This window comes from Mesocricetus auratus, unplaced genomic scaffold (genome assembly GCF_017639785.1).
Source record: "Mesocricetus auratus isolate SY011 unplaced genomic scaffold, BCM_Maur_2.0 Super-Scaffold_100676, whole genome shotgun sequence".
NCBI lineage: Eukaryota > Metazoa > Chordata > Mammalia > Rodentia > Cricetidae > Mesocricetus > Mesocricetus auratus.
In genome coordinates this window covers 183,685,421-183,826,859 of record NW_024429266.1, presented here as the reverse complement: position 1 = coordinate 183,826,859, position 141,439 = coordinate 183,685,421, and the positions used below count along the sequence as shown (strand labels likewise).

Sequence of the window (141,439 nt, the reverse complement as noted above, 5' to 3'; positions counted from 1 at the left end):
CCTTAAGTACTAACATGGCCAACCTCTCTGCTTTCCTTCATTTCCTTTGTACGGGAGTATTTTAAAGCTAGGCAGTCTTGAAAGACTGTGAGGTCCCGCCCTAGCCAATGAGGAAAAGGGTCACCACCCGAGTTAGAATAAAAACCAATGCTCTTCCTGCCTCCGTGGACTTGCACACCCTTTCGGTCAAGACTAAAGCCTGGTCCTCTGGAGATGCTTCAGCCGGAGTTTACTGCTATTGTAGAGCACTCGTCTACTGTGTACAAGACTCTGGGCTCCATCTTCAGTGCTGCCAAAACCAGAAAGATCGAACGAGTGAGGTCAGAAAGTGGCCCCAGTGGCAGATGTGGATGCAGTGTTGGGCGGGACACTGTCTCAGCTATCCATTGCTGCGTAACAAATGTCCCCAAAACTTTGCAGCTAAAACAAGAGCACATTGCCGTGAGTTGGGAATCTGGACACGTCTCAGAGGAGCCCTCTGCTTTGGTCTCTCCTGGGGTGAAAACCCGGTGCCCGGCAAGGCTCCATCAGCTCAAGGCACACCTGGAGAAGGAAGGGCCCACTTCAAGCTCTCTCACATGACTCAGGACTTCTTCTTCTTTTTTTTTTTTTTATGAGACAGGGTTTCTCTGTGGCTTTGGAGGCTGTCCTGGAACTCACTCTATAGACCAGGCTGGCCTCGAACTCACAGAGATCCACCTGCTTCTGCCTCCCGAGTGCTGGGATTAAAGGCCTCACCAGCGTGTTTATTAAAGTGAGCAGGCAAGGAAGAACGGGAGAGGTCAGGAAGCCTATGTGAGAGGAGTCACAGTCTTCTGTTTGTTTGTTTGTTTCAAGGCAGGGTTTCTCTGTGAACCAGCTCTGGCTGTCCTGGAACTTACTCTGTAGACCAGGCTGACCTCGAACTCACAGAGATCCACCTGCCTCTGTCTCCCAAATGCTGGGATTAAAGGCATGCACCACCACCACCTGGCTCAGTCACAGTCTTTTCTAACCTAACCTCAGAATAGACATCCAAGCTGGGCACAGTAGTATACACCTGTAAACCCAGCAGTTTGGAAATAAGAAGATTGCAAGTTCAAGGCCAGCCTAGAAATTTACCAAGAGCTATTAATCCTACCTGGTGAGAATAAAACCACTACCTCAATTTTTTAGCCAAATTTGAAGCAAGCTTTATTAAATACTGGCCAGGTCCATACTCAGGATTTCCAGAGCATGGAGGAAAAACCCATAAGGCTACATCTTTCCCAGTCAGGAGCAAGCATACATCCTGACACACTTCCTGACTATGATCAAGCACACATCCTGTGCAGCTGGTACAACCAAGCTTGTTTACAGAAGCAAAAATACAAAGTTTGTTACCTTACACGGCTAGCCCCCAGCACTCTAGGAAGTATTCTGTGGGCAGTACTGAAGTATTGGGCAAGTGGGGCTTGCAGGTTAGAGGCGTTTTTGTTTCACGGATCTCTTAAGCACAGTAATTAAAACTAAAAACATAACTTTAGCCATCACAAACCCCACCCAAAAATAAAATTTCAAAAGGGCTTTAGGATGAAGGGAGCTCCGTAATAGAATGTTTGCCTGGTGTGGTCAAAGCCCTGGTTCTATGCCCAGCATGGGTGGGAGCGGAGGGGGCCGGAAGGTGGAGGAGGCAGAGGGTGTCTCAGCCCTAAGATGGCCCAGAGGGTAAAGTGCTTATTTGCAAGCCTGGCAAAATGAGTTCAATTCTCATGCTCTTTGCAAAAGACAGCTTGCAAAGAAATAAATGGTGTTATACGGGGATGGTTTGGGCTTTTGCTACCTCCTCAGAGAGAGGCACTATGTAGCCTTCCATCTAAGCTCTCTATTCCTGGGGGGATCCCTGAAAATCAAATATACTAAAAGAAATTCCTTGTCTGACCACACTAGAGAAGAACTCCAGTTGTACAACTAGGATCACTGACAGAGTGCATGGGGAAACATCCAGACGGATGTTTGGCTTCTCCTATGTATGCTCATGGAGGCCTAAGACATGTGGGGACTTCTTCTACCAGGAGGAAAGTCCTTCTGGAGCACACAACCCTGGTGTGCGCTGATCCACTCAGTTCTAACTCTGTCTACCCAGAGATAACATCAAACCTCACAGGTTGAGGGTCCTCTTCAAAACTGTCCCCCTTGCACACAGGTTAGAGGTCAAGATTAAGGCCCAGGTTGTCTCAGCACCTCTGACCCACAGACTATAAGCCAAGGTTTCCACAAACCCTCCTTGAGTTCAGTCACTTTGCTGGGGCAACACTTACTGGCTTAGTAGTAAGGATTCTTACAAAGGATGTAGACCAGATTCACGGGGCAAGGAAAAGAAGAAATGGCCAGAGCGCCTGTTATAGATTCGGATCTAAGTCTGGAGGGCAGACACTGGAGTTTCCAGGTTGCTGTGTCCCTTTAAAGACATTCATGCAGAGACATGTGGTAGTTACAGGAGAGCAAATCAATTATTAAGGGATGTCTCAGTTATGGTTTGTAGTGATGGGAAGAGACTCCATGACCTTGGCAACTCTTGTTTCTTTTTAAGATTTATTTGTTTATTATGTATACAACGTTCTGCCTGCAGGTCAGAAGAGGGCACCAGATCTCATTATAGATGGTTGTGAGCCACCATGTGGTTGCTGGGAATTAAACTCAGGACCTCTAGAAGAGCAGCCAGTGCTCTTAACCTCTGAGCCATCTCTCCAGCCCCAACACAGCACCTCTTATAAAGGAAGGCATTTAATTGGGGCTGGCTTATGGTTTCAGAGATTCAGCCCATTATGGTCCTGGTGGTGAGCACAACAGGCAGACATGGTGCTGGAGAAGGAGCAGACAGTTCTACATCCAGATCTTCAGGCAGCAGAAAGAGAGAACTGTCACTAGGCCCCAGTGTGTCCCCAGTGACACACTTCCTCCAGCAAAGCCACATCTATTCCAACAAGGCCACACCCCCTAATGGTGCCATTCCCTGTGAGCCTGTGAGGGCCATTTTCATTCAGACCACACAAGGGACAAGTGCAGAGAAGCTTGGAGGTGTGAAAGGCCTCACATGTGGCCTGGCTGACAAAAAGGGAAGAAGGACAAAGCAAGCTCCACAGTGACTTTTTTTTTTTTTTTTTTTTTTTTTGGTTTTTCGAGACAGGGTTTCTCTGTGGCTTTGGAGGCTGTCCTGGAACTCACTTGGTAGTCCAGGCTGGTCTCGAATTTACAGAGATCCGCCTGCCTCTGCCTCCCGAGTGCTGGGATTAAAGGCGTGTGCCACCAACACCCGGCCACAATGACGTTTTTGATATTTTATGGGTCACTAAAATAATACTCTCCTCTCCCAAGCTGGGATCGCCGGATTTTCTCAGAGCATGCTCCCTGGGTTGAATGAAGTTCCCGTCGACTAAGGGCTGCCACTCTTTCCACTGTACCCTAGGTTAATCTTTGGGTCTCCCTCCTCCATGGATCCCTGTTGCCCTGCCTCATTTTCTCATACCACCCTCCAGAAACTCCCAAATGCTCCCTGAGTCCCATCCCCATGAGTGATCGGGGAGTGTCATGTGCACACCGTCACATACAGAGATGGGCAGGATTGTACCTTTCCATCCCATCTGAGTTTATTGGATAATGACAAGTTCTAACCCAGCCTCTGTCTTTCTGGTGGTCTTACCCAACCTTCCTGGGAACGGCGCCAGTAGACATTTCATTACCATACAAAAGGGTACCACCAATTTCAGAGAGCCCCAAGAGCTTAGGAGTATATTGCAAAATCATATACATTTATATGTGAGTTAAGGTTCTCCAAAGAAACTAAGTCTAAAAATCCTCTATAATGATGCTACAGACTGTTAGAAACTGACTAACTAGAATGTGCCTGATTGTTTGTGAGACGGAATTGAAGGTGGAGACCTAAAACCTCTCAGGATGAGACATCTCTCCCAAAAGACTCCAGGAGGCTCTGGCCAAGCCAATGGGTTAATCCCTTGATGTATTCATATCATGATGGTGTTGATTCAAGAACACAATCCTTACCTCAAAGGAGACAAGAGATAGTTTATTCTGGAGTGAGATATGAGCGCTCATGGCCAGGAAACACAGGTTCAAGTTCCCCAAATTCCACATTCCACCATGGAAAAAGCCGTTTCATGAAGGTTTTTACAGTAAATAGAGCAAGGCAGGTCGTGAGTCAGGACACGCTGGTAGGAACAGCAGAGAGGCATTGTCACAGAAGGTAGACAGCTCAGCTGCAGACCTTAGATGCCATCTGGCAGAATTCGTAGCCCCTTTGACTAATGGAAACTAGAGGCTTGTTTATATATTCCAAAGGATTCTTAATCTGTTAATCATGGGGTGTTAGGTTTGAAACGTAGGAGGGCAAGGAATGGCTATTTAGAGAGTAAGACAGCCCGAGATAAATTGGAACTAGGCTCTGGACCTGCAGCATTCCAACATCATCGCATCACTGGGTTAGAGTCAGTCAGCTATCCTCTGCAGACACACCTTCTTTCCAGGAATCGCTCACAAGGGCACTTTGGGGAAGTGACAGAAACTTCAGAAAGGGGACCAGCCTTTGGAAGGTCTGGTGAGAACTTCTTTGGAGGATCTACCAGAGAAATACCAAAGCTCACATACCACTGAGTGAAGATAATCTCTCTTGCAAAAGGCCATCTTCCTCAGCAAGCCATGCTGTTTTGACCACACAGAACACACAGAGAGAGGAGGGGGGGAGGGAGATGAAGGAGGGAGGGAGGGAATAGTCGGGCAGTTGACCAACCACACCAACCTCTGCAGCCAGTGTAGTTACAGGTGTCCCAGTCACATCCTGGAGGGTTTATTTCACAGTGCACAGCGCCTGTCTTTCTGTCCACCAGGAGGTGAGCTACTGTGTTCCACCTCACACGCCACACCATCATGTTCCAGCTCTCCATGCGCAGACCCAGAAGCGATGAAGCCCAGACAGATATTTCCCCCCTTAGGTTGTTTTCCTCCCTGCATTCTATCATGTGGTGAGAAGCCCTTTGATAGGCCACCTTTACTTTTGTATCTAGCCTGACATTCTCTGGACTTCTCAGAGTGTGCCCCCAAGTCTATCAGACCTCAAGACTCCGCCAATACGGAAAGCTACAGGTGACATCTGAGACCTACAGAAGAGAGTTCTCCTCTTCACTGTAGCCCACTGTATTGGTCGCTTTTCTGTTGCTGTGATCCAATAACACGAGCAAGGCAACTCATGGGAGGAAGAAGTTACACGAACTTTGGTAGTGACCCAACAAAAGATCAGCATGAGTCAACACACTTACACTTGTTAATCATGTTGAAGGGCTCGTCGGGTAGGTGGGTGTGATTAGAAGGGAATGTCCTCTGCAGTAGGCTCAGATGTTTGAATACTTGGCCTCTGTTTGGGTAAGTTTAGGAGATGCAGCCTTGCTGGAGGAAGTGTGTCTGTCACTGGGGGTGAGCTCTGAGGTTTCGAATGTCTTGCATCATGCCCAGTGCTCTCTACTTCTAGTTTGTGGTTCACCATGTGAGCCTTCAGCTTCTGCTCCAGACACCTTACCCGAGGCCTGATGTCATGCTTCCCTGCCACCACGGACTTTTCCTTCTGGGGTTATAAGCCACGTAAACCTTCCTTCTACGAGAGTGATACAGGGTAACATGAATCCACATTCACAAGTCAAAGGAGATCCATAAAGCATGTCTGATCTGGAAGTCCCTTGCCCAAGGACAGATAGACAGTTCCTGAAATGCTGGAGGCTGTTGTTTATGGGAGATAATAAGCCTTATGTTTTCATTCCCCTAAACAAATTCGCTGACCCATCTGCACAGGTGTGCTTAGTCGCATTGTGGGCAGGAGGTATGCAGGCAGGAAATACAAAAGATGCATGCTTGCCCCTGATTGGATGTGGACTGGAGGTAAGTCAGGATGTACACTTGCCCTTAATTGGACCTAATAGGAAATACTGAAGCCAATGTAAACCCTGATTCCGGGCCATTTTCAGGAAACCCAGAGATGGACCTGGCCAGAGCCCATCCACCTGGCCAGTATTTAATTAAAGCTTGCTTCAAATATGTCTTTAAATTGTGGTAGTGATCTTATTCTCTACTGGTGGAATTAACACTGGCAAGATGGTTCAGTGGGCAAAAGTAGAAGCCTGACCACCCAGTTTTCCTCTGACCTCCAGAGGTGCACTGTAGTACAAATGTGCCCCGGCATGCCACACCTGTACTAACACACACACACACACACACAGCCCCACAAATAATAATAATACAGTAAAAAGTAGTTAACTAGTTAATTAATTTAAAAAAGGAACCTATTCAGTAGATTTTCATCAAACCTACTTGGCTATACCTTTAATCCCAGTACTCAGAAGGAAGCAGCAAGCAGATCCTTGTGAGTTCTTCATAGTGAATTTCAGGATAGCCAGGCCAAATAGAAAGACCCTGTCTGAAAGAAAGAAAGAGAGAGAGAGAGAGAGAGAGAGAGAGAGAGAGAGAAGGAACTCACTCACTCTGTGCCAGGACTATGACACGAATGCCCACAATACAGACACAAGCTTCGCACTGATGTAGTTCTGCCAGGTGCTATGGAATAACCCTCTTGTATACTGTAAAGATTTGTCACTGGAAATGGTATAATAAAATGATAATAAACCCTTATAATAAAACCCTTATCAGGGGCTGGAAAGATGGCTCAGAGGTTAAGAGCACTGGCTGCTCTTCCAGAGGTCCTGAGTTCAATTCCCAGCAACCACATGATGGCTCACAACCATCTGTAATGAGATCTGGGGTTCTCTCTTCTGGCTTGCCGGTGCAGACAGAACACTGTATACACAATAAATAATAAAATTAAAAAAAAAAACTCTTATCAGTAGCCAGGCAGAAAGTTTAGGCCAAACTAAAGATGAGGGGAAGGAGTGTCTGAGGAGTCACCAGGCAGATGCAGAAGGAGATGAGGTTTCCATGCTAACAAAGGCATTGCCACGTGGCAGAGGGTAAATAAGGAATATGGGTTAACTTAAAATGTAAGAGCTAGTTAGTAATAAGCCTGAGCTATTGGCTGAGCATTTGCAATTAATATGAGCATCTCTGTGGAATTTGGAAGCGGCTCCTGGGAAGGGAAAACTCTGCCTACAGCCTCTTGTCACAAGAGATGGAGAAGGTTGAAAAATGATCAACTATATCAACCTCCCTCCTATTTGGGGGATGTAGTTATTTATAGGGAAGGTTTTCAATCTCTTCAGGGGTTAGGTTTGCATGTCTCTGGACAAAGAAACTCACAGATTTTGAATTATAATAGGGAACGCACGCGCGCGCGCACACACACACACACACACACACACACACACACACACACACACACACGGGGCAGGCACTCAGCAAAAAGAGAAGAGAGGGAGTGAGAGAGGAAGAGGTGTATGGTGGTGGGGGTGGGAGAGACTGGTAAAACCCTAACCATAAAGCAAGACCTGAGGCTATGTGGCTCAGGCTGGTCTTGAACTCGTGGCCTTGCAGCCTCCACCTCAGAAGTGCTAGGACTAGAAGCCAGCTTCACTGTGTCTGCTATGTTGAGGCATTCTCTATAGCAGTCATTATACAGCAGCAAACAGAAAGTAACCAAAGGCTGGGTGGGACTCTAGCTGCAACTGTAGCTCAGTGGCAGTGTGGGCCTAGCACAGCTGAGGCCCTGGGCTCCACCTCCATCCTGAAAACTAAGGAGAGGCTCTGGGGGGAGCTGGAAAGAGGAGCACAGCTCAGAGGGGAGGGCAGCACTGAGAGAAAGCAATGGAAATGGCAAAGGACCTTGAAGATGACCAAAACAGGGAGGCACTGCCACTCTGAGGCAGAGGAGGTGAGGGACAGGAGCAGGGAGAGCCCTGCAGTGAAGCCAGCGGGCGGGAGGGAGGAACAGCAATACCCCACGTCACTCTCCTCAAGCAGGTCCATTTGCTGGGCTCCCGCTGCCTGGTGGGCACTACAGGGCAAGGGAACCCTGTAGAAAAGTTACCATAGCCAGTCTGCAAGGGCCAGCACAGTGAAGGGTGGGGAATGGGAGACATTCTCGGCCTGCTGGCTTAATCCCAGGCTACCATACTGCGTCCCTGGTCAGACTGGGAAACCAAGGCACCAACAGGGAAACTTGTACTCCACACCAGACAGGACCTGAGGGGATTAGAAGAAAAGTTACAAGCCTAATCCGTGGGTGGGGTAGAGGGAAGGCTAGGAGGTTTTCTGACCACTATAGCAGTGACCACCGTGAGTTGACATCCAGGGCCAAGACCGAGGGCTGGAACTCACTTTTTCCCTCACTCACCCAACCCTTCCCCAGATTTCTTTTTCTTTCAGACAGAACAGATTCCAGTTGCTTTCATTTCCAAGTAGAATTTCTGTGAGAACAACGCATGGAGGTCTGGGTGCGGCATTTTGGGCAGCCATGGCCACTCGAGGCAGGATGGGAGTGAGCAACGGTGAGATAGCATGGAGAATGCTGGAAGGAACCCAGAGTAAAGGGGAAAGGATTGTGGGGAAGGGAGGTGACATCCCCGAGGAGTGGCCTGGCACCTGGCACGCCTGGTCTGTTGTCAGCAAACAGTCTTTACTGATGTCGGCCAAACAGTCATAGTAATCTGACATGCTGTGTCCAGAGCAGAGGGCCAATCGGATGCGGATTTCCATCCATTCTGCCCCACAGGTGATTTCCTTGGGACCAGAGGTCTGCACTGGGCTTGTCACCTGATCTGACCATCCAGCCCCGCCCTCTTGGCTCCCCTGCTGTTCAGCATGCCCTCCAGAGTGCTTGTCTCCTCCTTCCTCCAAACCCAGCCTGGGCTGAGCTTATGAAGTTCTCACTGCAGCTCAGCACCAGTTGTTTCTGCTCCCGCCATTTATTTTATTTTATTTATTTATTTATTTGGGTTTTTTTTTTCCCGAGACAGGGTTTCTCTGTGGCTTTGGAGGCTGTCCTGGAACTAGTTCTTGTAGACCAGGCTGGTCTGGAACTCACAGAGATCCGCCTGCCTCTGCCTCCCGAGTGCTGGGACTAAAGGCGTGCGCCACCAACGCCCGGCTGCTCCTGCCATTTATACTACTTTGTTTCTACTCAAATTCTGAAGCAGTCCTCACTTCCAGCAGTCAATTTTCATCCAGTATTCCTTTTTAATTTATCATCATCATCATTAGTTCAGTTTTGGCTATCCTGGGAATCTTTATGTAGGCCGGGCTAGCATTGAATTTACGGAGATCCACCTGTCTCTGCCTCTCAAATGCCGAGATGAAAAGCTTCCATGCTCAGGAACAGACCACAAGATATACAACAAAACCCACTTAAGAGTTTTGTTAGTAAAGAGTAGGGAGGGGGGCGTGCACAGCCCGTCGGAAGAAACGCGTCCAGACAGGAAGTGGGTGGGGCATATCTGCTTTTACAGGTCACGTGGCACATGCCTGTGGGGTTTACGTAGCCACGTCACACACATGCATGGATTACATGGCCACGCTGCGCATGCGGATAAAGCCCTGGGATAACTAGGCATTTTACCAGAATGCTGATGGCCATGTGACAACAACCACACCTATCTCCCCACACACACATTTTAACAGGATTTTTTTCAGTTTTATTTTATGAGCATTAGTGTTTTGCCATGGATTTCAGTTCTCCTGGAACTGGAGTTACAGACACTTATGAGCTGCCATGTGGGTGCTGGGAATTGAACCTGGGTCCTCTGGAAGAGCAATCAGTGCTCTTAACCACTGAATCATCTCTCCTTTTTTTTTGTTTTTTGTTTTTTGTTTTGGTTTGGTTTTTGGTTTTTGTTGTTGTTGTTGTTGTTAGTTTGTTTCGAGACAGGGTTTCTCTGTGGCTTTAGTTTTTGTAGACCAGGCTGGTCTCGAACTCACAGAGATCCACCTGCCTCTGCCTCCCCAGTGCTGGGATTAAAGGCGTGTGCCACCAACGCCCGGCTCTATCACTTAACATTTTTGATCCTCGATTTCCACATCGGGAAATGAGGAGAGGTTCAGACAAGAATCTCAAGGCGTTGGTGAAGGCAGATTGTGACAGCAGAGACCACTCCTTTGCAAGGGACGGCCCTTCCCTGTGCCTGGCATTCTAGAGGCCACACCTACATCTAGACATTTCTTGAGATTTACAGAACACAAAACAGCTGGTGCCCTTCAGATGACATGAATGTGTGTATTGTTCTTTAGCTCAGTGCCTTAGCAAGCACAGAGCTCCTAAATTACTGAGCAGATTAACTTGTGGAAAAGTACTGCATCATTTTAAAACTATGGGGTGGAGCTTGGTGATGCACACCTGTAATCCTAACGTTCCAATCCAGCCTTGGCAACAAGACAAGACTTTGTACCACAAAACAAAGCAAAAACCCCAAATATATGCAAACATGCGGACAGTAGCCCAGGGAGACAGAGAGTACAACAGTCTGGCAGAGGAAGGGGAGGAAGAGGAGAAGCTAGGAGACCCTGCGCATTTCCTCCCTCTCTCTGCCTATAGAAGTCGTTTGTGCCTATGGGCTCCCCAAGATGGAGCTCTGAGGGCCAAAACTCCCTCCATCCTTTGGGGTCCTGGCTGGGCGGTGGTGGCTCACTCCTTTAATCCCAGCGCTTGGGAGGTAGAGACAAGTGGATCTCTGTGAGTTCGAGGCCAGCCTGTCTACAAAGAGAGTTCCAGGACAGCCAGGGCTGTTACACAGAGGAAACCCTGTCTCAGAACAACCTTCCATCCCCACAAAAAAAAAAGATAAATCATTCATCCTAGTGCACACAGTTTGGAACAAAGATGTGTACCTTATTCCACATGACAAAACAGCTGGTGAATACTGGGTGTGGTGGTACACACCTTTAATCCCAACATTTGGGAGGCAGAAGCCAGTGATTCTTTGTGAGCTCAAGGCCAGCCTAGTGTAAAGCAAAGGAAAAACCTGGCCAAAAAAAAATAAAAATAAAAAGCAGCCTGAGAAAGGAAGCAGGATTTATTCTGGCTCATAGTCTGTGAGTACAGTCCAGTCGGCAGAGAAGGAAAGACCATGGGAGCGGCCTCACTGTGTGTGAAGCATGGGGAGCATTGCATCTGCTCTCAGGGAGCAGAGAGAGAACAATACCATCTTCCAATCATTTCTCCTTTGTCCCGTTTTATACAGCCAACAACACAAGCTGGTGACATACCTACATCCAGGGTAGGTCTTCCTCAGTTAACACTCCCTCATAGACACACACAGAGGTCTATCTCTCAGGTGATTCTAAATCCAGCTTAATTCCTAGCTTAATACCACTTAGTAGCCCAAGAGGAGCCAAAGAGGCTGTAACTGGGTGATGCCAGACAGAGCTTGACTCCAGGATGGAATGCAAGCTAAGGAGAGGAGACCTGGGAAATAGATTTTTAAAAAAACGGTTTACAGAGAGCCATGGGCTGCCCACAGAGCTATCTGAGTGTTAACAGCAAAGGATTGCCCAGAACTCCCCAGAAATGCACTCCACTGGGTGAGGTAAAACAGTATCTACTAAAAGTGAATCTAGTGCATGACACTGGACTAAGAGGTCCAGACAGGACTCACTCGAGGCAGTCTTACCTGTGACGCTGGCACTGCCTTGGAAGAATCCTTTACTATAGTCAGAAGACAGGCAATTCTAGACGCATCTGTACATGAGAATCTCTGGAGCACATGTTTCTAAGTAGAGTACCTGGATCACCTCAGTCTACAACTCAGTCTTCAGAGCAGTGCCTCTCAGCCTTAAGCTGCTTATTCAGCTCACTTAGAAACGTGTTGAGGTCTGAGCCTCAGATCTACTCAGTCAGAATGGGCGGGGAGGGGGGGGGGGGATCTCTGTGTTAATCATCATCTACGAAGGAGAGAGGCTTCTCTGACTAGCGTTCAGAGATGCGCAAATCTGTGGCTGTAACTATAGTCATCGGCGGTCAGTTTGACACTGTGTACATTTAGCAGAATTGTAGCAGTTTCTCCCCCAGGACCTAGCATCTTACTAGCCACAGGTTCTCGGCCCCAGTAACAGCTCCAAGTATGGTTTTATTTTGTGGATGGAACCTTAAATCCAGTCAAAACGTGGCTGGTTACTTCCATTACGTTCATGCCACGTTGCACCAGCGGGCTGTCTCGCAGGGCCAGTCTCATTAATGTAACTCTCAGGGTTCACGGTTGGGTAAGACTGATAATTACTTTGCTCCGGCCAGCATGTACCACACCTTCCGGCACTATGAAAGCTGGAGGGTAGAGATGGAACTTCCAGGTGAATCCCAGCTTGGTTTTTCCATGTTTTATGATTCGAGTGTGTGTCTTCAGCTATAGGGTTTTGTCATCGTCATCAAGTTCTGGGAAGTAGGAAAGAACACTTGCAATAGTTTATAACGCTCATGTTCAGCAATCTACGGGACCTCAGTGATCAATGACTCCAGAAGAGGTAACCAGTTCTTGGCACTGGGATTTTTATTTGTAGTCTGTGGTGTCTAATAGGCGCTTTGTGCTCAGTTTTAGGGCAACTCCTCTTGACTTTTTTTTTTGTTTTGTTTTGTTTTGTTTTGTTTTCGAGACAGGGTTTCTCTGTGGCTTTGGAGGCTGTCCTGGAACTCGCTTGGTACTCCAGGCTGGTCTCGAACTCACAGAGATCCGCCTGCCTCTGCCTCCCGAGTGCTGGGATTAAAGGCGTGCGCCACCAACGCCCGGCTTGACTTATTTTTATATGTGTGTATGTATATGTTTTAGGCAGCTTTTACAGTAGTCAAGGTGCAGCGATGATTGTGGAACCCTCTGCCCTAAAGGGGACATCTGTATCACATCCTTCCCTCCCAGGCTCAGCAATCATTGAGGAAGAAGAGCCGGAAACATCGTGAGAGCCAGAGGTAGTGGATGACTACAAGGAAACGGTATTTTCCAGACTCAGCAGGGCAGGCGCACATCTGAGTTCATAGTGCTGTGACAGCACGCACAAGACCTACAAAAGCAACAGCCAGACTAAATCCCAGCATGGAGAGAGGTGGGGGGAAGTTCCACCCCTAAGTGAAAAAATATTGGGGGGTAATTATGATCAGAATGCATGTTAAGAACTTCTCAGAGAACTTTTAAATTGCTGAGGAGAGGCTTAGGAGATGCCTCAGCCCAACAAGAAGATTCATTTGTTCTTCCAAAGGACCTGGGTTCAATACGGAGCTCCTACATGGCATCTCACAACTGCCAGGTTCAGGGACTCCAGTCCCTCTCCAAGTCTCTGTGGGCACTTGGTATGCATTAAATAGTACACAGACATACGTATAGGCAAAGCCCCCATATGCATAACATAAAACAAATAAATCTTTTTTTAATTTTATTTTATCTTTTTTTTTTAATTTTAAATAGCTTGTTTTACATGTCAATCCCAGTTCCCTCTCCCTCCCCTCCTCCGGCACTCCCCTTCCCCCCCACCCTCCCACCCTATTGCCAAATCCTTCCACATAGGGGATATCAGAGTCTGTCATTTCACTCTGGGTAGGGTCCAGGCACTCCCCCTAAGAGTCCAGGCTGAGAGAGCATCCCTCTTTGTGCTATAGGCACATGAAGACTGTAAAACAAATAAATCTTTAAAAGACGTAATTGCAGGAAAAAAATTTTTTTGGTTTTTACAAAACAGGGTTTCTCTGTTTTGGAGGCTGTCGGTCTAGCCTGGCCTCGAACTCACAGAGATCCGCCTGTCTCTGCCTCCCGAGTGCTGGGATTAAAGGCATGCGCCACCACCGCCCGGCTGCAGGAAAAACATCTTTTTTTTTTTTTTTTTTTTTTTTTTTTTTGGTTTTTCGAGACAGGGTTTCTCTGTGGCTTTGGAGGCTGTCCTGGAACTCGCTTGGTAGTCCAGGCTGGTCTCGAACTCACAGAGATCTGCCTGCCTCTGCCTCCCGAGTGCTGGGATTAAAGGCGTGCGCCACCAACGCCCGGCTAGGAAAAACATCTTAAGGAAACCATAATAATAAAAAGAATGTGACAGAGCAGCTGGGTCATCTCTGAGTGTAGCAACAAAACTGTGTCACTGGTCTCAGGTGGGCAGCTTAATCTGTGTGCAGCATGTCCCCCGAGAGGTCTGGAGTCATCCCTCATCAGCCCCACTCTGTTATCTGGGATTCCTCACCAAAGCACCTGACCCCAGCACTGCAGGTGTGGTCTACAAAGCTTACAGAGGGTGATGATGGCAGCCACAGAGCAGGGTGACAGAGACAGCCAACAGGGAGAAAGAGAAGCAGGGGACAGCAGGCAGAGACAGGACTAACAAGGGGAACAGTTTCTGACTGGAAAATAGCTCCTCCTCTCAGGGTCAAATTTAGCTGTGCCGCAGACATCCTGAAGGGGAAAGCCTTTACAGCACATTTCAGACCCTCCCACCCCGACAATATTTGACGGCTAGGTGCTAAAGTAGGGGGAGGGGGAGAGGGTCTACTGCTTGGACCTCTATTCTCAGTCGCTCTTAATCCCCTCCCCTCCGGTCCCTCCTTTCTTCTTCTTTATATCTTGGGAGACAGAGTCTCATGTAGCCCAGGCGGGCCTTGAACTCACTACATTGCCGAAAGGAGCCTTGAACCCTGATGGTGTGGGGTGTTCGCCAGAGAAGACTGCTTGGACATGAGTGTAAGCCAACAGAAAGTCTTTATCAGCCTGCAGTGACTGCACGGGGTGTTCAAGGATCCCGTGCAGCCCCAAACCATGTCCTAGACTGACACACTTCAGTGAACAAAACCATTAGCCAAAGCGGAACTACAGAAAACAAAAAGCAAGGTTAGTGCGTTAGAGACTTTCCCACAACTGTGGACTTTGATGCATTGGGTCTTTGTTTTTAGTTCTGGCAGGCAGCACTGTCTACGTGCTGAGTTTTGCAGCCTGGATGGCACTTCCACCATGGGGTCAGCTGTGCTAAGGTCTGGGGCCTGTTACACTGGCCCTCCTCTTCCTACCTCCCAAGTGCTTGGATTACAGACGTGCATCACCACGCCCAGTTCAACACTAACTTCTCTGAGCTCGACTTCCTCAGCTACCATATGGGAATAATAACAGTACTTATGTCCTTGTGTCTTGTGAAAACTGCCTGAGATAATTAATACCCGACAAACCACTGGCACAATACCTCACATACAGGAGGTGCCCTATAAAGTACATGTTTATACATGCACAGACATCTATATGATTTGTGTGTTAATTATACTTTTATGTCTGAAACTACACATACATAATAACATGTACGTTCTATGTACAATGTACTATGTACAGTGTTCTGCTCTAGACATTATTTTAGGCACTTCCCTGCTCCTCTAGGGTGGGGGCAGGCCCTAAGGTCCTGGGCTTCTGGGCAAGCCCCTTCCTCCGATGAAGCCCTCCAAAGTTTACCGCCCACAGGGTCTGAGCCAGCTCTGTAAAGTCTTAACCTGTAGCTAGGAGCCCTGGGGGCTCCTCTTCTTTCTGACTTTGAACAGGGCCATGCTCCCCGGTCCCCCAAGTGGCTTGGCTGCTGGCAAGTTTCCCTTCTCTGTCCTGCCTGCCACAGTCTTGGCACATCCCACTCCCACTCTGGGCCCTAAAGCCCTGGAGCTTGGGGAGGGAGGCAATCCCTGGCCCCGCGGAGGAAGGAGCGCAAGGCCTGCGGGAAGCTCGCCTAGGGCTGGCCCTACTGCCCAGAGGCCCAGCAGGGACTCAGGGAAGGCCTGGGTTGGTGCAGGGCCTCAGGCCGACACCCGAGGGTGACCCCAGTGGGAGCCCGCGGGCAGGGCGCGGTCGGGTGGGGCTGGAGGGTCTGGCCAGTGCCGGAAGCCTGGGAGGCTGACTCATTCCCCTGTCTCCCAGAGCCACCGCAACCGCCCCGGCCTCCCTGGCCACACAGAACGGCTCTATCCTGGAGGGGCTCGCGCCCCCTGGAGGCCACATTAGAAAGCACAACCCAAGCGCGATCTTTTTTTTTTTTTTTTTTTTCCAGATGAATGTAAGGTGCAAGGAAGGAGGCAAACACGAACAGTCCCTTAGCAGTTGGTTTTCTTCTCCTTCTTCCCCGTGGGGGCACGACACTAAATATGAGTAGCCAGCAGGTTCACAATCCCGGCACAGGGTTATTGCTTGCCTGGCTCCTACCAATGCACCCTCATTGCCAACCCTCAGTCTGGAACAAGGGACCCGTTTCTCCTGAGATACAGTCCTGAGACAGCAAAGCAGTCGCTGGAGATGAACCAGAGGACTCCTGCCCCCAGATGGACGTGGCCAACATTTACCCAATACCCTGTGCAGAGCATTTTACACGTTGTTTAATGCCCTTAACCACTGAAGGAGGTGGGTCCTATCACCCCGCCTGTCTTCGAAGTAAATGAAGACTTAAGTAATGGCACCACCACCTTTTATAGTGCACTCAATTATTTAAACAACACTTTCACCTAATTCCACAATAATTTGGAGTGTGGAATTAAGTTCCACTGACAGCTCAGCTCACAGGAAAAGCAGATCATTTTCTCAAGGACTCCCGATTCTTAGATACCAACCCTCACCTCTCTCCAATTTGGTGATTCCCTCCATTCCATCCTGCCTCTCCCTCCCCACCCCTGAGCAATAAAGTGACTCACTCAACCCTACCTGCGGGCTCCAACAACTATGAGTCACTAACCTACCCTACTGGTAGCAGTGGCATCCAAAACAAACCTAAATGCCCCCTCCTCCCTCACTTCTCCCCCACCCCCACCCTCCCCTCCACCCATACCTCCCATTCCCACTCTCCCCCCACCCCACCCCACCCAGCCCTGCTTCTAGGAAGTAAGAAGTTGGTGAGTAGTTTCTGGTTTCCCACACTCTGTATTCCCCATGCCCTGAAGGGTGAGTGTTTTGAGACTCAGGGATAGATTTGTGCTCTTGGTACATACAAGGAGACCAGACTGCCCTAAGCAGCCTTCAGGAAGGTGGGGGTTAGATGTAGTGAGGAAATCTATAATCCCAGCACCTCAGACTAGCCAGAGACAGGATTGCTAACTCTAAACCAGACTGGGCTCCACAGTCAAGAGCCTGGATTATTGAGCTATCAGCTTCACAGAGAGAGAGGGGGGAGGGAGGGAGGGAGGGAGGGAGGGAGGAGGAGGGAGGGAGGGAGGGAGGGAGGGAGGGACTGAGATGCATTTCAGACCTGAGGTGAGCCCCCATTCTTGGGGCTCTATGAGGCAAGAGGATCCAGAAGGTGTCAGTGGTGCCTTGCCTGCATTACTCAAAGGCTGTCAAGACCACAAAAAGTGAAAAATAAGTAAAACCTGGGTCCTTGAGAAGACAATAAGGGAAGAGTTTAAGTTTCAAGAAAAAGGAATAGCTAGTTTACCAGAAAAAAAAGGGAGTCAGTCACGTGAGTGAAACCCAGAGGAGACTGCCTTCAAAGCAAACAGGAAAAGGCTATCTCTATATCAACACCAGCAAATTTCAATGGTTGTGAGTCACAGAGCTCAAACCACAGAAGCAGTGGTTGTGGGGAGGGAGCACTTTCCCCCTTGGCAGGGAAATCTGTGATGCTTGCCTTCTCTGAAAGGCCACTAGAGGTCAGCACAGCTACAGAGGAAGGAGCCACCCTCCCCCACCCTCCCCCATTCCCCTCTCCCCTGCAAAGAATCCTTGGGTGAGGGGGGGGTAGAGGATCAGAAGTTGAAAGCCATCTCGGCTACATAATGAGTTTTAAGCTAAGAAAAATAAATAAATAAAAAGTTCCTAACTTGCTCGGAAGCATATACCCAAACTGTAAATCACAGGCATGCACCCCTGACAGATGGTGCTCACTAGGGACTCAAAACAGAATCCTACTGCTCTCAAAGCTTCCGTAGGCGTATTTGGGGTATAATCAACCCATACTTACTAGGGGAGGGTCACAAATTGACTGGCAATCTACAAAGGTCCAGTAACTGGGTGCCCTAACAGCAGGAAATCTTGCAGACCTGGTCCATGAATGAACGGTCCATATACTTTGGATTGGCACTTGAGGGCTCAAGGATGCTCACCTCATCACCAGAAGCAGAGGCGGAAGAACAAACGGAGGCCTGTGTGGGTCTTGTGCACCGAACACTGGATGCCATGTGTTCTCTGAACTTGGACCAGTCATGAGTTTTTCCATTAACTCATGCGCACTACATAACGACACTCCTCTGGCAGAGGCTGGAGCAGCACAAGTTGATGTGCGATGTGACAGCCAAAGTTACATTGTAAGTTTTAATTATTGTGCCTAATAGGTCCATGAAACAAAAATGCCCGTGATCGTTATGATAAAGCGCGTGGTGAACCTTGGCAGATTCCATGGCGGGTGAGGTTGACCAAGGAGGAGGGACAAACAGACAGAGCTTAAGTGAGAAGTTCTATTAGAAAAGAAAGAGAAAAGAGGTAAAGAGACACAGAGACAGAGAGAGGACAGAAGAGAAGAGGGAAACAGGAAAAGTCGGGTCTGCCCCAGGGGAGCCGCGGGGAAAGACAGCATAAGTGGACAGGGGTCCTGGTCCTTTGCATCTATGGGCAGACAGTAGTCATAGAACCCTGAGCTGACCAGTGCATTCTGCCAGGTGACAGGGGCAGGTCAGCATGATGCCTGAATCCTCACAGTGATCTGCAAGCCCCTTGCCCAAAGACAGACAGTTCCTATCATTTATGGAGATAACAAGCCTCATGTTTCCACTCCCCTAAACAAGTTTGTTTGACCCATCTGCACTGCACATGTGGGCAGGAGGTATTCAGGCAGGAAATACATCAGGGTGTACACTTGCCTCTGACTGGATGAAGGCTGGAGGTATGGCAGGGTGCATGCTATGCTTGCCCTTAATTGGCCCACATAAGAAATGTGGTAATTATGTATCTTGCCTTTTTAAACGCCTGCAAACTGTGCGGGGGGGGAGATTTTCTGGGAAACCAGAGATGGACCTGACCAGGCCAGAGAATCCATCAACCTGCCCAGTATTTAATTAAAGCTTGCTTCAAATTTGACATTAAGCTGTGGTAGTGGTCTTATTCTCCACCGGTGGGACTAACAGCATAAGCTGTTTAGAAGGCAGCTTGATAGCATGTCCACTTAGCAAAACAAAATCATCCGGGAGGTTTGTGAGTGCATTCTCTCGCTGCTCCCCGCCTTGGTTACCACACACAGTCTCCTGCAGCCTGGAATCTTCTCAGTCCCTGCCCTCCCGAATGCCACCCACCAAACGCTCCCCCTTTCTTGGGAACCTAGAGCCATGTGATAAGAATTCTCTGGACTTATGAAAAGTCATCCACCCACAGCCCAGCCCGCTTCCTCCCCATCCCACGCTACACTGGATCTGTCCTTGCCAGTCTACTGGTCCACAGGTGCCTGGCTCCCATCCTTTCTCTTGGCCCATAGCTGCTCCCACCCTGCTGACAGCATCCTCAGTTCCTGTCCCACAAGCTTTCCCTTCAACACCAACAACCTGTTGGCATGTGTTTCAGACTGTTGTCTGTTTTTCGTGTGTGTGTGTGTGTGTGTGCGTGTGTGTGTGTGTGTGTGTATGTGTGTGTGTGTGTGTGTGTGTGTACTCTTGATTTCTAGTTTGTGTCCTCCACTGAACTCCCCCAGGTCCCCCAACATGCTTTTATGTGTTTGCGTGTATGTTGCCGTATGTATGTGACACATCCTTTGACACAAGTTATTTCATTGGTCCAGAGCACACCAATTAGGCTGGACTGGCTGGCCATGAGGATCCTCCTGTCTCTACCTCAGATTACAAACTCTCCAAGTGCTGGGGATCAAACACAGGTCCTTGTGTACACAAAGCAAACACTCTACTGACTGGACTTGCCCCGAGCCTTCCCTGGTTTTTCGTTTTTAGTAATGGTCCCATGACATAGCACTGGCTGACCTAGAACTCACTATGGAGCCCAGGTCATTCTCAAAACTCACCATCCTCTGCCTCAGCCTTCCAAGTGCCAGAATTAGAGGTGTGTGCCCCCCATCCTCAGCCCAATTTCTTTTCTGAGACAGGATCTCTCTCCATAGGCATGGCTGGCCTAGAACTCACTGTGTAGACTGGACTATTCTCAAACTCAGGGATCTGCCTGCCTCTGCCTCCCAAGTTTCTGGGACTAAAGATGTTTGCTACTAAATCAGGCAACCAATTACTATTTTAAAAGAGAATTGTTCCCAGGCATGGGGATGGGGGGGCACAGTTTTAATCCCAGCACTCAGGAGGGCAGAGGCAGGTGGACTTCCATGAGTTCAAGGCCAGCCTGGTCTACATAGGAACATAGTGAGTTCCAGGACAGCAAAGACAATGCAAAGAAACCTGTCTTGAAAAGGGAAAAAAATACTGAGTGATGGTAGCACATGCCTTTCATTCAAGCACTTTGGAGGCAGAAGCAGGTGGATCTCTGTGAGTTCCAGGACTATAGGTGAGTTCCTGGTCTACAGTGTGAGTTCCAGGACAGCCAGGACTACATAGGGAAACTGTCTTGGAAAAAAAAAACTGTCTACCAAGTGCCTCATGACTGTAGACATAGCACTTGGGAAGTAGAGGATCAGGAAACCAAGGTCAGTCCTAGTTACATAATGAAATCAAGGGTCAGCGTAGCCAGTGTGAAACTTATCTCAAAAACAAAACAAAAAAATTGCATGGTGCACACTGAAAGTCTAAGGATACGGAACAGAGTGACAGACTTAGGGTCCATGCAGTGGAGAAGTCACTAAGTGGAAAAAATTCACAGGCCCAACACGTCTCATAGTTACCCACTTTTGTGGTGAAAGCATCTAAAATCTGCTCATCTATCACAAACCCCACACACAGCCCAGTTTCCCCACTGCCCCCAGTAACCGATGTCTGTCCTCCACTTACATATTTGAATATGATTTTAGGTCACACGAGACCGTACAATGCTTTTCCTTCTATCTGCCTTCCTTCACTTGGCACGTGGCAGATCTCTCTCTTCTTTGGGGCTGAATGATACTCCACTGTATGCTTGTACGAGTTTCTTTATCATGTCCCCCCATCAGCCACACCTGTGGTTTCCATGGCTTGGCCGCTGAGAGCAGGACTGCACTGGACCCTGGAGTGTGTGGTGCTAACTGAATTTCCTCTGGGATGATGTCTGGAAGGTTCTGATGATTTCCTTAGAAACCTTTGTGCCTGTCAACTCTATATGATAATTCCCTTTACTCCACACCCTCACAGATAATTATCTGGGTTTTTGTTGTTATTTTATTTGGTATCACATCAAAAATTCATTGCCAGGGCCAATGTCAGTAGTTTTTGCCAAGCCTGCATGTGTGTCTGTGTGAGGATGTCAGATATTAGAGTTTAGACAGTTTTTGGCTACCATGTGGTTGCTGGGAATTGAGCCCAGGTCCTTTGGAAGAGCAGTCAGTGCTATTAACCCCTGAGCCATCTCTCTAGCCTTAAAGCAAGGTTTTTTATTCATGTACATGAGCTGCCTCCCCCTGAGGCAGGATTCAAGAGCTCAGCGTTGGTTGTGAGGAAGAAAAGGCTTTTATAGTTCTGGGGTTTGCAAATGGGGGGATTAGTGGGCAAAATAGGCAGGGTTATAGGAGCAGAAAATAAGCATACAAGTTAGTCATAACTACCTCCTAAAACAAAGATATGACCGCAAGGTGGTCTTAACAACAAGGAGTCTTACATAATATGGTAGTCATAACAACAGGTAGTTGATAACAACAGGATAACAACCCTTTTGAAACAAACGTAGGGTTGCAAGATGGTTGTTAACATTTTTAAACAAAGACATGGTTGCCATTCCTGGAAGAGGCACTACAGAGCTATTTGTAGATAAGGTTACAGGTGGAACATAGCCCAAGTCTTGAGAAACAGAGGCTTAGTCATAAACAGGAATGAATCTAATTTGCCTTTGCTATAAGATGGCTTTTAAACGTAACGTGGAGGCAGGCTGGTTCTTCATGCGTCCACTTTGAGCTGACCTGCGTGTGATGTCAGAGTCAGTTTCATTCCTGTATGGATGGAAATCTCAGCACCATTTATTTACTCAAAGGTCCTGTCCTTTCTCCCATTGTGTCCCTTGGTGCCCTAAGAACAGTACCCACTCCACCTCTGTCATATGATTTTAAAGATGTTTCCAGTTTCGCTTACACAAGCATGAGAGTGCTCGTGCACACACACACACACACACACACACACACACACACACACACACACACTTGACTATTTGAGGTCTTTCATAATTCCATATGACTTTGGGGATTTTTTGTTTGTTTCTGTGAAGAGTTCTCTGACATTTTGGTAGCCTTCACTGTAGGCAGTGTTCTGGTCACTCACTATTCTCCTTGCCAAAACAAAATCTGAAAATGCATCTTAAGGAGAGTTTATTTTGTTAGTGCACCAAACAGGAAGGCGTGACAGAGAGAGAATGGGTGGCTAGTCTCATTGTACCCAGCTCCCTTGCAGGCAGACTCTCCCCCCTGCAGTTCCTTCCCCTGCAGCCTCCCGCCCCACACACACCTCACCCTTCCGCAGCCTCATTTTGCCCAGTCCAGAGGGCACCAGACCCTCTTCCCAGCAGACTTCACTGGGAGCCCCCATATAATGTAGGCTACTGCCACAGCCCTCGGGTACCAGAACTAGACAGTAAGACCCTATTGCGGAAACAACCCACACTTTTCATATAGGATATGGGAATCAGACTGGGATGGAATCAGAAGCTTCCTTTCTGCCACCCGGCATTCACAGTGCCAGATGGTGCTGGGTGGGCAGCAGGGAGAAAGCTACGAATGATGGAACCCCACTGTGGACCCCACAAACAACAATACTGAACTTCCTGGTAAGGCATGCCCGCTTTGTCATAGTGGCAAGATTATCTGGAGGTTACTGTCATAGCTAGGGCTTTTCTATTGTTGCAACAAAACACCGTGACCAAAGAGTAAGTCAGGGAGGGAAGGGCTTATTTGGGTTATACCTCAGCATCGCCGTTCATCACTGAAGGAAGTCAGGACAGGAACTCACACAGGCAGAATCTCAGAAGCAGGAGCCGGTGCCAAGACCATGGAGGGGAGCTGCTAACTAGTTGTTCCCCACGGTTTGCCCAGTCCACCTTCTTTTTTTGTTTGTTTGTTTGCTTGTTTGTTTTTCAAGACAGGTTTTCTCTGCGGCTTTGGAGGCTGTCCTGGAACTAGCTCTTATAGACCAGGCTGGTCTCAAACTCACAGAGATCCGCCTGCCTCTGCCTCCCAAGTGCTGAGATTAAAGGCAGGCACTTGCCACCACCACCACCCAGCCTTCAGCCCATCTTCTTATAGAACCCAGGACCAGCAACCCAGGGATGGCACCACCCACTATGGGCTGGGCCCTGCCCCATTGATCACTAAACGAAAAAATGCCTTACAGCTGGATCTCACGGAGGCATTTCCTCAGCTGAGGCTCCTTCCTCTCTGATGACTCTAACTTGTGTCAGCCAGCACAGTTACAAACCAATTTCTGATTAAATTTGAGGTTTGATCCATGGGAGGGACTACATACCTGGTTTTCATGGTCAAAAGCATGGCCCTGTGGGTCCTATGCTAAGTGGACATGTAGTAAAACTGCCTTCTAAATATTTATGCCTCTACCAAAGACTAATGCAGCTCTCGGCTTTGTCCAAAAAGCCTCTCTCAGCTGTGAGCAAGGGTCAAAGTTCTCATAACTGGTCAGATGCCAAAACAGGATATGTGTGTCACCCTTCCTATATCCCAGGGAACATCTGTCCCAGGACATGTGTGTCACCCTTCCTACGTCCCAGGGAACATCATGGAGAAAGGATGCAAGAATTCTGGGAGCCAAAGAGGGGTGGGAATGAAGAGAAGTGAGTACAGTTGTCTGGGTATGACACAGCGGATGCAGCCATGAACAGGAGCAGCTGTGGCCACCTGCAGGAGGCCTGCAGAAAACAGAAAATGTAGGGAAAGGGAGGGCAAAAGGAGGGAGGCAGGAGGGAGGCAGGGAGGATGTGAGAGTAGGAGGGTGACTAGTTTGGAAGAAAGAGATTGGCAGGAGTGGCCAGGGACAAGAGAGGGTACTGGTATAAATATGGTGGTAGTGCATTGTTTACAGTTGTGGAAATTGGCAATAACAACAAGGAACAGTTACACTGAAGCTGTGCCTGGGGGAGGGGTCACCACTCAGTCAGTAAGGCACTTGCCATGAAAGCATGGGAACCTGAGTTCCATCCCAGGATGCACACAATAAAAACTAGTATCATGGCTTCTCTGGGCCTTTCTATCCTAGTCTTGCTGAGGAGATCCCGGTTGGTAAGAGATCCTGTCTCAAAAAGCAAGGTGGACAACATCTCCTGAGGAATGGCCACTGAGGCTGACCTCTGCCCTCCACCAGCATGCACACATTGTACACACATAGTGAAGCTGTCCTGTTTGTTTTTAGGCAAGGTCTCACTATGCAGCCCTGGCTGACTTGGAACTTTCTATGTGAGCCAGACTGGTCACAAACTCACAGAGATCTACCAGCCTCTGTCTCCAACGCTGGAACTCAAGAGGTGTACCAACACACCCCGGCACACTCCAAGACTGGTTAAGTTTTATGTTGAGTTTTTGTGACCACAATTAGTAAGAAAGACAAGTTAGTGTGTATTTCCTTCCTCTGCTTAATGATTACAATAGTTTCCATTTTGCTCAGAATAATATCTGAGTTCCTCAATTGGCCCAGGAATCCCTGCTGGCCTCAGTTCCCTGACCTCTTCATCATAGGACACCCAAGTAGCAAGATTCTCTCTCTCTCTCTCTCTCTCTCTCTCTCTCTCTCTCTCTCTCTCTCTCTCTCTCTCTGCTGTCTGTCTGTCTCCCCCCCGTCTGTCTGTCTCTCCCTCCCTCTTCTCTTTGGACTCTCCTTCTTTCCCCTCTCTCTCTCCCTCTCTTCCTCCTCTACTCCCTCTCCCTCCTCTCCCACCGCCTCCCCTGACAGGGTCTCCTGTAGCCCAGGCTGGCCTCAAACTCACCATGTAGCCAAGGATGACTTTGAGCTTCAGGTGCTCCCAGTCTGCTGATTACAGACCTGCACCACCACGAGCGGTTTAACGCTGAGCTGAATATTGAACCCAGAGCATGGCAAGCAATCTCTCTGCCAGCTGAGCCTCCGGGACTCCATGCTTCATTCTGAGCAGGCCAGCTACTTTGTCACACAGGGCCTTCTCAGTGTGATCCCCAACGGGTACCCGCTGCTCCCAATCATGTCCTCTTTCCGAGTTACTTGCCTCCTGGACAGGGCCTCAGGAGCACCACTCCTCCAGATACCAAAGTCTGCACGACGGGACATAGCAGACACTCCTGGACTATTAAATCCTATCTGCAACTCTTCCAGGCCTGTGACTCCTCAAGACAAGGTACCTTTATCCTCGCTAAACTTCAGGATCTTCCTGTTTGTCCCCCTTTGAGAATTACAGTTAAGTTACACGTATAATGTTTGATAGTTAGTAGATAATCAGGGCCTTCTGCGCTGGACCTCAGAAAGTTCTTGACTTTATGGGGAGGGTGATATCACAAATCCTTTTGATTAAAACTATAAAACCAGGCCTGGCCAGGTAGTGGCACAGTCAGGCAGTGGTGGCACACGCCTCTAATCCCAGCACTCAGGAGGTAGAGGCAGGCAGATCTCTGTGAGTTTGAGGCCAGCCTGGTCTACAGAGCAAGTTTCATGACAGCCGGGGCTATACAAAGAAACCCTGTCTCAGAAACAACAACAAAAAACAAATAGTGACAACAGCAAGCATGACGCAGTGACCCTTGCCTGTAATCCCTGGGAGGATGGTAAATTCAGGCAAGCATACAGAATAAGAGGCCAGCTTGTGAAGAGCCTGGAGCCCAAGACCGGCTCCACCCAGGAGGTTCAAGGCCAGAATCTCTAGGTCCATGATGCCCCCTCCTGGTAGACTACAGTAACGGCACAGGTATGCCTGGTGGTATGAAATACTTCTAAATCCCGACTGTTCCCTCAGCTCTTCAAATGGGACTGTTATCCCAGCTGTTCCTCCATCACGTTCTCTATAGCCATCTCTTAGAGCCTAATGTCTCTCGGAGAGGTTACATGTGTCAATTCTGCCCCTTCGATGACCACAGGTTTGGAATGTGACATTGGTTAATTGTCACAGAACTATACCATTATGCCCTCTCTGTCTTTAGGAATTAAACCCAGGGTCTCACATGTGCTAAATACACGCTTTACCACTGAGATACAGTCCCATCTCAATAAATATGATATCCTAATTATTATTACAATCTTTGCTACCAGAGAAGTTGAGATAGGAAGGTCATAAGTTCAAGGTTCATCTGGACTACAGATGAGTTCAAGGACAGCCTGGGTAATTTAATGAGGATAAAAAGTGGAAAATAAGAGCTGAGAATGCAGCCCAAGGGTAGAGGTCTTGTCCAGCATGCTTGCTGCACATGGGCGTCCAGGACTACCTGGATCCCTTGGTTCGTCTTGCTGCTCTATGCATGGTTTCACACATGCTCCGCACTGTGCTTTCTGTGGCTGGAAAGAGCTGCTAAGAGCAGTCCCTGCTCTTCTAGAGGACCAGCTCAGTTCTTAACTCCGCTGGGACCCTTGGCACTCTTGGCGACCCCTGTGCCCACATCCAGCAGCAGCAGCTCGATACTGCCTGTGATGCCAGCTCCAGGGTATCCTACAGACTCCAAGCATCCACACCCAGAGAGACACAGATAACTAACAGTAAATCTTTTTAAACAGTGTTCTCTACAGTCACTGTTTGTCATTCATTACACCCTGAAATCATAGACTTCACTCCTGCAGGAAAATGTCAATGGGTGACAGAGAAGGCAGACAGACAAACAGCTACAGCCGAGATATTTAGGAAGGGCCAGGCATGGTGTCACACGCCTTTAATTTCATCATTCAAGAGGCAGAGGCAGGTGACTCTCTGTGAGTTCTAGGCCAGCCTGGCCTACATAGTGAGTTGTTCTAGAACAGCCAGAGCTACATAGTAAGACCTGTCTAAAAATAAATACATAAAAGGCAAACAGGCAGGCATGATCTCTGTAGCTCAAGACTAGCCTGGTCTATATAGGGAGTTCCAGGCCAGCCAAGGATAGCAACATGAAAGTAGTTTTTCCAAATGACTGTGGATGTTACAATATAGCAAGTACCGTAGCTCCATCAGATAGTTCTCTGTGGCCAACTAAAATTCCTGGTGTACAGATCTCAAAGTAGCTATGGGAAGGAAGGGTGTAGACATGGGCAAAGCACTCCACAGACAAAGGAGTCTCGAACCCCGCCCCTACCATAAGACAGCAGTATGTTGTTCTTTCTAAGTTCATTTAGATACAGGTGCATGAAATGGTAGCCTGGAGCTCATACGGATGGAACTCTGGCCTTGGGGACATTAAGACAAGAAAACTGAAATACCTCTCTGTGCTTCTGGATGTTCCCTTCCAAAGCACAGGACGTTAATACAGGAACAACGTCTGCTGCATGCATTTGTAAAGGCTGGTGAATGCATGAAGACACATAGGGCTAGAGCGGTACCTCAGTGGTAGAGCACTTAGCTAGCTTGTGTGTGGCGGGGCCTGGAGCTCATCTCCAGCCCTGAGCGGGTGCAGGGAAGAAACAGCATACTTAGGATTGTGTAGTATATACAATTACTCCCTAAAGGCTGGAGAGATGGCCTGGCAGTTAAGAGCACGTGTGAGCCCAGTTGCCAGGCTCATGCAGAGACTCACAGCCATCTCTAATTCTAGCTCCAGAGGATTTGACGCCTCTTATGGTCCCCACAGACAGCAGCCATACGAAACTCATATACATACAATAAAATTTTCGTTTGTTTTTTTTTTCAAGACAGGGTTTCACTGTGTAGCCTTGGCTGCCCTGGAACTCACTCTGTAGACCAAGCTGGCCTCAAACTCACAAAGATCCAGCGGCCTCTGCCTCCTGAATGTTGGAATTAAAAGTGTGCCCATCGCTGCCCTGCATTTTTTAAAAATTGAGATTAATTTATCTTATAGGTATGAATATTTTGCCTGCATATGTGTATGAATGCCTGCCCCCACAGAAAGAGTTGGATCCCCAGAACTGTAGTTACAGATGGTTGGGAGCTGCCATGCGGGGGCTGGGCATTGAACCCAGCTCTTGCAAGAACAGCAAGAGCTCCAAACCCCTGAGCCAGCCCCCAGCCCCAAATAAAATATTTTAAAATTCAGCAAGTGCTAGCTGTTATTCTTCTCACGATCACTGGAATGCCAGTGTGAACTCTATTTAATTCACTGAAGACCACCAACAGCCACCATCATGGCTCCTGAGGCCAGTGAAGTGTTGAAGGAAATAAAAGAAAACTCCCCGTGATTCACAGCAGTCACTAAGGAAACATTCTTTTCAGTGTGTTCACGAAGACAGGGGAACACAAACAGGAAGCTGCTTCCGCCCTCTGCCCATCAAGTCGCTTGTCCTAGAGGGTAAAGTGCTTCCATGCGTTTTGTTTGTTATGCTTTGACATTTTTACTGAGCTATGATTCACACAGTGTAAACTTGTCGTTCCAAGCCAATCTAGTAGCTTTGGGCATACCCACTGTACTGAATGTTGTAGCAGGTCTTCCTTTGGACCACCAGCTCCCAAATAACGACATGGAGACCTCTTATTAATTATGATAGCTTGGCCTTAGCTTAAGCTTATTCCCAACTAGCTCTTATAACTTAAATTAAGTTATTAATTTATATTTATATTAATCTATGTTCTGCCACATGGCTTATTACCTCTCCTCAGTACCATATGTCCTACTTACTCCAAATCTCACTGGCAACTCCCACCTCTCTTCTTCCCCGAGTTTCTATCTCTACCCAAAAGTCCCACATATCCTCTCCTGCCTAGCTATTAGTCATTCGGCTATTTATTAAACCAGTGAGAAGGTGCCTTAGCAGATACACATCTTCACAAGAAGATCATCCCACAAGTCGCCACCGCCACTACTATCTCATTCCAAAACATTGCTATCACCCCAAAGGAAACCCCAACCTTGTCTACAGCTCTATCCTTCCCCTCCACATTCCCTGAAAACGGCTAATCTATCTCGTCTCTACAGCTAGCCTATTCTGAACATTTTATATAAATAGAATCAGACTAACTGTTCAGACAGGGTCTTGGGTAGTCAAGGCTAGTCTCCAGCTCACTACTAAGCCAAGAATGACCTAGCATTTCTGTTCTTTCTGCCTCCACTCCTGAAGGCCGGGATTACAAGCATGTGCCCCCCGTACACAGTTCTGCATACATGTGTCTTCAGCTATGCAACAGGTGGAACTTCGGGATTATAAAGTCAGTTGGCATTTAACCCTTTGAGGAGCCACTAAGTAGCTCTCTGTAGAAGCTAAATCATTTTATGTCCCCACCATCCCCACGGGTCAATGCATGAGGAAAGTTCTCAATTGGTGATAACCTCAGTGGTTGCTATCCTGCCGCTATGCAAAGCTCATGAATGAGCATCCTAATTTCCCTCCATTCTCACAGGCGGGCGCCACTGTTATTTAATTGTTATCTTAGGAGGTGCGAAGTGACACCTCATGTTTCAGTTTTTCTTTCACTAGTAACTGATGGTGTTAAGCCTTTTTCATTCATTTATTAGGCACTTTTTGTCATTTTTTTACTTTTGTTTGGGGGTTTGTTGTCTTGTTTTGTTTTAGAGACAGAATGTGTGTAGCCCTGGCTAACTGGGAGGTTTCTGTGTAGATCAGACTCTCCCGGGATCCATAGGGATCTTCCTCAAGGACTAGGATTATTGGCGTGTACCACCATGTGCTATAAGCTTTTGAATGTTGGTGATTTGTGTATATATGACAGTCATTAAAATGACAAGGATGCCCACGTTTGAGGAACACTGGTGTAAACCAAACCTGGAAGTACAGGCCTGTAATCTCTGCTACTTAGGAGTCTGAGGCCAAAGGTCTGAAAGTGAGAGGTCAGGCTGGGTCACAGAATGAGCAATGAGTCAGAAACGGGAATGTTCAGACTCTGCCCTTATGTTTGGCTGTTTTGTTTTGTTTTTCGAGATAGGGTCTACATATGTATGCAGGCTTGACAGACCTGGAACTCTTCGACACCAATGTCCAGCCTTGTTCGTTTGTTTTTCTTTTTGAGAGAGAGCTCACTATGTAGCTGACGTCTTGATTACCTTAAGTAACTTGAGGACAAATCTTTGTATTGTGCTGGGTATGGTGATATAGGCCTTTAATCTCAGAACTCAGGAGGCAGAGGCAGGCAGATCTCTATGAGTTCAAGGCCAGCCTGGCCTACGCAGCAGGTGCCAAGCCAGTCAAGGCAACATAATGAGACCCTATCTCGCCTTCCTCAAAAAAGGCTTAGTTTACTGATTTTAGAATGGATTGATATGCCTTGGCTTGGCATCTTCACCATGCTCTGCACAAAACAAATGAAAACATAGAAATAAAAAGTGTTAGTATTCAGGCATCTGCACTGGCCTGTCCTTGGGGTTCTGACAGGATACATCCTCAGCTGCAGCCACTAAGATCGCAGCCTTGTTCCCTTTTAAAAGGGCCCTGCCCATCCCTCTCTCCCTCTCTCTCTGTGTGTGTGTGTGTGTGTGTGTGTGTGTGCATGTGTCTGCCCATCTCTGTCACCCTCCCATCTCTGCCTCTCTTTTCCCTTCTGCTGCTTCTGTTCCCAAAAGCCAGTCTCCCCATCCTCCATCCCCCATCCCCTCTACATTCATGCACCTGCGACCCAAGCTCTCCAGTGGCTGAGGCAGAAAGAGGACACTCAAGACGAGCATGGAGCACACAGTGAGTTCCAGGCAAGCCCAGGAGAGCAAGGAAAGCTTGCCTCTAAAGAAAAAGACAAAACCAAGCCAGCCACCTACTGCTATTGTTTCCCTTTCTTTTTGGCTCTAAACAACCTGTCTCCGAGCTACACATTTATAGACCCATCACCCACCCATCCCCACCCCCATCTCACAACCCCACCCCTACCACAGGCTTGGAGAACAGCTCTAAGTGACCAGAGCTCAAAACCTGCTCTGACTTTTCATTGCTGGGAGTTCTCTGTTTCTGAACTCCTCCCTAACTGGGTGGAGGGAGTGAGGCGTCACCTTTAGTGTTTCACAATCAGCCCCAATTGCAGAGACCAAACCTCTGCCTCACCTCCCGTCACCTCCTGTCACCTCCCGGGGAAACCCAGGCCTGAGATCCACACCTTCCCCCTCCCCACGTCACCCAGCAGTGAGCAGAGAAGCAGCTGAGTTATGAGCCAGACAAGGGAGAGGATGCCCCACCCTGCAGACCCGCCCTCTAGAAATCAATTTGTGGGGCATTTGTAGATGGGAACCATGGAAACCACAGGTCAGACTATGAGAAACAGGATTCCTTACTAACAGAAGTTTCCCGGGCAACCCTGCGAGGATAAGACCCTGCATTTCTTGGTTTAGCCTCTGAGAACCTCCAGGCAGGCACCACTAACTTACTCCCTATCCCTCCCTCCCACTGTCCCCCACTCCCCACGCCCCCAGCTCCCAGGTCTAGATCTTAGGTCATGAATGTAAGTCAGGTGAATGGCTCCCACAGGTCCAGCCCTCTGGGCTCCTTTCTGGAAACCCCGGGGGGTTATGCTCCCCCACCCTGAGCTTCTGGCCTCTCCAGCAGGCCAGTTCTTGGTTTCTTCTCACTGCTCCTGCCCTGAACTCCCTTGCATGTTCCTGACTTACATAATCTATCCATGCTTTCCTTGTTTGCTCAGATGGCAGGGCCTCACTAACTCTCAAAGTGCTGGAAATTTTATAAAACAGGAGACCTTATTTCCACACGTAATCTGGAACAGCAGACTTCTCTCCACGGAGCTCCCAGGCTCCCAGATTTATCCTGCCGGCCCTAAACCCAGTCCCTCAGCCTCAGGCTCTAGAACGGGTCCAAAGAACAGGAAAGAGACAGAAACCGCATGCGATGGGAAGAAGGAGCACAGATGCCAAGGCTGGCTGCTGTATGAGAACTTACCAAGGAGGCTTGGACTCCTGATGCAGTCGTCTTCCTGGATTAGCCCTGCCAGTGCTGCGTCTGACCATGCCCCATCCCACCTGCCTTTTGTTTTGTTTTTGGTTTTTCGAGACAGGGTTTCTCTGTATTGGTTTAGAGCCTGTCCTGGAACTTGCTCTGTAGACCAGGCTGGCCTCGAACTCACAGAGATCCACCTGCCTCTGCCTCCCGAGTGCCCACCTGCCTTTTTAAACAGCCTGTCGTTTTATAAAAGAATGGTAGTGGTGGGGCTAGAGACATGGCTCAGCAAATAAGAACCCTGGCTGCTCTTGAGGAGGACTTGGGTTCAATTCCCAGCACCCACGTGGTAGCTAATGACACCTGAAACTCCAGTTCTGGGGGATCTGATGCCCTCTTCCAGTCTCTGTACTGCACAAACATATATAGAGACAAAGCACCCACACACATAAAAATAAAACAAAACTTTTAAAAATTAAAAGTAGGAGTGGGCTTTGGCTTGGGAGTCAGCACTTGTCTAGAATACTCATGGCTCTAGGTTCCATCGAGCACTACGAGCTCAGATAGTCTGAGTCCTGTATCATAAGTGTGTCCTGTCTCCAGCAGTAGGGACTTACCTTCAACCTCTGAGAGGCAACCAAACACAATTATGTTGTCTTGGGAGTCACCTGGACTACCATGACCACCATTCAAAACGAGATTTCTTGTGTCTGATACTAGGGGTTTTGTTAGTCTTTGGTTTTTGTGAGGAGCATTGTTAACCCAAGTGACATAACTTCTCTCTCTCTCTCTCTCTCTCTCTCTCTCTCTCTCTCTCTCTTTCTCTCTCTTTCTCTCTCCCTCTCTCGCTTGCTTTCGCTCTCTCATTCTCTCCCCATCATGTGTGTGTGTGTAAAATACATACATATATATGAATATATGTGTACACATATACATGTATGTATGCATTTATATAATACATAGATGATAGATAGATAGATAGATAGATAGATAGATAGATAGATAGATAGATAGATGTCATTCATCCCTCATCCCTCCTTCGGTATTGACCTCCCATTCCCAGCTGAAGCCCTTCCCATTTTTCCATTTACCACTTAATATCCCCTGGGTCCTGCCTTTCCCCTCTCAAGTTACCCCCCCATTCCATGGTCCCCTTATAATTACCTGGGTTCTGGGGTTACTTCATGTAGTATACCCATACCTGAGGATTTGGAGCTAGGAATCACAGATGAGACCATGCAGGGTTTGTCTTTCTGAGTCTGGGCTATCTAACTCAATGTAATCTTTCCTAGGTTTGTTCATTTAGCTGCAAATTTCATGATTTCGTTTTTCTTTGTAGCTGAATAGAATTCCCTTGTGTGCATGTGCCTCATTTTTAATCACCCATTCATCTGCTGAAGAACACAGCTTGTTTCCTTTTCCCAGCTATTATGAATAGAGTGCCTATGTGCTAAGCAAGTATCTATGGATTAGGGCGTCATCCCTTTTAGACATACGCCAGGCAGTGATACAGGTGAGTCATACAGTAATTTACTTTTAGTGCTTTAAGAATTCCCCGCACTGCTCTCCAGAGCAGCTGCACCAATTTATGTTTCCAAAAACAACGAATGAGGGTTTCCCTCTCCCCACAACCTCATCAAGATTTGTGGTCAGTTGTTTTGTTGATCCTAGCCATTCTAACTGGGATAAGACTTAATCTCCAGGTGGCTTTAATCTTCCTTTCCCTGGCTGCTGAGAGTCACTTAGTCACTGTTCTATTGCTGTGGAGAGACAGCATGACTAAAGCAAGGGTATGATGAAGGTGGTGGTACCTTGTCACTCACAGGTGATGTACCTATTCTAGTAGAGCACTCTACAATCTACCATGTTTGGTTACTATCCATGGGGGGCTTGCCCATTTATGGAAGGAAACAGAGGAGGAGTGAATGGGGAGGCAGAAGGGACATGAAGGGGAAGGACTGGGAGGAGAGGAGAGGGAAGAAACTGCGGTCGGGATGAAAATAATAATAATAAAAAATAGTGATAGTAAAATAAAGAGACTCATGATTCTTAAAAAAGCAACCTAGTCATGCTGATCCACTACAATGCATTCTCTAGCCCTCTCTAAGGCAACTTCCTAGTGATAGAGAAAGTTCCAGGCCAGCATTTCTCACTTCTCACTTCCCGTCTGGCTCTGCTATTTGCATGATTTTCATGACTTCAATAAAGAAGAAGTGAAGGGTTTCACACTTGCTTTGTTCTTTTTTTTTGTAAGAAGTTTGTCAATAATCCTTTGTTTACTAATACATCCAATTCAAATCATGATCCTCAATGAGTTACATATGTGTGGGGTAACATTCTAAGGGCTTCACAATCGTAACTCACCTGGCTCTTGCTGTAACTGTACAAAGTCAACACCAACACTATTGCTTTGGAGATATGGAGGTATAAAAATGTCCTAGTTTTCTTTCTATTACTGTGAAAAATACCAAGGCCAAAAGCAACTGCCCATCATGAAGGGAAGTCAGGGCAGGAACTCAAGGCAGGAACCAAGAGACAGGAACTGAAGCACAGGCCATGGAGGGAAGTCAGGACAGGAACTCAAGGCAGGAACCAAGAGACAGGAACTGAAGCACAGGCCATGGAGGGAAGTCAGGACAGGAACTCAAGGCAGGAACCAAGAGACAGGAACTGAAGCACAGGCCATGGAACAATGCTGCTTACTGGCTTGCTCGGCTATCTTTCTCATACACCCCAGAACCACCTTTCCAGAGTCAGGACCAATCACAGTGGACGGGACCCTCCCGCATCAATCCCTCCCGCATCAATTGTTAATCAAGAAAACTCCCTCTAGCCAGGAGGTGGTGGCACACACTGTGGTACACAGTCATTTTAAGGCTGGGTGACTTTTGGTTATGCTGCATTTGTCTAACTCTGTGAAGCTGTGATTCTCCTTTTGCCTGTCTAAAACACCTTATGGTCCTAATAAAGAGCTGGATGGCCAATAACAAGGCAGGATCAGGGATAGGCGGGGCTGGCAGAGAGGATAAATAGAAGGGAAGATGAGAGGGAGCAGCCAGAGAACAAGGAGAGGAGGATGGCAGGGACCAGCCACCCAGTCACCCAGCTAGCCGTGGAGCAAGAAGTAAGATACACAGAAGAAAGAAAGATAGAAGCCCAGAGGGAGGGGCTGGAGAGATGGCTCCAGGTTTAAGAGCACCTGCTGTCCTTGCAAAGAACCCAAGTTCAACTTCCAGCACCCACATGATGCCTCGCAACCATCTGTAACTCCAGTGCCGGCTTTGACATCCTCTTCTGTCAGGCACACAATGTGATATGAACACAAAATCCTATAATGTGAGTTAAAATAAACATTAAAAAAAAGCCCAGAGGGAAAAGGTAGACCGGAGGTTAATTTAAGATAAGGAAACCTGGCTAGAAACAAGGCTGGGCACTCATAACTAAGAATAAGCCTCCGTGTGCGATTTACTTGGGAGCTGGGTGGTGGACACCCCAAAGACTCTCAAAAAGCAAAAAGACTAAAGAGTCAAAAGAGTAAAATTTCACACAACAGCACGCCTTTAATCCCAGCATTTATGAGGCAGAGATAGGTGGGTCTCTGAGTTTGAGGCCAGCCCTGTCTGCAGAGTGAGTTCCAAGACAGCCAGGGCTACACAGAGAAGCTCTGTCTTGAAAAACCAAACTAAAAAAAAAAAAAAAAAAGAAAGAAAGAAAGAAAGAAAGAAAGAAAAAGAAATTCCCCCAAAGTCTTGCCTACTAGCCATCTGATAGACTCATTTTCTCATCTTAAGTTCTGCCTTCCCAGATGGCCTGAGCTTGTGTCAAAGTGACAAAAAAAAAAAACCTAACCAGCACAAGAGATATTATATTTCCTTTGAAATAGCATAATCCACCTCTGAACAGACTGCCTGGCATCACACATAAGATAAATCACTGGACATGTTCATTCGCCCAGGAAAGTGTTGAGGCCTGGGCAGAAGGGCAGGAGGTCTTTGTCCCTCTCAGCCGGGGTCTCTCTCCACCTTCTGTTATCAGCAGTTGGCACATCCTCACATTCAACCTCAGATGGAGTATATTAGCAAAAACCTGCCTCACCCAGCAGGAACAGACCCCCTACCTCCCCACACACACATTATTCCCTAAGGAACAGGGTAGAGCCACTATTCACCGCACTGGTGCTATTTGAGGCGATGGAAACTTTCAGAGGCGGGTCTAGTGGGACGTCCTTGGGCCCCTGGAGGACACTCTTACAAACCCTGTCCCCTTCTCTCTCTTCTGTTTCCCTGTTGTGAAGCGAATGGGTAGATCTCCTATCACCATGGTGTGCTAGGTCACAAAACAACAGAGACAACCAGTACATCAGAACCTAAGACACTGGCACCGCAAACCTGTGAGCCAAAGTAAGCGTCTCTTCTTTATGAGTTCGCTATCTCGAGTCTTTGTTGTGGCGATACAAGGCCCACTAACACACAAGCCCTTTCCAGTTGTTCCAGGGAACTAGCTCTGCAGAGACAGCACATTCAGTCCAGCCCGGCCTGGAACTCACACTGCCTCTGCCTCCCGAGGGCTGGGATTAAAGGCGTGTGCCACCACCGCCCGGACAGCACATTCGGAACTTCTCTTGGATTCAGTCTCGATGAAGGGCAGAGGGGGGTGCATTAAGGCTCAGAGACTGTGGCTCACTCCACAGGCACCTGCACAACTGCGTCATTCTGTTGATTTGGTCTAGGATATGGGCCAGTTTTATTCTGCTTGGTCTGGTAGTGGTTTGAATAAAAATGACCAACCCCTGCCCCCCACACACACACAGGCTCATATATTTAAATGCTTAGTCACCACGGAGTGGCATCATTTGAAAGATAAGGATTAGGAGGCGTGGCCTCGTTGGAGGAAGTGTGTCATTGGAGGTGGGATTTTTGAGGTTTCAAAAGCCCATGCCATCTGTACCCATCCCGAGTATACACACGGACTTTGGACTCCCATAGAACAATGTGAGGTGCACTCTCACCCTGAACTCTTGGGGAAGGGTCTAGGCCCTGCCCTATATGAAATGACAGACTATGGACAGCCCCATGGAGGGCCTCACCCTCCCTGGGGAAATGAGGGGATAATGGGGGGGTTTGGGGGGAGGGCACGGGAGGAGGGGAGGGAAAGGGAGAGGGACCTGGAACTGACTTGTGAAGCAACCTTGTTTCTTATCTAAATTTAAACTGAAAAATAAATTAATTGATAAAAAAAAAAAGCCCATGCCAAGCTCTGAGTATCTCTCTGCCTAGGGATCAGAATGGAGCTCTCAGCTACTGCTCCTGCACTTGCCTGCAAGCCGCCATGCTCTCTGCCATGATGATAATGGGCCAAACCGCTAAAATTGTAAGCCAGCCCCGTTAAGTGCTTTCCTTTGTAGCGGGTCTTTCTTTGGACCTCCAGCTCCCAAATAATGACGCGTAGACTTACCATTAATTATGAAAGCTTGGTCTTACCTTAGGCTTGTTCCCAGCTAGTTCTTACAACTTAAATTATCCTGTTTATATTAATCTACATTCTGTCACTTAGCTTGTCACCTCTCCTCCATACTGACATCCAACTTCCTCTGCATCTCAGTGGAGAACCCCCACCTCTCAGATTCTTCCCCTGAGTTCCTCTCTCTCCCTGTAAGTACCACCTATCCTCTCCTACCTAGCTATTGGCTGTTCAGCTCTTTCTTAAACCAATCAGAAGGTGCCTTAGACAGATGAGGTAAAAGACACATCTTCAAAGTGTACAAAAAGATTATTTATTCCACAGAATTTCCCCCTTTTCCTCTAAATTAAAAGGAAAGTTTTAACTCTAGCACAGTAACATTGTATATAATTTTTAAAGATTTATTTATTTATTACATATACACCAGATTGAATTGTAGATGGTTGTCAGCCACCATGTGGTTGCTGGGAATTGAACTTAAGACCTCTGGAAGAGCAGTCAGTGCTCTTAACCTCTGAGCCATCTCTCCAGCCCCACATTATATATAATAAGAACAATTATCACATAAGAATTACATTCACAATGTCCAGTCCATTTGTATTTGGCAACTTTGGAGAAAGTACTCTATTATCTATCCTATCTCAGTGAGTCCAAAGTTTTGTACCTAAATTACTTTCTATCACAACTTATATTACCAAGCTAAAAGTATCTTTTTTTAGACTTTAAAACATTTCTTTAGATAAAGAACTTAAACTTTTAGCCAGGTGTTGGTGGCGCATGCCTTTAATCCAAGCACTCGGGAGGCAGAGGCAGGCAGATCTCTGTGAGTTCCAGGACAGCCTGGTCTACAGAGTGAGTTCCAGGACAGCCTCCAAAACAATACAGAGAAACTCTGTCTCGAAAAACCAAAAAAAAAAAAAGAAAGAAAGAAAAAAGAACTTAAACTTTTATGTTTCTCAACCTTATAAACTTATAAACTCTTTTTTAAGTTTTTTTCTGAATTTGGTAAAAGGATAAGTGTAAAACTTTAACTGTCTAGTCATCAACCCCATCAGAGACCTGAGAAGGATAAAATATTACCCGAGTAAGCAGAAAGTGCAAACCAAGCAACTTCCTAAACTATAGGAGACTGCCTGGACAGTCTGCTAAGATTCCTCTGCAGCGTTGGGGCATCCACCTTCAGCCTACAGGCCTAGAATATCGGACAGACTCTTCTGTGAAGCAAGAACACTGAAGGACTGGCCTACTTTGTCTTTGTGAAGCTCAACAGTTGCTTTCCTGTAAGTCCTGCTTGTCCAGTTTGGACAGCATACCGCCAGCAGTTGAAGCAAAGGCCGTTTCTTGCCCAGTGGTTAGCTTTGCCACATTGAAAGCAAACTCCATATGGAGGTTCTTTGATGCCCATCATCTTCTCAGAAGATTGGTGCTGCCAGGAACATACCTAACTCATTGTCATGAAAAGCCTTATGTTATTAAAACATTTTAATGCCATATTCTATAGATCTCTGGAGTGTTTGAAGACTACCTATATATCTAAAATACAGGAGGCTAAATAAAGTTTATTTCTGCCTGCATCTAAACCCTTACTACAAGTTTGTTATCCTAAATATCTCAAACCGTTTGTAATGGTAGCTTTTAAGAACTAGAACTTCACAATTTTAAATGAGTTGCACGGGGGTAATACCTACAGTATGTTGTAGCAAAAATAACCTTAAATTTGTATCACTATACAAAAATCCATAGCAATGTAAAATATTTGAGACTAGTAGTTGATTTTTAGCTTAAAAGTAGATTTAATAATCTACCCTTTTATCCTGCCATTCCTAAATCCTCTCTCTCTCTTCAGGGAAAGAAAGAAATTCCTTAATCTAACCTCCTTTGTTTAGTTTCCTCCCTGACCATGACCAATAACAACTTGCAACAAACTCCCTTAGACAATGACAAACATTCATAAGCCACCAAACAACCAAAATCCACCCACCCCACCTCTAGGGAAAGTGGGTGTTATGTTCTTAAAATTACTTCTTGCTATCTGGGGATGACGGTATCTTTAGGGGACCCTGAGAAAATTGGGATAACGATCAAGTCCTGAGAGAGCTCGCTGTATCAGTTGTTGTCCAGTCTGTGTGTGAGGGAGAAGTGCAGGACTTAGCTGAAGTCCTGACTGGAGCAGTCTGTGAGGCCGGATCACCTTAGCTAGCTGCTTTGAAGTTGTCCTGGATGTAGGTTTTTGAGGAAACTGCAACAGAGGCATTCTGAGAGGCTGGATCACCTGGGCTACTTGTCTTCCTTAGTGTCTGGCACAGATGTAAGTTTCTGTCCCTTAGTGTCTGGTACAGATGTAAGTTTCTGTCCCTTAGTGTCTGGTACAGATGTAAGTTTCTGTCCCTTAGTGTCTGGTACAGATGTAAGTTTCTGTCCCTCCTAGTCTTGCAGCCCCGTTTAGTTCCACAGAAACTTATATTAATTATGAACTGTTTGGCCAATGGCTTGGGCTTCTTATTGGCTAGTTCTCTCTTAACTATTAACACATTTATATTAATCTATGTATCTCCACATGGTCTTGGTTTACCGGACAATGCCTAGACATCCTACCTTCCTGGTAGCTACATAGCATCTCTCTCTGTCAACTGCTTCCCTGCCTTTTCTCTTCCCAGAATTCTCCTAGTCTGGCAGCCCCAACTGTACTTCCTGCCTGGCTGCTGGCCAATTAGCATTTATTCATCAACAAATAAGAGAAACATATATTCACAGCATACAGAAGGACATCTCTCATCATTCTTCCCATCATTTCTGTCTAAATAAAAAGGAAGGTTTTAACTTTAACATGGTAAATTATATATTTAAAAAGTTATCAAGCAAGAACTATAGTTAACAATATTTATTTAGTCCATTAACATTTGGCAAAATTTATAGAAAATGTTCTATTATCTATCCTATCTTTGTGAGTCTAAAGTTTTATGTGTAACTTATCTTTTATCATAATTAAGGAAAACCGCTGGGCGTTGGTGGCACACAGAGGCAGGCAGATCTTTATAAGTTCAAGGCCAACCTGGTCTACAGAGTGAGTTCCAGGACAGCCTCCAAAACAATACAGAGAAACCTTGTCTCGAAAAACAAGAAAAAAAAAAAAACAAGAAAGAAAGAAAAAGAAAAGGAAAACCATAACTGTAACTATCTGTCTTCAACTCCATCAAAGACCTCAGAAGGATAATATATAAACTTTACAACTGACAGAAACATCTCGCTGCCTGAACAGTCACCCAAAATTTTTCTGTAACATTGGAGCATCCATCTTCAGTCTACAGGCCTAGAGTGTCTGGCAGACTTCTCAGTGAAGCAGGAAATTTAAACTGTCGGCCTATATTGGCAGTTTGTCAGTCATTTTTCTCTGTATCCTGCAGAATGTCTGGCAGACTCTTCCAAGAAGCAGGAACACTGAAGGACCGTCCCATTTTGTTTTGGCAAATTCAGCAGTCACTTTCCTGTGGGTCCTGCATGTCCAGTTTATACACCAACAGTCAAACAGTCCAGGAAAGAGCAGTTTCTTGCCAAATGGCTAGTCTTGCCATATTTAAAGCAAACTCCATAAGGAGCTTCTTTGATGCCCATCATCCTCTTGAAATAACTGGTATTGCCAGCAGTTGTGTCTCATTGTCATAAAAAAAAACCCTAATAAGTCACTTTAAATGCCATATACTGTAGGTCTTTGAAAGGTTTTGAAGAATACCTATCCATTTGAAATTTATCTCTGTATATCTAGAAAACCTAACTAATGTTAAAGTTTAGACTATTATAGGTTACTATCTATAATCTTTATTTAATTATATATTACATTTCTAAATGAACTGTATAAACAGAATACCTAAACAAGAGTAGAAATATACATATAACAAAATTGACCTTAAATTTGTATCAATAAAAATCCATACCGATGCAAAGTATTCATTTCTATATCAGTCTGGTCCTTTTAAAGGTAACACACATACCTGCATTAACACAAGTACACAATGTGCAGTGTGCACAAGTCAGCTAAAGATGGTTTTCTGCTCTATGTTTGAACAGGTAAAAGATATCTGTCAAAGTTTTAAGTCTGCTTGGACTGCATAACCAACTGTAATGTAAATCTCCATCCACACCATATGAAGGATAGTGTGTTATAACAAGTCATGAGGACCCTGTAGCCAACAAGATTTGTCATGACTCATCCAGTCTCAGAGCTGTTCGCATACTAGAGGGTTCAGCATATACATCACCTGTCTTATAGTTTCTCTTGTTTTGCTTTTTATTTATGTCTGCAGCCAAGATTTTCCAGTCCTTCCCAGTCAAATCTGATCTTTATTAATTTTGAAGAAACCCATAGCTTTTTGTTTCCTGTGGGAACAAAGGTATAACCTCTTGCCCCAATGCAACGTATTTCCTGACTTCCATTCTGAAGTTAAGACATCCTTAAAATATATTGGCTGCTTTAATTTGGCATTTTTTTCTACTATTCAATAGCTCTCCACACTATGTAGAACCCAAACATCCTGTGGAATATTTCCCATCCTTATGTGACTTATTCTTTTTTATATTACTTTACTCTTCTCTTTAAAGACTTAACTTTATTATTTTCAAACTTTATTTTTTTCTATGACTGTCTATATCCATTTTCTGTTCTTTCTTCAGCACCTAAGCACATTTCCAAGCATACTCTACCTGTTCAGAGGGTCTCCTCTCCCCCTCCCCCCACACCAGCCCTCCAGTATAGACCTGGTTTTCTGAGTGCCTGCAGCTTGAGCCAAGTCTTCAAAGGCCAAACCACCTCAGTGCACGTTTTTGTGGCTCTGCTTAGCACGTGCAGCTGGCAGCTGGCTCCACCTCCCTCGGGTCAGACCAGCAAGCTACTCCACTGGTTTTGGGCCACAGCTACTGCTAGCTTTTTCATGAGAGCCTAGCCTCATGCCTCTAGGCACAATCAGGGAGCCACACCTACCCGCCCCAGCTCTGGGAAGCTGCTGGGTCTGCACTGAGGCAGGCTTTTCTACCTAGTGGCACACCAGCTTCTCACAGGCCCCACTCAACTGTTCATCTGCACAGCAGGGTCTCTTAGCTATTGGCCCTTCAGCTTTTTAGTAAATCAATCAGAAGGTAAGACAGACACATCCTCACAATGCACAAAAAGATTATCCCACAGCATTCTTTTATAAGAGTCACCTTGGTCATGGTGTCTCTTCACAGCAATAGAACAGTGACTAAGACAACCGGGAAGGACTCAGGAGGACAGAGTTCATGGCACAAAGTTTCTCACCCCGCATAAGGTACTCCTGACTTGTTCCTCATGCTTGTGGGAAGATTTTTGAGAGAGAATGAAAAAGCACAAAGCCAGTTTTGGTTTGATTTGGTTTGATTCGGTTTTGGTTTGGTTTATTTGAGAAGGAGGAATCTTACTGTGCAGCTTAGGCTTTCTTCACATTCATGATCTCCCTGCCTCAGTCTCCCAAGTGTTAGAATAATAATTTGTAAGTGTAGACAGCCATTTCATCTAGCTGCACAAAAGCTTTCCAACCTTCAGGTTCAGAGAGCTACATTTCCACTCCTATGACACATTACTGGTTCAAGCAAATCACAAGTTCAAACCAGAGCTGGTATGGGAGAAAGCTACCAAGGAGCCTAGACAGAGTCATGAAAGGTCAGGGACTGTATGCCAGTGACAGAACCGGCCTACACACTCACAAAAGCCTGCTCGTCTCCTTTGACTTCTCTCTCTTCTCTCTTGCTCTTGACTGACTTGATTACTGAAACATGGTTATTCCACACAGCACTGGCTGGCTTAGCTCTTACTGTATAGCCCAGTGTGACCTACAATTCTCTACTCTCCTGGCTTAGCCTCCCAAGTAGCTGGGGTTATAAGGACACAGCATGGCACGTGGCATACAAATTGGAGTAAATACCAATATTCCTTATGAAGGCCTTGCCAGTTACATTTCTGTTTCTCTGAATGATGAGACGAGCCTTGGAGCAGAAGCAAGTTTTTGTTGGCTACTTTTTGTGTTGGTTTTGGCAAACAGAATTTCACAATGTACCCCAAGCTGGCTTTGAACTTGAGATCCTGTTGCTTCAACCTATAGAGTGGTGGGTTTATACAGGTATGGGGCCACCATGCCCTGATAGGCAATTAGCTAGCTTGGTAAGAGGTTAATTTATGCATACAATCTGTTCATTTCCCACAGGATAGCAGTTAAAAGGAATGAAACTAACTTGAATTCAAATTCTGCATTTTGCTCCTGCTAACTTTGTCGTCATGGAAATGTTTGGTGACATTTCTGAGCCCATTTTCTCATGTCATAGGATAATAATACCTGTGTGGGTTTTGCTTTTGGGGTGTGTGTGTGTGTGTGTGTGTGTGTGTGTGTGTTTTGTTTTGTTTAGACAGGATATCATGCCTTGAACTCACTATATAGCCCGGGATCACCCTGAACTTCTGATCCATGTCTTGAGTGCTTGGGCTGACAGACATGTGCCACCATGCCTGCTTTTTGTGGTGCTGGGGATGGGGACCAAGGCTTCACACACAAGAAGCAAATGTTCTACCGGCTGAGCTATATCCACAGTCCCTCCTGAGGTTTTGGTGAGGATTAGATGAAATAAAACATGAGCCTTGTGTCCCATAATCACTTTAAAATAAGCTGTTATTCTTATAAAGATCCTAAACTCTTGCTATCATAATCTTCATCTGACATATAAAGATGGACAAGTCTGCCCGTGTGTCTATGAGGTTGTGTGGTAGTGAGCCACACCTTTAATCCCAGCACTCAGGAGATAGAGGTAGGAAGACCTCTGTGAGTTCAAGGCCAGCCTGATCTACTTACTGAGTTCCAGGACAGCCAAGGATATGTGGAGAGACTATCAAAAAACAAAACAAAAAATAAAGCATCTATGAAGGGCTTCCGGAACTCCTGAACTGGGAGTGGAGTTCAGTGATAAATTATTTTACATACACAAAGCCCCGGGTTAAACTCCCAGCACGGGGAGAGAGAGAGAGAGAGAGAGAGAGAGAGAGAGAGAGAGAGAGAGAGAGAGAGAGAGAGAGAGAGAGAGAGAGAGAGAGAAAAGAGCGCCTCCTACTAAGTGGAGCCCCGACACCCTGGCACAGGCAGCAGGCCTCACCAAGCATCTGGGGCTGCACGCACAGTGCACATGCGCTCTTCTAGCTTAGGTTGCAACGCCTTCCTTTGGGACAGTCCCTCCCGCCCAGGCAAGCCTTGCATTCACTATGGAGCTGAGTGCGGACTTGAACAGCTGATCATGCTACTTCCACTCTCAAGGGCGGGAATTATAGGCGCTGATCACCACATCTGTGGCAGTGACTTCTTCTTCCTCCTCCTCTTCTTCCTTATCTTCCTCGAAACGAGGACTCGTTGTGCTGCCCAGACAACAGGCTGATCTTGAATTCCTGGACTCAGTCAACCCTACCTCCTTAGCGCCCACGCCTCCACACCTGGCCTTTTGCACTCTAAAAGTGGCAAACCAGTGAATACATGAACAGCAAGGACTGTAAGGGAGGGACATTCGGCAGGTGAGGAGAATTAACACAGCCTTGGAGTGGAGACCAGGTCAGCTTAGCCCTCTGAGAGGAAGCCAGCGTTCCTGTTAGGAATGGGGGCAGATCCCATGCCCACGCTAACACCTTGTTAGGTGTAAGGGCAGAATCATTGTGTTTCCCATTCTGTCTGTGGCTTCAGCCAGGTTAATCCACATCTGAAGCTCAGTCTGGCCAGCAGCGCCAGCCTCACTAGGGAGGGGGAGGGGAGAATGAAAATGGCCATTTCTGAGTCCTCAGCAACAGTTCCTGACACACAGGGCGGTGCTTGCAGCCTCATTACCAGCCTGCATGTATTCCACTGAAGACAGTGTCCCTGAAGAAAGGGGCAAGAATCTTCTAGAGAGTCATAGCTCAAGAAAATGATCTTAGGAGGGCCTCTAATGAGAAGGGAATCCCCGGAGCATGAGGCCATTAAGCTTGAGCCAGACAAATGCAGGGCAGAGATGAGAAAGGACTTCCTGAAAGTCAGGATTGTCCCATTACATTAAAAATAATGATTTAGAGCTGTTGTGTTCCTGGGCTGAACAAGGAGTGGCATAATGAGAAGGGTTGGGACAGTCAGCTGCCCCGGCAAGTGGGTCTTAAGACACACACAGACACCAGGAGCCAGATCTGTGACCTCTGACTAAGTGACAAGCACTAGGGCTGAAAGCAAATCTGCCCTAGCCATTAAAACTTTTGCAAGGACTGACCTTGAGTCTTAAACTGCTCACTTGCCTGGGTCCTGGGGACACCCTGAGGCTGCGGAAACCCAGGAGACCCAGAGTCAGCACAGAGAGAAGCACTTGGAGGAGGGGTCCTGAAGAAAGTGATCGCATGCATGTGTAAATCAGATCTCACTTGGGAGAAGCCTTGCAGGTTGTTAGGCCAAGTCAGGCACCCTCTTCAAGGATGTCAGCCAGCCCTCAGAATGCAAGGCCTTGTGGGTCTCCTCCAAAAGAACGGGCATAGATAGGCTTGTCTACTCCTGTCCCACAGAACCAAAACAAATCAACTGTTATTTCCAGGAGAGGCCACTAGGGGCAGCCTGGTGGTCCCCTAAGTGTCAAAGCACAGGGCAGCCACTGCAGAGAAACCGCTGCTGCTGTTCTCTGGTTTTTGGTTGTTTGTTTGTCTGTCTCTTTTCCCATGTCTGAAGCTTCCGCACTGGAAGCATAGAGAGATTTAGGGAGCATTCCACGGGTGGGAGCCTCACTGCTAAGGACTTCCTGGGACCCTGAGACAGGAAGGTCCTTCTAGTGTGGCTGCGGTGCTGGAAGACTTCTAGGGGCTACAGCAGAGGAAGGCCCGGACAGAGAGCAGGCCTGAACATCAGACACCCGACTCCAAGGCCGGCCCTGGGGAAACCCCACAGCCACTCCGCCTCTGAGGCCCCCTGTTCCTCTTCTTACTTCCTCTGTCCCCTTGTGCCCTCCTCAGCAGAGCCTCACAATCCCACAGTGCCTCAGGGCCTCCTTCAGTGATGGAGTTGGCAAACATCCTCGCACACAAAGAGCCTTAGCCCCTGCCCTGCCGAGCCAGCCCCATCCACAGAACCCGCTTAGCCCTGCACCAGACCAGGGGTGGCAGTGTAAAATCATTCAGACACTGGCCCTCTAACGAGCAGGCAGGGACAGAGAGGGGACAAGGTTCTGGGTCTCCCAGCAAGTCAGTTCAGGGCATTCACCAGGCTAGCACCAAGCTCTATCCCAGGGGCCGTCCCTGCTTCAGGAGCATTCAGTGAAGGGCGGAGAAGAACATACAGATAGTTGTGGTCGAGACTGAAATAACAACAGCGCTTTTGAAGGGACGCTATGAGCAGGACCCGTGACAGCAGGGAGGGCCTTGAGTACCAGGCTGAGAGGGATTTGAGGGATGTGAGTGTGGCCAGGGGGCATTTTGGGTACCACTGAGGGAGACTGCTTGAGCAAAAGCGTCAGGAAAGCGGAGGCAGATTCAGGGATGCTGACACACAGGGAGAAGCAGGAGAAACGTGGAAATCGTGACTGGGATCCAACAGGAGGCCGTTGAACGCCAGAAGAAATGGGGTCTACCCCCTCAAGTCAGTATCACCCAGAGATGCTTGGCTTGGAAGGTGAGATGTCCCCAGGGAGCTATCAAAACAAACTCTCTGGAGTCTCACTCTGTAGACCAGGCTGGCCTCAAACTCACAGAGATCCACCTGCCTCTGCCTCCCGGGTGCTGGGGTTAAAGGCACACCTGGCTCCAAATAATATATATATATATACATACACACACACACACACACACACACACACACACACATATATATATGGGGGGTCATTTCAAGACACGGTTTCTCTGTGGCTTTGGAGGTTGTCCTGGAACTAGTTCTTTTAGACCAGGCTAGTCTTGAACTCACCTCTGCCTTCCGAGTGCTGGGATTAATGGTGTGCATCACCACATACATACATACACACACACAAGCAAGAAGTTCTCTTTGTGCATCAGTCCTTCATGAAGGAAAGGCTTGGTTTCCGTCTGTGCCTGCATCCCCAGGATCCAGTCTTCTGTGTCTGGTACAAGATAATGTCAAATACCTGACGAACAAACCTTATTATCATGGACTTGGTCTTTCCCTTCGAAGTTCTACTTTCCTAAAACTCAAGAAAACTAGACGCACATCTGAATCTCAGCACTCGGAAGACAGAGACAGGAGGATGACCCTAAATTGGAAGTCCACATTGGCCTATATAACAAGTTCTGGGCAAGCCAGGGGTACACAGCAAGACTCTGACTCAAAAAAAAAAAGCAAAACCCAAGACCTGGTATTGCTGAATTTCACCCCACATACCACACAACTGATGCTAGACCATGTGGGGACGCTTAACCTAGTAGAAGACAACTGAGAAGTCTACAGGTCTCCAGTTCACTTCCCCGATTCAAGCTTAAAGAGGCCACGTGCTGACCTCACGCCGGTTCTCACTACCCCACGCAGCATGCAATAGGAGATAGGTAGGCTCCGCTTCTGGTTAAGATGGAAATCAGGTCTGGGAGAGTCTGTCCAGAGATGCTCTAGGGAGCAATCATTAAAAGGCAAGCAGAAGCCCGTGTGGAGCACAGAAAGGATGCGGAAGCTCTGGGGTCACTCTGGGTCAACGAGATTGCTCTTGGGGGCCAGGTGCAGGGCGCTTGGCGTGGGAGTGAGCAGGGTGGGCGGACCGGAAGCTGGGGCACGAGGACAATTTGCAGGGCCTCGGGACCCGTGTGGCCGGGAGGTCTCGGGTTGGGGCGCCGGGGCATGCCGCTTGCCTCCTGCTCCATGACCAGCAGCATGCCGTCCAAGTGCTCCTCTGGAGTCTTTGGGAAGCCCTCCGTTTCCATATTCTTTTTTGTTTGTTTAGACACAAGCCTCATGTATCCCAGGATGATACTGAAGCTCTCACGCTCCTGCCTCCACTTTCCCAGCGCCAGAATAAGAGGCCGATGCCACCATGCCGAGTTTATACTGGTGCCAGGGACCAAACTCAGAGCCTGGTGCGTTCTACCAACTGACCCACACCCCTGGCCCTGTTTGCTTGTTTCCTTTTTTTCTCTTTTTACATCTATATTTATGTGTGTGTGGATGTCAGAGTCTTTCCTTCCATTACGTGGGTCCTGAGGATCAAACTCAGGCCTGCAGCCTTGTCTCCAGAGCAAGCGGTCTGGTTAGCCTCGTTTGTTTGTTTTTGTGTCAGGCTCTCACTATGCCACACAAGCTGCCTGTGAGCGCTTGGGTTCACACAGTGCTCCCGCTTCAGCCTCTTAGGAAGCTGGGACAAGTGTTCTCCATCACACACTCCAGGCTTCCGTCCCGCATCTCCCCACACCACCTGGTCTGCGTTCACTGTTTGTTGCAGAGGTCCTCCCTGTGGTCCCACCAGCAATACACTTGGTGCTCAGCACTGTGGTCTCACCACAGAGCTCAGTTCCTCCAGGAAGCCCTCCTTGCCTCTCCTACGTAGGAACTGATCCCTCTAATGTGTGCGCATGGTTCCTGGCTCATGACTTCTGTGTCTACCTTTATCGGTGTTCTGTCTGCCCATTCGTCTCCCCACAAGTCTGGAATTCTCTCATTTATCTCTAGACTCCTTACTCCTTGCCCTGTGATCAGGAGGAAAGCCGTCAGGGAGAAGAGCAGGAGGCCCCGGTGCTGGTGTAAACCAGCAGCAGCTGGGTACAGTGGTCTGGCCACCTTGGATGCATTGTCTTCCGGATCTGCCACCACCTGCTCAAGTCCCCAGCCTGCCCCCTACTCTTCAGAGAAGACATACGCTCCCATTGGCTGCCTCCTGTTGCCAGCAACTTCTAGCACCTCATTAACTCAGATGGCCCGCCTCTCCCTAGAGATGTGGCATGGGTAGGACTCAGGGCTCAAGCTCGTCTTCCAGGCCGTCCTGCCTCTTGAGGCTTTATGCCAACCCACATAAGACCCATCACCAGGCCCAAAAGTTATCTTTAGGAAGGAGCCCCTGGAGTCTCCAAGTTCGAATAATAGAAGGACACCTCAGCTATGGGGTCAGGCTGGGGGCCTTATGAAGAGCTTCTGGTTCAGAGGAAAAAAAAATGTGGTTCATGTTAAAAAAAAAATGTGGTTCATGTTATGGAGACCTAGGACTTCCAAGGAAGCCAAAAAGGAAAATAGTCCAGGAGTTCTCCTCTGTTCAGGAGGATGCCTCTGGCATGCCAGTCTTCAGTTGAGTGAGGGGCCTAGTCAAGTTACTCCGGGTGTGTTCCCGTCTCAGTCCACCTCAGGAGTCTATCCTCAAGGCACAGAAGAGCTTCCAGAAAGGGAGCAGCTGCAGAAAGAACAGCCAGACTAGAAGGAATGGAACAAGACGGTTGGACAGTCCACCTGCCCACACACCTGTGGCCGGCCACACCTCTGTCTTTAGCTGTGTCTGTGGGAACCTCTCCTGCCAGGGAGGCTAGGTACAGGCCCTGGGGCAGTAGGAGGTGGAGGTGAGACCTCAGCCTTGAGGGAAACAAAAGGGTTAACTCTCCCTGGGTCTGTGGAAGGCAGCTCACCCCAGGGAGATGCAAGTCCAGGACTGTCTCTGGTACCTTCTCAATTCCAATTTCCCTCTTCCTCCTCCTTCCATCTCCATCTGGGAACAGTGGGAGGAGAAGCCGGGAGCCCTCAGCACCAACGTCTCTGGGGTATCATTTAACATGGCCGGTAATCATCACCATCTGGATCATTAACTTCTCTCTCCTTCATAGCCATTCTCGTCAGGCCTGGATATGTCTTCCTCTTCTCCCTCCTCCTCTTCCTGCCACCACCAACACACAGTGTGAATGCTAGAAACAGACAGAGTCCCATTCTCCCCCAACCCCTTGCCCGGTGCACACAGATCAGCTGGGAGGCAGGATGGAGGAAACCAGAGGTCCAGAGCAAATCTGCAACACCGAGTCCTCATCAAAATCGGAAAAGGGACACTGGAAGGCAAATCTATGGCTGAGAACAGGATTCAAACAACCAACGGTAAAGATGCTTCTGCAGACCGAAAGGAGCCATGGGAGCCTGTGAGAATTAGTGAGCGCCCTTTGCCCCGAACACAGGGAGATGACTTCCTAAAGGGTTTCATGGCCTTCAGGATGCCTTGCATGGTAAGAGGTTGTGTCAGAACCTTCTGGCAGGAGGAAGACGCCAAAGTGGGTCTCGGGCCTGCCCATCCCCCCAGAGCCACGGGATGCCTCTTATTTCACACAGCCAGTACTCCCCTCAGACTCTTGGGAATGTGAGAAAGCCTTTCACATCAGACCAGCCAGTGCAGTACCACTTTCGAGAAAACGGTCTGTGTAGCCCTTAGGAAGGCCACTCCGGTCCCCGAGCATTGCCCCCAGCTGGTATTCCCCCTCCCTTCAGGCCTAGGTAATGACAGGAGTGTTGGGTATGGGTTCAGCCTGGCCCCTGACCCCTCCCTGAATCAAAAGCAAAGTCCACAGAACCTTCCGCCCGGTTGCCAGGGCAGGCCAGCAGGTCCAGTGGAGATAAGGGCTACACTTTGGACTCCATGGCCAGAGGACAGCGAAGGGGCTGAGGATCCCAGGCCTATGTCCTTCCTGATGTTAGGTTGACTCCCCTCTCGGGTTAACGGGTTAACGGTTTGAGACAGGCAAGAAGGACAGGGGTGCAAAGAAGGGAGGGGTACCTGCCACAAATCACTTGGTCATTACCCTCACCACCTCCGCCTAGCAGCACCCAACCTCTCATTTACCCCCTCATTACCCTGGCGCCTGGCAGGGGTCTGGCCGGGAAGGGAGGACGCTCTGATGGCCGGCGGGTGGAACAGTTTCCAGCCCCAAGCCCCGACCAAGTGGCCGATGGCTGGCTACTTCAGAGCAAAAGAAAGGGAGGGGGGGCTCAGCACGAAGGGAGAGCTCCTGGCCCGGGAGTGGTTGGTGGCTGTGTCCGGAGTCTGGCTCCCAGTCCTCCCCACCCGGTGACCACGACAGCGGCGCTGCAAGGCCCTCGGGCAGGGGGAGGTGCCAGCCCGCGTCCCGCCCCTCTTCCTCCACCTTCGCCTCCCCTCCCAGCCCGGTGCAGCCCGATCCCGCGGGCCGCTCGGTCCCAGTCCCAGGCTGGGATCGAGGGGCTGCCATTACCGAGGAGGCTGACGAAGACCCTGAATCCTACCGGCCCCAGCAGGCATCGAGGACAGCGAAAGCCGGGACACCTGCGTGCACAGGTGAGACCTGGGAGGGCGGATGCCGGGCTGGCAGGGAACCGGGAACTTGGGACAGGGTCGCAGTGCCTAAGAAGGAGGGAGGAGGCAGGGAAAGAAGAGGGAGGGAGGGAGACTAGCTGGGGCTGGGTAAAGGATGGAGAGGGTGAAGCGGGGAGGGATAGTAAGGGGCGGGGAGGGGGGGGCTGGCTGACCTCAGAAGCAAGACTGTTGGCGAGGGGGGGGCGGGGGATGACAGAATGAGCAATCTCCTGTGTATCTAAGTCAGAGAAACATAGGGGAGAGAAATGGAGGGGCCAGAGGCCCCTGTATAGTGTTCTTGAGCCCATCTCCCACTAAGGGCCTCTTCCCTCCAGGCCCTGCCTACTGGAAGGGATGGGACTTCCATCCAGGTTTAGGAAAGAGGGGAGGAGTCCCGCGGCTGACTTCCAGCTCCACGGTGCTGTCCTCGGAGGCTGGGAAAGACCGAAGTTAGTGGGAGACCAGAGCGCTGCTTCTGCTAGGCTTGCCTCTACCGACCCTGTGTAACAGCTCTCCCAACTTCACCAGCTTGTGCGCGGCCGTGGGGGGTCCAGGTAAGGGGTGTGCATACTTCTCAATAAAGGGACAGAAAAAAAGTCGATTCTTGGGCCTATAGGGTCTCAGTTTCTACTAACCAAAAAGCAGCCATGGACAGCGAGCCATCAGTAGAGGTGGCTGGATGGACTGTGGTTGAACTAGCTGGAACTCACAGAATGAGAACTGCGTGTATTATTCACTTTCCCCAAACGTTTTTCTTTTTACTTTGTTCTACTTTTAAAAATGTAAAAGTTGCCAAGTGTGATGGAATATGTCTGTAATCATAGTACTGTAGAAGCTGAGGCAGGGGAGATCCAGAGTTGGAAGGCAGCCTAGCCTGGGTTACACTGTGTGTTCCAGGTCAACCTGGGTTACATTATGAAACCCCTCTGTCTCAAATCAGGAAAGAAAATAAAAAAGCCATCCTTAGCCCATAGTCTGTTCCAACATGGGAGACCCACTTGGCCGTCACGCCATGGAGTTTGTGCAGCGTTGTCAAAGGTAGCACAGGAAGAGGAGACTAGCTACAAGAGGACGCTTCTACCTGGGGCTATTTAGAGCACTAGAGATTTTCTGTGACCCTTACTCCCAGCTGCTCTTGAGATTACAGCATCCTTTGAGGCCAAAGTGGGAACGTTTCCCAAATGTAAAGCAGATGTTTCTACCCAACATGCACCTGGACCTGCTCTCCCCCCACCAACTTATAGATAATGCACCCCCACTTCCCCCCATGTGATCACCATCTGGTCACCTTCTTCCCCTCTCTGGCCTCTAGTCTTTCCCTGCTATCTGATCTGTGGAGACACCCTCACTAACCCAGCCTGGGCTCTCTGTCTTGCAGACAAGGGAACCCCCTTTCTCCAGGGCATTGGCACTATGGCCCTTTGGGAGTGAGCCAGGATAGAGCAATGCAAGCCTTTGGACCTCCAGATGAGGGTCCCCTTCAAGGCCTGGTTGCTTCCCGAATTGAGACTTACGGGGGCCGTCATTCGACTTCTGCCCAGAGCGCTGCTGGGAATGTCTATCCCAGAAGAGCTCCTGTGTTGGTGAGTCTGCTGTGCCCGGAAGGTGACCCGGGTGGGGCAGGAGGGAGGACACCAAGGCTTTGAAGTCTGTCCCCTTATAGTTTCGCAGGCTGCTCTATTCTTGTCCCTTAACCTCCTCTGCTTTCTGGGGTTGCTGGGAGAGGAGGGCCTTGGCTGGGCCAGGATCCCAGGACTTCACACCCAGCCCCAGACAACAGAGCGGCAGAGGCAGGGAGCCTATGGGAGCCACACCTACCGAGGAGGGATAGGAAGGCATTTCTGAGCTACTAGGGCAGTGGGAAAGACATCTCTCAGTCTCTATTTGTGAGGAGTTGGGAGGAGTCCAAAGCTTCCTGAGTCAGGACTGAAGAAGAGCAAAGGTTCAGGGCACCCCTGTTCTCACAGGGGAGGAGGGAGTGGAGGGAACTGTCTTGGTCCCGCCCCTGGCTCTACCTGACTGGCCCACCTCCAAGCCTAGTAAAGGAAAGGGGTGTGGAAGCCAGGGTCTAGGCTGTTTCTGCCCTCAGTGCTTCCTTAAGGCAGGTCCACTTCTGACTGGGGGCATTCCCTGCCTCCCTGGAGGATTCCACCCCGGGAGATGGAGACCCTCCCAGGCACAGGGTGGAAAGGGACACTAGGAAGTATGTGGGGTAATTCAGGCCAAGGCAGACAAGGAATGTGACCAGGCCTGCCTTGGGGAGGAGACTTGTGGCTAAGGCCTCATCCAACCTCAAACACAGAAGGACAGCAACTCCCAGTGGCATAGGACACTAGCTGCAGCCCTCGTGAGGAGGCTGCACCTTTGTGAGTTCTCGTTCCCTTGTGTGAGAGAGACTAGCTGTCACAAAGGAACGAACTCGGAACACAGCATATATCATTCACCATGCCTGCTAGTCCTTGGCACTGAGGGTCTGTGTACAGCTGGGTGAGCTGGAGTTGAATGGATACCCACAGACATGCGTGTGTCTCACTGCAGAGCCCGGACATGTGTGTGTCCCACTGCAGAGTACAGACAGGTGTGTGTCCCACTGCAGAGTACAGACATGTGTGTGTCTCACTGCAGAGTACAGACATGTGTGTGTCTCACTGCAGAGTACAGACATGTGTGTGTCCCACTGCAGAGTACAGACATGTGTGTGTCCCACTGCAGAGCCCGGACATGTGTGTGTCCCACTGCAGAGTACAGACATGTGTGTGCGTGTGCACCTGCTCCGCAGGAGGCCTCAGCTTCTACCTCCAGGTTCCCTGGGGAACCAGGCAGGCATGCCCCAGCCCAGCTGAACTTGCCCTGCCTGGCAGCAGCCACTGTGACTCAAAGCAACTCATACCAAACTGGTTTGATGAAAGCAGCGAGCAGTCCAGCTTGCAGGGGTGAGGAGCTCGGCCCCTTCTACCTCCCAGAACCTCCCCCATCTTCTCTTTCCCCAGGACCCTAGTCTCCGACTCCTCCAGCACTACGTCCCTTTTACCAAGGGCTCTGGCCAGGCCCGAGGTCTGCCTCCTCTGCTTCGGGAACCAGAGAAGAGGCATGGGGGCCATTTGGGGGTTGGCCCAGCTCACTCCCCCAAACTCAAGGTAAGGATTCCCTTTACTTCTGCCTCAGTGTTCATAACCCGATTCATGATGGCCTGCAGGGACAGCCAAGCCAGAAACTCCATGAACAAACAAAAATGTGTCCATTTTATGTCATTGTTACCTGAGACCATGCTTTGTTTTTTTTTTTTTTGTTTTTGTTTTTGTTTTTGTTTTTTTTTTTGGTTTTTACGAGACAGGGTTTCTCTGTATTGTTTTGGAGGCTGTCGGTCCAGCCCCGCCTCGAACTCACAGAGATCCACCTGCCTCTGCCTCCCAAGTGCTGGAATTAAAGGCGTGCGCCACCACCGCCCGGTGAGACCATGCTTTCTTAAGTCTGGTCCTTACCTGAAGGTTCCTCAGTCTGGGGTGTGTATCTCAGTGGAAAAGGGCTTGCCTAGCATGCAGAAGGCCCTGGGTTCAACTTACAGCACAATCAAAAGCAGGGTTTTGTTTTTCTAAGTAAAGAAAATCAATTCTTAAAGACCACTCTGGAAGGCCTGACTCTGCTCCTCCCCCTGTTCTAAGTGAGACAACCTCTTGAAGGCATCGTTCTGGTCAGGGAGGTCCCCTCAAATCCCTCTACCCAGGAATCTTTCTGCAGACAAAAGTGTAACTTTATTTCCTGGGTAATAATGACCCAATTCATGTCATGCCAGGCACATGTGTGTATGCATGTGTGCACATGCAGTCTTTCCGGTGCCTGGGCACCAGATGTTGGGGATGTGTCAGGCTGGTCACCTCCTCTGCTCTCCCAGGAAGTCACCAAGGCCCACGAGCTGGAAGTGAGACTGCACACATTTAGCATGTTTGGGATGCCCCGCCTGCCACCGGATGACCGGAAACGCTGGGAGATAGGAGAGGGAGGTGACAGTGGCCTGACCATGGAAAAGTCCTGGAAGGAGCTGGTACCTGAACACAAGGTAGGTTTGGAATGGTCTGTGTCCCCGCAACGCATCAGAGCCTTCTCCACACAGTGTACGCGTATCTCACGTCTGTCCAGGGAAAGGCAAAGGCCTTGGTATACGGCACCCAGAGCGGAAAACCTCTAGAGATCTTCAAACCCCAGCTCTGCCACCAACTAGTGAAGCCTTGGTTATGACGGAGGACCTCTCCAATCCTCACTTGCTTCATATGGAAAATGGGGGTGATGCTACCTACAAACTAGAGGGTTGGTTAGGATTAAAAAGGTGCTGTGTAGAGGGACCAGAACCCAGGGCACAGATCTAGCACTTAACAAACGGCACCTATCCTTAGCGTTCCCCAAGTGAAGCAGCACTGTCGCCCTCAGGAGATGAGCCGTGAGCTTTGCCACCAGCAGGAAGCACTGTGGGAGCTCCTGAGCACTGAGCTGATCTACTCCAGGAAGCTCAAGATCATGACCGATGTGAGCCACCCTCAGCCCCAACCTCGCCTCCTCCCCACCTGGGTCCTTGGTATTATCTCCGTTCTCCCAGAGCAGAAGGGGCTCGGGGGCAAGATTCCAAGCCATGATTTCAGACCTGCTCAGGGTCGGGAACAGAGAGCTGAAGATGGCAGGCTTGGGGAGACCCTGGAGAAGAGAGACCAGGTGCTGAGCCCCTGTCTTCCTCCCTGCCTCTAGCTCATGGCAGCTGGTCTGCTGAATTTGCAGCGGGTGGGACTGCTGACTGACGTGAGTGGAAACGCGGTAGGGGGCGGGGCCACAGCGGTAGGGGGCGGGGCCACAGCGGCTGCTCAGGCTGAATTCCCGCATTTCCTGGGACACCCTGACTTCCCTGAACTTCTCACTCGCATTAGTCCCCCACCTGGCCCAGGCCCCTAGCACCCTGGGGCCACAGGGGTAGAGGGACTACCCAGGGTCTTCCAGGCCACTGTCAAGGTTCTCCCTTTGTCCCCAGCCCTGTCACTGAAGTTGAAAGTCCTTGCTTGTCCCTTCCTGACTGTGACCCGACCTAGGTCTGTTACTAAGCCCTGCTCACTCCTCCAGGTGTCAGCAGAGACCCTGTTTGGAAATGTCCCCAACCTGATTAGAGTCCACCGGAGCTTTTGGGAGGAGGTGCTGCAGCCAGTCCTAGAAGAGACTCGAGCCTCCCGCCAGCCTCTGGACCCTGTCAGCCTACAAAACGGCTTCCTGACAGTGAGTGTGGGAAGACCCAGAAAGAGCAAGATGAATGAGGTCAGCCCAAAACGACCACGGGGCACAGCCCCAACTCCAAAATATAACCTCATCTCCTCCATCCCAGTCCACACGTATGCCTGTCTCCAGGGTTCCTCGGTCTTCTGGAGACCCATGAAATGAAAATAGCCCTACGTTAGGGGTGCAAGGGGGTGTGCTCTCACCAGATGTGCAATCTTGTATTTGATTTTCTTTTTCTTCTCTTTCTTTCTTCCTTTCTTTTTTTTTTTTTTTTTTTTTTTTTTTGGTTTTTCGAGACAAGGTTTCTCTGTGGCTTTGGAGGCTGTCCTGGAACTCACAGAGATCCGCCTGCCTCTGCCTCCTGAGTGCTGGGATTAAAGGCGTGTGCCACCACGCCCGGCTTTCTTTCTTTCTTTTTAAAGATAGGGTCTGGCAATGTTGCCCAGGCTAGCCTGGTAGTCAAGACTTTCCTGTATTAGTTTCCCAGGTGCTGTAATAACAAGGGTGCACTACTTGACTGCTGTAAAATATTAATTATTCCTTTGAAACCCACCACGAAATAGCTAAGTGCAAGGATGAGGCCTAAAGTTCCAGAGAGGTGGCCCAGCAGTAAGAACACTGGCCGCTCTGACAGAGGACCTGGGTTTGTTTCCAAGAACCTACATGGCTGCTCACAACCGCTGTAACTCTGGTTCTAGGGGCCCTGACCTAACTTCTAAGAGAACTAGACATGCAAACGGCACACATACAGACACACACATACACACACACACATGGCACACACACTCATACACATACACACATAGCACACGCACATACACACACATATATACACATGGCACACACACATACACATACACACACATGGCACACACACTCATACACATACACACATAGCACACGCACATACACACACATATATACACATGGCACACACATATACACACACACACGGCACACACACTCATACACATACACACATAGCACACGCACATACACACACATATATACACATGGCACACACATATACACACACACACATGGCACACACACTCATACACATACACACAGCACACACACATACACACACATATATACACATGGCACACACATATACACACACACACACGGCACACACACTCATACACATACACACATAGCACATGCACATACACACATATATACACATGGCACACACACTCATACACATACACACATAGCACACGCACATACACACACATATATACACATGGCACACACACTCATACACATACACACATAGCACACGCACATACACACACATATATACACATGGCACACACACATACACATACACATGGCACACATACTCATACACATACACACATAGCACAGGCACATACACACACATATATATACACATGGCACACACATATACACATACACACACATGGCACACACACTCATACACATACACACATAGTACACGCACATACACACATATATACACATGGCACACACATATACACACACACACATGGCACACACACTCATACACATACACACATATATACACATGGCACACACACTCATACACATACACACATAGCACACGCACATACACACACACACACATGGCACACACATATACACACACACACACGGCACACACACTCATACACATACACACATATATACACATGGCACACACATATACACATGCACACACATAGCACACACACATACATACACATACACACATATATACACATGGCACACACACTCATACACATACACACATAGCACACACACATACACACACACATGGCACACACACTCATACACATACACACATAGCACACACACATACACACACACACATGGCACACACATATACACATACACACACATATATACACATGGCACACACACTCATACACATACACACATATATACACATGGCACACACATATACACATACACACACATGGCACACACACTCATACACATACACACATAGCACACGCACATACACACACACACACATGGCACACACATACACACACACACACACACGGCACACACACATATGGCACACACTTGCAGACAAAACACTCATACATGTAAAATAAATAAAAATTTTAAGAATGTGTCTTAAAGAATGGTGCCTCCGTAAGGAGACCCCTGGGGGACTTAGTTGGGGTAGGAAGGGCTGGTAAAAGGCCACAGGGGCATTGACTGTGGACTTGGTAAGAGAAGGAGAACTGGCCTGGGTCTAGACTTTCGACCGTAGTGTTTCGGGGTCTGCCGGAAATCTTGGAAGGGGGTACAAAACCAGGCTGTGGGGAGCAGTTTCCTGGGAGCCTTTAGCACCCCTCCCTTCAGAGCAGGGCTTCCAGATAACTTTTAGGTCATAGAAATAGGAGCCCCAGTGTCCCGAAAACAGTCGGGTTGAATTATTGATGGCGGGAGAGTGAGTTCAGAGGGGCAGGCACAGGCAGTGCCATGGACAGAATGAACTCCAGGGGTAGCCAGGCCCTGCCCCTCAGGGTGTCTGTTCCTCTCCGGACCACAGAATGAGGGACCCGGCTGTGGGAGGCATCCCGGGAGGTAGAGGCTGTCAGGGGCTTCATTTAGGGGCTGTGTTCTACAGCCAGAGTCTATTCATGACTCCCCGCCCCCTGCCCTGTATCTGTTCCTCCAGTTTGGCCAGCGCTTCCATCCGTACGTCCAGTACTGCCTGCGAGTGAAGCAGACCATGGCTTATGCCCGGGAGCAGCAAGACACGAACCCTTTGTTCCACACTTTCGTGCAGGTGGGGTGCCATGGGACATGGAGGCTGGAGGGGTTCGAGTGCACAGCCAGGTCACGTGGGCTGAGGCAGTCCCTGGATGTGCAGGCAGGAGGGTCCCTGCACACGCCTGAGCTCCCCGGCCTTCCCCGCAGTGGTGTGAGAAGCACAAGCGCTCGGGAAGACAGACGCTGGGTGACTTGCTCATCAAACCCCACCAGCGCATCACCAAGTATCCGCTGCTGCTGCAAGCTGTGCTCAAGAGAAGCCCCGAGCCCCGAGCCCGAGAGGCCCTGAATGCCATGGTAAGAGCTCGGGTGAGGCTCCTGCCCTCGGTGCTGGCGGCTGGTGGGTGACGGGTAAGAGCTATCTCCAGAGATCACCGAGGCCCCATTTCTCGCACAGTGCTAACTGACTAGGCCTATTTTAGAGTGTTGTGGCTGCCACTGCGTGGGTAAACTGAGCTCAGCTGTGCCTCCCTCTGCTTCTCACGTCCTAAGATCGCAGCTGTGGAGTCTTTCCTGAGACACATAAATGGCCAGGTCCGCCGGGGTGAAGAGCAGGAGAGCTTGCTGGCTGCGGCCCAGCGCATAGGGCCCTATGAGGTGTTAGAGCCCTCCAACGAGGAGGTGGAGAAGGTGAGGAAAGGGGCCCCAAAAATGCCAGGTTCCGGGAAGGTAGATGAGGGAGCAGCCCGGCTGGGAGAGGACAGAGGCCAACAGGTCCCGCGCCTGCGCACTACTGCCACTGGGTGTGCCCATCATTCCTTCCTGTGGGAGGAGACCAACGGGTAAAGGAGAAGAGTGAAGAGGGGACACTAGGGTGTCTGCTGTGGCTCCAGGCACAGAAAGGATGGGCTGGTGACAGAGCCACCCTGGCTTGGGATGGGAGAGGCACACATGCATGGCGCCCTGATCCCCTTCCTGCTTCCTCTCTGTTCCCTTAGAACCTGCGCCCATTTTCCACCCTGGACCTCATGGCCCCTATACTAGGGGTTGCCCCCGAGCACACCAGGCAGCTACTGCTGGAAGGCCCTGTGCGAGTGAAGGAAGGGCGAGAAGGGAAGGTGGGTGCCCCGCACCGGAGTGGGACATGGAAGGACATGGATGGGAGGCCAACACGCTGGAAGCGGGGCTGGGAGAGGTGACTTGGCGGGGAAGAGCGCTTGCTCTTTAGGCACGAGGACCTGGGGATGGAGACACTGTTGAGCAGTTAAGGGCACGGGCTGCTCTTGCAGAAGACCCGTGTTCGGTCCCTAGCACCCGTGTGGCTACTCACCACAGTCTATATAACTCCAGCTCAAGGATCTGACACCTCTTCTGGCCTCCCCAGGCACTGCAAACATGGTGTCTAGACACATACAGGAAGGCAAAATATCCACACACATCAAATAAAAAAATAGACCTTCCAAAGAAAAATCAAGGAGCTACAGGTCACCAAACTGGCTCCAAACTTAAAAAACAAGAGAACCTAAATTTGACAACTCAACACCCACATAAGAAACTGAGCCTACAGCTGCAGAGACAACTGAGCTGTTAAGAGCACTTGCTGGTCCTTTTCTTTTTCTCTTTTTTTTCAAGACATAGTTTCTCCATGTGGCCCTGGCTGTCCTAGAACTCACTGTGTAGACCAGGCTGGCATTGAATTCACAGAACTCACCTGCCTCTGCCTCCCGAGTGCTGGGATTAAAGCTGGGATTAACACCCTACTGCACTTGCTGATCTTGCAGAGGACTCAAGTTCAGTTCTCAGCACCCATTGTCAAGCGGCTCACCACTGCCCATAACTCCAGCTGGGGGGGGGGGTTGTTGAGCCAAAACAACCTTCGGGCCTCCTTGGGCATTTTTACTCACATGTACATATCCACGCAGAGACACACGTCACTGAAATAAAATAAATGTGGAAGGAAGGAAAGGAGGGAGGGAGGGAGGGAGGAAGCTGGGCATGGCTGCTTGCATCTGTAGCCCCAGGATTGTTGGATAGCACAAGCAGATCCCGAGAGTTCCCTGGCCAGTCGACCTGTCTCAGAACAATAACATAGAAAGTGAGAGAGCGGGACACCCAGCATCCCGCTCTCTCCTGCACATGGGCACACTGGGCAAGCATCCACACAGTCACCACATACACCGCACACGTAATAGACCGCACATGCAAGGTAGCGATGGAAGAAAGTGTGGTGGGCCGGGCAAAAGGACATGGTTCGGGTCCTGCCTAGCTCCAGTCGCTTGCATGACCTTGAGCCAGCCCTGTTCCCTGCCTGTAAATCAAGAGACGGGACCCAGTCGTAGCCTCCCAGTGTGACACTCCATAGCTTTGCCCTGGTCCTTCTGCTCAGCCAGTGAGTCAGTGCCCCGACCAGCCCCGCCCCTGGCTGACCCTGCCGCTTTCTCCTGCAGCTGGATGTGTACCTGTTCCTCTTCTCTGATGTGCTCCTCGTAACCAAGCCTCAGCGCAGGGTGGTCAGAGCCAAGGTCATCCGTCCCCCTCTCATGCTGGAGAAGCTTGTGTGCCGACCACTGCGAGATCCCAGTATGTCCCCTCTACCAGAGGAGGAAGGGTCGGGATCGGGGTCAGATAAGGCCCAGGCCTTAAAGCAGAGCTTCTTCTCCGTGCAGACAGCTTCCTGCTGATCCACCTCACTGAATTCCAGTGTGTCTCCAGTGCCCTCACTGTGCACTGTCCCAGCTCGGCAGATCGTGCCCGGTGGGTGGAGAAGACCCTGCAGGCTCAGGTAGGTGGTGGTCAGGCCTTGGAGAGGGGTGAGCGTGCATCCCTGGAGCTCGGAGGGGCGAAGGAGGGCGGAGAGGCTGGGCTAAGTGCAGGTGCAGACTTGGGCAGACTTGGATTCCTTCCAGAGGAGGACAGTCTGAGAAAACCACAGCTAGCTACTGAACCAGCTATTGAGACGGGACCCCAAGATGGGGTCTACCCTAATGGTTTGACCACACTGAAACAATGCATTTCTAAACTTTATCTTCTGCTCAGACACCCAGGGGGCGATTTCTGGAGACAGGCACTAGGGCTAGGTGCCGGGGAATCAGAAAAGAATGAAAATAGCATTCCTGCCCTCCAGGAGTCTGCACTGCAGCTCATTAGAGTAATCAGAGTACAACAAATAACAAAGGCAAATATGCAGAAGACAGCAAGAGAGAAAGGGGCGGTGCCTTCTTCCCACCTGTCTGCTGGAAGAGCAGTGGTGCTGAGGGAGATTAGGGGGAGAAGTCATGGCTTCAGAGCCGACAAGGAGCCTGGGGGACTGACATAGGAGACAAAGGGGGACAAAGGGGACAAAGGAAGGAGGAGATGCCAAATACAAAACTCCAGAAACAGGAAACAGTCAGGTGTGTTGAGAGAATCACTGAGCTGGGAGGGCATCAAGTTGGCCCCATGTCTCACTTTATAGGCAGGGAACAGGGCCAGTCCAAGGTCATACAAACTCCAGAGTTCAGCTGGGACCATGTGAGACTGTCTCATGTCCTCTTACCCTCCCACACTTTCTCCCATTGCCACCATGGAGCGTGTGTGTGTGTGTGTGTGTGTGTGTGTGTGTGTGTGTGTGTGAGAGAGAGAGAGAGAGAGAGAGAGAGAGAGAGAGAGAGAGAGAGACTGTCTGTCTGTCTGTATGTATGTATGTCTGCCTGCCTGCCTGCCTGTTGTATATCATGTGTGTGCACCAGCGTGTGCATGTGCAGGACAGAGCAGGATATTTGCTTGACAACGCCAGGGCATGACATGTGAGTTTGAGTCCAGGCGGTCAAACACAGAATCATGTCCATCTCTAAGGCAATGCTAAGAACGTGAACTTTGTCCCATAGACTGTATGGAGCCAGTGGAGGTTTTAAACAGAGTGGTGATGGAAGAAAATTTATGCCATAAAAGCAGGAGTTCAGAAAAGAGAGATCAGTAAAGCTGTGATGCTTACTACGAATTCAGTGGCTTAAAACAACTGGAACCGGCTAGGGTGCAACTTAGTGGGACAGTGTATACTTAGCATGAACACAACCCTGGAGTTGATTGAGCCACAGTTCCACAGAAAACAAAACAAAATACTCCAGAAACAGAGTCCCTCATAATTCTGGAGGCCACAAGTTCAATGTCAAAAGTGTTGACAGAAATGAGCTTCCTGCCCAGGTTCTAGGGGACAATCTGTGACTCTTCCCAGCTACTGATGGCTTTAGTAGACCTTGTCTTGGAGCAGCAACCCCCACCCCCATCTCTGGCTTTCCCCTTTGTATGCTGGTGTCCAAATTTCCCTCCATTTCTTGTGAAGACAGCAGACACCCACTTTAGAATCCAGCAGGAGTGCAGAACCCACCGTCTGAGATCGCCTCCTTAGGTCCTTCAAAGACCCTTTCCCCAACTAAGGGCGGGCGCACCTGTGACTTCTAGGGGTTAGGATTCAGACCTTGCTTTCTCCAGGCTGCCAGTCAACCCACGGTGGGAGCAGAATGGCAAAGAGAGATGGAAATTTGAGTTAGACTATTTTGTCTTGTTTGTTGTCAAGCTGGGGCTCAAACCCAGGGTCTTTCCTATACTGGGAAAGTACTTGACCTCTGAACTCCATCCCCATGGAGTAATATGTACATTTATTTGTCTGTGTGGGTGGTGCATGTACGTGTATAGTTATACTTGCATTTCCACATCTATAATTGTTTTTTTCACCTGGCCCTCTATACATTTTCCCTTGCTTTGTTCCCAGTCTTAGCACAAGCCTTCTTGCACATTCTCCCTGTGGAACCTGTGGGAGCGAGTGAAACTTACTGGTGTTCATATGCAGAATAACAGCCCTGATAGTCTCCGCAGGGTGACAAATGGAGCATCACTCCTGCTCTAGGACCAGCAACTGAAAGCTTAAAATACTGCAATCCATCCAGAACACTCTCTTCTGGATTACTGTCAGTCTTCACACACACACACACACACACACACACACACACACACACACACACACACACACACACACCACAGATGCACACATACCATAAACACACACACCACACATACACACATACCATAAACACACACACATACATCACACACACACACACACACACGTAAACACACATACACACACCACAGATGCACACATACCATAAACACACATACACACTACAAACACACACACATACCACAAACACATACACACACACCACAAACATACAGACACATACATACCACAAACACACACACACACACACACAAAGGGGGTGGTAGAGTATCTTTTGGTCCCTCCACTGCCCAGGGCTCAGATTTTTTTCTTCTTTCCTTGCAGAAATGTTAAGTGAGGTGTCTTCCCTGTGGGTTACAGAGGTGGCTCACACTTTAACAGAAAATGAGCTTGCGGGTGGAGGTGGGGAAACTTAGTGGCTGGGGAGAGGAAAAGGAACTGATGAGGGGAACAAAAGGAACCCTCAGAGGTAGAGACCAAGAAACGAAAGCGGGCCCAATTGAGGACTAAAAGCAAGAGTCCAGAGCCCACACTGTCTGTGTTCTTGACAAGTTACTCCCCTTCTTCAGCCTGGTCTTCGTCTGGGAGGGGACGGTGGTAGCCAGAGAGCCAGGGTGAGGCCCTGCACTTTGTGCTGCTGCACGGGTGAGCGTCACTGTTCTGCTTACAGGAAAGGGTGAGATGGCTGAGCACTCCCATGGTCCGAGCACCCGGAAAGCTGAGACAGGAGTTCGTGAGTTCAGGGTTAGCCTGGGCTATACAGCAAGTTCTGCATCTGAGCCGCATAGAAAGACCTAGAGTCACAAAACAAAGAAGAGAAAGAAGGAGGAGGGAGACAGGAGTAGAGAGAAGGAAGAGAGGAGGAGGAGAAAGGGCGGCAGGAGGTGTGGAGCCGGAAGAAGGCACTGGTGTGGTAGTTGAGGGGCGAGGGGCACCATTTAGTGACCCTCGTCATCCAGTGCTGGGAGAGTGGGTGAATCTGGTGTGCCCAAGGAGCTGCGGAGAGAGGGCATTCCACCCTGGGGACTCTCCACAGGAATCCTGCTCAGGAGCCTCCCTTTCTTCAGCTTTGTGGGGCACCACGCACTAGCTCTTCCTCTCCTATACTGCTCACCTGTAGCCGCGGAGCCGACTGCTGCTGAGGCTTTGAGGCAGCTGGAAGTCCTGTGCTCTGCTCCCTAGGGCCCCGCCCCTGCTCTTCCTGAGAAGCAAGCTCCTGGAGCCCGCTGGCACTGATGTCCCTTAAGGACCCCCCTGTCCTTCTCATGCTTTCCTTCCACACCTCAACCCTGTCCTTGGCATCCCGTCACATCCCGTCCCAAACTCGAGCTTGAAGCCTGTGGAGCAAGCTGTGTGTCCCTTCGCCTTGCTTGTACCTTTCCCCATTTGACACTGAGCTGGGGAAGAGGACAGAGGAGCTGGCCCTGTGTGCTAGCTTGCTGCCCTTGCTGCCCCCAGGTCTCACCCTCTGTTCTGGCTCAGTAACCGGGGAGCCAGGGAAGGAGAGTTAGAACTCTCCATTAGATATCATGTTCCTATGCCTGCCCAACTCTCCTCCAACATGTCTCGTCCTGACCTGGCCGCCCCCGTGCTCCTACAGAAGCTGTGGAGAAGCCTAGGAACCCCGGGCTGCTGGCTCATATTCCCCTAGCTAATGGCAAAGCCAAATATGGAGTCACCAGGTTAGCCTAGCATCAGTCAGAACAGAGCATTGCATGGGGGGAGGGCCCTACTCTATGCCAGGTGCAGCCCCCATCAGCTACTGTGGTGGGGATGCCTGGGGAAGGGGTAGATAGACAACTCCAGCTACAACCCTGCCTCCCTCCCTCCCTCCCTTCCTTCCTCTCTCCCTTCCTTCCTCGCTTCCTTCCTTCCTTACTTCTTTTCCTTCCTTCCTTTCCTTTCATTTCTTCCTTCCTTCATTTCCTTACTTCCTTCATTTCCTTCCTTCCTTCCCTCCCTCCCTTCCTTCCTTCCTTCCTTCGTCCCTCCCTTCCTCCCTCCCTCCCTCCATTCCTGCCTCCCTCCCTCCCTTCCTTCCTTTCCTTCCTCCCTCCCTTCCTTCCTTCCTCCCTTCCTTCCTTTCCTCCCTCCCTTCCTTCTTTCCTCCCTCCCTCCCTCCCTTCCTTTTCTCCCTCCCTCCCTCCCTCCCTCCCTTCCTTCCTTACTTACTTCTTTTCCTTCCTCCCTCCCTCCCTTCCTTCCTTTCTTCCCTCACTCCCTCCCTCCCTCCCTCCCTCCCTTCCTTCCTTCCTTCATTACTTCTTTCCTTCCTTCCTTCCTCCCTCCCTTCCTTCCTTCTTCCCTTCCTTCCTTTCCTTCCTTCCTTCCTTCCTCTCCTTCCTTCCTTTTTATCCTTTCCTTTCCTTTTTTCCTCCCTTCCTGCTTGCTTTCTGAGATGGGGTCTCACTGTATAGCTCTGGCTGGCTGGCACTCTCTTTGTAGACTAGGCTGGCTTGAACTCAGAGATCCACCTGCCTCAGGTGGATCCACTGAGACCCAAATGCTGGGATCGTGTCCAGCCTACGGCCTTTCTTTACCAGCTAAGAAGCCCTTGAGTGTTTTCTTAGCCACACCTATGAATACTGATGCCCATCCTGCCCATAGCAGCCACCTCTACCCTCACGCCAAGCCTCTTCCTACCGCCTCCCTGTGCGCCCCCCAACACTGTCCTCCTGTGGTAACAGGGCCCCTCCAGGCTGCCTTTGCAAAGCTTGCAGTCACTGAGCTAGGACTTAAAGAGCCTACTCACCCAGCTGTCCTCTCCACTTGCCTCCTTGGCCAGTAGCTGCATCTGAGCCTCGTCTTTGCAGCTGTGGGATGCGCTCGTGGCCATGCTGTCATACTGTAGGGTGATGATGCTGTCACACTGTAGGGTGATGGCGTGCTACAGAGCACCTACCTATGCACATGGAGGTACTTCACAAGCCATCCCTCGGCTGTCACTACTTTATTCTGTATGAAAACTCCGAAGAAGGAACATGGACATGTGCCGTCTTCTCTTCCATCTGGGAACAGCTTTGCTTTCACACCCGTCCAAGGGACAGAGGGGTCCTCAGCCTGGGGCATGCAGACCCCTGCTCCTCCCACCTTCGGGATGGAGGCCAAGGTGATGGGAGAGGAATGTGCCCAAAAGAGCAACCTGAGCACCAGGATGGTTCAGAGCCCTTGCAGCGCCTCGTGCCAGTCAAGGAGAGCTCCTAAAAGAGGAGCATGAAGGGCATCCGGAGTCGTGAAAAGCAGGCACATGGTAGAGGAGAGGGGGCTTCCTGCCCACCCCAGTCACCCCAGCACCAGCTCTGCAGCTCAGGGCACCACATCTTGGCACCACTGTGCTCCCTCATGTAAAAAACGACTCCTGAGGTTGTCACTAGCCTTCTAGCTCCCTTTCTCAGTAGGACCAGAAGTGTAAACACCCGTGCCCTCAGAAGGGCGTTAGGAGGCATAAAGACCCCATAGGTAAATTAGTCCAGTGGCCAGCATACAGCAAGTGCTCAGTATAGGAGAGCTCATAATAATGAAAGTCCCTCCCCAGGCCAGTCTGCAGAAGCTGAAGGCTGAGGAGTATGTCCAACAGAAGAGGGAGCTCCTGGCCCTATATCGCAACCAGGGCAGGGAGTCCCCCAGCACCAGACCCTCCACTCCTTCCGCAGAGGACTCTCAGAGCAGTGCAGAGGGGAGGTAAGACTCAAGTGTGCCCTCAGGGGAGGAGGCCACAGGTCGGGAGGAGGGAGGAGACAGTTAAAAGGCTGAGTAGAGTCAGTACAGCCTTGGGAGACCCAGTGTGGGTACAGGAACACCAGCAGCAGCCAGGAGTGGAAGAGGTTGGCAGCTACCGTGTGAAGGGATGCGTGGGACAGCGTGGGCACAGGGCAAAGGAAGCGGAAACATGGCATGTGAGCTCCCTGTGAGGGGCAGGCTCCAGAGTGAGGGCAGATATGGCTTCTCAGAATGTCAGTGCTTCCAGGACACCGCAAGTTCAAATCCCCGTGGTGTAAGAGGTCCGTCCAGGATGATACAGCTGCTTAGCAACTTCCAGAGAAAAAGAACCCACCACTGGACCCAGTCAGCAAATACGTACGAGACAAGCTGCTGCTGGTTGTGAGGTCCCAACCAGGTGCTGTGGATCAAATAGCTCAGAGGCAGCCCAAGCTCTTTTTGTTTGTTTTAAAAGTGTGTCGCTCAGGCTGACCTCGAACTCATGACATTCCTCCTGAGCAACCACACCCAGCTTAGCTCAAGGTCTTGAAATATGGAACACTTCATAAATTGCATGAACTTACACAGGAATGGTAATCTCCTCTGTCATTCCAATGTTAGTATATGTGCTGTCTAAAAAAAGTGAGTATCCAGGGCTTTTATAGAGCACAGTTCCAGCCAGTGAGGCGAGGAAAGCGATCAGTGTCGTGTGAAGAGACAGGACAGTAAGTGTGGAGTGCCTGTTCCTGAGTGGAGTGATGGGGAGGCTTCCTGGGCTTCTATGTGATCCTCATTATCCCCGTCCACTTTTGCTGTTAACCATAGGGCTTTGGAGTTCAGCGTCATCCCCCGCCTAGTGGTGACTGAAGATACGGATGAAGATACTCCCTCCATGCCTGACGACACCTCGGACTCCGGCTACAGCACCTGGATTCCAAGTTCCCCCAAGACCTCTCGCTCCCCGCTGAACAGGCTTCGGGCCAAGGCTCTTCGTAGGGACCCTCGTCTCACCTTCTCCAACCTGGAACTCCGAGATGTTCCTTTGCGCCCCCAGCCTCCTCACCCCCAAGCTTGCCAGCGACGAAGTGCCCCAGAATTGCCAGACGGGATACTAAGAGCAGGCAGTCTGGCCAGGACAGCGCCCCCAACCTGGTCCGAAGAGGAAGACGAGACTTTGGCCACACGGAATGTGGTGGCGGAAACCCTAAACAGGGCAGAGCGGCGGAGTCCGCTCCCCCAGTCCCCCACCCACACTGACTCTGCTGGGGAAAGCCCCTGGGACTCCTCAGACGAAGAGGGGCCACTATCCCCTGGACTCCGCCGCCGCCCCCTGCTGGCCGAGGACATGCTCAGGGAGATAAGGGAGGAGCTGGCCAGCCAAAGGATCGAGGGAGCCTCGGAACCCGGGGATGGCAAACCCCGGAAATTGACTCGAGCCCAGCTGCAGAGAATGAGGGGGACCCACATCATACAGCTGGACACCCCCGTGTCCACATCGTAAGTGCAGAAGGGAAACCACTGTAGGATAAAAGGGGAGTATGAAGGGAGGGAGAGGCCGTTCTAAGGACCGCAGTGCAGAGCAGGGACCCACGCAGGGAGGGTCTCAGCTTAACTGTCATCTACTCCGAAGTTTGACCTTGACCTAATGTGTCTGTCTCCTCCCTTTACAGAGAAGTGTGAGGAGCACCCAAGCCCTTTTGACACATCTCCTAGAGGAATTGTCTCCCCAAGAGTGCTGGTCACCACCCTCCCCCTGGACTCTACCTCAAGGACCCACTTCAAACCAAGCCTGACCCAGGCACCCACCTCCTGCTTTGGGGACCCTGAGGTCAAGAACTGCACCGTTGTGTCCCACAGACGCACCTCTGAGCCCCCACATAAAGCTGCCCGGAAACATGGCCACTGGTCAACACTGCATGAGGGTGGGCGGAGGGAATCATGGGTACCCACTGGGCGGTGATGCACAGTCTACTCTGTAAAGCGGCAGCGTGGCTGGACTTTCCAAGCCACTCCTCAGGTCCTGGGTTCTGCCCAGCCTCCCCAATACACAAACCACTCTTTCAGGGTCAGAGGTCATTTTTAGACTTTTAGTGTATTTACAAGAGTCCATGGCTCCAGCTAGAGCCCCCATTTTTCTGTGCTTGCCCCTACCTTAGACAGTTCAGCTGTGTTTGTCCAGGCAGGGAGCAAAAGGGGGAGGCCGAGTTTCCATTAGTGTGATATAATTGATACAAATATTGCTTACCTACTGTGAAAAAGACCCAGGAAGCCTTGCTTGGGTCCTGTGGATCCCAAGTGGGCATGAGATATAGTGTCCTTTTCCTCTACAATCACCTGTTCTGGCTTTTGGCCCCCCTAGCCTGCTGGGTACAGACAGATAGCACATATTGCTGCCCCCGCACAAGTGACTGGCTCTGGGGCAGTCCTTTAGCTGAGAAAAGCTATGTACACCAAGTGGGTAGCACCAAGGAAGCAGCTGCTAGCTCGAGGCTGCCCCTTGCAATGCCCTTCCCTCCTTTTCATCCAGAGGAGGCCACAGGGCAGCAGAGCTGCTGGCCAGGACTGTCCTTAAGTCCCTCCCTTGAGGCAGGGGTGTGGCCTCACCGCGGGAGGCAGGGCGCAGATGAGAAGGAGGCGGGGTTTCCCAGCGCCTCGTGGATGTTCTCCAGGCAGCCCCGCAGGTCCATGTCGCAAAGCACGTGCCCCAGTACTTCGAGCGTGGCCTCGTGGCGAGGCGTACGCCGCCGCCAGGCTTCCAGCATGCTGTACTGAGCCTCGCGCAGGCAGCGCCCGTTCTGCAGCTCCAGCCGCTCGATCTCGTGCTCGCTCAGCCCCAGGAGCCTCATGAACTCCCTCCAGCGCGAGGGAGGCACGCCGTCCACCACCGCATAGAGCGTCGCGGGGTCTGCAGCTGGGGACAAGGACCGTGCACCTCCAGCGGCAGCCCTGCCGTCTTGGCCTCCGCCCTGCCCGACTCCTTCCAGGAGTAACGTCCCCATCACTGCTGGGAGCCCAAACTCACTGTCAGGTCGCTGCGGGTGGGCGCAGTCATCCCATTTCTTAACAGGGGTGGAGACCGGCACGGAGGGGAGGGATGCGGTGGGGAGGGATGCGTAGAGAAGAGGGTCAGCTCCCTGGGTTGGGACCACCTCCCTGAGAGGTGGCATGACCCTGAAGTTGGGCCAGTTACTAGGGTCGAAGGGGAGGCCGGGGGTGATGGGTGTATTGGAGACAGGACTGAAGCCCGGGGTGGAGCAGAAGCCCAATGTGGGGCTGAAGCCAGGGGTGGGGCTGAAGGCTGGGGCTGGGGCAGGGGCTGGCGTTAGGGGCTTAGTAACAATTCCTTCCACCTCCGCCTGAAAGAGAGAAGGCATCATATTAGTGGGGGAAGAATCCGGGCTTTTGATTCCTTACGGGGACAGAGGTAGGGGCACTAAGGGAGCCCACCACCCCAGTCCAAGTAATTTGGGTATCAGGGGTTTGGAAGTCGGAGTCTTTTCCTCTCACCTCTTTATCAGGTGCTGAATTCCCACACACTGAGAAAAAAGAGACAAAGCACCATGAAGTTCACTTCCCTCTCAACACCAGCACCCTGGCCTTGGGGACTTGTGGTGTCACGCCTCAGGGTGTGTGTGGCCCCAGGGACAAGAGAATTACTGATACAGTATGGCTTCCCTCCCATCCTCCAGAACCGTTAGCCATGGACAAAGGGGCCGCTCCTCAGTTCCCGCCATCTCCCACACACGACCCCCTCCCCACCGCTCCACCGACACCTGGACTGCACACTCACTGATGGAGTAGACACTGGGCTTCCACCGGGGATATCGGCACATTAAACTGATGAAGATGAAGAACAAGAGGCAAAGGCCGAGGAAGATAACCAGGGGCAACAGCACCGCAGTACCTGCAGACCAAGTAGAGGGTGCTTGGATGCTGGCTGTGAGCTCGCTGTGAGCCCGCTGTGAGCCCGCTGTGAGCCCGCAGCAGACTCTGGAGAGGGGAAGGGCAGGCTAGGGAATCTGGGCAGCCAGCCAGCCATGAGCACGGTCACCGGGCCACTCCTCCTCACCTGGGTCCTGGGGGTTTGTGACGTTTTCGGTTGGAGGTAGGCAAAACTGGAAACAGTTGTGATTTCCTTTGCAGCTGGAAGGAGAGGCAATGCTGGTAAGCAGAAGGGCTGTGGGCGCTCTCTGCTCTGCCATCCCTTGGGCTAGCTCTCAGTACAGTGGCGCTTAACCCGCCCTGAAAACCCGTGCAGAAGGGTGAAACAGCTCCTCACACAACCGTCTCATTTCACAAGTTGAAGGGATCTTGGTAGGACTGTATCGACTGCAGGGAGTGGCAGTCTATGTAAATTATCTCAACACTCGGGGCGGGGGCACGAGGATCGATTCAAAGTCATCCTTAGCTACTTAGTGAGGTCGGGGTCAGCCTGGGCAACAGGAGACCCTGTTGAGAAAGAATGGAGAGAGGAAAGGAAGGGGAGAGGAAGAGAAGGGGCAAGCAGGCTGTGCAGATAAGTTTAAAGTAGTCAGAGTCCCACACAGCAGGTCACAACCATCTGTAACTCCGAGTCCAGTGGATCTGATGCTCTCTTTTGGCCTCTGAGGGTACCAGACATGTACATGGGACACATATGCTGGCAAAACACTCATACACATAAAATAAATAATATTTTTGAAGTATTTTTTAAATGCCAGCATCTCAGCACTCAGGAGACTAAGGCAGGCAGATCTGTGGTGCTCCATGGTAGAGCACTTGAACATCATCATGCAAGAGCCTGGATTCCACAGTCAATCAACAGTTAAAAATGTCTGAAAAGGCAGTTATGGTCAGAGTATAAATTCACTGACTAATGACATGATTCAAACAAGCCATTTTCACTTTCATGGCCCAGAGACATGGTGATCATACCACCTCTTACTTTTTGGGATTAAGGGTCAAGTACTTATCCCTGAATGGTGAGCACTTAGTAGGTGGCTGAGTTTATTGTTGGGTTTGCTGGAGGGACTGTAGCACAGAGAGACCCACGGTTTGGATCTGGAGCGTCCAGTCAGGGCCCCTGTGGTAAAGGCTTGCTCCCCAGTATATGTGAGGACTGGTTGCTTGCCTTTGACCCCTTTCTGCCTCTCAGCGGCTATATGGTGAGCAGTCTTGTCCCATGGTGTGCTCTGATCACTATGCTCAACCTCAGCCCAGGCTCCAAAGCAGCAAGGTCGAACGCCGTGAGCTGAAGGAAGCCATGATAAAAGAAACCTTTCTTTGCTTCAAGCTGATTAAGCCGCAGGCCCAGAAAGATGACTCATACATGAAGCTGAAGGGCTTGTCTCTGATGACACCAGGCTTTTACAGCATTTGACTTTGGAGATGACGGGTCATGCGAGTGTGAGCGGTTTTAGAATGTCTATCACTGGGGCAGCCAGAGAGCTGTCCATTGAGAGCTGTCACAGGGCAGAGGGCGGTTGGGAAAGCTGCACAGGGGAGCTGGCAGAGGAAGGCGAGTGTGAGGTCTGAAGCAGGGAAAAGCCTGTTTGTCTGCCTCACCAAATCAGGGTGGAAAACACGGGATTGGGTGTACACAAACTGTCTTGAGATGAAACTGAGTGGAAATATATGGAAATAGCTTTGGCTCAGACAGCTTCATAAGTTGTTGGTCTATTTCTGTTTTGGGGCTTTATGACCCTGGGATCCAACCCAGAGTCTGGAATATGCTACGCTGGTGCTCTACCACTGAACCACACTTCCACTCCCACCCATCCTTACTCTAAAGGTTAAGAAACCTAAGGTGTAGAGATGTAATAACTTGCCCACGGTTGCACAGCCAGGAAATGGGTAGGTTAGGATTTAACCCCAGGTCAGTTCAGCTATGAGAGTCTCAGAGTTACTTCTCTGGAAGCAAATGTGTAAGAGCAGCCCAAGTGGAGTCACAGGAATGAGGAAGTCTGCCAAGGAGGCTGGGGAGGAATCACCATAGGGGAGTGGCATGCACATCAAACCCAAGGTGTTATCAATAGCAAGCCGCACAGAACAGTGCAGTCAAGAACACGGGGTGCTCGCATGTAACTGCCCAGCCCTGGAGACGCACGCATGCTACAGCACATGTGTGGAGGCCAGAGGACGGCTCTGTGACATTGATACTCTCTCCTTTCTCCTTTGCACGGGTTCCAGAGATGGGACTCAGGTTGTCAGACTTTACCGCTAAGCCAGGTCGTCTGCTCACTAACATACTGGAGAAAGAGAAGGGACTATCTGGCATCTTGATGTAGTGCCTGTCTCTCATCCAGTTGTAGGATGTCTCCTTTAATCCAGCCACAGATGCTCATCCACCCCAGCTCCCCAGCCAGTTGGCAGATACTCACCGACTGCAAGAGACACACTCATTTCCACTTCGGAAGAATCCTTTGTGGCAGTTACACACGGTGTCCTGACTCTGTTTACCTGAGAGAAGGCAAAAAGACTAAGAAAGTGTACGTATAGTCTGAGGACCAGAGCGAAGAGGAAGGGCAAGATGCAGGCACTACATAGGAGCTCAGACCCACAGACCAGAGAATGGGAAGGGAGGAGATGCTACCTCATTGGGGGGGGGGGACAGAAGTGGAAATCTTCTGCCTGAGAGGCAGGATGCTCCTGAGGAGGGGGAGGGGTCTGGACTCACAGGGAATAGACACGGTGCCATTGAAGCAGGGGCTGCAGTCCATGCATTGGAAGTGTTTGTCACTGAAGAATTGCTGGAATTGGTTCTCCTTACAGCCACACACAGTGTCCTTGTCTGCTCTGCAAGGAGAAATCTCCACCTGGGACATTTCTGAAGAGGGAAGGAAATGACGCATGAGTCTCGCATCCCTTTTCCCATACGAATCCTGGCTTCCCCTCTTCAGCGTGTGTGCATCTGTGCTTGTAGCATAAACAGTCCCATGTGCACTCATGTTCCACCCTACCCACAAGCAGGTTCCAATCCTGACCCCTTGTAAACACCCACGTACACACACACACACACACACACACACACACACACACACACACACACACACACACACACGGTCACCGGCCATCTCAGACCAGGCCCCTCCGGAGCCCCTCCCCCGCCCAAGGCTTGCCTTTCCGACATATCTTGCAGCTGAGGCATTGTTTGACGTGGTTCTGGGAAGCCGTAAAGGTGCCTTTGTCACAATCCCTGCAGTTTGGTGCCTGCCTTTGGTCTACACAGTCTTCTACCAAGTAGGTTCCTGTGAGTGGGGCCAGGGTTAGGCTGCAGTGGAGAGTAGAAGCCCAAAACCCAAGCCCAGGCAGGCAGCCAAGCAAGGGGCTCCCAGCAACCACGGTTCTGCAACACCAGAACCGAGCAAAGGAAGACTCAAGAAGACGGCTCCCCTCTCCTACCTTTGTGGCACTTGGTACAACAGATGGAATTATTCAGAGGGTGGACGTACTTTCCCTGTGGACACAAACTCTTCTCCTGCTCCCCAAGGGAAGGGACCAGTCCAGTGACCCCTGAGGGGTATATCCCTACCAGCAGAGCCGGGAGCACCTGGGAGAAGAATCAGAAGGAGGAAACACCATCAGGGTGGGGCCATAGAGGCAGCAAATTGACGCCCCTCCCCCATAGCTCCTGTCCCTCCCGAGGAACATTCTCCCTTAAACCGTGCCCACTGTGCGGACTAGCATTGTCTTCGTCTCTGGTTGCTCTGTACGCTAGCATGTTTCCATAACCCTGGGCAATCAGGTGTCAGCCCTCCCCACCACCGCATCCTATTCTGATCAGTTCCCTGAAGCTCATCATAGGAAAGCTGGTGGAGGAATGTTTAGCAGCTGGTATTATTCGAGGGGCTAGAGGTGGAACCCGGGGATCTCACACAGAGCCTCAGAGACCACCCCTGCCCTACCAGGGAATGTCTACCCAGAACTAGCAGTCTGTTTCAGTGATAGCCTGCCTGTCTGTCTTCCAACAGACAACCCTGAAGTTCATTTGCCATTTCTATATCCGGGTGCGGGTTTCAGTGTGCCGGTTTGTGGACACTTCAGAGGTGAGCCATCGGGATCTGCAAACCTTTCTGGATTTCACTACACTAATAAAAAGTGCTTGGGGGGTGGGGGGAATCAAGCTTTAGGGAGGGCTGCCTTGGAGATGGTTCAAGAAAGTGCCTGTTGTGCAAACACGAGGAGCTGAGATCAATTCCCATCGCCCACATAAAGCCAGGCATGGTAGCATGGGCTGAGAGACACAAGCCAGCCCAGTCCCGGTGAGAGATCCTGTCTCAAAACACAAAGTGAATGGTATCTGAGGAAAACGAGGTTGACCTCTGACCTCCGTGCGCACGGACGCATCGGGATATGAACTCACACCAGTGTGCTCACATAGAGAAAATCAGACGGGGACCCAGGTGGATGGTGTTCTTGCAAGCACCATTCCCAGGAGTGGACAGAAACAAAGGGAAGAGCTCTGTCATGATCATGTGTACGTGAGTGGGGGCATTCGTGGTGGGGGTGGGGGCTGGGAACCTCACACATGCCCTGAGCCACACAGTCAGTCAAGAATTTATACATTTCTAGCTATACAAGTATTGCTCAGCAACCTGCCCTCATAGTCCATGCCTTCCACAGCTAAGTAACTCTACCGCTCAGGTTGGCAAGGACAAATGGAGAGGGAAGGCAGGCTAGAAGGTTTAGGCATGAGCAAAGACAAGTGGGTCATGTACTAGAGTCGGCTAGAGGTTGGTAATCTGACTCAAGAAGACCAGCAAAGCCAGGCGGTGGTGGCGCATGCCTTTAATCCCAGCACTCGGGAGGCAGAGCCTGGCGGATCTCTGTAAGTTCAAGACCAGCCTGCTCTACAAGAGCTAGTTCCAGGACAGCCTCCAAAGCCACAGAGAAACCCTGTCTCAAAAACCCACAAAAAAATGAAGACCAGCAAATCAGGAGCTGAGGTTATGCAGGAGTCCCAAAGCCCGTGGCCAAGCAGAGCATTCTAGAAGGCTGGTTTAGTAACCTTGGCAAAGCTCGTAGCAGCTAAGTGGCTTTCCTGTATGTAAATACAGTGTGGAGAAAGCAAAGCCAGAAGTCATCTCAGAGTCAATTTAGACCTTGCTCTTTGATCTCCTCCAGCTTCGGGTTTCCCTCAACCTTCTTTCGGGTCCCACCCCACCCCCTGCTGCGAGCCACTTCGTGCAGAGGTAGAGGATGTCATCAAGGCAAGTCACAGATGCAGGAGCAACAGACCAGTCAGATCACATTCAGGAGAGAAGAGCTAGCCACCACCAAGGCTGTCCAGACTCACAAAGCGGTGCAGCCTCCAAAGCTCCTTTGGAGGGAGGTGCAACCTGCCAGCTGCTGTTACTCCAAGTGCTACTGCAGCAGCTGCTGCTGCATGGGTCAGGAAGCCTGGGCCTCAGCCAGAGATTGACCTGAGAAGCCACATACAAAAGCACACTGCACACCGGCAATCTCTCAGGCAGGGTGCACCCCCCCATACACACACACACACACACACACACACACACACACACACACACACACACACAAAGAGAGTGCAGTGGCTTCCAGAGTGACAGGAAGGGTTAGTTATGATAAGAACTTCCCAATCGTGAGAGTGTGGTTCCTTTCCCCGAAGAAGAAATGTTTGGAGCACCTAAGGTCAATGGCACTTCCAAGCCCATCAGAGAACTTGAAGCAAAGTCAACAAGCCAAGGCAGCCTCAGGAAGAGGTAGAGGCGGGCTCCAGGCCAAGAACAACCTTGGAGGGAGTGTCTCTGCCAGTGACCGGTGAGCCTCCAGAGGAGCCAGGTTTCTCTGGTCACGTGTCCCTCCTTTTCCAGAACTCTGGGGGTTAAGTGAAATCCGGGAAAGGAAAATCTTTTCCCATCAGCTCCGCCCCGGTGACTCAGGCCAGGGAGGGAGGGGACCTAGGACAGTGGACAGGGAACTGCAGCTTCCTCAGCTCTTCAAGGGCTGTGAGTCAGCAGAAAGAAAAGGCCAGCCAGTAAGTAGAGCCCCATCTCCTCTCTCATGGTGAGCACCCACTCAGGACTCTTTCCCACCCCACTCAGGGCCCTTTATACTTTTCCCCTTAAAAAGAGCCAGGAGCCAGGCGGTGGTGGCACACGCCTTTAATCCCAGCACTGGGGAGGCAGAGACAGGCGGATCTCTGTGAGTTCGAGGCCGGGCTGGACCAACAGCCTCCAAAACAATACAGAGAAACCCTGTCTCGTAAAACCAAAAAAAAAAAAAAAAAAAAAAAAAAAGAGCCAGGAACGGATCCCTGTCCCACTGGGCCCACAGATTTCGGGGAAATGCCTCCTTCTTCCATTTCATCCCAAAGGGAAGTCTTCTTGACCCCTGGCTTCCCCCATCAGGTCACTAGGCTCCTCCCAGAGGACCCCCCACCCACCCCACATCCTTCCTTTAGATTAGGACCTGCCCTGATTCCTCCTCAAAGTTAAACAACTCTAAAGTAGATAAACCCCGTCCCTGGCTCTCTGAGCTTTCCCGCCAGGCCCTGCCGATCCCCAGTGCCAGGAAGAAACAAAACCAGGCTGCCCTCCTACCCTCATCCACCACATTCCCACAGCCTGCCTGCTTCTGGCCAGTTGGTGTGAGGGCTCCCGAGACAATCCTTAAGGAACAGGGCCAGCTCTAAGGCTTCATAACCTAGTAGCTACAGAGGAAAACACGCAGCCCTCTTTTTTTTTTTTTTTTTTTTTTTTTTGGTTTTTCGAGACAGGGTTTCTCTGTGGCTTTGGAGGCTGTCCTGGCACTAGCTCTTGTAGACCAGGCTGGCCTCGAACTCACAGAGATCCGCCTGCCTCTGCCTCCCGAGTACTGGGATTAAAGGCGTGCGCCACCAATGCCTGGCCAACACGCAGCCCTCTTAAGGCTAGAAGAGATGGAGAGAGTCGGGCCTTAATCCCAGCACTCAGAGACCAGTGTGGCCTACAGAGCTACAGAGTTCCAGGACAGCCAGGGCTGCACAGAGAAACCCTCTGGAAGAACAAAAACAAATAAACAAGAGAGATGAGGGGACACAGGACCATTACCACATCCCACATGCTCCAGGACCCTCGGGCTCTCTCAATAGGCACCATGCGTCAGCACCCAGAAGTCCTATTAGCAGATGCATTGTGAGGCAAACCGCAGAATGGGGGGCCAAGTCCAAAGTCCTGACCCAAACCCAAATGCCTTTGCCTGGAGCAGAGGAGGGGCAGGAAGCTGGGGGTGCCTGTAGAGAGATGCTTAAGAGAGTGGTACAATCTAACTACCCCTCAACTTCCGCCTGGGAGGCCTTAAGGTGTGACTTCCTGTGCTGGGGTTGCCGACTAGGGCACAGAAGCCGAGATGGACCCTGTGGTCAAACTATGACCCAGCCGCCTTTCAGGGACCCGCTTGCTAGACCCGTCCCCCGCATTAATGCGCTCATTACGTTAAAATGTGCTTGTTCCATTTAATGTCAAGGCCTGTGGGGTGAAGAATTCATTGGTGTGGCCTCTGAGAGCTCTGTCACAATCCTACCTTCCACCACCCACGAAGCCCCCCACTAATGACTCATGTTTCCCCACCCAAGCTCTTTGGATATCCATCCGCACCTGTTCGCGTTGAATAACTTGAACTGCCCATATCTATTCTGGGTCTTATCAGAAACTAGTCATTTCAAATGAGGAGATATGATCTCCCCAAACAGACCACAAACCCTATGAGTTAAGAGATCAGAGAATGTCTTGGCCACATCCCCCAGCTCCCGGCCTGCAGAACTAGAGGGACGGACTGAGGTGCCTCCATCCCAGATCAAGGATGTAGGGAAGCAGGATCCTCCTGCCCCAGAGACACACTGGTCTCCGAGAGATGTTTTCGAAACAGTGCACACACACGCACTCGTGCACAGGTCCCTACTGACACTTGTGCCATGCGCTCCTCCTCTCTGAGTCTGGCTAGCAAGCCAGTGCAGCTGGAATCAGCCAGAAGCAAGGCTGAGAACCGCTGCTCCAGTCACTCCAACCACGCTTCCACGTGGCCAGTCACTGACCTACGTAGCCTGCCCCCAACAGAACTCACCTAGACACACGCCACACCACCAGCTTCTGGGCATCATGGCTGAAAACTGCCAAAGCCCTCAAAGTAGTCATCTGCCAGGGCCCTTCCCCCCCAATGTCCCCACCCCTCTGTGTCCTCCGGGTGCCCCACACACGGACAATTGGTTATTACAGCTGCCTTCTCCACAGCGGGGTCTCAGGGTCTCACTATGTTGTCCAGGCTGGCATCAACCTTCGGGCTCAGTGATGAATCTACCTCAAACCTCTGCTGGGGCTGAAGCTACCTACGTATTTTCTTATCTGCATTCAAGCTCCAACTTGTACCACTGGGGAGTGAATCTTCCCCTCACCTGCAGGGTCTGGCTGCAAATATGATTTCCATGAATAAATCCTGGGCACACATGTCAGCGATAACTCACTGGTATTTGGAACACAGTCTGGACAGAATGGATGTATGAAGAATAGCAGAAGGAGGGAGGGAGAGAGGGAGGGATGAAGGGAGGGAGGGAGCGAGGGAGGGAGGAAGCGGCCCCCATTGGGTCCTTATGTACACTGTACACTTCTCTCTTTTTTTCCTTTTTGGTTATTTTTCACAGCATGGTCTCATGTAGCCCAGGCTGGGCTCGAGCACATGTCCCTGTTGACACTTCTCTCTATGGCCTCAAGCTCTCTACATAAGCAAAACTGGCCTTGAACTGATCTCCCGCCTCCATCTCCCATTCTAGAATGACGGGCATTGGGCTTCAAGGCTGGCTCCTTCATGGCTGGCTCAGGGTTCTTTTTCACACACTCCCAGTGCCCATTCTTACCGTGTGACATTCCTCACCTTGGTCATCCACCCCCAGCTGAGGTGTTCGGCTCCACCCCCCCAACCCTCCCAACTCCTCCGCTCTCCCTCCTTTCTGGCATCCAGATGCTCTTCTCTCTGCAGCATTCCCTCCCTGGTCCCATCTGACCAAAACTTATTTCCTAATCCATTCCACCATTAGTCAAACGTCAAGGTCTCCATTCCAGGATCCCCGTGGGTGCTGGAGATGCCAAGATGGGTGGGACATAGTTCATGCTCTCAAGAGCTCTCAGTGAGCCAAAAATCTGCGCAGGCAAGCCAGCAGACAGGCAAAGGCGTTAAGCAAGAAAAGACAGTTGGCCTGTGGCCGAGCCCCCTCCCAGCTCTTCCTCCAGGAGACTACAGCACAAGGCCTTGGCATGTCTTTTCCTCCAGACTGTTCTATAGTCACTTTGACTCCTATATTTAAAGGCTTTGAGACTTAACAAAATCTTGTTGACCTTGTCACACCCCTGCCATATGCGCTGCTCCCTCCTGACCCCACCCCCACCCCGCGCCTCCTTATCACTCAGGCACCTCAGAGGCACTGTGCTCTGACAAGGCAGTGGACAGCCCTAGGTAGACCTTACCTGCCATCTGTTACTCCTTGTCTTTAGGCTCTGATTCTGTTCATAGTGCCCCATCGCTACCTGGGCCTCCACAACTGGATCAGGATCTCTCCTCTACCTATCTAGGCTATTTTTACTACGTCAAATGCTGGCAGCCATTGAGTAAAGACTATTAATGCTGTTAGCGATGAGAAAATAGGCACTTAATATTCACTGAGTCTCTTCTATTTGTCACACAGCCTTCCCCTACGGCACTATCAACTTGACCTCAGGGCTTCATTCACCTCCAATCCTAGCTCCTGAAATAGGGCCTAGCACAGAGTAGGAGATTAGTAAATTGAGCAAATACTTAATATGCATCCACCTATTGAATCTTAAAATAACAACTTTGAGATAGTGATCCTTATGGCCATTTTGGAAACAGAGAAACAAAGGCATGGGGAGTCACATCACATGTCCGAGTTCATGCAGGTCAGGGTGCTATACTGAGCCCTAGGTCCAGCTGACGCAGCCTTAAGGGAACAGGACTAAGAGGATGGACAGCTGGACGATGGATGCAGACCCAGAAGGGGCAGTCTTGACAAGGGTGGTGAGCTGAGACCCGGAGACAAGATGTGAGACCACACAGACTGGGGGGTCCAGGTTCTGGAAACACTGGTTTAGACTGGAACAAGAAGAAGAGCGGAGCGAATGTGGAGCTCCAAGAGGCGGCTCTGGAGACCCACGGGAAAGAAGGACAGGGAGGACAGGCATGGAGAAGGAGGCAACGCTCAGAGACACTGTCCAGGTGGTACAGTTCGCCAGACAGCCAGGGAGCCCGGGCTCTGAGGTCTTCAGAGAATGGTTATAAGCACATAGAGGGGAAACCAAGGAAACGTGAAAACGAAGCCAAAGCCAGAGGAAAGGACATTTTTCCAGTGACGAAAACAAACTGCCACCAACTTCCCCAATCCGAACTGTGGAATTAGAAAGTGAGAGACTGTCTTTTAGGTCTGCGGGGAGGGGGCTGGCGGATACACTGCCTGGGTAAAGGATGTGTTAGCTACCTAGTGAGGGCTAGGCCAATGGAGACCTCTTGTCTGGAAGCAGACCTGGGGCCAGAAGGGCAAAGGCTGTCTCAGGGAAGAAGGCTGTGCCCGGCTGCCCAGCTTTATCCAGTTTCCTGGTTCACTCCCAAGCATGGTATCCCAAACCTGCCCCGCCAACTGATCCCCCTCTTCGACTCAGTCTTCTAACATCCTAACCCGCGTTGTTCAACTTCTGCCAGAGAAACAGGGCTGGCTGCTCCGCCTTATTCCACTGGTCGGCAGCTGGCCTCCCTAAACCCCAACAGACTCCAGGACCAGCCAGCCACCTTGGCTGTCAGGCCCTGCGCTTGGGGGCTTGGCTTGTGGTAACTTTCTCCCTCTCAGATCTCTCCCTTCGGCCTCTCAGAGGAGCCCCAGGTGAGGCACAGCAAGCCTAGCGCAAACTGAAGCAGAGAAGCCCCCTTCCCCCCAGTACATGCCACTCCTGCCAGGCCGCGCCTGGCCAGCAGCCCACCCTTCCCTTCCTTCTCCCAGCTCACCAGTGACAGCAGCAGGCCAGGCACGGTGGGGAGACCCATGTCCGGCCGGCAGTGGCCTCTCACTCCCCCATTGGGGCTGGGGACAGAGCAGCAATTGGCAACGCTGGTGAATGAAGTAAGCCGATCGAACCAGGTGGCCCGGGCAGTGGCAGCCCGGGCCTCGGTTTAGAGCAGCTGAAAGTCGGGGGTAGATAGAGATCAGGGTACGGTCCTCCAGGACTTCGAACCCAATAGACCCGACCAGGAGCCAGAGTTCGGGAAAACTCGGAGAAAATTAAAGTTGTGAGGAGAGAGGTAGGAGGGGAAGGGAGAGTGGCGGGGGTGGTGTTGCAAGCGCGGGACCGGAAGAGCCTGGGGAGAGGCGAGGGAGGAGGGAGGAGGGAACCAGGGGGAGAGAGCCGAGGGCCGAGGTTCTTTTAACGCTTTGCAGCCTGGCTCCCACAGCTGGGCGGTGCAAACCCACGTAACACCAGGCGGGAACACCTAGAGATTGAGAGTCGAATTCGCCGAATTCCTGTTGACTCCTCTTCTTTTTAGGTCGGGGAGCTTAGACCCGTGGACTCACCCCTCCAAGGTTGTTCTCAAGTTCACAGAATGAAGACAGCCTATCTCATGGGATGGCAGGCAGGAGTTACTGAGGGAGGACAGTATCTGGGGCTTGGCAAGCCCTCTGTGTCCCTCAGCGGCCCTCCCTTCACTCCAGGGTTCCCTCTAGTCTCACTTTTTTGGACACTAACCCATCCAGCCCAAACCGGGAAGAAAACCAAATGTAGTTTTCTACCCTGCCTGGGGCCTGACCATCAGCCCCTCCCACTGACTTTCATCTGTCTCTTCCAGACAGGTTCCCCAGTTGCCCACCATGGCTCAGCAACCAACAGTGTGTGTGTGTGTGTGTGTGTGTGTGTGTGTGTGTGTGTGTGTGTGTGTGTGTGTGTGTGTGTGTGTGAGAGAGAGAGAGAGAGAGAGAGAGAGAGAGAGAGAGAGAGAGAGCCCTAAGCCTAGGTGGGCTCTCCAGTTATTAAATGATGGTGAAAATACCCGCACTACCCTCACAGGGAAAGAGGCCCCGTGAAGATTCAGTGGACCATCTCTGTGAACATGCTTCCGGTTGTGAAGGGTTCCCAGGGCCCTTTTCCCAAGCCTGCTATTTGTGTTGGTTGAAATAAGGTTTCATTTAGCCCAGGCTGGCCTCAGACTCACTATGTAGTGAGGCTGGTCTTGTACTTCTGATCTTCTTGCCTCCTACAGGCTAAGATTACAGATGTGACCGCCACACCCAGCTCTAGATATTCCAATGCACCCATGAGAACTGACCCCAGGGAGACTGTACCATATCCTGCAGCTTTAGGAGTAAGGAAAAGCCACAAGACACTCTATGCTGGGAGGCAGGACACAGAGGACCTGGCTCCCTGGGTCCCATGACTAGGTGGCACTGTCCTCTCCCTCTTTGAGTGAGACATCACCTTCTGACTGCCATCCCCATCCGTACAGGTCTTCTCCCAGGTGGACCCTACAGCACTGGACGTGAGTGCCCTTGAGATTTAGTGACCTTTAGGATGCCGGTTCAGCCTGAGGCCCTTCAGCAGCTGAGATGATGAGACGAGCAAGGAGAATTCGGGAATGGGTCCTAGGACTTGGGGACTCGAAGCCAGAGCTCCTGGCCCTTCTCCCTGTGAGCCGCTGCTGACACCCAGCCTCCAGCATGGCCACTTTGATGTTTCCTCTCCTCTCCTCTGCCCCAGAAGAACAGCTGGAGGTGTTCCCACTGCTGGAGGCCCTCCTCCTCCATCAGACTAGTTAGTTTTCAATGTGAACAAGCCAGGAGAAATAAATGGGGAGGGGGTCAGGGTGCCTCCAGGTATAATTCAGTGGTAGAGTGCTTGTCCAGCATAAGCAAGGCCCTAAATCTACCCTCAATGAACATGGGCATGCACACACACACACACACACACACACCACATACACACAAACACACACACATATACACACAAACACACACACCACATACACACAAACACACACACATACACACACACACACACCACACCACACACACACCACACCACACACACATGCACACACCCCACTACAGACAAGAAACACACTGACACATCTCCCAGAGCTGGTTTGGTGGTTAGATTCATATGGAATATTAGCAAGTGTTTACCACCTGCTAAGAATCATACAATGTCAACAATTTGTATTTATAATGAATAACAACTTCAAGGTCCCATGTTTAACATTACAAGGAATTTTTAATTGTCTGTGCAAACTGCAAAGCCATTATTACTCAGAGCCCGGCACAAAGGGGAATTTCCTCCACGGCTTAGGATACAAGCTGCTTTTTCTCAGTATGTTTGAAGCTTTGAGACAATGCAGCACTAAAGTACTCCATACAGCTCAGTTCCACAGAAAAGGGTAAGAAAGGTGAGCCTGAGGGTGTGACAAGCCAAGAATATGACCACAAAGCCAGGCGTGGTGTTGCAAGCCTATAATCCCAGGACTCGGGAGGCAGAGACAGGCAGATCTCTGTGAATTCTACGTCAGCCTGGTCTATAAAGCAAGTTCTAGGACAGCCAACACTGTTACACAGAGCAACCCTGACTCAGAGAGAGAGAGAGAGAGAGAGAGAGAGAGAGAGAGAGAGAAATATATGCCCACAGGAATAGAAAAGGTTGGGACTGGAGAGACAGCGGGTAAAAGCACTTGCTGTTCTTGCTGAGGTTCAGGGTTGGGTTCCCAGCACCCACACAGCAGCTTATAACTGTCAATGACTCCAGTTCTGAGGGAACAGACACCCTCTCCTGGCCTCAGTTATGCATGGGGTACACAGAATATATACAGGCAATACAGTTATAAACATAAAATAAAAACAGCAAATTTTTTTTGTGTATGTTTTCTCTGGGTAACAGCTCCAGCTTTTCTGGAACTCATTCCGTAGACCAGGCTGGCCTGGAACTCATGAGATCTGTCTATGTCTGCCTCCAAATTCTGGGATCTAAAGGTATGTGCCACCACCGCCTGGCCCAAACCAGCAAACCTTGAATTAAAAAAAAAAAATAACAGAAAAGGAGCTGAAGAGATGGCTCAGTGGTTAGGAGAAATTGTTGCTCTTATCGAGGACCCAGGTTTGGCTCCCAGAACCCACAAAGGGGCTCACAACCATTCATAACTCCAGTTCCAGGGGATCTGGAGTCCTCTTCTGATCTCTGTGGGCCCCAGGCATGCTTGCGGTACACATTCATATTTAGGCAAAACACTCATATACATGAATTAAAAAGAAAAAGAAAACCGCCCTAACTTTTCAAGAAAAAAGGAAGGAAGGAGGGAGGGAGGGAGGGAGGGAGGAAGGAAGGAAGGAGGGAGGGAGGGAGGGAGGAAGGAGGGAAGGAAGGAAGGAAGGAGGGAGGGAGGGAGGGAGGGAGGGAGGAAGGAAGGAGGAAGACATGATAGCAGGCAGAACAGGGGCTAGAGCAGGTGGATGGGGAAGACAAAGGATGGACGAAAGAGGCTCAGACACCACCTCCCCGTCCCCCATGATACACGCACGCACGCCTCACACATGCATGTGTACGCTGATTCCAAAGGGCACTGGGATCCAAGTCCCGGTGACGTGGGCCCTGGCTGCAGTCCTGCCGTTCAATACCCTCCTTACAGAGAGGCCAGGTGAATCATTGAGGAGGGCCTGGTTCCAGGCAGCTCCGTGAGAATAACAATCCAGGGTAAGCCCTGCTATGGCTGATAAGGAAAATGAAGAGAGGTGAACCCTTTTTCCTCTAAGACTCTGATCCCAGGAGTGGTCTTCAGACAAGAAGGACAGACCTCAGGATGCTCAGGATGGCGATGCTGATAAATACGAGGGACTTAGAGCTGGGGCGGAGGGGGCGGTACACACCACACAGAACTGCAGCCTTCCTGATAGATCCAGGCAGGGATGGGCAGGGTAAGTCTAGGGCCAAACAGAGGGGGAGGGAGGGCCAGAGCAGTCACACCTGAGGCTCAGACAGGGACAATGTTGAAACAGCACCATTTCCTGCCATTGACATGAGTCTAGGAAAGGGAAGTCAAAGTCTTCATGCTGCATGCGTGACTGGAGTTCCTGTTCCTTCCCTCTTTCTACAAGATCCCCTTTGCTCTCACGCCTTTGATCCTAGCACTCGTGAGGCAGGCTGTGAGTTCAAGGTCAACCTGGTCTATAGAGTGGGTTCCTGGAGGAGTAAAAAAAAAAAAAAAAAGCAAGACCCCTTTCTCCTCTGGCTCCTAAGGACAGAAATTGTGATGAAAATGGAAAATGCCCAAGTCTTATTCCCACAACACCACAAGACAGGGTCCTCATGGTTCCCAGGTCTGATGATTGGAGTGGGCAAAGTACAGATGAGAAAAGGGGGTTCCACTCAGACACTCCCCAGTTTCTCCTTTATTGAAGTCAGGAGGGTTTCCTGTGCCCTTTCCCTGTGAATGAGACTACCCAGGGCCCTGAAATTCTGGAAGAACTGGTCTCACCCTCCTTCTCCACCAGGGCGGTGATGGGGAGGAGGGTGGCAGAGGTTACATCACAGCTGGGCGGAGTCTGAAGAAGAGTGTTCTTGATGACGTGTAACGGTGACAAGTTCGGCATGGCTGCCTGTGCACTCCCTCCACTCCAGGGCCTCCCACAAACGTGGGTAATGCCTCTGGGACTTGCATCCTTACCCGTTTCATGGGGCCCCATCGGCTCTGCAGACACTGGTTTACATAACAAGCATTTATTGGCAACCTGCCTACCTGCTCCAAGTGGGATACTGGGCTAGACATGAAGGACACAAAAATCAGAAAGCCTCGGCCCTGACCACAAGGAGTTCACAGTGTGCTCAGGGAGGCAGCTGCAGAGGAATTGAACATATAATAGAGGGCCCCATGGAAGGAGGGGAGGGGATAGCTCTGGAGAGACGGATATGGTAAGAGAGCTCACAAAAGTAATGGTCCCCTTGAGCAGAGCTCCAAGCGTGCATAGCCGCTCTCTAGGAGATGGTAGAGGAAGCTTCTAGGCTGAGGACAAGCATGAAGGAGACAGCGAAGAGGCACTGGGGTGCAGTGTATCAAAGAGAGGAGTCTTGGAAATGAAGGAGAATGGCCAAACCTTTACTGTACCCATCCTATCTAGCCCCACCCTGGGGAGTCAGGAAAGGGGAATTGCCAGAAAACTAATAAAGGGGGCTTTTGGGTGGGGTTCCCCACCCAAGTTCAAGAAGAGGGGCAGACATCTGTGTCTCTGAAGGCAGTGTGGCCAGGCCAATCTCTGGTCATGGGGTAGGAAACCTGTGGCCGCTTCTCTGCGCCTTGTTTATATTTGTTCGTTGGTCGTTTCCCAGGAAAGCTCCTTGTCAAAGTTCCAAGTCTGGCTTGGCTGATCCAAGGGAAAGGGAGACTTGTCTGAGCATGTGCGGAAAGCAGTGTTCAGAAGCAGGAGTCGGGCAGCTCAGAACAGCTCATTAGCCACTGTTCCCGGGATAACTTCCTGGCCCCTTACTTAGTCTACTCCCTCAGGCACACCACAGGCAGCTGGGCAGCTGTTGAAGGTGCCAGTGAAGATGAGATATCCTTCAGTTTACTGCCTGGGTGAGAGGACAACTCTCCTGTCTCAGTGCCCCCCCAGAGCACAGGCAGAAGGGCCAGGCACTGCGGGGTCCAGCGGATGGGCACAGGGGCCCAGGGTAGCATAGGCAGGCGGAGGGGCTGCCAGGGCCAGGGAAGGGGCTGTTTCCTGCTGGGGCAAAGAAGGCACTGGGGATGCAGGGTGGGGACAGAAGCGAGAGGGGAAGGAGGAAGCCGGAGTAGAGGCCACTTCCCTCGCACCCCTGGCCCCTCGTCCTGGAGACCAGTACCGGCTTCGGAACCTGTGCAACAGCATGAGGACCGTGATGACCAGGAGGTCGAAGATGAGCTCTGCCATTTCCACCACAGACAGCACAGACGAACCGAACCACAGGCTCCACTGGCTGCCCAGGTTGGACAGGAGCTCGACCATCTGCCCAGAGAAAGAAGGACACACCCCCTCTTACCAAGTCAGCTCCCTTCTTACCCGGGGCCCACCTGGGCCTTGCCACCACGCAGGGGCAGCTCCTGCTTATCGCGCCGCACAGAAACCCGGTCATGGGACCAGCAGAAACTGGGGTGCATCTCAAAGGCCTTCTCCCAGTTGTGATATCCATGCATTCCTCCCACCCCCAGACTTCAACCCCAGCTCCCTCCTCCAACGCGGCCACGTTATCCTGGACCCCACTTCCTTCTCCTTATCTTCTACCCCTGGGACACAAGCCCTTCTGGTCCCACAAAGGTGACCCTTATCCTCCCTCACAGGCTCCCTGACTAAGGGAGGCCCTACCGTGACAGAGGGAGACTCCGAATTAGTTTTATAGTTCAGCTCCTTGAAGAAGATGTTGAGTTTCGCAACTCCATTTCTTTGGGGAGCGTGAGAGAGTGGGAAGAAATGTTGAGGGTTAACTCTAAAGGCCTTCCTCCCAACATCCCCTTTCCCAAAGGATTCTGTCCAGGAGCTCAGGAGCAGGCCTGACCTTTTGTTGTTGATTGTGTAATTATTCTGCAAGGACAGCATCTCAAAGATCCAATCCTGAGAAAAAATGGGGGGGGGGGGGGCAAGGAGGTCATCTCTGTGTCCCTCAGGTTTACAGGGATGGCTGGTATCAGTCATATGTACCAGCGTGTATAATACTCAGAGGATCACTATGTTATGTACACGTGTATGTGTGTACAACTGTGTTCACATGCACATACATCCCCTCCCCCCACTCTACCTGGGACTTCACAGAGGGCCATCGTGAGTAGCCAGCGGAGAGCTTGTAGTTGGTCACACTGCAGACAGGTAAAAGCACTCGGTGATGAGCGGGACCCTGTTAGCTGCCTTCATCCTACCCAGCCACGTAGATGCTGCCCAGCCCACACCGGGGAAGGACCCCTACCTGCACGGCTTCCGACACTTGGAGAAACAGCCCAGGCTGTCCAAGGAGAAGGCACCCTGCAGCTTATAGTAGCAGTAGCCTGTGGGTGCAGAGAGGAGCCTAGTTTCAGAGGGCATCTCCCCCTTCCTCCACACACAGAGCCTTCCACACTTTACAAGAGCATTTCAATGGCGCCTCAGGAGTGGCAACCACAGCAAAACTGTTTAAGAAATTAAGCTAAGCTGGAGGCAAGGAACAGCCATACACGTATGTGCTCAAAAGGCACAGAAATTAAAAGTCAGAAAAATGGGAACAATGATTTCATAATAAAGGGGTTAAACCACAATGAGATCCACCCACTAGGAAAACTAAAAAAAAACAAAAAAACAAAAAAAATAGATAACTGCCAACAAGGACGGCTGGGACCATCATTTACCGCTGCTGGGACTATGAGATGGTGCAGCCACTGCCAAACTATGGCAGTCCCTCAGAGAGGCTAACCTACTACTGTGAGCCAGCTATTCTCCTGGGTGTACAAGGAGAGAAGTGAAATCATAAGTCCACACTGAGGACATGTATACAAATGTTCACAGCAGCTTTAGTCACAAAACCGCAAATTAGAAACAAGCGAAGCCTCCATCAGCTGGATAAACACAATGTACGACCGTCTGGGAACGGTGGTACACACGGGTAAATCCGGCACTCATGGTACTCTGCCTCAATAAACAAAAGTTTTCTATCTGTGTAACAGGATGCATAACAAGGAAAAGAAGGCTTGATGCGTGGTCATAACATGGATACATGGAAGGACAGAAGCCAGTGGCAAAGGACATGACTGCATCTACATGAAATGTTCAACACAGGGGGGAATGGCTTCCCAGTAGCTGCGGGGGGGATTTGGGGCACTACTCATAGGCACAAGTTTCTCTGCGAGTAATTTAAAGATTCTAAAATTGACAGTGATAATGAAAACAGAATAAAAGCCCAACATCAAAAACTACAGCTATATTTAACTAAAATCATACAGCAAAGGTGAGTAAACTCTGTAAGATGCAGACCATCTCAGCAAACCAAGAGGAGAAGAATGGGGGCATGGGGTTCCTCCAATGGCTTTGAGGAGCTCCAAGGGTTTCAAATCTTAAAAGAATTATTGAGCCAGATAGTGGTAGAATACACTTTTAATCCCATCATTGGAAGGGAGAGGCAGGTGGATCTCTGTGAGTTCGAGGCCAGCCTGGTCTAAATAGTGAGTTCCAAGACAGCAGACGTATGTATCAAGACCCTATCTCAGTAGATAGATAGATAGATAGATAGATAGATAGATAGATAGATAGATAGATAGATATAAAAAAAGAATTTAGGCTGCTTGTGGTGGAACATGCCTTTAATCCCAGCACTTAATCCCAAGCAGAGGCATGTGCTACAAGATAGCCAGAGTTACACAGAAATCCTTTCTCAACAAAAACCAAACAAAGAGTTTAGGAAGAGTTGTTGGAAAGCAGAAAGGGGAATAGAGAAGGACCCACCAAGCCAGCTGCCCACGGCCCTGTTCATGCTGGCACTCATGTCCTCCCTGCCCTCCACACTTTCATCTGCCCATCCAAGAAAGAAGGTGAGACCAGTGGCCTCTGAGTTCCCTCCAGTTCTGACATCTGTGATACCTCCAAGGTGAGGGGCAGGAGGCAGGGGGCAGGGGCAGGGGCAAGAGGCAGAGGGCAGGAGCCAGGGGACAGGGCCAGGAGGCAGGGAGCAGAAGGCAGGGGCAGGAGCAAGGGGCAGGAAGCTGGGGGCAGGGACAGGGCACCAGGCAAGAGGAGATAGCGGGCAGGAGACTACCCTGACGAGAGCAGAGGCAGAGGAGAAGTCCTGTCAGGGGCAGTCCCAGGCAACAAAGGAGGCAGCTTCCACAGACAGGTGTGACCGGAACAGAGGCGAAACAACGCCACAGAGCCCTCCTCGTGTCCACGGTGTCTGGTGCTTTGTCCCCTCCAGCAATGGCCCTGGCCCAGCTCCTGTTTGTCACCCTGCTAGAGAGCTGGGTGTGTAAAGCCCTGGGATGAGGGGCTGGAGGGGTCCCCAGGAAGAGAGGAATACAGGACAAGTGTGTGCAGATGACAGCATGCTGGTCAGGAACGTGAGGGATTCGGCTATCCCAGAGTTTCCTGTTAGGACATCTCTCTCCCAGCATTGTAGGAGAGCTCTGCCACAGTGGAAAGGGAAAGGGCGTGTCCAAGACAATGGCCGGATAAGCAGGACATGCCAGCGCTCTCCAACTTGTTTGGTTGTGCCCTGCTCCAAGTAAAAGCATTCTCTAACAAACGAATGTGCATTTGATTTATAAATTACATCCCAGGGGAAGAGACTGCTCAGTGGGTAGAGCCCCTGAATCTGACCAGAGTTGAATCTGTGATTCCATGGCAAGGAAGGAAAGAAGGCTAATGTGTTTGTTTTAACTCACAAATTACATCCCTGGAATGCTGAAAAGGTACAACACACAGTTTTCTTTCTTTCTTTCTTTCTTTCTTTCTTTCTTTCGTTCGTTTGTTTTTTGCTTTTGTTTTTGTTTGTTTGCTTTGTTTTGTTTTTTCAAGACAGGGTTTCTTTCTAACAGCCCTGGCTGACCTGGAACTCGCTTTATAGACCAGGCTGACCTTGAACTCACTGAGATCCGCCTGCCTCTGTCTCCCGAGTGCTGTGATTAAAGGTGTGCGCCACCACCGCCCAGCTCCAGCACATAGTCTCTAAACCACAAAGAGATGAGACAGAAACACAGAACTCGTAATAATTTCTTTCTAGGCCCCAGTGAGATGTTGGGTGCTCTCCCTAACCCCCACCCTAGCCAGCCCTACTGAGCACCCCACGAATGAGCAGGCCCACTGGAGCACTGCAGGAGGGCGCACTGGGCACACACTACCTACCTTCTGCTGCAGGTAAGTTTTAAAAAGAACAATTCCTTCACAAATGAGCAAAAGCCAAAGACAGGAAGGAAGGAAAGAGGCCGAGTCTAGGGGCAGAAAGGCAAACCATAGGGAGCCATCCCAGACAAGGACTCTGGGAGCCAGGGAAGAGGGGATGAGCTGTGACAGTGCAGGGGCTCCCATGCTCACCCCAGGAACTCTGCTTTCGGTAGTCACAGAACTCCACACCCTTGGGCTTAGGGTAGAAGATGTAGGCACAGCCACACTTCTTGATCATGTTCTCCTGGAAGCAGGAGTGGATGCACACCTGGAGGGAGGGAGAGGCTTCAGGCCTGGCCCAACCCCACCGTCTGTGAGCCCCAAGCGCAGGAAGGCTGAGCCCTCCTAACCACTGTACTACCCACCGCCCTTCCTACTACCCCCAACCCAGTTCCTCCTGCATCCCTCCACCTGGATGGCGGTCCCCTAGTGGCTGAGACAGGCTCTGTGTACCTGCTGCGTGTACTTGGAAGGGTAAAGGTTCTTGACAGGGACATCACTGCCATTCTCAGTACAGTCACCATAATTGCCTCCAAGGCTGTCCAGGGCTTCCTGTGAACCCATGCACATGAAGAGATCGCAGGTGAGGGGACACAGAGAGTGACCCAGGCTTCCCCTGGCTTCTTACTCTTCCCTTAATCCCAAGTGCTAACTCACACCCTGCCAGCAACCCATCCGCCTCCCCATCCCAAAACAGATCCAGCACCCCCCAAAGCCCCCTTGTACTACTTTCAAGCCTGTGCGTGGACGGAGCATCCTCTGAAATCCTAAGGCAGTCTTGAACCCTTCTTAGCGATGGAGGTCTTCTCTAAGCCTTGCTTCCCATGCCCACCTTGGCTGCCTCTATCCAGTTCTGCTCTTGAAGACCTACTCACATGGCCTCCCTTCAGTCTCCCATTCCCAATCTTCCTCCCTCCAGTGGGGGCCTCTCCCCAGACTCCCCGTCACAGCACCCTTGCCTTCCTCATGCTGATGGAGGTCTCCACGCCAGGCCGCAAGTTGAAGCCACCATCGTCCATGAAGGCTGGCTCGTCCTGCCCATGCACCATCACCCTGGCCCCTGTCACCGTGGACAGCAGGGGGATGAAGTCATTCTGCTCTGTGCGCAGCGTGAGAGACAGACCTGAGGACGCAGCAGGAGAAGGGTTGGGGGTGGAGACCCACCCTCTCACCCCTGCAGAGTCCTCCACCTCCTGGTGAACAAAGCCGGTAAGCCCCTTAGGTGGACTTGGCAACACAGAGCTGGATTCTTGGCCAGGCTTAAAGCACAGAATTGCTTCCATGCCTAGAATGGGGGCGGGGGGTGAGAAAGGACAAAACAGCCCCTCCCGGAATAATGAGGGGCATGTCAAGGTGGGACCCAGCATCTCTAGAACATAAGGCCACGGTGTGTGAGGCAGGTGGGCGGGAAGGGCACAATGAGGACAGGAGTTGCTCACCATTGTTGACTCCAGGCATGGAAGACATCCAGAGATTGGAGTTGTTCTTGCTGTTGAACGTGTAGCAGTTCCCATACATGGGGTGGTGGAACTGAGAGTAATTCCTTAGGGGGTAAGAGAGCAAGGACAACAGGATCACAGGGGAGTGCAGGAGGTGAGGGAAGCATGAGGTGAGGCGGAAGAGGCCACGCCCCTCCAGTCTGCTTCCTGTCACCTCCTGTGTGTCCCCACAACACTGGGAGATCTGCCCCTGTTCCCTCTGTCACTCCAGCCAACAGCCTCATTCTACATCATACAAGACAAGGCCACACAGACAGTAACGGCTGGCTTGGGATTTACATGAGTGTGCTATAGATCTTATTTTCCTGAAAAACAAAAGTCTCCTAAGCTCTGTGTTTAAGATCCACCCAGGATGGCCCATCAGATCTGCTGATCCCACCTGCTACACACCATGCCTGGTGTGAAGTCATCCCTGGTGTGAAGCCATCCGTGGTGTGAATCCACCATAGTGTGCCCTTCTCCCCTCCCAGAGAGTGGGGATCCCAAGGCCGCACAGACAGTGATGATGGGCCTGGGATTCAGACCCGCACCATCTCCTTGGGAACCCAGCTTCTTCTATGACCTCACTGCTGGTTCCCTGTGTCCTCTCATGTTATATTGAGACATTTGCAAAGGTCCTTGACTTTTCAACATCTGAATCTTGCTTCTCCATTCAGATTGTGACATCCTTGAGGACAGAAACCACACCTCCATTCATCTCTGCCTTATTCTGGGGTCAGATGCATGGTTCCTGGCACACGGGCAACAAAGAAGTTCACTGATATGTAGTTATTGAGTGCATTAATGAGGAGAGTGGAGAGATGGAGGAAAACAGCATTAGAGGAAGGAGGGGAGCCCTCAGTGAGCATGCAACAGAGGGAAAGATGTTCAGAACACAGGGAGGAGGAAACAAAGCCATGTTTTCCAGAGGCCTCGGTGTACCTTTGTATCTCAGATTAATAGGTCCAAAGCTGGCTTGGTACTCACAACAAAATCACACAGGGCATGCTGCCACAGTAGCAATGCAGACTGACAGCAAACCACAGATTCTAAGAGCTGTGTGGGGAGAGGGGCTCTGTGTTCTGCGTCCTACTGTCTGGGAGATGGCAGTGGAACCGGGCAGGAGGAAAATGAGGCTCTGGCCTGTGACCAGTAGATAAGTGAGAGGGGACACTGACCAGTCAGTGGCAAGTGTGGCTCTGGTTATGTGACCCTGAGCTAGCCATATGTCCCAGGGACAGTCTCTCCAACACACACACACACACACACACACACACACATTCGCACACTCGTAATAAAATTTTTTAAAGAACAAAGCCCCATCCAGGCATAGCTGTAATCCCAGCACTTGGGAGGCTGATACAGAGGATTGCTGCCAGCATGGGGCTAGCTGGGGCTACATGCTACACAGTGAGTTCCAGATCAGTCTGGGATAAGTGATTGACACCTTGTCAGAAAAAAAAAAGGCCAAAAGTTCAGCTCCCTACATTTGAAATAACTCTAAGAAATATTAGAAAGGAGGCCGAACAAGTTACTTTCTTTCTTTTTTTGCGTTTGTTGAGACAGGGTTTCTCTGTGTAGCCCTGGCTGTCCTGGAACTCAGAGATCTGCCTGCCTCTGCCTGGGATTAAGGATGTATGTCACCATGCCTGGCTTAAAGAACATTTCTTAATCTCCCTCCCTCTCTGTCAAATGAAGACCACAGAAACAGCTAGGGTAGGGCACTGAGGACTAAGCTAAAGTATTAATACTTACTAAGAACTGTATTAGCTTCCCATTAAGGTGGTAGTGATTCGTTAAATTGCCTAAAGTAAAAAAGACAAATGGGCTACCAGGATCGGCTGGCAAAGGTGCTCACCGCCCTAAGGGTGACCCCCAAATTGTCTTCTCCCACACACATGCACATACACAAATAACTAAAGGTGTTTAGTTGTTGTTTGTTAAGATAGACAGTAACGGGTGGAGGATGTGGAGAATTTAGATCCCTCAGGATTGCTGAGAAAGAGGTGAGTGCCTGTGCACAGTCCAGCAGTGCCTCCAAATGTGAAACAGCGATGGGACCCTGAACCCCACTCCTGCTTGCATCCAAGGGAAACCAAAACCTTGTCGGTATGAAAGCTGACTCAGGCATTTGGCATTTCCATCAGTGCCAAAGAGCAGCCACGTCCCATATCACAGGCTGTGATAGGTCTATACAACACGGTGTTATTTGCTCATGCATGAGTTCTGGCACAAGCTACAGCATAGAGAACCCTGGAAAACATAGGCTACGTGAATGAAGCCACAAGTCACAAGGGATGCCATATGTATTCCATGCGAGGCACCAACCTACCACTGAATTACATCCCTATCCCTTGTATGACCTCTCCAAAAAGAGCAGTCTACAGAGACAGAAAGCGCATTAGTGGTTCCCAGGGCTTGAAAGAGACAGAATGGGGAACTGCTAATGGGTAAACAGGTTTCTTGAGGGTGGGGGGAGGAAAATGTTCTAAAATTAGATAGTGGCAGTAGTTGCAGAACTCTAAATATTGTAAGACTACTAAACTGTGCATATGAAAAGGAAGACTCTCACTACATGTTGCCAAGGAAAAGATTATGTCTGAGGATGTAGGTCAGTGATATAGAATGCTTGCCTGCATGTTGCGAAAGCCCTGGGTTCAAGCTTCAGAACAAAAAGCAGAAGAAGAGAGAGAGAGAGAGAGAGAGAGAGAGAGAGAGAGAGAGAGAGAGAGAGAGAGAGAGAGAGAGAGAGAGAGAGAGAGAGAGAGAAGAAGAAGAAGAAGAAGAAGAAGAAGAAGAAGAAGAAGAAGAAGAAGAAGAAGAAGAAGAAGAAGAAGAAGAAGAAGAAGAAGAAGAAGAAGAGAAGGTCCAGAAGCCATGCTACGGAAGTTCAGTTAGACTCTGAAGGCCACAGGGACTGCAGAGGGTTTTATTGAGTGTGTGTATGTGCGTGTGTGTGTATGTGTGTGTGTGTGTGCGTGTGTGTGTGTGTATGTGTGTGTGTATGTGTGTGTGTGTGCGCGTGTGTGTATGTGTGTGTGTGTGTGTGCGTGTGTGTGTGTATGTGTGTGTGTATGTGCGTGTGTGTGTATGTGTGTGTGTGTACCTTGCCTGCTTGTGTATCTATGTACCACAAACATTCCTAGTGCCCATGGGGACTGGAAGAGGGTGTCAGATCCCATGGAACTAGAGTTATAGACGGTTGTGAGTTGGTCCTCTGCAGAGGCAGACAGTGCTCTTAACTGCTGAGTCATCTCTCCAGCCCCTACCTCAGAGGATTTTAAACAGGACTGGCTATAATAGTTAATGTAACAAAGGAAAGCTCCCTGCTGTGTCCACATGGTGCCTCTCCATTCTTGGGTTGGAAAATTTGCTGGAGATGGGATCCAATAGGAAGAGATACGGTGACGCGACAAATCTTCATGAGTGGACCCAAGGGTCACGGGGCAAGCCCTCATGAATGGATCCATAGCATCACCACGGAGTTCCAGAGAGGGTTAGCGACTGTAAGAGTGGCTATGGTTTAGTCAGGTCCGCCCTTCCTGCTTTCTCTTTCGTTCACATGCTCACTTTCCCTTCCCCTTGTCATGTCATGTTATGTCATGTCATGTCATAACATATGTCATGGGAGCCCTCATCAGGTCCCGACCCCAGGCTCTTGGACTTCCCAACCTCCAGTAAGGTGTAAGAAATTAACTTCTTTTCTTTATAAATCTCCCAGTCTGTAGCATTCTGTTATAGCAACAGACTTCCTGTGAACAATGAAGAGAGTACTTGGAGGCAGAAAGTCAGACAGCTTACAGGTCGCTCCAACAGTCCTGGTGAGAAAGGATAAGGCTCTGAGCTGAGGCTCTGAACCTAGATGTCAAGACTCCCTGCTGGGAAGGGAGGCTGGCGCTTGGAGTGGACAAAGGGAGAAGACTGGGACAAAAACTCCAGGTGGCAGGCGACAGAGAGGCTTGGTGACAGGTGCGACTAACCCAGGCTTAGCTGCCTCACTCCCCAGCTGCTAGCTGTCACCTTTAAACAAACAAAAAGTACAGGCAGGTAGAGAGCGTGTGATGGGAAGCATGTCAGTACACGGGGCGAGGTGGGAGCAGAAGCAGGTGACACCTGGCCACTCCAGTGACACAGGGCGGAAGGGACCCGCCCCCTGCAGAGAAGAGAGTCACTGCTTCAGTACCCTTCCTCAGGCAGGCAGGAGAGAGCCTTGGACACCAAGAGGCAGAGGTACAGGGCAAGCAAGCGTGGGAGCCCCTCACTTCCACCTTCTACGGGCTCTCGGGGAGCCTGAATAAGTGGCTGTGGCCTCTTTGGAAGGACACAGAGTTATCCCTGAGGGACAGTGGGATGTGGAGAATCCTTAGGCCAGCTGTGCCTCTGGGTATGTCACTTCACATGTTTGGGTGCAAGAGGGCTGACCCCCGTCATGCCCCAGGGTGTATAAAGTACCCTCACATTTGCCATCTCACCACCTGAGTGCTACTCTTAAATAGGTGTTAGCGTCACTGTCTTCATCACTTGAGTAAAAAGTAGGGCAAGGAGCGTGTGTGAGTGAGTGTGTGTGTGTGTGAGTTAATGTGTGTGAGTTAATGTGTATGAGTGTGTGTGAGTGTGTGTGAGTGTGTGTAAATAGGTGTTAGCGTCACTGTCTTCATCACTTGAGTAAAAAGTAGGACAAGGAGCGTGTGTGTGTGTGTGAGTGTGTGTGAGTGTGTGTGTGAGTGTGTGTGAGTGTGTGTGAGTGTGTGTGTGTGTATCCCTGCAATATACCCCACATGCCTACAACAGAGTCTGACATGTGGCCACACAGAAATATTTATTGAACAAACCTCCTTTTTTGTTTGCTTGTTTGTTTTCTGTTTTAGTTTTTGGTTTTCCAAGATGGGGTTTCTCTGTGTAACCGTTCTAACTGTCCTGTAAACCAGGCTGGCCTCGAACTCACAGAGATCCACCTGCCTCTGCCTCCCAAGTGCTGGGATGAAAGGCGTGTGCACCAACGCCCGGCTAAAGCCTCCTTTTTTGTGCTTTGATTTGTTTCCGTTTTACAAAGATAAGGGTCTGAAGAATAAAGAATCACCAGGCCAAGGAGACAGAAACACAGTGGGAGCCCGGGTTGAGGCCATTAGCCCACGGATCTCAGCACACCACTGCCCGCAGGTGCCGGCTGGGCAGACCTGGGCCTCAGCCTAGTGCCTCGCCATGACCTGCTCTCGGGTATTCCCTCACCGAACCAACGAGCATTTCCTGAGCCCTCGGGAGGACCCAGGAAGGAGACTCTTGAGCAACAACTGAGCCAGCAGCGACTACTCACGCCTGGTTGCAGGGGGCCTGGTTGAAGCGGCAGGTGAAGATGAAGTTGCCCAAGGCTTCTTCCTCCAGGGATGGTGAGGTGTCAGGCAGTCTGGACAGGATGTTGATGTAGTGGAAGCGGTACCACTCCCTCACCGCATCCACCCCGGATGAGTACGTCTGGTAGAAGCAGTCTGATTTGTTCTCATTGCACTACACACAGAGATCGGAGCCACCAGGGTCAAAGATTGACAGGCATGGGAGGTGTTCTGAGGGCTGATGAGCCGGTATAGGGAACAGGGCATAGGTGGGAGGGGGGCCGGGGGGGGCGGGGGGGACGACACACAGAAGCCCCTAGGAGAGCTGGCCAGGCGAGCACTGAGACAGTGGTAGGCGGTACACAACCAGGCAGGAAGAGAAGCAGGAATTCTCCCCCTTTCACTGGTGCGAAAACTCAGGGATGAAATGATTTATTCCCACAATAGAGTATGCTGGGGGTACGGCCCATCTCTCCGGGGCCTCCCCTTCTCCTTACTAGCTGATCCTCTCCCATCTCTTCTTTTAGTCTACTCCAGTAACGTCTGGGGCTGAAACTCAGGGAAAAAACCCTTGCCAAGCAAGGCAAAGACCTGGCTTACACATACACACACACACACACACACACACACACACACACACACGCATCTCATATTACTACCTAAATATCTAATTACTTGTCCTCTGTCACATGCTTGAAGAAACTCAGTTCTCTGGTTCTGTCACTGGAGGGTCACAACTGAGCTCCATCAATAAGGACTAGAATTTAGAAATGTATATTCTCTGCAACAGATTTTACTTCCTGCCACTTATCCCCTGCCACATAAGCTGCCAGCAAAGTGGCACAGGGGGCTGCATGGTTCTTTTTTTTGCATTTATTTGTTTGTTTGTTTATCCACTCGCTTATTACTTGCTCGAAAGTCCTCTCAGTCTGAAGGAGTGGGCGGGGCCATTGGACGGGCGAGCGCGTGGGCGGGCCCTGGACCGAGGGGCGGGGCTTACCAGTTGGAAGCCGATCGTCCAGTCCTTCCTGTCCACTTGGGGGTTATTGTCGCGTACACTGGAAGATGAGCTGCGCGCTGCGCGGGCTGGGTAGGGCGGAGGCGGTACGTACAGGCGCTGCAGGGGGTGCGGAAGAGCACGCCTGAGGTTGCGGGTGCTGCGGCGGCGGGCCCCCGCCTTGAGGGTGTAGGAGGAGTTGTATTTGTATAGTTCAAAGAGTGTCTGTTCCGTGATGCGGTCCAGCTCTTCCAGCTCCTCTTTAATTTCAGTGTATCTGAAAAAGCCAATGGGGAGGAGGTCAGTCTAGGGGTGGCCCACTGCTGGGCCATGGTTTTCTCCATACACGGAAGGGATCAGTGACCGCTCTGATGGCTCCAGAACTGTCTGGGAGTAGGGGTGTAAACAGACGTGTCTGCCGGGAAAGCCTAGGCCAGGACTTTATTTATTGCAGCCTGCTTGCCTGGGTTAGGGGTGGGCGGAGCTCTTCACTCCCTTGGCCTGGCCCATCCTCTGGGGGAGGGTGGCCTTTTGAAGTGCCTGTCACCCATGTCTTCAAATCGAGGCTTCTCAGCAAATGTACTTTCAGAATCTCTCTGAACTGCTGTAAAAACACCAGATGCAGCATCTACTCTCCCCTTCTCCAGAGTCTTCGCTTTAATGGGATTTGGGAGAGACCCAAACTCTGTTCCGTATAAATCCTATGTTCCCCATTCTCAATACTGGCCCTATTACTATCTGCATAATGGACATCCGCGTAGCTGGGGTAGAATTCCAGAATAGGAAACAAAGCACAGATGGCAAATCAACCTGGCTGCAGGATGCAAAACCAGAACACAAATATTAATTGTATTTCTAAATACTGGAAACAAACAGAAAACAAAAATAATATCCCACTGGGGCTGCAGAGATGGCTCTGCAATTGAGAACACCGGATCCGATGCTCTTCTAGAGCCTGAGTTCGGTTCTGGGCACCCACATCTGAGCACTCACAACCCCTGTAACTCCAGTTCCAGGGAAATCTGACTCCCTCTTCTGGCCTTCAAGCACACTCACACATGAGGCATGTACTCACAGACATACACATGTACATATAAATAAAAATAAATATTAAAAAATAACATCTTAAGTAACTGATAACTTTAAGAGCAAATCTGGTTAAAAAATGGAATAATAAGCTAGATTTCTTACACTGACTAGCACTCTGGGGCCCTGCCAAAGGCCAAGAGTCAAAACCTAAAGAGTCTGTCTCACACCTGCTCCTGCATCACATGTCACCATGTCTCCCAACTTGATTTTTAGATTCCATGCAATCCAGAGCCCAAATTCAGCAAACATTTTAAAGGAAGTGGCAGGTGGTTCCAAGGTTTCTATGCAAATGCAAGAGTGTCTGCCTTAGTCTCACGAGCAACTGAGCTTACAGGGACACGCCACAAAGCCTGTTTGCGAAGAACCTGCTGTGGCCAAAACAATTGTGGGAAAGGAAAAAGCTGGAGGATTTACACCGCCTGAGTTTGATATTTACTGTAGAGTGGGCTGGAGAACTGTCTCAAGAGGCTAAGAGCACTGGCGGCTCTTCCAGAGGACCTGGGTTCAATTCTCAGTAGGCACATGGTAGCTCACAACTGTCTGTAACTCCAGTTCCAGGGAATTCATCCTCTTTTAGCCTCCAGGAGGACAGCATAAACTTGGTGCAAAGACATGCATTCAAGCAAAACACCAATAATCATTACTATTAAAATATAGTAATAATAATACATTTTAAATATTTACTTTGCCAGGCATGGTGGCATGCACCTTTAATCCCAGCACTGGGGAGATAACTGCAGGCAGATCTCTGAGTTCTAGGTCAACCTGATGTACATAGTGATTTCCAAGTCAGTCAGGGCTACCTAGTGAGAACTTGTCTAAAAAAACAACACATATAATATATTTAAAAGCCGAATTGGCTGGAAATGTCAACTATCTTGACTATTAAATGTCACTTAAAGAAAAAGTCAAGAGTCAAGTGCGGCGGTGCGTTCCTTTAATCCCAGCACTTGGGAAAAGCATACAGATCTCTGAATTCGAGACCAGCCTGGTCTACAGAGTGAGTTTCAGGACGGCCAGGACTATACAGAGAAACCCTGTCTTGAAAAGAAAAGAAAGAAAAGAAAAGAAAAGAAAAGAAAAGAAAAGAAGACTCCCAGCACCAGTGAACTGAGCCACTGCCAAAGATGTGGGATTAGTGCATCTGGGGTCTGACACAAATACCATTTTGCTTTGTTTTGTTTGTTTTTGTGGTCCCCAGGACCAAATTCAGGGTCTCATAAACGCTGGGCAATTCCTCCACCCTCCACCACTGAGCCATACCTGCAGCCCGAGACTATCTAAAAGCTCATCCATGGTCCTAATGTACCACCACCCAGTTCAAAGCCACCCAGTCCTCGCCTTTGAGCTCTGTTTTCATCCTGAAAGTCCAGCTAGCTGGACCCTAGGCCACCCCCTTTTTGTACCCAGGCCCTCATCCCTTCTCAGGAGAAAACAGAGCTCAGGTCCAAGGTGTGTGTGTGTTCATGATTCAGCATTGATGATTTCAAAAATGGTCATGCCAGCTAGTATGAGCACTTAGTCAGACACATCCATTACATATACCATTCAATGATCTGGGCTAATACCATCGTGAAGCCCTTTTCCAAGATAAAATGGCCAGGACATGAGTCAGAATGTGCTCCAACCCTTTTTTACCCCAGAAAGACCACTAGAGCACACACACACACACACACACACACACACACACACACACACACACACACACACACACTGCCCCCTGCTGGAAGGGCACTCTGGTGCCTCAGCTATAAATGTTGGATAAGGAATCCAACTTTCGTGATTCCCAGCCTTGGCTGCCCATTTGTAGAATGGGCACAGCACTAGGTCAGCCTGCCACACAGTTCCAGAGAGATAAAATGAAGGAGTACTCAGGGACACAAAGTGAAGGTGACCAGGCCTCAGGAAGACAAGCAGAGCCTGACGCCTAGGGAAGTGTCTCTTCACTTTCTCAAAGTCGTACAGGAAGGGTCCAGGTCCCCAGCCCTGCTGGAATTACTTCTATGATACGAGTCACCACCCTTTCCCTCAGCACTATATTACCACTTCTCTGTCTTCATGAAACTCTTCCTCACTGAGCCCATGTCATCCCTGAGCCAAATTCTTCTCAGTGACAATCCAGGCATTCAGCTTCCTCTGGCCTCTTCTGGACTGGGTGCCAATGAGCACACACCCAACAGTCTGGTCTCCCAACCCTTGATCCTCACCCATGTCAAGTTCCATGCAGGGATTTCTCCCTCCCCAAGGACACTCCTCTCCCTAGTATTCCCATGTCACCTTCCCAAGCACTTGTCTGACAGGATTCAGACCTCCCTCTGACTGGTGCTAGTGCTGAGCTGACCACAGAGCAAAGCACAGGTCTTGCCCTGAGACCAGGGCCTAGACGGGAGTCAAGGCGCTTTCCACAGATGCTCATGAGATGGTTCACCCCATGTGGCTTTGACTCCCTTCCTGGGCCATGCTCATTACCCTCCCTCCCTTCTGTCTGTCTGTCTGTCTGTCTGTGTCTGTCTGTCTGTCTGTCAGGGAACCCACCTGTGGGAGAAGGGAGGTGGGTGAACTCCCTTCTCCTAATACAATTCAGTCAGACCTTACTGTCTTCATTCCACAACTCAGGAAACCAAAGCCCAACTATAGGCAACTACCTTAGGGTCACTCATCCAGAAATGCTGATGCTAAGCTTTGAACCTAGGCTTCTTAGACTCCACAGTCCCTGATTTTCCCACTACTCCTGGCTGAGGAGTGTTCGAAATTGGCCACCAGCATCTCCTTTCCCTGAAGATAGCCTCCCCTCTGACTTCTCTGTAAATGACAGGCTGGCAAACACAGGAATCCTAAGAGCTTTGGAGGCTGACACACCTATTGTCCCATCTATGTTTGCCCCATATATTTGATGGGCTCCAAAACACCCACCCAGAGACCTCCAGAGCATTTTCTGCTAGCACTCTGGAACACCTGGCAGAGCTGGGAACGAGAGACAAACCAGTCTCCTTCCCTGACGGTGTATACCGTGTGCTTAGCCCTACTCTCAGCTTCATCCAGAAGAGTCTTGACTTTCTCTGATCACTTTCCCAGGCCCTTGTCTCCCAAGCAGCTCTGAACAATGCTAAGGGGCACACACACAGACCCTAAAGCCTCAGCTTGTATCACGATACAGTCACATGTAGATGCCCAACACACAGTCCCTCTCCCTCCTGACTGGGGAACCTTGCTGTAGCCTCTAAGCAGGATCCATTATTTCTTTAGGAAGAGTTGAACATAACAAACCTCGCTGCAATCTCTCAGGCTGTCGCGATGATGCTGTGTAGAATTCCACATTTTAATGAGCTGGCCCAGACCACGTAGAATCTGACCCCTAGTGACCTCAGACATCTTTTATGGATAATCAGTCCCCAAAATAACAGCTCATGCTATAAAACTTTTTCCTCAGCAATACAACAAGGTGTACGCCTTGTCGTTGAAGTGTGATAGCACATGGAGATGGCAGAGAGTTTCTGCTTCCCAGTGGGCTAATAATATATGAAAAGGACTAAGCATCACTCTTGGTAGAGTGGGTGCTATTCAACTGCAGTTGGTGTTTGTTACCATGGGTATTCGTTATTAGAGATAAGTGCCATTCGTTACAGGGGAGTACATCTGCCAATCACCGTGTGACCTCTTGGTTGTAAGGAAAGTACCAGAAGAGTCCTAAAGACCCAGATTCTGATAATTACTCCTCTCAACAGCTGCTGGCTTTTAGTTTCTTTCTACTTGTAGGTTCTTGGAGTCTCAGTTTTTCTCGTCTGTCCTTCTTATTCAGGAAGCCCGACAGGGGCCGGTGAGATGGCTTGCTGACATCAGCTGAGCAATGCGAGTTCGTTCCCCAGGGCAGAACCCAGGTAAAAGGAGAGAACAGGCGCCACGACGCACGAGCCCCCACCCATACACAAACACACACAGCGTAGCCTATGCACAAACTCCCACTGAACCCCAGCGCCAGAGTGCCTGACAGAGAAGGGCCTGACCACTGGCCAGCCCGGGGCTCTGCCCTCAGTCTGGGCTCTCCCTGCCAGACACTGAGTAAAGCCTGGCATCCAGACTGAGGAGACAGTGCGGGTCAAGGGGGCTCTCCAGCTTAAAGCCCCAGCTCCTTCTGTGGTTCTCTGAGAAATGGCCCTCTGTTGCACCACTCTTGATGCTAAGCCCCTTGCTCTGCCATCTCCAGAAGAGAAAGTCCATATGTAGTCTTCTCTGTTCAAAAGTTCCAAGCTCTTCCTTGGTTTTATTTTGTTGTTGGCCAAGGATTACACATAGCCCATCGTGCCTCAAACTCAAGTTGTACCCGGGGCTAACCTTGAACTCCCATTCTCCGGTCTTTATTTCCCAAGCGCTAGAGTTACTGGCATGCGCCACCAGGCCTGGGTAAATTCTTCCTTAGGCCCAGGCCTAAGTTGCATATGCTTGTAGGTTCTGTTGCCCATGGATGTAGAGATGACCATCATTCTCCTTCCAGTGTAAACCAGCACATTGCTTAAATCCCCCTCAGCGGGTGGACACCCCAGGGTGACTATGCTCTACTCCAGGCTCCTGTGGGCCTCTCATCCCAGATCCAGTCCCTCCCTCTGGCAACAGCCATGACTCACACTCAGGCCAGCCATCACCAGGCTGCCCCAGCCTGTCTGCTGCCTCTGTCTCTCTCAGTGGCCCTGCCTCTCCTCCCCTGCACTCCGAGGCGGGAGTCCCCTTCTTTCTGCTGCTCTTCCTTCTGGGATCCTACCAGCTGCCCCACCTTGGGAAGCCTTGCTGTCACGTGAGAGGAAGCTCTGAAGTCACGCTTGACTGCCAACCCAAGAGGCACTAGCTCTTAGATAGGAGTGACTGTTGCATCCCGGTGTTACCAACTTGCCTACCCGTCTGAGTATTATAACTCTGTTTCCTCATCTATAAAATGGCGGGAATAATGGTACATATTACCCAAGTCTGTTGTGGGGATTAAATCATTTCCTAATATTTCTTTTCTTTAAAGTCAGACACCTGGGCAGGTGACCAGGGCAGCTGAGCCAGAATTATGTACATACATTCAGCCTGGGTCTTTGGGAACAGCTAACAACACTATGTAGCTCTGGCTGGTCAGGAACAACTAGGTTGGTCTTCAGCTCACAGAGATCTGGATGCCTCTGTCCCCAGAGTGTTGGGGTTAAAGGCATAAGCCACCACACCTGGCCCATTTAATAATATTTCATTCCAAGTTAGATTCATCTGGAAAACTATCTGGGATATAAACATGTATTAACAGCATTGTTACTGTTATTTTTCTTCATTATTAACTATACAGCTTTGGATCTAATTACTTCATCTTGTTGAACATCAATTATCTTCATCTGAAAACTGTAAATAACACAGGTGTGGTAGCAAGTGCCCTAATATCCCAGGAGTTCAAGGCCAATCTGGGTTGTATTGAGATCCTGTTAAAAAAAAAAAAAAAGAAAGCAACAAAGGAAATGCACAAAAATGCCTACCTCTCTAGGCTTTTCAGGATTAAGGAGCCAGTGTTTAAAAATCACCCAACGTGGAGCCATGTACATAGTAGGTCTTCAGTTTCCTCCTGTGTTTGGAAACCCTTCCCTTGTCCCTCCTCCCTTCGGTGTGTTCTCTCCCTCTTCCCCCCGCAGTCACCTTCCTGTAAGACGGAAATTTTCTGTGTGGACAGCTGTTCTCCAGTCTGGGGACAATGTGTGTCCACTCCCTGGGGTTTCATCCTGGCCTGTCCAGGGCCATGCACCCAGCAGAACCTTAGAAAATATGCAGACCATAACAGACTCACCCCAGCCTTCCCATACATATCTCCTCATCTTCCAGACCACAAATATTTATTGAGTGTCTACTACCTCCTTCCGGGCCCCCGGCCCCTCCCCTGACAGCACTTCCTGACTATTCCGTCCCCCACTCTGCTTGGCCTAAGGTCAAAAAGAACTGAGAAGGCCTGAGGTGGAGGGAGGGAGCAACCCCAGCCTGGAAATAAAGGTAAACAAGTGACAGGAAACTCCACTTTCTCCAAGTCCCACCTCTTGAGTCTAGGACAAGGCCGAGTTTGGGGACCAAACTAGCAGGATGAATCAGGACTCTGTCAGCCCGGTGACTGTTGACTCCTCTCTTGGCCTCAGTTTCCTGGGTGTGAAATGAGGATCACACTGGTCCCCGTCCCACGTCTTTGAGAATGACACAAGGAGACTGCTCAGCTTAGTAAGTGACTCCTACTGTGTTCATTACATGGGGGCAGTTTTGCCTTTCCAGAACAGGACTTCCCAACCCTGGTTAGTCCATGACACATCTTTGGGCCTGACAGGCTACCTGAGGGAGCCTCCACCCGCGTGCAGCGTGTGACCAATCCCGACCTTCCATAGTTGCCTGCATTCCTGAGGTGTGTGCTCACACACATTCACCTCATTCAAACACTCGGAAGGGACCTCACACTCCTTGAAGGCAGACCAGCTCGGTTTTTATTGTACTAATCACGGTGTGCTGCTGTATTTGTTTACGCTCCTGTGTCTCCCGCCCTGTTCTAGTTTTCCATCCCCAGTACCTAGTAAAGCACCTGGCCCTCAATAAAGGTCGCTGGATTATCAACAAGTCTCTTCTGCCCGGTGCCTAGCACTGTTTAACTGAGTGAACACAGACGGTATGCACAGGCGCCCAGCCCTGCCCTCCTCTCTTCCCCATGGTACCAGTCCAGTGTCCAGACCCAAACTGGCAAAGAACACTGCTGAAACCCAAAACTTCAGACCACCAAAGCCCTTGAAGGTCGGAGACCTGGGCAGGCGGCTAAGACAGCTGAGCGCAGCTCACCTGCACATAGCAGGCTGGGACTTTGGGGACATCTGACACGGAGACTCCCATCCCACCCTCCTACCTTCATCCCACGCCCATGTTATGTACTCCACAGCACGGCAAACTTCCCTTCTGTACAGAGACCTTATCCACCGCCACAGCACCTGCAAGACCTTGACCTCGGCCCGCTGGCCTTGTGGCCCCAGCACCGCTCTTGTTTGCTTCGCGCTGCTGAGGGTGGAACTCTGGGCCTCGTGCATGCTACGCACATGCTGTACCATTGAGCCCCCGCCCCCACACACACACCCCGCCACACAACCACGGCACCCGAACCACAGCACGGGACCGACTGACCTGTAGGGATTAAGGGTGCAGACAGTGACGGCAGGGAAGACCAGCTTGTCTGAATTGAGGTTGATGTTGAGGCTGACAGGGTAGCTGAAGTACTCTTCGAACAGCAAGGCAAACTGCCAGTACATCACGCCGAAGGTGCTGAGCCACAGCACTGCCCAGAAGGCCGTCTTCATGCGGTTGTGCTTGGAGCACACCAGACGGATGGCGCCATGGATGGTGGTGTTGTTGCAGAAGAACTGGAAGAGCTCTCGGTAGGAGCGGTGGAACTCGATCAGCGCCTCCTCCTCCTCGGTGGGCTGGGGTTGCGGGGGCGCTGAGGGTTCGGGGCCCAGGCCCTGCTCTTCCCGCTTGTCTCCCTTCCCCAGCCCTTGCATGGACTGAGGAGGACAAGGGTCTTGCTCCTTGAACTTGTTGCCCTTCATGGAGCCCTTAGGTGAGTTGGGGAGGTGAGGGTCTAGGTCAAGGCTGAGCTCGGGGCTCTGGTGCGGTCCAGCAGCAGCAGCAGCATGAAGGTAGAACGGAGGCGCTCCTGACCGTGCCCGCATCCCGGGCTGAGTCCACTCTCCCCCTGTCCCCCCACCCTCCTCCACCTTTCCAGGAGCCAGCTGACCTTCTGGGGTTGGGGCCAGGCAGGCAGCACCGAGCTTCACAGCCACCTGCGCTTGCCCACTAGCGCCTCCTGGATCTCCACAGCAGGCACTCTGCCCGGCTTAGCAGCCTCTCCCTCTCGCCCTTTTCCTCCCAGACTGTGTGACTGGCTCCAGTTTTCACGTCCTCTTGGCCCAGCTGCCACCTGCTTCTCTTTGGGTCTCCCTCTCTGTGCCAGGCTCTCTGATCCCGCCCAGCTTCCTCCCCTGCCTTCCGTGTATCTCCTCCTGGGCCCTCTTCTCTGGGCTCTAGCCCTGGCCTCCAGCTCCCTGCTACCTCCTTCTCTGACTCAGGAACGGCAGGACTGCAAGGAGGCCTGAGCTGCCGCCTGATCCCAGGTGTGGCTCGGCAGGGACTGGTTCCTTTCCAGTTGAATCTGGCAGCGGAGCCTCTCCACCCTCTCACCTGACAGGTGCAGCGCCTGGCCCTGGAGCCCGCCCGCCCGCCCGCCGGACAGTCGGGGATGCGAGCCGCAGAAGCCTCATTAGCATCTCAATTAAAGGTGAGCATGGCAGGGGGAGGGTCGGAGGAGGAGTCTGGTCTGGGAGCTCTCCAGGGAGGAGGGCTCTTGGGGCCAGGTGAACCCGGGAACTGCCCAAGACTTTGGGCGCGGGATTGATGGGGAACTGGCTGGCAAGGAGACCAAGGACAGAAGACTGGCGAGGCTTAGAGAGCCTGAGAGGGGAGGAAGGACTCTGCACACTAGAGTCAGGAAGGCAGAAGCAGAAGGAGGATGACTGAGAAAGCTGGGGAAACCAGGAGAACAGGGAAGGCAGAAAGAGAGACGGGGAGGGGGGGGCACGAACTGAGGGAGGATGGAGGAGGAGGAAAAGGAGGGAGCCCGCCCCAAAGGGACTCCCTGCCAGGCAAGAAACTTAAGTGGATTTCCAGAAACTAGGGTCCCTTCTGATCGGGGTCCCTCAAGGTCATCCCAGGTCAGCCTCACAGCCAGATCCTGGAGAAAAAGGAGAAGGGGTCCCCCTAAACCTGGGAATGTCTGCTGGTCCCACTCTTCCCCATCCTCTTCCCCTGAACTCTTCACCCCACCTACCTGGCCCTGTCCAGACCTGGGAGGGGCCCAGGTGAAGCAGGGGGCTGGGCCAGGTCCTAGGACATTCTGTTCTTTTTGACACCATTGGCTACTAGGCCAGGAATGTGTAATGTCCCCTGTGTGGTCACAGGGTTGCAGGAATGTGGGCACCAGAGGTAATGTGGGCGGGCGTGGGGGCCAAGCAGAGCTCTGTGGACCAAGAGCCCAGGGATGACAGGCACTGGGAGAGAACAGGGGCCGTGCCCATGCTGGTATCTGGGGCAAGGAGGGTGGGCACACTGTCCTAGAAGGAAGAAGAGGCTACTTCATCAGGGATGTGCTGTCCTCCAAAAGTCACTCCTCAACCTAACCCGGCAAGGGAGAGAGACGCAGGCATCCAGGAGTGAGCACATGGGTTTGCAAGCCCCAGAGGCTCAGGCCCAAAGAGAAGGTGCAAGGAGCCATTCACACAGCCAGAGGCCCTGCACAGCTTGCTGGTGATGTCTGCACTGGAGCCCTGTGGAGGGCAGCCACAGGGCCCTGGAGTGCAACAAGAGCTCTCTGTGCCCCAGACGGGGCAGACACAGACCTGAGCACCAGAGCGGCTCATGGGAAGAACTAGGAATGCATAACAAGCAGTTGAAATGGGGTGAGATAAGGATTCTGGAGGCAGAGATAAGCAAGTGCTGGGGGACCCTGGGGGAGGCAGGAGGAGGGACGCATTTCAAGTGACACCTGGAGACTGGCATTACAGATGGATCTTGAAGAACAAGGCATTTACTAGACAAAGAAAAGGGTCCCCCTCACCTCATCCTGAAAACAAGAGCGCAGGTACCTTGTTGAACACTCATGAAACCTCCCATAAGAAGGGAGAAGCTGGTTCTTCATCTTTCAGATGAAGAAACTGACCCTCCAAAACAACACACCAGTCCTCCGAAGTCACAGAGAAAAAGAACAACAGTTATAAACAGAATTCGAAACTTCTCCTCTGAGATTGCCTTTTGCCATTTACCTTCTGAGACAGACCGGCCAAAGACTCCTGGGAACCAGGCCACCAGCAGGGGCTCAGGCATTCCCACACAAAGCCCATGGACGAATCAGCTCTCGAGGTACTGTCTCCTTGGCTGTGTATGTCTGAACTGTTCTTACCCCTTCATTTCCCCAGCCATCCTCCCTTGAAACTCCATTCTCCCTTGAATCAAGTCCTTAAACTACTGTCCTACAGGGAAGGTGCCCGTTCCCCTGGCTGTTTAATCTGTGAAGTTCTGAGAAATTAGCTCCTCCCAGCCTCTTCTGTTTACTAACTGGGCCTGAAACCCAAGTACTGGCTTAAGGCAGCATGATAAATAGTTTTCATCTCAAGGACTCTGTGAGAATGTCTGGTCTGAAGAGTGTGGTGACTCTGGCATGTCCTGACAGAGTACAAGAGCGGCTTGGCTTGGAGACCACAGTATTAGAGATCTGGAATGGGCCAGTGCAAGCCTGCTGTGAGAATAGATATTTGAAGCCTGTACTTTGGTCAGAGCCCCATTTCAAATATCACACACACACACACACACACACACACACACACACACACACACACACTTTTACTCCCAAACCAGGGTATCCTTCTGTAGCCCATGCTGGCCTGGAACTCACAGTAGAGCTCCTGCCTCAGCTTTCCAAGTGCTGGGACTGTGAATACATTTTTGTCATAGTAGTTTCCCAGCAGTGCAGAAGCACATAAAACAATAAAACCTTCCCGTTGTCCTATTTCTTTCCTTCCCCCGGCCCAAAGGGACCCACTATGACTGGTTCATCTACTGATCTATTTCTGTATGTCTTTTAGACTTACATGGTTTGGTTTGGCTTGTTTTATGAGACAGAGCTTCTCTGTAGATTTGGAGCCTGTCCTGGAACTTGCTCTGTAAACCAGGCTGACCTCAGACTCACAGAGATCCACCTGCCTCTGCCTCCTGAGAACTGGGATTAAAGGCATGCACCACCACTGCCCAGCTAGACTTACATGTTTTGATGTTGTATATTGAGACAGGGTTTCAATGTACAACTGTCCTAAACTTGCTTTATAACGTTGACCTTGAATTCATGATCCTTCTGCCTCAGCTTTTCAAGCAGTACAATTACAGATATGTATACCACGCCAGTTCACATGTATTTCCGAACAAACAAACAAAAAACCATAAGTGGGACCATATCATAGGTATCACTCTATGACTTCCATTTTTGTTTGTTGTTTATTTATTTATTCATTGTTTGTTGGTTTTTTTTCTAGATAGTGTTTCTTTGTGTAACAGCTCTGGCTGTCCTGGAACTCCCTTTGTAGACCAGGTTAGCCTGGAACTCACAGAGATCCACCTGCTTCTGCTTCCCAAGTGCTGGGATTAAGGGTTAAAAGCTTGCACCACCACTGCCCAGCTCTATTTTTATTTTTAAACTGTTTGCCTTGAAAAGACAATTCTAAGTTGTGCATAGTGATGCTTCCTCTAGTCACAGCACTTGAGAGGCACAGGCAGGTGGATCTCTATAAGTTCAAGGGCAGCCTGATGTACACAGTGAGTGATAGGGTAGCCAAGGCTGCATACTGAGACTCTGTCTTTTAAAAGGAAGGAAGGAAGGAAGGGAGGGAGGGAGGGAGGGAGGGAGGGAGGGAGGGAGGGAGGGAGGAAGGAAGGGGAAGGGAAGAGAAGGAAGGAAGGAAGGGAGGGAGGAAGAGAGGGAGGGAGGGAGGGAGGAAGAGGGAGGAGGGAGGGAGAGAGAAGAAAGGAGGGAGGAGAGAGGCAAGCATGGATGGAGGGAGGGAGGGAGGAGGGAGGAGGGAGGGAAGAAGGAGGGAAGGAGGGAAAGAGGAAGGAGGGAGGGAGGGAGGAAGGGAGGGTATTTTGACCTCTGTGTCCCCAGGGCTCTCGTTTGGAAAAATGAAGGAGTAGGAGGTGGGGTGTCAGGCTGTGCAGTGACAAAGTCTCTGCCTGCTGACTGCACTTAGCCCCTTGTTTGGTACATGGGGGATCTAAGGCCTCAGGGCCACCAGGGTTGAGGTGAATTGTTTTCCAAGTCTGGTGCTGCTTTCCTGACTTCCAGAGGAGTAGACTCCTATGGCATGACAGGGTCCTTTTAGCTTGCCTGAAAAGATTTCCTGTCCAGGGCTTCCTGTTGCCTCTCTCAGAGCCACAAACCATCCCTTCCCTGCCCCATACCAGTCACCCGCCAACTGTTAGTATGGCCATGAACGATGCAGCGGCTGTAGGGAGAGATGTGAACCTTCAGGGTCTGCAGTGGGGTGGGCGTTAGGACTGACGGCCCTTCCTGCCTCTTCATCCCAGACACAGATGACTGGAGGAACCCCTTTTTCCTCACACTCCCAAGGAAGCCTACCTCAACACCTCCTGATGCCTACAGTTAATGCACTGGCCCACACGTGCACATCCTACATGTGTGCAGATCATATTACCAGTTCTCTGAGGACAGGCACCAGGCTTGTTTGTCTTGGTGACCTCGGCGACTAGTGGTTATACTGCTTTTGTTTCTGAGACACTCACTCTGTGGCCCAGGCTGCTCTCAGATCCTCCTGCCTCATCCTCCAAGTGCTGAAGTCACAAACGTATGCCACCACGCCCAACTTAATGGCCACTGCTTGTTGGCTCACTCTGCAGACAGCAGAGTCTCACATCTTGGCTAGGACCCAAGGTTTATCTTTGACAGAGAGGAATGCATACAAACATCAAACTTCTTGACTTCCTCGGATAGCGCACTGATTGTGTGATCTGTTAATGTATCAAAATTTCCACCGCTTTCCCCTTTTCAGCTTATATGCCCTCTAGGATTAAAAATGTGCCACCACTTAAATGAACCCCTTTACTCTTATATTTGGTGCTTACTACAGGGCTGCCTAGTGTGACAACCAACATCCTTACATGTTCTTTGACATTGTATAAATCTAATGCGATGGACCAGAAGATTTCTCTCTGCCATCCTGTTTAGTGACCTGGAAAGATGCCTAGGAGCATTGCTGGCATCCCAGTCAGGCAATTCCTTGTTATCTGAGCTTGTCTTAACTGTAGGTCACAGCAATATCCCTGACCTCTGTGCACTGGGAGACAGTGGGAATTCCAAGCAGTTGCCACCTAAAATGTCTTAAGATATTGCCAAATGTCTTCTGGGGAGCAAAGCAGCAAGACTGAGAAAGACTGGGTAAGTTTTGTTCCAGTGACATTCCCAACACTAGAGAAGCTCACTTCCCATCTGTTAGCCTCGTTTCTTGGTGTCTAGTGGCCCTTTGGGCTGGCTAAGGGCATCAGTTGGCTAAGGGAAATGAGAGGAAGAAGACAGGAGTATTTAGGGGGACCCACACATACCAGTTCTCTTTGGGGATTACTCATGGGCTGTGGAGAGAAGCCTCTCTGAAGGAAGCCTGGGAGAAGAGCCCTTCACACCTTCTGGGAGTCTCCCTGTCTGGTATTTCCCAGTGGACACTGATATACGTTTCCAGGATGGGGGCTGGAGAGATGACTCTGGAGAGATGGCTCAGAGGTTAAGAGCACTGGCTGCTCTTCCAGAGGTCCTGAGTTCAATTCCCAGCAACCACATGGTGGCTCACAACCATCCATGATGAGACTGGTGCCTTCAGGGATGCATGCAGACAGAACACTGTATACATAATAAATAAATAAATCTTTGGGGGTAAAATTTTCTGGACGCTAGTAAAATGCACAAGAGGAAAGAAGCAAAGATGATGCTGTGCTCACTAATAACTGGGCGTTTCTCACCCAGAAGTCTCCATCCTCTTGAAGAAGGTCGGTTGGGGGGGGACGGCTTTCTGAGTCCTGATCGAGAAAGCATCCACAGTCACATACTTACTACACACATGTACAAATAGACAAGTGGGAAATTTTAAGTCAATCTAGGTGCGAAGACTGACAAGCTTTAAGATACACATACTATGTGAAGAAGATTGGCCACCAGCTAAAGCTAGGTAATGACAACATGGTGGATCCCACTGCTGTTTCCTCTCTTTGATCGTACATGAGAAGTTTCCCTAATAAAATACAAAACAAGAGTGGAAATTATCTAAGGTTGCTACACACCTGTTCCTTTATGTTCCTAAGAGATCCAAGTGAGTCTAGTCCCTGCCCCAACCCCCTGGGCCTAGAGGAAGAGAGGCCACAGCTGGTCCGCTATTCAGGTATCTCCTCCCTTGCCGGGCAGCCTTCATTTTAGGCTACTGATGCAGACAATTGCCAGCAGAGTGTAGCTGCTGGGCCTACACCCAGTGAGGAGACAGAGTGACATATTAAGGCCCAGGCAGGGCCCTTCAGTCTTTCCTAAAATTCACTCCTGCACCAGCATTTCATATCTCCATCCAAAGCCTGTCCTGATATCTAATTGACCATGAAGATGGTTAGTTCTCAGGTGAGGTGTCTAGGAGAAGACTTTCCCTCATCCCTGAGTCCCCTGGAGTCCCAAGGAAGGCAGGACGGATGCTGATATGAGCTGGGCTCTGAAAACCAGACCTGGACTGCAGGTACGTTCTGCCAGACTGGCTAAGTGGTGTGGCACCTGGCATGTGGTATAAGCCAGATCATGCTAAACTCTGTGAGCCCAGACTTCATATCCAAACCAGGCAATAGGCCATCCCACAGGCAACACAAAGCAGACATTAGTCTTCCTCGGAGGGGCTCGATAGCTGGAGGCATGGACTGAAATCTGGGGAGTGGGGGCAGGGTTGGGGAGTGGCAGCCAGTGGAAGGGGAAAGAGGGGTGTCACAAGTGGTGGGGGGAGGGGTCACCAGGCTAAACAGCCTTGGACCTGCACTCCTCTGCCTGGCACCCTGAGGTAGGGTGCTCTGCTCCAGAGGTAGGGCACTACACTGACTATGCTCAGGTCCCTTTCTTCAAAGAGAGTCGCAGGCTTATGGACACACAAGCTGGAACCGGGTTACCCAGCCCCAGCCCGAGGTCCCCAACTCATCAGGACCTAGATTCTCACATCTCCCCCGACTTTCCCTCCGAGAGCTCCCCAGAGGACAGAAAGGCAGATTCGGGACCAGCTGCGCTCTCTCCAGTGTCTTGTGGTGTGCCCAATAGTGTGTGGTGTGGGCGGGCCAGCAGGGTGGAGGCCGGATGGCTTGTTACTATGGTAGCTTTTCTGCAAAAAGTCAGAGTGGGGCAGGCCTCAGTTTCTGCCAAATGGGGTGACTGGCCAGACGTGGCATCTGCTAACCACCTCTGGGTGTCTCTGCTGAATGCACTGTCAATTCCTGGTGCATCTGCTTTGCAAATCTGGCACCCAGATGTCCACTGCTCTGCCCCAACATCCATGCGTTCCCGGGTCAGCTCTGCGCCAGGCTTGGCTGATGGCTCTGCTGCCCCTTTTCCGCCAGCGGGTGGTCCCGATCCGCAGCCCCTCCGAGGGCCAGGCTCCAGAAGAGAGGTGGAGGCCCGGGTTCCGGGCCTGCAGCTCTCACGTGCTTTCCCGGCCACCCCCTCCCGCCCTGCGTCGAGGCGGCCAAGCCTGTTCCTCTTCCCCCCCGTCGCGATTGCGACAGGCCGGCCTCTGCTCCCAGAGCTCCCTGCCCCCGCCCCCGGTCGGCTCTCTCCACTCCCACTTCCTGAGCCCGGCGCTGGAGCCCTGGAGGCCAGGCCCGGCCGCTCCCGGCCCCCGGGGGCACGTCGGCCCAGCCGCCAGGCTTGGGAAGTCGTGGCCAACGCTGCTCAGGACGTCCGGGCTTCCCACTTTCCTCTCAGGCCTCCACCCGGTCTGGTCAGCCGACCCAAAAGGCCGCCATGCGCCTGCCTGGGGCCTCTCCCTGCGGCCTGGCCTGGGGGCCACTTCTGCTGGGACTCTGCGGTGTCCTGACGGCGTCTCAGCCCCAGCCGGTGAGGGAGGGGCTAGGTGGGATGGGCCAGGTGGGAAAAGGGGCCTGGGCAGGCTTCTCTCTAGCCCTTCTGCCCGCCAGAACTGACCCTGCCTTGTTCTTCTCTGTCTCCGCCTCCCCCTGGAAGGTGCCCCCATATCGCGTAGAAAACCAAACGTGCTGGGACCAGGACAAGGAATACTACGAGCCCAAGCATCAAGTCTGCTGCTCCCGCTGTCCCCCAGGTGAGAACAGAAAGCCTGGGTGGTTAGAGGTGGGCCAGGGTGTCACCAACCAACACTTGTAAAACTAGCCGGTAGAGAGGGACTGAGAAGCCTTGGCCATTGTCACACGGGCACTGAGATTTGAAGTGGGTAGCTGCCCAAGAGGACAGGACAGGGACAAAGAGGCCAAGGAGAGGCTCGATGGACGCAGACTCCTGTCTGCTGATTGCCCTCTGCCCCATTCACCTCGCAGGCAAGTTTGTCTCTGCCGTATGCAGCCACAGCCAAGACACAGCGTGTAAGACTTGCCCCCACAATTCCTACAATGAGTACTGGAACCACCTCTCCTTCTGCCAGCTGTGCCGCTCCTGTGACTCCGGTGAGTGGAGACGCGCCCGGATGATGGGTACAGCCGGAACCCCGGCTCCTCTCTGACTCTTTCTTCTCCCCGCCAGTGCTGGGCTTCGAGGAGGTTGCCCCTTGCGCCAGTGATCGGAAACCCGAGTGCCGCTGTAAGCCAGGGATGACCTGTGTGTATCTGGGCAGTGAGTGTGTGCACTGCGAGCGACCTATGAAGTGCCAGCCCGGCACAGAAGCCGAGGTTACAGGTCAGAGGTCACTGGCGGCCCGTGGAAGACTGCTGGGTGTCAGGGGCAGGGAGGAGTGTAGTGTGTCCCCCGGCGCTCCCCACTGGAGTTCTCGTTGACATGAAATGCCTGTCATTCCTTGCGGAAGGCGCTCAGGAGGGTGGTCTGCCGAGTCGTGGACTGGGACAGTGGGAGGAGTTAGGAGGTGGCTCCTGCCAGCAGTGGGGGGGCTTGGGGAAAATGGCAGGCTGCAAAGCCAAGCTTGGGGGGGGGGAAGACATGAAAGAAGCCCACAGCTGGGCTCACGCTTGTCCACTCAGCCTGACTGACCCGCCTTTCTCTTGCCAGACGAGGTTATGGATACTGACATCAGCTGTGTCCCCTGCAAGCAAGGATACTTCCAGAATACTTCCTCCCCTACAGCCCGCTGCCAACCCCATACCAGGTGAGAGTGCCCCTCCCCACACTTTCCCCCAACTCCAGGAAGCCCAACCGGTGTGTCCTTTCATCCTGACTCCTCGCTCACCTGGCCACTCCCCTACCATGTGTTCCCGGAGCACCAGGTACCACGGAGAACAGCACAGACTCACAGTCCTGTTCCCTCCACAGATGCGAGACCCAGGGCCTGGTAGAGGCAGCTCCAGGCACCCCCCACTCTGACACGGTCTGTAGAAATCAATCTGAGCCAGGTGAGACGCTGGGCTGAGGTTCACGAGGCGGGGGTCTGGGGAAACGCCTCAGTCCTCCTCATCCAGAAAAACCGGGGAATGTGCATCTTTCCACCTGGGATTAGACAAAAAAAAAAGAAACGTTCCTTCTAAAGAAATTGGAAGGGGCTAGCATATAGTTCAGTGGTAGAGTGTTTGCCTAGGATGCACAAAACCCTTGGTTTGAACCCAAGTACCACTAAAAGAAGAAACAAAAACTTGGAAAGCTAGATGTGGTATTATATCCATGTAATCCCCAGCACTTAGAAGGCTGAGGCAGGAGAATCAAGAGTTTGAGGCCAGCCTGGGCTACCCAGTGAGTCTGCCTTAAAAGAGGGGATGGGAATTAGAACATCCTTAGACTATATTCTTACACGTTAAAAATTTCATATATTGTGCCAGGACAGCTTCCTGTGCTGAATTGTAATTCTAACTGACTTTGTCATTATTTTGGACGTTCTTCCATCATAGAATTCATTTACTAACTGAATCACCTCATTGTTCACTTACACACTTCTACTGGAGTCATGCTCCTCCAATTGACTCTTTCTAGGTTTTCTTGTTTCTTGGTTTCTGTCTTCTAGGAACCTCACCGGTTTCCCAGCCTGGTGGCTGACTGTAGGTTGTTTCTGATAACCATAATCATTACTAATTGCCAGAATGTTAGTAACATTTTTGAACGAGCAGGTATTTGTAATTACAGCTTCCAAGTATTGAGAACTACTCTGAAGCCCTCTGTGGTCCCACTTAATCTGCTTAATGATTCTATAAAGTGGAGTTATTCATTCACACCGATGGGAAGAGAGAACCGAGACATTAAATGATTTGCCTGAGATCACTCGGGGGCTGGGGTGAGGTGGGGTGTGAATCGAGTTATTAGTGTCTGTATCTAAGCCTTTCTTACTCAGGGTCTGTTTAAAAGGTACACGTGCTGTAGTACTTTTTGAGACCGTATACAAGGTGTGGTGGTACATGCCTGTCACTCCAGCACTGGGGAGGTGAAGGCAGGGCTTTGAGGTTGGGCTGCATGGAACCTTGTCTCTGAGCGAGGGAGAAGGGAGAGAGAGAGAATGAAGATTTAACTAAAATTCACCCATTGACCTGAGAGCCCTTCTAGTCTTCCTATCTCGGTCTGCCCCGTCCCATACATTCCTATGCATTTCTATTCATATAAAAATGTTACTAAAAGTGGAGTGGTAACGCTGTTTTATAACTTGACATTTCTTGAGGGGGAGGAGTGTGCACATGCTAAGTAGGTGCTGAACCACTAAGCCATCCCCCAGCCCCTCACTAGCCTTTCAGGGTGTCATAGATAGTTTTCCCGTGACCTCTCAGAAATGTCCAGCTATGCACCAAATATCACTAGTATTTCAGAGCTAGGATTTTAGCCAGCAGGCCTGATTAGCCTGCTTGTTTTATATATGGCAAACCAGCGCTGGGATAGGTGAGCTGACTTGCTTCCAGACCCCTGGTCCGGTTTCTCTCCACGCCTTGCACTCTTCACTCCCTTAGGCCGCAGCGGTGGGTGAATCGTGTGGGCAAGCCTAGGAAACCAAAGTCCCATCTCTCTGCCCCTTTCCTTCCTGAGCCCCGCCATGAGCAAGGGGGAGAGCAGCTTGCAACTCCTACTCTCCCCGAGGGCCATAGACCAGGCTGAGAAATGAAGTTCTCACAGTCACACGGGGGCAGTCTCAGGTCCAGTCACAGAAACAGGCTTCTCCCCTTAGGACCCAGACACCACCTCCCCTTCTTGCTGCCCTTCACCTACCTCCAGTCTTAAAAACCAGCTACCAGAGCTCTCACCCACTGACTGCAAGAGGTCTAGACATCACCACCCAGGCAGTCTCTCTCTCTGTCTCTCATGTGGCCAAGAGACCCTTCCCAAAGCCAATCTCAGCCCCTGGTCCACAACCCAAGGGAAATGGCTCCCAAGAGGGAAAAGGCTGTCTGGTGTCTGGGAGAGGCTCCTCCCCCATGTCCTTTGGTGTCACTCCTGTCTGCCTTCCCAGCAGGGACAATGCTGCTGCTGGCCATCCTGCTGCCGCTGGTCTGCCTTCTGCTGTTCACCTCTACCCTGGCCTGCACCTGGACGAGGCACCCCTCTCTCTGCAGAAAGCTGGGTAGGAAGGAGACACTGCTTCCTGTCCCCACAGTGGAGGGGAGGGATATTCAAGGACAAACCCTGCTGCACAAGGCTCTCAAGGGTGCCAGATACCATTCTCTCTGCCGGCCCTCATTCTGAGGCTAGGGATGAGGGTAACTACTGTTACCCTCTGGGACACCGGGGTTGGCAGCACTCGTTGGGTGGAGGTTGAAAGGTTGGGAACTGCAGGCCCCTCACCCTGTTTTGGTTTTCATTTTAGGGACTCTGCTCAAGAGGCATCCAGAGGTAAAAGAGTGGGAGAAGCCGGCAAGGAGGGCGGGGCTGTGGGGTCAGGAGAGTAGACTTTAGCCTCATTCATCCCACTGATTGCTTTCTGGCTGCCCCTGTCCCAGCCACCATTCCAGGCACCAGACATGCAGCCCGAGAAAGGAGCTCGCACCTGGAGTTTGTACACGAGTGGAACAAGAATAAAATTCAAAGGCCGTGACGTTAGAACACTTAGCTAGCCAGTGCCAGGACCTGGGCTCCATTGCCAGTGCCACAGGAGGGAAAAAATGTTTTATCCGGGATGGTGGCTCAATCCTGTCATCACAGCACTTGAGAGGGCGAGACAGAAGGATCACCATGAGTTTGGGAAATTCAGGGCAGCCCGGACTAGAATAAGAGCCTGCCTCAAACACAACAGCAACAATAGTGCCGTCTAAATAATAATTCTAGTTATCAAAGTGGAGTGGACGGTGAGTGGCGGGTGGATGCGCTCATTATCTGAGCACTGCGTGGAAGAAACGAGGAAGCCAGCCAGGGAACCTGAGGAGAGCGCTCTAGAAATCGGAGAGCGGCAAGCGCAGAGGCCTGAGGCAAGGGGCACGGTGAGGCACAGAGACAGACAGTGAGTTGCAGAGCACAAGGCATAGGGCATGGGAACTGAGGCATCATGAGGTCTAGGCCTCTGACGTTGGCTGGTTCTCTGTTTCTCTTCTACAGGGAGAAGAATCTCCCCCCTGCCCCACTCCAAAAGCCAACCCACGTTTCCCTGACCTGGCTGAGCCACTTCTACCCATGCCTGGAGACTTGTCCCCAGCCCCTGCTGGACCCCCAGGGACCCCCGTCCTGGAGGAAGTGGTGCTACAACAGCAGAGTCCCCTGGTCCAGGCCAGGGAGCTGGAGACGGAGCCTGCGGAACATAGCCAGGTGGCCCACGGTGAGCTGGGCGGGCCACAGGGGGGAGGGAGTGTGGGGAGGAAGGGAGGGATGGGGTGGGCTGGCGGGGAGAAAGAAGAAGGTCCGGATGAAATGAAAAGATCCAGAGGCAAAAGAGAAGGGAAGAGTCAGAAACAGAGGAGTATGGTCAGCACTTAGGGCTGTAGTGAAGCTGGGGTGTGGACACACCTGTAGTCCCAGCACTTATAGTGAAGCTGGGGTGTGGGCACACCTGTAGTCCCAGCACTTATAGTGAAGCTGGGGTGTGGGCACACCTGTAGTCCCAGCACTTATAGTGAAGCTGGGGTGTGGGCACACCTGTAGTCCCAGCACTTATAGTGAAGCTGGGGTGGCACACCTGTAGTCCCAGCACTTATAGTGAAGCTGGGGTGTGGGCACACCTGTAGTCCCAGCACTGGAAACAGGAGGATCAGGATATCAGAACCATCCTCCACTACACAGCAAGTTTAGGCCAGCCTGGGCTGTGTGAGAGCCTGACTCAAAGAAAGGAATAGTTAATGAGAGGTGGGATTGGGAGGAGACGAGAGTTCTGGAAGCTTCCCCTCTCATTTGGCCTTCTCTCCCTCAGGTGCAAATGGCATTCATGTGACCGGAGGCTCTGTAACTGTCACTGGCAACATCTATATATACAATGGGCCAGTGCTGGGGGGCACACGGGGCCCTGGAGACCCCCCAGCCCCCCCTGAGCCTCCATACCCCATTCCTGAAGAGGGGGGCCCTGACCCTTCAGTGCTCTCTACACCTTACCAGGAGGATGGCAAAGCTTGGCATCTGGCTGAGACAGAGACAGTAGGGTGCCACGCCCTCTGACAGGGCCAAGGAACCTATGTGCCACCTGATGCCGGATGGTATCTGAGAGAGGCAAGGAGGACAAGGGCCCAGCACCTCCTCCCTGAGGCTGCTCTACCCACCAGGACCCGCAGGTCTGGGCAGGCTCTGAGAAGCAGAGCCCGGAGAGACTTGGCCTCAGACAGCTCTTCAGAACAGAACCGGACACTAGCAGGCCACGGCGCCTGCCCAGGACTCCTACTACTATCTGAGCAAGCCTGAGACTGTTGCAGACCCACCAGTCCCAGAGGCTGCACACATTCAGCCTCAGACGAGGGCATGGCTTGTGACCCTAGCTACTGCCCACCGTGACTCTCTGCACCTTAAACATGGCAAAGGAGGAAGCTGGTCACAGGGACCTGGCAAGGCTTCATGGTGCTCATCCCCAACCTTCAGAGGCCTTGAGGGCTCACACCGTGTGGACCAAGGTAGACCCTGGGTGAAGATGAAGCCGCGTGGAGGAGCGCCCCTCCCTTGCTCCTGGGGGAGAGGACAGTGAGACAGTGAGCATAGGGGTTTAGGTATCATTACCAGGTATCCAGGAGAGTCTGGGAACAGGAGAAAAATGGCAAGTGTATTTATAAACTGTAACCACATGCAAATAAAGACAATTGAGATCCTTTATTTTCTTGGGTTTTACGTAGAAACACTAGGCCATTAGGACAAAATGAAAGACATGAAAATATAATCCCTCAAAGGTACTCCTGGAAGCTCCCTGGGATTGGTTTGGACAGTGTCAGTAATAAGCAACAATGTGTGAGTACTTGCAGGGGGGTATTCAACACACCCACGATATGAATTTACTCGGTCCTCAAGGCACGCACAAAGGAGACAACAGACAGATAGAGGAAGCCATGTGTTCAAGTCAGCTGCAGATGACAAGGGGGTTTGTACCCAGCTCCCTGCACAAACATCTTTCGGTGGTCCCGTCTTTCACAGGCATTACGTCTCAGGGCACACCCAGACATCCCTCTGCCCTGCACAGTGGAACCCAAGGGCTGAGAGGAATGGTGGGTGCTCAACACCTACTGTGTGAGAGGCTGAGGGAGCGCTGTTGGTGAACAGGAATCTAGGCTAGCTGAATCTTTTCCGCTCAGAAGTAGCAGTCATGAGTGTGCATGTGTGCCTGCATGTGTGTGCGTGCGTGCCTGCATGTGTGTGTGGGTTACCTTTGACAAAACGGAAACTTTCAAATGTCTCTTGCCCCTTCGTTGGCAAAGGTTTGCTGCTCGTGGATTTAGACACCGCACGGCCAGCAGAGGCGACCCAGAACTTGAAGGATTGCTCAGGGCTGACTGTTCCTTCCATAAAAGGCAGCTCTTGCAGATCCAAGTGTTAGGCACTCCATTGCTGGCCTTCATCAAGATAGTATGGCAGGAAAACATATCCCAGGAGTCTGAGTAGATGGGTTATTTAAGGTTGACTGCAAATTGGATCCAGCTTCCTTCTGCACAAAGTAATGCCGCGATGCATCTCCACCAAGATAAAACTCTCCCTCTGTTGTGCTAGAGCCGAATGACACCAACCCTTAATAATTATTCCAATGTGTTAGGTTTTTTTAATTACTACATTCTGTTCAATAAGATAAGGGAGTGGCGGGGAAGGGGGACGGGACTCAAAGAAATGGTCTCCTGGGGCCATCAGGATGGCTCAGCAGGTAAGGGCACTGGATGCCAAGCTTGGTGACCGACTTTGATCTGCAGAACCCACATGGTAAAAGAAGAGAACTGACTCCTGAAAGCTGTCCTCTCATTCTCTCTCTCTCTCTCTCTCTCTCTCTCTCTCTCTCTCTCTCTCTCTCTCTCTCTCTCTCTCACACACACACACACACACACACACACACACACAATGCTGTTTGGGCACAGCTCTGTGTCACACTGTTCAAACTGAGGATTACGCCTGCCTGCACTGTACTAGGACTGAACAAACTCATGCTGGTATCCAAGCTGAGCATACAGATTAATTAGAAAAAGTTGATATCTTCCTGTGTTGGCTCTTCCTGTCAGAATGTAGCACATCTCTCTATTGGTACTTTTCTGTTTGCATTCAACAGTAGCACCTCAATGTCTTCTCACCTTTTCTTCTCTAGTTTACTCCGAGGTGTGCTTATTAAGTGCTATAGAAATGGGACAATTCAATTTATTTTTGTCTTATTTATTTATTGGATTTTTCAAGACAGGGTTTCTCTGTGTAGCCTTGGCTGTCCTGGCACTGACTCTGTAGACAAGGCTGGTCTCAAACACACAGAGATCTGCCTGCCTCTGCCTCCCAAGTGCTGGGATTAAAGATGTGCGCCACCACCACTCAGTTTGGGAAGAGGGAATCTTGATTGGGGAAATGTCTCCATAAGATTGGTCTGTAGGTAAGCCTGGTATCAATTAGTAAGTGATGTAAGTCTGAAGGTAAGTAAGTGTGTAGGTAAGTCTGGTACAAATTAGTAAGTGATGTAAGTCTGAAGGTAAGTGTGTAGGTAAGTCTGGTATCAATTTGTAAATGATGTAAGTCTGTAGGTAAGTAAGTGTGTAGGTAAGTCTGGTATCAATTAGTAAGTGATGTAAGTCTGTAGGTAAGTGTGTAGGTAAGTCTAGTATTAATTAGTAAATAATGTAAGTCTGTAAGTAAGTGTGTAGGTAAGTCTAGTATTAATTAGTAAATGATGTAAGTCTGTAGGTAAGTAAGTGTGTAGGTAAGTCTGGTATCAATTAGTAAATGATCTAAGTCTGTAGGTAAGTAAGTCTGTAGGTAAGTCTGGTACAAATTAGTAAATGATGTGGGGAGGCCCAGCCTACTGTGGGCAGTGCCACCTTTGGGCAGGTGATCCTGGGGAATGTAAGAAAGCAGCCATGAAAACAAGTCAGTAACGCAGCAATCCTCCACGGCCTCTGCTTCAGATCCTGCCTGTGGTCCCTGCCCTGCCTTCCTGCCCTGGCTTCCCTCAGCGATGGATTTATGAGCTGAGAGCTGAAGTAAACCCTTTCCTCCCCAAGTTGCTTTTGGCCAAGGTGTTTTATCAAAACAACAGATTCTGCTGGGCGGTGGCGCACGCCTTTAATTCCAGCACTCGGGAGGCAGAGGCAGGCAGATCTCTGAGTCTGAGGTCAGCCTGGTCTACAAAGATACACAGTCTCGAAAAACCAAAAAAAGAAAAGAAAAAGAAAACAAAAACAGAAAAGCAACAACAAACCAGAATCCTAACTGGGACAAATAACAAAACAAAAGCAAACACACAAAAAGCATACACGTTGGGGCTATAGAGATGGCTCAACTCTTGAGAACACTTGCTACTCTTGCAGAAGACCCAGGTTTAATCCCAAGCACCTATGTCAGGCAGTTCACAGTGGCCTGTCACTCTTGCTCTAGTAGGTTGCACGCCTTCTGTTGGCCTCACTGGGCACTGCATGCCATGGGGCAACAGACAAGTGAGCACTCAAGGATTACATAAATAATCCTTGAGAAAGTGTAAACACACACATAACATCACACCTTGTTCATGTTTGGTCCACCGCTTCTGTCCCCTGCATTTCGCATATTCTCATTCAATGGGAATTTAAATAGACGTATTGATTTTGCTATATTAAGGAAGTATCCATGTCTTGGCATTCCATCAAAATCAGATGGCCAGTGAATGAAGAATGTAAGTGGAGAGGCTGTGCAGAAGGATGATGGTGAGGGGGTGATGGGGTGTACCATGCAGAGTGAGTCAGCAGGATGTGCCGACGAGCGGGCATCCCAGCTCCCATTCGTGGATTTGGCCTGGTGCTTTGTTAAATTAATCTGAGCCGCACTTTCAAGGCTCACATTTGGGAAACATTAAGTATTTTTCTGTGTAGCAGGCATTCTAAGATAAAATAACAAACAAAACAAACTTGGTTGGGAATGTCCTGGAGTTTGTGTAATAATTGCAGAGAGATAAGCACTAAAAAGCACAGACCCGGGGTCTGATCCAGGCTTGGAGGTCAGGAAATGCCTCCTAGAGGAAAGTCATCACGCAGAATAATGAGAAGGCCTTTTACAAACCATTCCCTTGTCTTCTCGTCTCTCCCTGGGGAAACTCTGCCTGGTGCTAGAGAGCTTGGTTTCGGGGAGCAGATTGTTCGGACACACATCTGTAGTGAGAATTTGGAACTGTACCTTGGGAGCAGTGAGAAGCCACTAATCTTTTTCCAATGTAGTAAAAGGTATAAAGTGTATCAACGTTCAAGTGAGAGATTGAAAGGCTGGTGACAATGGTCTAGCATGTTAAAACACTTGCCTCGGTGCATATGCCTAGATGATGAGCCGTTTCTCCAGAAAAATTTTAGTATAAAAAAATTACAAAGACTGTTACAATGTTATAATCATGTAAGTATTCAGAAGATATGATTTCTCGTCCCTTGACACTCAGTAATTCCTCCCCCTCTCCACCCCTAAGCAGGGTTTCTCTGTGTAATAGCTCTGGCTGTCCTGGAGCTCACTTTGTAGACCAGGCTAGCCTTTAACTCACAGAGATCTGCTTGCCTCTGCTTAGGGATTAAAGGCATGTGCCACCACCATCCGGCTCAATAATTCTTTTAAGATTTAGAAAAATGCTATTTTTAATTATGTGTGAGTATGTGCATGCAAGTCCAGGTGCCCACTTAGACCAGAGGCATCAGAGTCCCTGAGCTGGGGATACAGATGCTTGTGAGCTGCCTGACACAGATGCTAAGAATCTAACTCGGGTCCTCTGGAAAAGTAGCCAGTGCTCTTAACTTCCCCTGTCTCTCCAGCCCCATCACTCAATAATTCTCATTGCTGGAACCCCAGTCTACATTTCAGGAGACACATTATATCTGGGATTTGGTGTAGCCTACAGAGAGATGCACTTTTTCTCTTCATCTGGTACTGAGGATGGAATCCAGGTTGCATGCTAAGCAAACATTCTACTGCTGAGTTACAGCCCTAACCTAGTGATTTTTAAAGTTTTAATATTATCATCAAACTGCCAGGCTAGTTTCAAATTTGTGATCCTCCTGCCTCAGTCTCCTGAGTAGCTGAAATTCAAGGTATGCCACCCATTTTAAGCTTTAAAATTTTATTTTATCTTTTTACTATGTATTACTATTTTTACACACAGTGTGGTCATTAGACAACTTTGTGGAGTTGGTTCTCTCCTTCTACTTTTGTATGTGGATTCCAGGGATGGGAATCAGTTGGCAGGCACCAGGCTTATACGGCCAGTGCCTTAACCTGGAGTTATTGTTGGCCCTTTATTTTAATTTTTATTATTTCAAAATATGTATTTATTAAGGGACCAGGGGGATGGCTTAGTGGGTAAAGGCACTTGCCACCAAGACTGATGACATGAGTTTGGTCCTTAAAACCCACATTATGTACAGAGAGAATCAACTTCCATGAGTTACCCTCTTCCCTCTACACACACACACACACACACACAGGAGAAAACATATGTACTGTATTACTGGAGACTGAGTAGAATCTTGTGCAAGAAAGAAAGCAATCTGTAGCCAGGTGGTTGTGGTGTACACTTTGAATCTCAGTGCCCAGAAGGCAGAGGCAGGCGGATCTCTGTGAGTTCAAGGCCACCCTGGTCTACAGAGTGAGTACCAGGACAGCCAGGACTATTACACTGAGAAACCCTGTCTTAAACAAAAACAAGAAAACCCAAAAAACCCTAGCAATCTGAGCTATATCCAAGCTGGCCCTGTCCCTACCCCGCCCCTTTAACTATTTGGCTTCTGTCTCCTCAGTTTTGCTTACAAATGAAGTCAGATAAATAGTCATACATTAGCTATTTACTTTTCTTTTCTAGACAGGACCTAGGATTCAAGCTTGTAGCCACCTTTTTGCTTCCGCTGGGACTATAGGTAGGGGTGTGTGTGTGTCAGAGAGAGAAAGAGAGAGAGAGAGGGAGACAGAGACAGATCCTGAGATTATACATAGGCCCCAAACATGCTAGGCAAACTCTCTATTACTGAACTACATACACTTCAGTTCTACATACTTTACTTTATGAACCTTTTTAAGTTTTCATTATATTTATTTACTGTGGTGTTTGTTGTGTGACAAGACTCCTGGGGAGCCACAACACACAGGTCACCCCAGACATGAGCCCACCACAGACCAAAGTCCAATTTCATGAACCAATGAGTTTTATTGTGGTTACTTACAGGAGCAGAAACCACTCAAAGACAGCCTCATCAGCAAAGCCTGCCCCGGCGTGGGTAACAGCTCACAAAATCTGGGAACCTGGAGCCCACTGCACAGCCTGCTGTCAGCTCAGCAGGTTTCGGCGTCCCTTCCAGATGGCTCAGTTGTTCTCAAGCTCTTCTTTGAAGCTCTTCCTTTCTGAGAATGACTTTCACCAGCTTTTACTGCTTACTCTGGGAGGGAGGGGCTAGTGAGTCTGGTCAGTTTCAAGGTCATCCAGAAGCTATGTTGAGTTGTTTACCTTCTGGTTTATGGAGCTTTCCTGCAAGATGGAATGTTTCAATCTCAGAGAAAAGCGCTACTCAAGTGTGCTGAGTGTGGGTCATATGTGAGGTCAGCGACAACTTGTGGCAGTCAGCGCTCTCCTTTCACCATGTGGGTTCCAGGGACAAAACTTAAGTCATCAGGCTTGGCAGCGAGCACATTTACCTGCTGATCCAATTCACTGACTCGACCTTTATTTTTATTTATTTTTGACTGAGCCTGAAGTAGGCTTTTGAAACCTTTTTTAAATATTTATTTATATTTATTATGTACACAGTATTCTGCCTACATGTATGCCCACAAGCCTGAAGAGGCAACAGATCTCATTAAGGATGGTTGGGAACCACAATGTGGTTGCTGGGAACTGAACTCAGAACCTCTGGAAGAACAGTCTATTATTTAGCTCTAAAAGCACTTCAAAATAGGAAAGGATTCTTAAGATTTATTTTATTTTATATGTATGAATATTTTACTTGCATGTATGTCTGTGCACTGTGTGCATGCCTGGTGCCCTCAGAAGTCAAAAGAAGGTACTAGATCCCCTGGACCTAGAGTTACAGGTATCTGTGAGCCACTATGTGGGTGCTGGGGAATCAAATCTGGATCACAGAACAGGTGTCATGACTGTTGAGCCATTTCTCCAGCCCCTGTTATTAAAATGTTATGGGTTTTTTTTTTTGAGACAGTGGTATCTTTATTTTAGGGATGCTAAGGACAAAACCCAGGGACATGTATACACTAGGCAAGTTCTCTACCACTGAGCAACAAACACTCTTAGTCTCTCTTGTTAATCCCCTCCTTTTTATTCACATAAGTTCTTGGTGTGCAGCTCAAGCTGGCCTCAGACTCTTGGGGCTGCAGCCTCCACCTCCTGAGGGCTGGGATGAAGGTGTGTGCCACCAAGCCCAGCTTCTAGTTCACCTTTGGTTAGTTAACTTTTGTACCCTGGCAGCATGCCTAGGTGATTAGAGGAAGAAGACTTTTTCTCCCCTTATAGAAAGCAGTGTGAAAAGAAAGCAAACAGCACAGTTCATTTATAAAGGCATAAAACCTAAATTACCTAAGTTAGAGCTATTTATGTAAGCAGTGGACAGATTACAAAAACATCCCAGGGAACAGAATCAATTAGGCCTCGTGGCTTCAGGAAGGAGGAAGCTAGTTATGATCCCAGAAGGGTGTGTGGATGACTTCTGAACTTCAAACAACGCTCCTTTCTTGGTCTAGGTGGTAATTACATAGTAATTTCACATTGCTATTGTTCAGTAAACTGAACAATAATCTGCACATCCAGGTTTTCCACTGGGATATATATTTCTTACACACAGTAAAATAAAAGCAGACAGACTTAAATAGAGAAAGATGTGAATGAGCCACTTGTGAGCATCGTGAGATGACTAGACTAGAGATGAACCTTCAGAGTCTCAAGACACTGTGGTGGTTTGAATAGGACTGGCCCCTATAGACTCGTGTGTTTGAATGCTTGGCCTATAGAGAGTGGCATTATTAGGAGGTGTGGCCTTGTTGGAGTGAATGTGGCCTTGTTGGAGTAGGTATGACCTTGTTGTAGGATGTATGTCACTGTGGGAGCAGGCTTTGGGGGTCCCATATGTTTAAGCTACACCCACTGTGGGACTCAGTTCATTCACTTCCTGTTGCCTGTGGATCAAGATGTAGAACTCTCCAGCACCATGTCTGCCTGCATGCCACCATGCCTCTTGCCATGATGATAATAGAGTGAACCTCTGAAATTGTTAAGTCTGCCCCAATTAAATGTCATGGTGTCTCCTCACAGCAATAGAAACCCTAACTAAGACAGACATCTAGATGATAAAGGAAGAAGGATCGTAGATAGTACTACCTACTATGAGGGTGACAAGAGGAAGGCCTGAGCCATGACCATGTGGACTCCCACATTCAACAGACGGACAGATGGCAAACTAACAAATGATCCCAAGAAAAGAAGTCAAAGATGGAGAAAGGAAAGCTAGCTTCTAAAGGGGAAAAATGCTCTTTGCAGAAGGGAGTAGTCAACATTCCAAAAGTAAGTGTTGCAGCTCTGAGGGGAAAGGTATCCTGGTGGTCTAGAGTCAAGGAATACCACAAAGTCACACCACACAACAAACCTCACACAAGAGATTTATTGGGAAAGACAGAGAGCAGCTGCCCTGCTTGGGTGAGAAGCAGCCGGGGACTAGTGGGAGGCAGGCTTATATAAAATTTCATGGGGGGGCTGGAGAGATGGCTCAGTGGTTAAGAGCACTGCATGTTCTTCCAGAGGTCCTGAGTTCAATTCTCAGCAACCACATGGTGGCTCACAACCATCTATAATGAGGTCTGATGCCTTCTCCTGGGGTACATACATGTACACAGATAAAAAATCCTATGCATAATGAATAAATAATTTTAAAAAAATTTCATGGGGGGCAGAGTTTTCCAGGGTGGAGACTGGTGGGATTTTAAGTCCTGAGTTTGGCTCAGGGACTGGTGGGATTTTGAGCTCAGGGATTGGTGGGTTTTCAAAACCCAGAAGTAGGCTAGACATTTTATCTTCCACTAAGAGTTCAACCCATGTGAAGATGGAAAAGTGTCTACAAGGTTCAATAAAATGAGATCGTTGACTTTAGGTGGAGTGTCAGATGAAAAGATGGAGATGCAGTGGGGTGAAGACTTGAAGAGAGGCAAGCTTGGCTAGCTTATGGCATAATTCCAGAAGGCATCCTTCAGGCTATGGCCCAGGAGGCACCGTTACAAAGGTAGTGTTAGCCAGGCATGGGGACTTCCATCCCGGCACTTTGGAGGCAGGCACAGGTGGGTCTCTGTGTGTTCAAGTACAGTCTGGTCTACATAGTGAGTTCCAGGGCAGTCAGGGTTACATAAGAGACTCTATCTCATCAATCATCATCATTATCATTATATAAATAATCAGTCAGACAGACAGACAAAACTGCAATGTTCCCAGAGCCACACCACAAAGAGAACCTGGTGAGGATACATTGCCCGGAGAGGAGTGATTTAATAGTGTTGCCTCCAGAGTGTAACTGCTCATGCTCAGACTCTCGTTCTGCTTCTAGTTGACAATGCACACTTGGGCTGAGGTTAGCTCAGTGGCACAGTGTTTGCTTGGCAGTGTGAAGCTCCATGTTCCATCCCAGTGCCTGCAATCAAGCAATGTGAACTGAATCAAGTTACTCTACCCTTTTACGTGTCAGGGTCCAAATCTGTAAAAACGTGATTTTTCCTCTCTTCTTTTTTTCCCATTTATTTTATTTTTTTATATTCCAACCCCAGTTTCCCCTCCCTCCTCTTATCCCCCCCCATCCAACCTCCCTTCTGCTCCTCAGAAAAGGTAAAGCCTCCCCTAGGAAGTCTACTAAGTCTGTCTCATCATCTCATTGTGGCAAGACCAAGCCCTCCCTCCCCCATGTCTAGGCTGAGCAAGGTATCTCTCCATAAAGAATGGGCTCCACAAAGTCAGTTTATGCATTATAGTCAGATTTTGGTCCCACTGCCAGTGACTTCATATACTGCCCAAGTCACATCATTGTCACCTGTTTTCAGGGGCCCTAGTTCTGTCCTATGCCGGTTCCCCATTTAACAGAGAGGAATCAGTGATCTCTCACTATCTCAGGTCAGCTGGTCCTGTGGGTTTCCCCATCATGGTCTTGACTCCTTTGTTCATATTATCGCTGCTCCCTCACTTCCATTGTACTCCAGGAGGTCGGCCCAATGATTAGTAATAGATCTCTGCGTCTCCTTCCATCTCCTTCCGGCAGAGATCTAGCTTCTCTGGGTTGTGGACTGTAGGCTGGTTATACTTTGCTTTATGTCTGGTACTTGTTTATAAGTGAGTACATACCATATTTGTCTTCCTGGGTCTGGGTTGCCTCACTCAGGATGTTTTTTTTTCTAGTTCTGTCCATTTGTTTACAAATTTAAAGATTGTTTCTTTATCACTGAGTAGTACCACATTGTGTAAATGTACCACATTTTCTCTATCCACTCTTCAGTTGAGGGGCATCTAGGTTGTTTCCAAGTTCTGGCTATTATGAATAATGCTGCTATGAACATAGTTGAGAAAACGTCCTTGTGGTGTGAGTGTGCTTCCTTTGAGTACATGCCCAAAAGCGGTATTGCAGGGTCTTGAGGTAGATTGATTCCTAATTTTCTGAGAAATCACTATATTGATTTCCAAAGTGACTGTACAAGTTTGCACTCCCACCAGCAATGGAGGAGTGTTCCCCTTTCTCCATATCCTCTCCAGCATAAGGTGTCATTGGTGTTTTGATATTAGTCATTCTGATCAGTGTAAGATGGAATCTCAGAGTTGTTCTGATTTGCATTTCTCTGATGACTAAGGATGTTGAGCATTTCCTTAAGTGTTTTTCTGCCATTTGAGACAGTTCTGTTGAGAATTCTCTGTTTAGATATGTACCCCATTTTTTAATTGGATTATTTGGTAGTTTGAGTTCTTTGTATATTTTGGAGATCATCCCAGTGTCAGATGTGGGGTTGGTGAAGATCTTTTCCCATTCTTTAGGCTGCCATTTTGTCCTATTGACCATGTCCTTTGCCTTACAGAAGCGTCTCAGTTTCAGGAGGTTCCATTTATTAATTGTTGCTCTCAGTGTTTGTGCTATTGGTATTATATTTAGGAAGTGGTCTCCTGTACCAATGCATTCAAGGGTATCTCCCACTTTCCCCTCTGTGTGGTTCAGTGTGAATGTATTTATTTTGAGGTCTTTGATTCATTTGGACTTGAATTTTGAATTTTTTTCTTTTTAAGATTTATTGCACACCTATATGTATGTGTAGATGTGTGTGTGCCTGCATGCGTGTGTGTGTGTGTGTGTGTGTGTGTGTGTGTGTGTGTGTGTGTGTGTGCCCAAGGAGGCTAGAAGAGGGCATCAGATCCTCTTGAGCTAGAGTTCTAGGCAGTTGCAAGCGACCCATGTGGTTACTGAGAACTGAACTCCAGTCCTCTGGAAAAGTCACAAATGCTCTGAACCCTGAGCCAGGTCTCCAGTCCCGCCCTTCATTTTTTAAGAACAGAATCTTTCTGTGATTGGCCTGAACATCTAGACAGCAGGGATTAAAGGTCTGTGCCACCATATTCAGCAGGGATTAAAGGTATGTGCCACCATACTCAGTGTAGCAATAACATGACTCCTGTGAGCAGCAAATAAAACAGCCTAACTGAGGCTGGTGACAACTACTCAGGAAGTTGAGGCAAGGGGATTACAAATTAAAGATCAGTCTGGTGGATTCAGTAAGACATTCTTAAGATAAATAAAAAGTAAACAGAAGGCTCTTGCCTTGTCTAGATCCCCAGGCCTAGTTTTTCCTTTCTTAATTGAAAGCCTGTGCCATGCATGGTGGCCAGCCTGGTCTACAGAGTGAGTTCCAAGGCAGTCAGAACTACAATGAGAAACCCTGTCCTATCTTGAAAAAAAAAGTGGGGAGAAAAAGAAGAAAAGAAAGACTGGTGTGATGGGGGAAGTCCTTCTGTGTATATGTTTGTCTTATTGGTTGATAAATAGAGCACTGTTGGCCAATAGCACTGTAAGCAAGATAGGTAGGACTAGGTGTTGAGGAGAATTCTGTGAAAGGTAGTCAAGAGTAGAGAGTTGCCATGTGATCCCAGAAAGAGAGGACGCCTCAGGATGGCGTCCTTGGAAAGATAAGTCCTTACAGAAATATATATATAATATGCATATTATATATATATATATATTAGTAGTAATGGGTTAATACTTAAGACAGAACTAGGCAATGAGAAGCCCTGGACGTTGGCCAACAGCATTGTAACTAATAGAGTCTCTGTGTTCTTTGGGGTTGATGTGGCTCTGGGCTCAGGCAGCTGGCTGTAAGAGTACACGTTACACTGCTGTTTGTTTGTTTGGCTGGTTGGTTGGTTTAGTTTAAATAGAAGCTTTAGGCGCCTGGAAAGTATGCACAGAAAGTACAGTGATCTCTCATGCTCTTTCTGCTCCATCTTGCACACAGCTTCCCCATTTATTAACATGGTCCATGGATGTAGAACATTTGTCATTGCTAACACATGGCACCACCTAACAGAGTTTCCATTAAGGCTCTCAGGTTGTGCAGCTCTGTGACTCTTGAAACATTGTATAATGTCATGGACCATCAATGTAATATCCAAGGAGTCATTTTACTGCCCTAAAAACTCCTTCTAGCCACCTGCTTACCTTCCCTTTCTCCTGGATCTTGGGAGTACCTAATTTTATCTTATTCTATTTTTTTGGTTTTTCAAGACAGGGTTTCTTTGTGTAGCTTTGTAGACCAGGCTGGCCTCAAACTCATGGAGATCCACCTGCCTCTGTCTCCCAAGTGCTGACATTGCCAGGCAGTGGTAGCGCACGCCTTTAATCCCAGCACTTGGGAGGCAGAGGCAGGTGGATCTTTGTGAGTTCGAGACCAGCCTGGTCTACAAGAGCTAGTTCCAGAACAGCCTCCAAAGCCACAGAGAAACCCTGTCTTGAAAAACAAAACAACAACAACAAAAAGTGCTGAGATTAAAGGCTTGTGCCACCACTGCTCGGCAGGAGTACCAATTTTTTTAAAAGATTTTTTAAAAGTTTATATATATGTATATACATATATGTCAGTCTACACATACACATACAGGCACCCTTAAAAAGCCAAGAGAGGCCTTGGACCCCCTGGAGCAGGAGTTAACAGGCAGTTGTAAGCCAGGCATGGTAGATACTGAGAACTAAACTAGAACTTCTGCCAGAGCAGCTGGGAGCTCCTAAAATTTTTAATGTCTCTATAGTTTTGCTTTTTCCAGAATGTTACAAAGTTGGAGGCACATAGTATTTAGCCTTTCAGACTGGCTTCTTTCACTTAGCAATGCACATTTATGTTTCCTTCCTGATTTCTCATCGCTTGCCAGCTCGCTTCTTTTAGATGAACTGGTATCTCATCACTTGGACCATTCACAGCTCACCTACTGGAGGATATCTTGGTTGCTTCCAAGTTCTCAAAATTATGAATAAACCTGCTAAAGCTTCTATGGCCATGTTTTTGTTTGGTCTTAGAATATACGGAGTTGCAGAGCAGATGGGTAAGGTGATGGTGACTGGCAAGCTGCCCTCTGGAGAGGCTGCATCAGTTTGCATTCTACAAGCAGAGGATGGGAGTCGCATTAGCTCCATACCTCCGTTAGCTTTTGGTGATGTCAGTGTTCCTGACTTCGGCTTTTCTGATAGATGTGCCTTGGCATCTCACTGTTTTAACTTGTATTTCCCTGAAGATCTATGGTATGAAGGGTCTTTTCCTTTTAGGTATAATGGTAACGTCTTTGGTCCACTTTTCAGTCAAGCTGTTTTCTTACTGTTGTTCTAAGAGTGGGGTTGTGTGTGTGTGTGTGTGTGTGTGTGTGTGTGTGTGTATTTTTGTAAATTTTATCTCACAGCCTTTAGCTAGACATGACTTTTGCAGAGACTTTCTCTCACCTGTGGTTCATCCTCTCATTTTCTCAAGTGTCTTTCACAAAACAGAAAATGTTAATGAAACCTGGCTTGCTAATTATTTCTTTGACTCTTTGAGCCTTCGGTGTGGGATCTAAAAAGCCATCTAGGTTTTCTATATTGTCCTTCAGTTTTACGTTTCACGCTGGAATGTTCCTTTCTGTGCCACTGAGAGGTTTTTACTGGGGATCCGTCTTTGTGAGTGGGTGCCTAACTGCTCTACGGTTGAAAGGCTACCTTCCCTCCACCGTGCTGCTGCTGCTCCTTTGTGAAATGGTGTTGGGTGAGCCCGCCCCATGCTCTCTGTTCTGAACCACTGTCTGTTTCTTACTTGTCTCACCACAGCAAGCTGACATTTTGGTGACGGCAGCTTGGGTCTCCCCGGTCCTCCAACCTGCTCTTTGGTGTTGAATCAGCTCTTGTACGCATCACTTTTCTCATTGCTATGAGAATGACATCTGGTAAGAAGCAATTCAAGGGAAGAAAGATTTGGTTCAGGCTGACAGTCAAGGGATACAGTCCATCATAGCAGGGAATGTATGGTGGCCAGAAGGTGACAAAGCTGACCACGATGCCGCCAGTCAGGAAGCAGAGCGATGAACACCAGGACTGGGCACACTTGCTCCTTTTTATCCAGTCCAGGGTTCCAGAATATTCACACTTCAGTTGCCTGAGTCTAGAAGCCTGAGACAGCAGGAGAGGTGCCCCAGGAGCAAGAGGCCACCCATTGAAAGCTCCAATTCGTGACGATGCAAATTCGTTGGAAAGCAGAAAATCTGAACTAAGAATGAACGGAAGGGACCCCCTGCCAAGGAACAACTACCTTTTAGGAATGATTTGCCAAAGGAAAGATGACAATAGCCTTAGATCCAGGTGGGCAGGCCCCATCAGGACTTGGCAGAATCTGCCACATGGTACTGATTTTGCAGGCATGAAGGATACAAGCTTGAGGGGGTCATGAGGTCATAGACCACAATTCCAGAGAGGCACAGAGGCCAGGCAATAGGGCAGACAGGGCCGGGATCCCTGCAAAGAGGCCCAGAGAGGCTGCTACTGCATGAGTCTATGACGGTGAAGCCTCTGGAAACTCCAAGATGTTGGCAATTCCAAGACCATGGCTGTCCATCCAAGAAAGCAAGGAATGAAGCCGGCCCAACAAAGAGGCTGTGTATGCTGCAGGTAGCAGAGCTGGATGGGAAGGGCTATCCCACGCCTTGTGAAGTCCAGGTAATTCCATCAGGCACCCCAGAAGCTAGACATGGAGCTATAGGAATCAGTGTCTGCCTACTGGGTTCCAGTCTTGCTTTGGCCTGACGCCTGGCTCCCTGGGGCCACAGTTGTACCAGCTTCTGTGTAGTGACTCAAGATCCTTGGTTCTAAACCTTCCTAATGCTGCAAGCCTTTAATAAAGCTCCTTATGTTGTGGTGACCCCCAACCACACATTATTTTTGTTGCTACTTCATAACTCTAATTTTGCTACTGTTATGAATCATATCGCAAATATCCGATGTACAGGATATCTGATATGAACCCCCCGTAGGGGTCATGACCCACAGGTTGAGAACTGCTGCTCTAGAGAAACTGTTGCCCAGGAGCTGCTTCCAAACAGGGAACCCCGTTAGCAGCATCTTAAGCTTTCTCTTTCCAATTTAATTTGCATTTTTCACAATGGTGGGGGTGGGAGGCGGGGTTTGCTGTAGTGGACTCTCTTCCTGTGTGCAGGTCCGGAGTGCCAGGCTTCTCTTTAGTGGCAGCGATCTCTTTAACAATCCCAGCTGCTTTCACGGCTGACTTGTCCGTAACGTCACACTGTCCCATGTCAAGCTGCACAGTTTTCGTCTCTCTGCTCCGATTGCTCTCTCCCTTCCCCCACTGCAGACCTGGATGGGAATGACACAGCCCAAGCAGGATCCCGTCTTGGAATTCCTTCTCCGAACAAATGATCCAATCAGTTATGTGTATTTGGCCTCACTCAGGCCTCCAGGCACAGGGACAGTGTAGCCAGATTCTTTGCCAGAACATCACATGCACAGCCACTAGCCCATTTTATAGCAGAATCTTTGTTCTCTTCAGCTGTTTCAGGAGCTGGCCTCTGCTGTCCACCTTTCGTCTACATCCTGGTCTTCCAAACTCCCGCCAGAATGGCCCCTTCACCGCTGCTCACTGCCTTCTAGGGCTTCTTCAAGTTCCAAACGCTTCCACACTCCCCTGCAGACCAGTTCCGAATGGTTTTCAAGTCAGGTTTATCACAGCAAGGACCCCACTTCTCGGTACCAGTTTTCCATGTGAATTATTTTACTCATGACTGCAATAAAGATACCTCGTGAAAGTAGCATCACAGGCAGCTACTGTCTTAGAAAGCAGAAGAGGCTGAAAGTAATTACAACAAAATGGGGCTGTCATAAGGAGGAGAGGCAGCACTAGACTGGCTGATTTAGGTTTCTAGAATGTGGTGAACTGAGTATGCCCAGACTGGGTGGGAAAGAGGGTGGATGGGGAAGAAGGGAAAAATGAAGGACCAGTGCCGAGAACAGTCCTGAAGGAAGCTGGGTGTAAAAGCAACACAGACATGCCCACAGATAGGCACCGGAGAAACCAGCATAGTTAAAACACACAGGCTCTATTCAACCGACACCTGTTTGCCTGGAGGGCTGGGGTGATTGCTGTTTAATAGCCCAGTGATCTTTTGCGATCCTGTGAAGCCAGGCTCCACCCAAATCTCCCGGACTCCTGAGAACTGTTTCTCTGTCAATATAGCCCACCCTTATGTTTATTACAAACTCTTCCTCCTGTTGAAGAGATGGCTCGGGGGTTAAGAGCACTGGGTGCTCTTCCAGAGGTCCCGAGTTCAATTCCCAGCAACCACATGGTGGCTCACAACCATCTGTAATGGGATCTGATGCCCTCTTCTGACATTAAGTTGTACATGAAGACAGGGCACTCATAGAGGAGACAGAATTCTAACAAAGCCAGGAGGCTATCTCAAGCCACACTATTGCTCATTTGCAGCTGTGATCAGTAGCTGAGGTTACATTCAGTATGCTGAAGCTGGCACACAAAAAGGAATATATTTATTAATAGTGATATGGATATAAATCAACTAGTTTTCAAATGCATAGAGACCAAATCAGATACCCATCAATAAAATTGCAGCAAGAGACGGCTCAGTGGTTAAGAACACTGACTGCTCTTCCAGAGGTCCTGAGTTCAATTCCCAGCTCACATATAGCAGCTTACAACTGTCTCTAGCTTCAGTTCTACAGGCTGATGTTGGTGGATGTGTTTCATCACCCCAAACTGCAGCAAAGAACAACAGGAAAACCAAATAAGAATTATTAAATGTCTCTTCACAGGGAGTAAAGACAAAAAGCTGAAATAACTAACACTCTGGAGCTTTTAAAGTTGTTGATTTTCCATTTCATTTCTCCCTTCCCCGCGCTTTCTACTCCGAATGTGTTCATTTTAGAGCCAGAAAAACAAATGTTTCTTAAAAACCACAGCTAGGGTTGTCACTGGGTTTGGTAGTGTTTGCCAAGCGTGCCCAACGCCGTGGGTTTGTCCTCCAACAGGGTGATGCTGGGTTTGAGACGCATACCTGCAATCCCAGCACTCGGGAGGTGGAGACCAGAGGATCGGAAGTTCAAACCCACTCTTAGTTACAGGGGCAGTCAAGACGAAGCTGGGATACATAAGCCTATGCCAAAAGGAAGAAAAAAAAAGCCACAACATGACACAGACTACAATTGCCTGCACTTAGATATCTCAAGGAAGTATAGGTATGTCAACTAAATCATGTTTCCCCAAAATTACAGGTTGAGGGAAGGTCTGATCCCTACCGCACATTGTGGATATCTATGATCCTAGCTCTTAGGCTGGCTGAGACAGCTTCAATTTGTGCCAGCCTGGGCTACAAAGACTTGGAGGCCAGCCCAAACTGCATAGTCAACCGCTTTAAACACTGTCCCTCAGAAAATGATGTCGGAAGCTGGACAGTGGTGGCGCATGTCTTTAATCCCAGCACTTGGGAGGC

General features: G+C 50.0%; 4 protein-coding genes and 2 long non-coding RNA genes across 7 annotated transcripts; 3 read left to right on the top strand and 3 right to left on the bottom strand.

Moving 5' to 3' along the window:
- Window positions 1–51,485: 51,485 nt before the first annotated feature.
- Plekhg6 (pleckstrin homology and RhoGEF domain containing G6) lies at window positions 51,486–70,399 on the top strand. Its single transcript, XM_040737583.1, has 17 exons — window positions 51,486–51,643; window positions 51,997–52,215; window positions 53,040–53,244; window positions 54,652–54,798; window positions 55,554–55,718; window positions 56,087–56,182; window positions 56,399–56,449; window positions 56,765–56,914; window positions 59,598–59,708; window positions 59,840–59,989; window positions 60,185–60,322; window positions 60,631–60,750; window positions 62,080–62,212; window positions 62,299–62,414; window positions 68,167–68,312; window positions 69,156–69,827; window positions 70,001–70,399. Exons 3-17 carry the CDS (start codon window positions 53,107–53,109, stop codon window positions 70,008–70,010), a joined length of 2,343 nt encoding a protein of 780 aa, XP_040593517.1. The 5' UTR covers window positions 51,486–51,643; window positions 51,997–52,215; window positions 53,040–53,106; the 3' UTR covers window positions 70,011–70,399.
- A 4-nt stretch (window positions 70,400–70,403) lies between these two features.
- Window positions 70,404–83,648, bottom strand: Tnfrsf1a (TNF receptor superfamily member 1A). The gene is made up of 10 exons (XM_005084089.4): window positions 83,313–83,648; window positions 75,711–75,858; window positions 75,428–75,556; window positions 74,986–75,135; window positions 74,690–74,768; window positions 72,400–72,473; window positions 72,121–72,234; window positions 71,838–71,866; window positions 71,353–71,686; window positions 70,404–71,241 (listed from the first exon to the last, which is right to left on the bottom strand). Exons 1-10 carry the CDS (start codon window positions 83,349–83,351, stop codon window positions 70,931–70,933), a joined length of 1,407 nt encoding a protein of 468 aa, XP_005084146.1. The 5' UTR covers window positions 83,352–83,648; the 3' UTR covers window positions 70,404–70,930.
- Window positions 83,649–88,041: 4,393 nt separating this feature from the next.
- Scnn1a (sodium channel epithelial 1 subunit alpha) lies at window positions 88,042–110,271 on the bottom strand. Of its 2 annotated transcripts, XM_040739424.1 has the most exons (13): window positions 109,263–110,271; window positions 101,016–101,289; window positions 100,000–100,190; window positions 94,647–94,750; window positions 94,167–94,330; window positions 93,661–93,759; window positions 93,358–93,475; window positions 90,272–90,350; window positions 90,107–90,164; window positions 89,867–89,922; window positions 89,677–89,752; window positions 89,177–89,319; window positions 88,042–88,698 (listed from the first exon to the last, which is right to left on the bottom strand). In XM_040739424.1, the coding sequence occupies exons 1-13, from the start codon at window positions 109,805–109,807 to the stop codon at window positions 88,536–88,538; spliced, it is 2,070 nt and encodes a 689-aa protein (XP_040595358.1). In that variant the 5' UTR covers window positions 109,808–110,271; the 3' UTR covers window positions 88,042–88,535. The 2 variants fall into 2 exon arrangements, with proteins under 2 accessions (XP_040595358.1, XP_040595357.1); XM_040739423.1 differs by having other exon boundaries at window positions 88,555–89,319; window positions 109,263–110,270.
- A 60-nt stretch (window positions 110,272–110,331) lies between these two features.
- On the top strand, window positions 110,332–116,006 carry LOC121137284. Its single transcript, XR_005874546.1, has 3 exons — window positions 110,332–110,412; window positions 111,965–112,049; window positions 115,002–116,006. It is a non-coding gene; the product is annotated as an uncharacterized LOC121137284 (long non-coding RNA).
- A 1,521-nt stretch (window positions 116,007–117,527) lies between these two features.
- On the top strand, window positions 117,528–124,089 carry Ltbr (lymphotoxin beta receptor). The gene is made up of 10 exons (XM_040739425.1): window positions 117,528–117,816; window positions 117,943–118,039; window positions 118,272–118,397; window positions 118,474–118,626; window positions 118,954–119,050; window positions 119,215–119,294; window positions 121,322–121,432; window positions 121,676–121,701; window positions 122,401–122,617; window positions 123,206–124,089. The coding sequence occupies exons 1-10, from the start codon at window positions 117,724–117,726 to the stop codon at window positions 123,445–123,447; spliced, it is 1,242 nt and encodes a 413-aa protein (XP_040595359.1). The 5' UTR covers window positions 117,528–117,723; the 3' UTR covers window positions 123,448–124,089.
- Window positions 124,072–129,848, bottom strand: LOC121137285. The gene is made up of 2 exons (XR_005874547.1): window positions 129,615–129,848; window positions 124,072–124,970 (listed from the first exon to the last, which is right to left on the bottom strand). It is a non-coding gene; the product is annotated as an uncharacterized LOC121137285 (long non-coding RNA).
- Between the last annotated feature and the right edge of the window lie 11,591 nt (window positions 129,849–141,439).

Bases quoted from the DNA above. Each gene is read 5' to 3' on its own strand.
- Plekhg6 (XM_040737583.1), top strand. From the start codon at position 53,107: ATGCAAGCCTTTGGACCTCCAGATGAGGGTCCCCTTCAAGGCCTGGTT. The intron at 55,719-56,086 runs GTAGGTTTGGAA...TGTCGCCCTCAG, and splicing joins AGCTGGTACCTGAACACAAG to GAGATGAGCCGTGAGCTTTG. The intron at 56,183-56,398 runs GTGAGCCACCCT...CCCTGCCTCTAG, and splicing joins AGCTCAAGATCATGACCGAT to CTCATGGCAGCTGGTCTGCT.
- Ltbr (XM_040739425.1), top strand. From the start codon at position 117,724: ATGCGCCTGCCTGGGGCCTCTCCCTGCGGCCTGGCCTGGGGGCCACTT. The intron at 118,627-118,953 runs GTCAGAGGTCAC...TTCTCTTGCCAG, and splicing joins CACAGAAGCCGAGGTTACAG to ACGAGGTTATGGATACTGAC. The intron at 122,618-123,205 runs GTGAGCTGGGCG...TCTCTCCCTCAG, and splicing joins ACATAGCCAGGTGGCCCACG to GTGCAAATGGCATTCATGTG.
- Tnfrsf1a (XM_005084089.4), bottom strand. From the start codon at position 83,351: ATGGGTCTCCCCACCGTGCCTGGCCTGCTGCTGTCACTG. The intron at 75,859-83,312 runs GTGAGCTGGGAG...TTCTTCTCCCAG, and splicing joins CTGGCCTGCTGCTGTCACTG to GTGCTCCCGGCTCTGCTGGT. The intron at 75,557-75,710 runs GTAGGAGAGGGG...CCCCACTCACAG, and splicing joins TTGTACCAAGTGCCACAAAG to GAACCTACTTGGTAGAAGAC.
- Scnn1a (XM_040739423.1), bottom strand. From the start codon at position 109,807: ATGCGGGCACGGTCAGGAGCGCCTCCGTTCTACCTTCATGCTGCTGCT. The intron at 89,923-90,106 runs GTAGAGTGGGGG...ATTTTTTCTCAG, and splicing joins GGCCCTCTGTGAAGTCCCAG to GATTGGATCTTTGAGATGCT. The intron at 89,753-89,866 runs GTCAGGCCTGCT...CGCTCCCCAAAG, and splicing joins TACACAATCAACAACAAAAG to AAATGGAGTTGCGAAACTCA.